Source organism: Podarcis erhardii, assembly GCF_964252035.2.
Source record: "Podarcis erhardii genome assembly, chromosome: 1".
In the NCBI taxonomy this organism is placed as follows: domain Eukaryota; kingdom Metazoa; phylum Chordata; class Lepidosauria; order Squamata; family Lacertidae; genus Podarcis; species Podarcis erhardii.
Window position 1 is genome coordinate 8,788,828 of NC_138497.1, and position 129,582 is coordinate 8,918,409.

Consider the following 129,582-nt stretch of genomic DNA (forward strand, 5'->3'; position numbering starts at 1 on the left):
ATTATGCTTTTGTCAGCTCTTTTGAACTCTAGTCCAGCCGCATGAAGGAAGCATCAGAAAATCACAAGCCCTGCTTCTTTCTTCTCAGGCATCCAGATTTAGCCAGCATAAAAGTAAAGGCGTTGCTTTTCTTTCTTTCAAAAAAAAAGGGGGAGGGAGGACTTTGGAGAGGATTCCAAAAGAAATGTAAAAGAAATCTCTTTCCAGTGCCCCCTTCCTAGCCTTGTTTAACTACTGATTTCCTGCAATCCTTTTAGAAAGTTTGAATGAGATGGATGAATGCACTCATTTTTAAATTAGGCAATAGATTTTTTTAAAAAAAAACCATAGTAGAAATGGATGGTTGCATTAGAAAAACTACTCTTCTTTGTTCCTGAGAATGTCTATCCCCTGAGACTGGCTCAGCTTTCTTGCCACAAGGTACTACGCAGCTATTTTCTTGGGATTGGGTGGGTGTACCCCCCTTGAAATTATAACCATCAGGGAAATCCATCCTTTCCCTTTTGCACTCACACATGCACCGTGTATTCCTCAACATTTGCCTTTCTTTTTCCATGCAAAGCCACTTTTTTTACCAGTGAAAAGGTCTGAAAACAAAAACATTATTAATTCTGAATCCATGGCGCACAGAAAAGCAGGTTGGTTTGGCAGCTTGCATTTTGGTTCAAAGCCTACGCGAAAGGCTGAACATTTACCCGTGTCGACGCAAAGGCATTTAGGTTCTATTTCACAACAAAAGAGCAGACACGGCAAAGTCAGTGTGTGTGTGGTGGTGGGAACTGTTCAAAAATAATGTGTTGTGCCTGCACCAGACACACACACACATACAGCACAGCAAGCTGCAAATAACCCTGGACAGTATCCTGCACAGGGCAGCTTGTGTAGGAGGAAACCCAGGAGATCAGAGAGGGAGGAGAGTCCAGCCCAGCCCAGCAACAATGCAGCTGCTCCTGCTACAGTCAGCAATGGGTGTCCTGTTGCATAACTGGGACCCATCTTTCCCCCCATCCACTCCCACTCCCAAACTTGTTCCACACAACTTTAATACTGCAAGATTGCATAACGGGGACACAGATCTGTTCCTTGGCAGGTGGGAATTAAAAGTAGAGCAGGCAACCTCTTCAGTCGCAGGAGATGAAGGGATGGAAAAATCCTTTCTTTCCAACCTCCACCCGCCCCCAAAACTATTATCTCAGAAGCTGAAGCCTCTTCAATTCCACAAACAGTGTGGGCACACACAGAGAGAGTCCTGAAAATAACTACTATCTCCAACCTACCCCCCCCCATAAAAAAGGGAGTGGGGGATTAGCTTGTTGAAAGTGAAAGTACTGGCTGCATCTACTGTAAAAGCAAACCAGTGTTTATTTCAACTTGTTAGTTTTCTGTCTTGCTCTTCCTCCAAAAGGGGTCCAAGAAAACAGCAAAAACAGTACAACTAAAATGGAAATGGAAACATGTTTTTTTTAAAAATTAAGAGCATCGAAAAACATTAAGAGCATGGAAGAGCATTTAAAACCAGATGTGCTGCCACCCCAAGGGAGAGGAGTGTCCCAAAGGCCCTCTTCAACCAGCCTCACAGAAAAATTAATCAAGGCTGGACACTGGAATTTATTAGAGAGAGACACACTAAGGGGAAGATTATGATGCAAGCTGACCCAAAGGTCTGGGCAATGACTTCTGCCTGGCCAGAGGATTTACATACAGTCGAGGGTGTGTGTATGAAGAATTGGGGGGGGGGGGTGTAAGCAAACAAATGCCACCCATTACATTTCCAGCTGAAATGCTCCCCCATAGCCCCGCACGTAAACTCCACAGAACAGGCCAAAGGGCGCGTATAAGGATGAACCCCAAAGAGCCTTGTGGAACTTTGGAAGGAAGCCTGGTCCCTTTTCCATCTCCCACGGCCTTGATTTCCCACCGCCCTTGAAACCCCCCAGGAATCTGTCCAGGACCACCTCCGGGCGGCCAGAGCTGCCGCGAGAGGCGCGCCGCAACGTGGCGAAGGCCCTTTGTGGAGCATCTCTGGGTACCTCGCCTTCCCTTCTTACCTGTGGATGCAGTCGCCATGGAAACGGGCGGGGGTTCCTTGGAGAAGCCGAACGCCGCTGCCCCTGCGCCTTCGCCATCGCCGCGCCTCGCCGGAGCTCCGGCGGCCGCGCTCTCGTCCTCGGCGCCGTCGCCAACCCAGTGCTCCCCGGAGGAGCTGGGGCGACCCGGCGGCGAAGACATCCCGGCTGGGCTCTCTCCGTGGGTCGGAGGATGGGCGAGGAAAGGAGGAGGAGGCGGCGGCGGCAGGAGGGAGAAAGGGCGGCGGCCGCGGGGAGCCTCTCTCGGGGCGGCTGCAGCGCGGGGAGCTCCGCTTGCGCCTCTTACGCAGGTGCAAATGGCTTGTGGAGCTGGAGTCTGCCAGCCTTTGCGTCACCCTGTGGTTGGCATATCACAGGGCGGCTGGAGGGGGGGGGAGCAGCCTGCCTGCCTGCCCCCTTTAACTGCTTCCACTCCCTAAGCAACACCTGCGACGAGTTAAAGGAGGAAAATGGAGGAACAGGAAGGCAAGGAGGAGGCCGGGAAAAAGGCGCACGCACGCGCGCGCGCAAAGGAAAAGGGGTGCCTCCAGATCCGGGCAGTGATGGCCACCAAACTTGGGTGTCCTTAAAAGAGGACTGGCAAGCTCCAAGGAGGTGGGAGCGCCCAGTTTATGGTGGTGGTGTGTGCGCTGCCCCCACGGTTGGAAGAGGCAGCAATGCCCCTCTGGATGCGCGTTTCTGGAAACCACAGTTGGGGAGAGGTGGTCCCGCGCTCCAATCCCGCTTGCTGGTTTCCCAGTGGGGGCATCTGGGGAAACAGGGTGCTGGAGTGCCAGATGGGCCGTGGGCCGGATCCAGCAGACGCTTCTTGGGTGGTTCTTATGCTTGTTTGCTTGGGTGTTCAACACACTCTCTTGAGGCAATAGCAGCGTGTTAGAGGCAGGTTTATTCCATTGTAGGCGGCATGCACAGGGCAGATTTTTGCATTTTCATGACTTTCCCCCAGCTGTTTGGTTCTGTGTTATACTTAAGCAATGTAAAAACCAATTCCAGAACTGTAGGGGAATACAGCACAAGTTTGGCACTCATTTCCATCTTTGTTACGAATGGATTCATCTGCCTCACCTGCAACGAAACATGTCTCTCCCGCATCAGTCTCTACAGCCACAGCAGGTGCTACAACCTTCCAACAGTTTGACTTCACCCCCCCAAAGGCACACTCCTCCATTGTCTCCAGAGATAATGGTCAAACCAGACAGAGCATACTTTCCAAATAGGCTTTTTTTCGGGAAACGTTTAAAGGGTATACAGGAACTCCTGCCCCCAAACTGAAAGAAGTGGCCTTATGCTGACCGTTGTTCCGCTTAGCTCAATATACTGATTTGGTAGCTATGCAAAATTTTAGATGGGGTCTTTTCTAGCCCTGCCTGGAGGTGTCCGGGATTGAACCTGCAACATTCTGCATGCTAAACATGTGTTCTTCCATTGTTCTATGGTCTAATTCTGATGCTGGTGTTCTCCATCAACTCACTTTCATTGCTGTTTCTTGGGGGAAGAGCTGAAAAAGGAAGTGGCTCTCTCTGTTGAAGGAAGTTGCCTTACATTGTTGTTGTTGTTGTTGTGTTTATACCCCGCCCATTTGGCTGGGTTTCCCCAGCCGCTCTGGGCAGCTTCCAGCAAAATATAAAACCATAATAAAACATCAAACATTAAAATGTTTGATGCAGGGCTGCTGTCAGATGTCTTCTAAAAGTTGTGTAGTTCTTAATCACCTCCCGATGCAGGGCTGCTGTCAGATGTCTTCTAAAAGTTGTGTAGTTCTTAATCACCTTGACATCTGATGGGAGGATGTTCTAGGTGGAGGACGCCACTTCTGAGAAGGCCCTCTGCCTGGTTCTGTGTAACTTTACTTCTTGCAGCAAGGGAACATACCCTCCAACATTTCTCAGATGGAAATAGGGACACATTGAGCCAATTGCAACTTCTCTGCTTAACCTACCTCACAGGATTGTTGTAAAGGAAAAAATGTGTGATGGAAGGGATCATGTACAACACCTTCCACAGATAAATAGAATGAAATAAGATTTTAGCTGTAATCTTCCTTGAGTCCCTGTCAGGGGGAAAAAGGCAGGATATAATCAGAATAAGAATATAATGGAAACAGTGAGAATGATCAGGAATGTACCAGAGAATAAATCATACTGAACTCAGCAGGACTTGCTTCCGAGTAAAAATGCCTAGGATTGCAGTGTAAGGCTGCCCAGTCTTTACCCAGTTACCTGTAAGTAAGCTCCATTGAATACAGTGGGACTTACTTCTGAGTAGACAGTGTCAGCTTCCATTTCCAATAAAGGAATCAACACTCCCTGTGAAGAAATGGCTGGCTGCTCAAGCACTGCAGTCAAAGAATTTAAAGTGGATTAGTGACCTTTTCCTTCAAAATTACAGTTACATACGCTTCAGGTTACAGACTCTGCTAACCCAGAAATAGTGCTTCAGGTTAAGAACTTTGCTTCAGGATGAGAACAGAAATCGTGCAGCGCCGGCGCAGCGGCAGCGGGAGGCCCGATTAGCTAAAGTGGTGCTTCAGGTTAAGAACAGTTTCAGGTTAAGTACGGACCTCTGGAACGAATTAAGTACTTAACCTGAGGTACCACTGTATAGGAAGGGTGCAGAGATTTATTTTCTGTATAAACAGAACTCAACTTTTTGCACCAACACACACCCCCTCAATATTGTGTACCTGGGGCCACCCCCACCCCCCACACTATGCCCCTGAGATTAAGACCTCCTGCTCAGGATATCTAGAGACTATTGGGGTGGGGTGTTGTTTAGGAATTTTGTTGGAGTCAAGATTCAGTTTTGAAGATGCATTCTTTTTTGCTGTTATTAGGATTATATTTTTGTATTTTTATTCTAAGACCTTCTTTTGACTTGAAATGTTCATTATACATTTACTGATGTGTTTTCATTCATTTATTGTTCATTGACATTTTGTGTTATTTTTGAAAGAATTAGAACAAATAGTGTCATTTTGCTGAGCATGTTGAACATGGTTTAACTATGTGAACGCAGCATGCAGATGAAATGATTATGGCGATTTGCTTTTGAAGCAATGCAGATGGAGGGAGACTTCGTGATGCAAAGAGCAGAAGGGGGTGGGGAGGGGTTGGTTGGTGGAAAAGCAATCTGGGCAGCAGCTTATGAAATTTTCCTTTAAAAAAAAAATCAATTCATGTTGGTTCAGATGAGGGAGTTGTTCTCCAGAAAAACAACAACATTGTTGCCTGGATTTTTGCTTTGGCTGCCACATGAATGCCAAGCCTATTGCACGCTCGTCTGGTCATTTTGGCTACTGTTCCCTTTATGTAGAATTCACATTCCAAAAAACAAAAAGGGTGTGAATTGGACCTAGATGTGAGATTGTCCGGATACTTCTCCCACTCACAGAACTGGTAGCAAAACCAACATTCTGGCAGTACAATATGGTTTGGCGTCTCAGCCAGCCAAAACAAACGGCAACAAATAATTAAGCCATTTACACCAATTATCCTGATCTCATATCCTCTCGTTTGGGATTAGATTGCGTATCCTACTGCAAGGGGATGAATGTCCCAGGCTGGAGATCATTTATTTAATAAGAGTTTGGCATTGTGCTATGTTAGCTCCTTCTCAAGTTATTTTAAGAGAACGGGGGTGGCTGTTTCTATTGCTTCCCGTGAGGTAGGTCATCAAATAGTTGCTTCAAAGTCACATTGCCCTGTTCTAAAGCAGGTAAGGTCATCTAAGTTGTCTGGATGGCAGAGTGGACCAAGGCTGCTCAGAATTCCTGAGAGGAACAGCAGGATAGGTATAACTGCCATCCTTACGTCACCAACATGGTACTTGTGGGCTCAAGGGGGCCCTTGATAATATCTCCTGGCACATGCGAAGCCTCTGAACCCACCTCTAGGCTTGCTTGTCCCATTTGTCAAGGGGTGCTGAGGTTGGTTAATTTTTTCACTTCCTTGCAGAGGAGAAGGAGGAAGTTGCGAGAGTGGCACTCTGTCCCAGCTCTGTGTGTTTCTCGAAGCTCAGACTGATACCCAAGAAGCTGCATAGAAAGTGAGTGACCAAGGACTCAGCTATACAGCTGCAAATAAAATGCTTTAAATGTGTTGGGAAATACAATATACAAACATGACACTAGATGGTGACAGTGAGATATGCCAAATTCAATGTATTTTTCAAAACTTTTTTTTAAAAAAAGCATTTTCACAGCGTTTTTTTTAATATGTGTGTAGATTCCACCCAAGAGGGCAGAAAGGGAAAGGGAGCTAGGAGGGAACGATGAGCAATCTGGGAGAATCATAGAATCGTAAAATTGTAGAGTTGGAAGGGAACCTCAAGGGTCATCTAGTCCAACCCCCTGCAATGCAGGAATTTCAGCCAAAGCATCCGGGACAGATGGACACCCAACCTCCACTTTAAAATCTCCACAAGGAGAGTCCACAACCTCGAATGTGTGTCCATTGCACTCTCAAACAGTGCTTACTGTCAGAAAGTTCTTCCTGATGTTTAGGCAGAATTTCCTTTTTTGTAACTTGAAGCCGTGGGTTCGAATCCTAACCTCCAGAGCAGGAGAAGACAGCCAGGTGGCTAGTAGCTACTGATGGCCTTATCTTTCACGAATTTGACTAATCTTTTAAAGCCATCAAAGTTTTTGGCCATCACCTCTTTGCTAGAGAAGTCTTCTCTAGATGCCTAATTAGCTGATCAAATATCCTGGAAGTCTTCTCTAGATGCCTAATTAGCTGATCAAATATCCTGGCAGGGATCAGAGCATTTTATACAGTGCTTTGGTAGGGTGGCCATACGTCCAGAATTTCCCAGACATAGCCAGTAAACATGTGACCATCCTGGCAGAAATCGCTGGGAAAAAGCTTGTGTCCAGATTTTCACTTTTTGAAATACCGTATTTTTCACCCCATAGGACGCACTTTTTCCCCTCCAAAAATGAAGGGGAAATGTGTGTGCGTCCTATGGGGCGAATGCAGGCTTTCGCTGAAGCCTGGAGAGCGAGAGGAGTCGGTGCACACCGACCCCTCTCACTCTCCAGGCTTCAGGAAGCTATCCGCAAGCCTTGCAAGCCCGGCGGGAGTTCCCGCGGGCTCACAAGGCTTGCGGGCAGCAACCTGCAGCCCCAGCGAGTGTCCGCAAGCCTTGCGCGCCCGGCAGGAGCTCCGGTCGGGCGCGCGAGGCTTGGGGCGGCAGCCTGCAGCTCGAAGCACGCAGAGGCTTCGGGCAGGCGTGTGCAAGGCTTGGGGCGGCAGCCGCGGCTGGGGGGTAAATATTTTTTTTTTATTCATTTCCCCCCCCCAAAAAAAACGATGTGCGTCCTATGGGCCGGTGCACCCTATAGGACGTAAAATACGGTATATCAACCCTAGTTTAGGCTCCAATAAGAAGTGAGCAAATGATGAGGAAGAAAGGAGAACTAGAGGAGGGCACTGCAAAAGAAACTCTTTGGGAATGTAAAAAACTCCTCTGAGAAGTTTCTTTAGCCTGATCAAACTATTTTTTAAAAACCTCTCAAAATTATTTGGCCACCAGCTAAGGTGGCTTTTAAAAGGGATTCAACCCATTTGTGGGGGATAGGGTTGCCAAGAACTATTAATGATGAGTAGCTGCATGGAACATCCATTTACAGAGGCAGTATACCTTTGGATATTAAATGTTGCAAATAAATGACAGAGGAATGCCTGTGCTGGTGCTGGAAACAGAATATTTATTTGCGGATGTGCTTGGCTATTTTGGCTGTTGAGGAACCACCACATTTGTTTAGAATTACTTAAGGCAGGACTTAAGACTCTTGAGAGTCCCATGGACTGCAAGAAGATCAAACCTACCCATTTTTAAGGAGCCCTGAGTGCTCACTGGAAGGACAGATCCTGAAGCTGAGGCTCCAATACTTTGGCCACCTCATGAGAAGAGAAGACTCCCTGGAAAAGACCCTGATGTTGGGAAAGATGGAGGGCACAAGGAGAAGGGGACGACAGAGGATGAGATGGTTGGACAGTGTTCTCGAAGCTACGAACATGAGTTTGACCAAACTGCGGGAGGCAGTGGAAGACAGGAGTGCCTGGCGTGCTCTGGTCTGTGGGGTCACGAAGAGTCGGACACGACTAAACGACTAAACAACAACAAAGGCAGGGCTGTGGAACCTGTGGCCCTCCAGATATTGCTGAACTCCAACTCCCATCTTCCCTGACCATCAGCCATGCTTGGCGGGGCTATTGGGAGATGGGGTTCAACAACATCTGGAGAGCAAGAGGTTCCCTGCGGTGTAACCCACGTGATAAATCAGAGGGGCACAGAAGACTGGATAAATTTCCCCAGCCTGACTGTTTCAAAATATCGCTCTGGGTAAGTTTTCCATTCCATCTCCCGAACTTCCTATTCCATCTGCCTCCTTCGTTCCCCCACTATGTACCGATTTTGTAGCCCAGCCAAAAAGCAATCAATTCTGCAGACCACTCTGCAACCATCTTGCAGCAACCTTTTACCGTAAACGGTGTTAGTGGATAGCATGATAGCAGGAAGAAAGCTGCTCCAAGGGGGCCTGGTTATAGCTGGATCTTTCTTCCCTGCACAGACAAGTCAATTAAGATCCTGTTTCGTCAGAGTAACCTGATTGCAGAGTCCCACACCAGACGGCCTCTTATTGTTTCATCTTCAAAAGAAATCGAGACCTGCCAAAGAGAACTCTGAGCAGGGAGGAAATAAGAAGGCCCAAATATTTTCCAAGCCATGCATTTTTAAGGAAGGCTGCCTTGGCCTCCTTACCTTGACCCTTTTAATCTGTTTAATCAATGTACAGACAAAATGTTTAAAAAAACACCTCAAACTCTAAGTGGCTTACAAAGTTAACCTTTTTGCAGCCAGTGCACTGGCTCACAGGACCCGAATATCTATGTCAAGAAACAGGAGAAACAAAATAAAATAATTCCTTCCAGTAGCACCTTAAAGACCAACTAAGTTAGTTCTAGGTATGAGCTTTCGTGTGCATGCACACTTCTTCAGATACACTGAAACAGAAGTCACCAGACCCTTCTATATAGTGAGAAGGTGGGGAGGGGTATTACTCAGAAGGGTGGTGGGAATGCGTGATTGGCAGATAGCTGTGATGAGCCTGTTGACGACTCTTAAGGTGCTACTGGAAGGAATCTTAAGGTGCTACTGGAAGGAATTTTTTTATTTTGTTTTGACTATGGCAGACCAACACGGCTACCTATCTGTAACAAGAAACAGGAGAGTTTGCAGTTTGTTCCTGTGGTCAGCTGTGCAGGGCAAAAAGGGAGTGCATGGGTCACTGAACTGACTTATTGCAATGCGTTCTGCATGGGGCTGCCCTTGAAGACAACCCAGACACTTCAACTGGTTCAAAATGCAGTGGTCATTTTGGGGGGGATTGTAGCAAAATTTAAATGTTCTGGGAAATTATATATAACGAGTTAAAGAAAATGTTTCATTTAACATTTGTGGGAAAAGCCCGAAGCTTTCTTATTAGGGATTGTGGGGAAAGACCTGCCAAAGAAATTAAAAAATATTTTTATGTATGTGACAATGGCGGCAAGAGTCTTAATAGCAGAAGGATGGAAGAATGAGGAAATCCCGACGAAAGAACTGTGGCAAGAAAAACTGATAAACTATGCGGAATTGGCAAAACTGACACACAAACTACGTGACAAGGATAACTGTGATTTTAAAAATGAATGGGGACCTTTTACAAAATACTTGAAGCAACAAAATGAATTGGACTCTTTGGCGGGTTTTGAATAAACATTCACAAATTATTTATTGTAATAGATAGATAATTTGAGGATCTTTACAATTTTACAATATGCAAACAGAAAGATGTGTTAAGAAACCAGAGAAAAGAGCTGAGGGAAGTCCGGGGGTGGAGGGGTTGGGTTTTCTGTTTGGGGGTGGGAGGGAAAAAATGGAGGGGGGAAACAATGTGGATGATGTATTTTTGTTAAAATTACTGTGTTGAAATATCTAATAAAAATTTAAAAAAAAAATAAATGCAGTGGTCATTTGGGTTGAACATAAGTCTTGTTTTGAAACAGCTGCACTGGTAGCATCCCTGAAATGGAGACTTAAACTAAATTAAGGTGATGAGCTTGCTTCTTCCCAGGACTAATGCAGAGTGGAACTTAATGGATGAAGCATCTTCCATTGATGGAAGCGAGCATTAATAATGCTGGCAGGGCTTACTCACTTTTAAAATGGTCTTACTGCTGTTTTCTTCTGACAGTGTGCCACTGTGTCTCTGAGCCTATATAACACTGAGCTGTGTTTTAAATTTGTGTGCTCTTAACAGCAGGCCAAAGAAGCAAAATCAGTGGCTGATTTGCACCTTGATTTATTCTAAGAGCCCCCTAAAATCTGAGCCATCTTTTCAGTTCGGGCTAATTCGTTGCGGCACTGTTACCCGAAGTGTGGTACAGGTACCCCCAGGATACATGAAAGGGTTTCAAATGATATATAGCAGAATTTCTGTATTTTACTTTATCATAGGTTTTTTAGCTGCAGAAAATAATTCTGAGATGAAATAGTACAGTATTAAGAAAACTAACCCCAAATTATCTTTGCCCAAGATGGGATGCACCATAGAATCATAGAATTGTAACCTCATTTGGACTTTTTGTACAAAAAGGAAAACGAATTAATCTATTTGGGAAAATATTGCCTAACAAAAAGAAGAACAGTTGGGTGTCATTCTAGAGCGAATATTTTGAATAATTTCTTTTATGCAGCCGACAATTGGAAAAATCAGAAATCCCTTTTATTTTTATTTTCTTCTATTTATTTCCTTTCCTCTTGGTGTTTTCTTTTCTCTTTCATTCTCTGTTTTTATTAAGATCAGTCTCTTTTATCTTATGGTATTATGAAAAAGTTTTAATAAAATTTCGTTTAAAATAAAATTTAAAAGAATTGTAGCATGGGAAAGGATCCCAAGGGCCATCTAGTCCACCCCACTGAAACGGGTAAGCCAAAACTGTATGGAACATGTTGATTCCCACCACTGTCTCATTCATCTGCCCCAACCTTTGCCAACCTGGTGCCCTCCACTTATTTTGGACCTCAACTCCCATCAGCCCCAGGCCAGCACAATGCTAGCACAGCGACGCCCCAGGAACGACCAGATGCAGAGTGGATAGGTTCCCTATACCTTTAACAGCTGCATAGGAGGGGGAATATTGGCAGGTGTGGCCTCTCATATAGGGGTGAGGAATGATGCTTCTGCCCAGGGACAACACCAGCTCCTGGAACCCGGGGCAACTCTGAGGATCTCTTTGTCCTTGTTGGGTCTACTGCAGACGCCCGCTTTGGCTGCCATCACTTCACCATAAAATATTGTCTTTTCCCCCCTTGCTTAGCACTAGGTGGCTGGATCTTTTAATTGCCCACAATGCTCTTGATTAGGGGTAAGCAAACCTTTTCAGCAGGGGGCCAGTCCACTGTCCCTCAGACCTTGTGGGGGGCTGGACTATATTTGGGGGTGGGAGGAAATGAACAAATTCCTATGCCCCACAAATAACCCAGAGATGCATTTTTAAAAAAATAATATTTATTAAAATTTTAAAAGTTATACATATAAAAGAAACAACACAACAATAAACAATAAATCACAATAAAAAAGAAAAAAAAACAGAAGAAACAAAAAAAAATAAGAAAGAGAAAATTCAACAAGAAAATAGTCCATTAAAAAAAAAAGAAAAAACACAACTTTCCATAACCCATCTTTCATATCCTTATTTCTTTGACCTCCTCACACCTCCCTTTTTTGTATTCTAGTTTGATTAACATTTCAGCAAATCCTTTCCATCTTTCCAATTTTTATCCTGTAATTTGTCTTAATATAATATAACTTTCCTTTCCCTCATCTCACCAATTAACAGTCTACTTTTCTATAAACCTTTATAACATTTCTGCTAAAACCAAATAATTTCATTCCAACATCTTTCAAACATTCATTAATTTTACAATATTTCTGTAAATATGATTTTATGGCTGGGAGCACATGAACAGTGCATGCTAAGGCAAAGCATTGATTGTGCACCTCTAATTTACTAGACAGCATCTTAAAAAGCAGAGACATCACCTTGCCAACAAAGGTCCATATAGTAAAAACAAAAAATTCCTTCCAGTAGCACCTTAAAGACCAACTAAGTTAGTTCTAGGTATGAGCTTTCGTGTGCATGCACACTTCTTCAGATACCTCTAATTTACTAGACAGCATCTTAAAAAGCAGAGACATCACCTTGCCAACAAAGGTCCATATAGTAAAAACAAAAAATTCCTTCCAGTAGCACCTTAAAGACCAACTAAGTTAGTTCTAGGTATGAGCTTTCGTGTGCATGCACACTTCTTCAGATACCTAAATAGTTAAATAACTATTTAAATAACATAGTTTTGACTATGGCAGACCAACATGGCTACCTATCTGTAACATATAGTAAAAGCTATGGTTTTCCCAGTAGTGATGTATGGAAGTGAGAGCTGCACCATCAAGAAGGCTAATCGCCGAAGAATTGATGCTTTTGAATTCTGGTGCTGGAGGAGACTCTTGAGAGTCCCATGGACTGCAAGAAGATCAAACCTCTCCATTCTGAAGGAAATCAGCCCTGAGTGCTCACTGGAAGGACAGATCATGAAGCTGAGGCTCCAATACTTTGGCCACCTCATGAGAAGACCCTGGAAAAGACCCTGATGTTGGGAAAGATGGAGGGCACAAGGAGAAGGGGACGGGAGAGGACGAGATGGTTGGACAGTGTTCTCGAAGCTACCAGCATGAGTTTGACCAAACTGCGGGAGGCAGTGGAAGACAGGAGTGCCTGGCGTGCTCTGGTCCATGGGGTCACGAAGAGTCGGACACGACTAAACGACTAAACAACAGCAACATCAAATTTAGTACCAGCACAATAGAGGATATACTGATAAGGGATAGAGGAACTTGCAAGGCAAATCACGGAAATGGACCGGAGATGCAATGTGTGAATAACAGTGACACCTGGCGATGTGTCAAAGTACTGCCAGGCAATGTGTGGGTTAGCTTCGCTTCTCACATCTGAAGGGAGGAAGAACTCCTGAGGAGCATGTCCTTTCACCTGAACAGACTTCCCCAAGCTAGTGCCCTCCAGATACTTTGGAAAGCTACTCCCACCAGCCCAAACCCATGCACACTTACTCAGAGTAAACCCTACGGACTTAAGCAGGACATGCTTACACCTAAGTGTCCAGAACTTGCCTCGGAAAGGATATTGTGGAGTTGGAAAAGATTCAGGAAAGGGCAACCAAAATCAATCAAGGGGATGAAGTGAGGAACGGTCATAGCAGCTGGGACCTTTTAATGGTGGGGAGGGGAGGAGATGTATAAAAGGGGGACATGATAGAGGTGTGTAAGATGTTGCATGGGGTGAATAAAGTGGGCAGAGAGACATTTTTCTTCATAATACAGTGGTACCTTGTCTCTCAATCTGTTCTGGAAGTCCATTCCAAAACCAAAGCGTTCCAAAACCAAGGTACACTTTCCCATAGAAATTAATGCAACATGGATTAATCCATTCCAGACTTTTAAAAACAACCCCTAAAACAGCAATTTAACTTGAATTTTACTATCTAACAAGACCACTGATCCGTAAAATGAAAGCAATAAACAATGTACTGCAGTCACAATCAATCAACTGGTAGCTGAACTGGGTTCCACACAGTCACAAAAACAAAACAAAAAAGCTGCAAAAACAAAAACGCAAAATAAACAGCAAAAACAGACAGACCTCAGCGTAACACTCAAAATGGAAGTGTGGCACTCAAATCGGAAGCATAAAACTCAAAATAGAGCCTGTTCGGCTTCTGAAAAAAGTCCACAAACCTTAACACTTCTGGGTTCGTAGTGTTTGGGTTCCAAGTTGTTTGAGTACCAAGGCGTTCGAGAACCAAGGTACCACTGTGCTGCAATTCAGGACCATCTCATGAAGCAGGATGTTGCAAGATTCAGGACAGACAGAATTAAATGTGTGCTGTGTGAAGAAGTATTTTAAGAATGGAATTTGCTCCCATGGCAGGCAGTGATGAGCGCCAACCTGGACACCTGTAAACGAGGATGGCACAAATTCATGGAGGAGAATAAGGCTGTCTGTGACTGTCAGAAGCAGTATGGAAGGTGCAAGGCTGGCAAAGGCTGACACTGCTGGCTTCAGTTCTTATCACTTTATCCTCTTTGTAAACCACTTTAGAGTTTTGTGGTTTATTCTTAACCACCAATTTTATGCAACAAAAATAAAATGGGGGGAAATTGCCAAAGGCTGCCTGAGATTTTATCGAAGTAAAAAAAGGTAAAGGACCCCTGACAGTTAAGTCTAGTTGCAGATGACTCTGGGATTGCGGCACTCATCTTGCTTTACAGGCTGAGGGAGCCGGTGTTTGTCCACAGACAGAGCAGTGCACGTCCGCTTCTGGTGAACCAGAGCAGTGCACGGAAACACTGTTTACCTTCCCGCCGGAGTGGTACCTATTTATCTACTTGTACTTCAATGTGCTTTCGAACTGGTAGGTTGGCAGGAGCTGGGACTGGGCAACGGGAGCTCACCCCATCGCAGGGATTTGAACTGCCGACCTTCTGATCGGCAAGCCCAAGTATTTGGGGTTTTTTTTGTTTTTTATGGCTGTTTTTAGCAAGTCTTGCTTTTGTTTGGAAGCTGCCTTGAGTCCCATAGGGGGGAAAGACGGTGTATAAACAAATAAAAATATACTAAATAAGATCATTAAGTTTGCAGATGATACAACGGTGGTTGGTTTAATCACAGCTGGAGAGGGGGAGGCGGCCTGTAGGAAGGAATTTGAGCAGTTGGGGGAGTGGTGCAGGAAAAACAACTTACTCCTTAACTTAAAGAAAACAAAAGAGATTATTGTGGACTTTAGGAAATGTAAATTGAATATTCAGCCACTTATTATTGAGAGAAAGTGTGTGGAACAGGTCTCGGTGTTTCGATTTCTGGGAATGGAGTTGAGAGATGACCTAACCTGGGGAGAAAACAGTAAAGACCTGATGAAGAGAGCACAGCAGAGATTATATTTTCTGAGAATCCTCTGGAAAAATAATCTCAAAGGACCTGTTGATGGCATTTTACCATTGTACTGCTGAGAGTGTATTAACTTACGGTCTGTGTGTGTGGTTTGGGAACTGCATGGCCAGGGAAAAAAACAATGCTGTCCAGGGTTGTAAAGATTGCGGAGAGAATAATTGGGTGCACTCTTCCCACCTTGGATCAAATCTATGCCTCCAGGTGTCATAAGAAAGCTGCAGAGATAGCGCAGAATAGTGCACACCCCGGAAATTATCTCTTTCAACTTCTGCGTTCTGGAAGAAGGTACAGGGTTATAAAGACCAGGACTAGCCGCCTGAGAAACAGTTTCTATCCAAATGCGATTTTGGTTTTAAACGCAGTATAAGGTAGTCTCCATGGGAGTATATTGTATTTAATTATGTGGTATCAGAGTTTTTAGGGGGCTAACGAGGCTGGGATAGCAGGCTTGTTGGTTTCTGAATGTCTGATTTAGATTTTTTCAATTTCATTGTTCTGTATGGGACAATGACAATAAAGAGTATCCTCTCGTATCGTAAATAATTATTTTTATTTTACCCGTGAGCAAAACACGAAACAAACAACCCCCATTGCAACCTGCCTGCCTTTCCTTCCTAATGAACCTGCTCCAGACCTTCAAACCCACCCGCCCCGGAACACCTGTCCCATCGGACTCAGGTATGACCGCGCCCATTCGGGCGAGCGCGGCGAGCGAGGTTGAATGGAAGCTCCTCCCCGCCGCTCCATTCATTCCTTCCAGTCTGTGCGTGGAACCCTGTGACGCCACACACGCCCCTGCCTCCCTGTCGACGCTGGTTGGCTGTTGCTAGGCAGCGGGCGAGGAGAGAGGAGGAGCGTTGCCTAGGCGACGGTAGGCCCCGCTCACGATACACATCCCGGCCTGGCTTCAGCCAGCATCTCTCGGGGCTCCAGGTAGGTTGAGCGGCCGCCAGGGAGGAGGAGTGGGTTACCTGCCGTTGCTAGGCAACTGCCTTGCGCCTCCTTCCTCCCCCATATCTGGCACCCCGCCCGAGAGAGGGAAGGGACTGACCTCGCTGTTACCCTCTTTCTATTTCCCCTTCCCATGGGGTAGCTGCGTGGTACATCTTCTTCCTTGCCTTATGCAAAGAGGGGTTGCTTCTCCCCACAACTTAGGAGAGCATGCATGAAGTCTCTTACCCCGGATTAGTTCTGCAAATTTTCTGTTTCCTTCACGTGTTGTGAACTTCCGATACAGGGCAGCGTACAGATGTAATAAATAAGTAAAACAAACTTTAAAATATCTACTCGGCAGCAAGCCCTATTGATTTCAGTGGATGTTACTCCCGGGTAAGTGGGGTTAGGATTGCAGCTGTTGTAGAAAAAAAGGTGGACATTTTTCCTGCACTTTGGGGGGAAGGGTTTTTTTTTAGTGACCCCTGAAACCGGATTTCCACACCTGTGTCCATACCTCGTTTTATATCTCTTGCTGCCTTTCCATGGTTGTAACTGTGCTTAAGGTGGCTTAAACTGCGCAGAAAGCTTTACATAAATACAAGCGTAACTAGTAATAAACAATAAAGAAAACGCATTGAAAAGCACACAACCAAACGGAACCATTTCCATGTAAGTCGTAACAGATTTAAAAATAAAGGTACAAGAAGAGAAAAAAACACATCAAAAAGTACCCAAGGCAGGGAGCAGGTTTTCCAGGACTCGCAGTCAAGATGGGATTTAGTTTGCTGCTTAAAAGAATTTGTAATGGCCTTATAAAATATAAAACAAAACCCTCAGGTTTGAGGTGGCTGGAAGGAGGCGGAAGGGGACGGAATGAATGGAGATTGTGACCCTGTCAGTGATTGTAAGTGTGGAATCATAATATATTGTTAAGGAATGCTCCTTTGTTTTGGATTGTTTAATGGGAGTTCTTTTGGAATATTGTTGTTTTAAAGTTCTTCCCAGGTTTGCCATATACTGCAAATTTTAGCGTTATTAATAATAGTGATAACATACAGCCTTGGGGGTGTGTCACTGTTATTTCTGTATTGCAGATTTCTTTGTTAGGGGGCAAGGGAAAATAGTTGTGTGCCCGAGGTCACCAGGTGATTTTGTGTGGGACATTTCAGTGAGGATTTTTTTCATCTCACATCCTTGGACACTGTACTATGTGTTTCACAGTGTCTTCGAATCCACTGGAAGCAAACGGGAAGGAAATATAGGGCCTTCTCTGTGGCAGCTCCTAAACTGTGCAACTCCCTCCCCAAAGAGGTATGTCTGACACCTTAGAGAATTGTAGAACTGGAAGGAGCCCAAGGGTAATCTAGTCTAACATTCTTATGCTGTTTTTTGTTCCCCATGGTCCCCAAAGTTGTGAATAGTTGGAATATAATGAAAAAACAGTAAAACACAATGCAAATAGTCAAAATCTCCATATATGCGCGCACACATCTAAATATTTAACAGTGAGGAGGATACACATAATAGCCTAGTTATTGGAGGATACACATAATAGCCTAGTTAAAAGCTGTATGAAAATACAGCAATGGAAGAGGCAGATGCACTTTATGAGGTGGAGAATTCCAGAGGTTGCTATGGAGTCTTGCATATTCATTTATTTTAACTATTGTTTATATGGATTACTAGGGACGCGGGTGGCGCTGTGGGTTAAACCACAAAGCCTAGGACTTGCCAATCAGAAGGTTGGTGGTTCGAATCCCCGCAGCGGAGTGAGCTCCCGTTGTTTGGTCCCTGCACCTGCCAACCTAGTAGTTCGAAAGCATGTCAGAGTGCAAGTAGATAAATAGGTACCACTCCGGTGGGAAGGTAAATGGCGTTTCCGTGCGCTGCTCTGGTTCGCCAGAAGTGGCTTAGTCATGCTGGCCACATGACCCGGAAGCTGTTTGCGGACAAACGCCGGCTCCCTCAGCCTATAGAGCGAGATGAGCGCACAACCCCAGAGTCGGTCACGACTGGACCTAATGGTCAGGGGTCCCTTTACCTTTTTATATGGATTACTATTTAAAAAACGGAGGGGGGAGCCATGTGCTTTAAATGAATGGTGCATTTGTGACCTTAGACTGAGGAAATGGAATAGGGCGGAAAGGTTAACACCGCCCCCTCCTACCTCTGCCTGATCCAATTTGAGTGGCCCTGCAGCTCTTTCCAACTAAATGTAGAAATACCAGGAGATTCAGTGGAAATGGTTCATCTGTTTGGTGCCTGCAGAAGCTGGCCCAGCTTCCTCTGCCCCAGAGGCTCCTCTCTCCAGATGCAAATAGGAGTGGTGTGGCAATATATACTACATGGTCCTTCCCCTCCCCCTCTACCATCTCCCGCACCACCCCGGGGATGGGAAAGCTGGGAATCAACTCTCCACATGAACAGAGCTCCCTGCATGTTGAAAGGTAGCTGCTTGGTCCTCTCTGACACTTGTAGGATGCCTGGAAATCACCCCCCATCCCCTGGGTGCACTCAGGTGAAGCAGAACCACAGGACTTGTGGAAGTTTGAGCCGCAACCGTTCCGTTCCCCTCCCAGTTATTCTTCCACACTGATTCCCCACTGTTTTTGAATCACAGCATCTGAAATTGGAGCTGAGAACACATGAACTGGCGCAAAATCGAATGGGACAGGAGGGGAGGGGAGATTCTCCCCCTTGTCCCCACTTTTGTGTTATCTAAGGAAACAGGCATTCCCAAACCTGAAATACATAATTTTTCTCTTGGTTCTGTAGCCTGTTTCATGTGGGCCTATCAAGGTGATGGCTCTGGAAGTTAGCATTGTCGAACACTGTTTTTCCCATTCTAAGATCAGTGGCTTTGACATTTATGTGTCAGCAGATAATTATTTTGCTGTTCTCTTGTCTAGATCCTGTGCTATGACCATTAAGCTGCAATGCTCAGAAGATGATCCAAAGTGATAATCAAAACCAGATTCCTTCCGATGAAATAGTTAAAGAGCTGGTAACTCTTTGATTTATTATTGTAATTGATTGCATAGTTGATCGTATTTTATTTGACTGTGTTTCTTTTCTGAATGTGATTGAGGTCCAGGGTACCTTGACCTTCCTGATACAGGGCTGCCTTCAGATGTCTTCACGGCGTGTAATGCCTTGAGAGAAAATATTATGAAAATGATATATAGGTGGTACATGACCCCAGTCAAGCTTGCAAAAATTAACCACTTGTCAGATAACAAATGTTGGAAATGCAAAGAGAATGAAGGTTCATTCTTTCACCTCTGGTGGACATGCCCAAGGATTAAGGCTTTCTGGGAAATGATATATAACGAAATGAAGAAGATGTTTAAATACACTTTCCTGAAGAAACCAGAGGCCTTCCTCCTGGGCATGGTTAGTCATGTGGTGTTAAAGAAGGATAGAACTTTGTTTTTATATGCTACAACAGCAGCAAGGATTCTCATTGCAAAGTATTGGAAGACATCAGACTTACCAACCCTGGAAGAATGGCAGATGAAGATGACAGATTATATGGGACTTGCAGAGATGACGGGCAGAATCCGAGACCAGGAGAAAGAGACAGTGGAAGAAGATTGGAAGAAATTTAAGGACTATCTTAATAAATACTATAAGATTAAGGAATGTTAGATTGACGCGGATTTAAAAATATGGTGGTTTTCAGAGATATTAGAGTATGAAAAGAAATGGAATTTGTTAAAAAAAAAATGGGAAATAAGGGAATGGAGTTGCTGACGGGATAATGAAATTAGAATACAAAACGGTGAGGTATGAGGAAGTCGGGGAAATTAGGTTGAGAAAATAATTTTTGGAATTATACTTGTTGTTTTTTGTTTGTGTTTGTCTTTATTGTAATTGTTTTGTATTGGTAAAATTCAATAAATATTATTCAAAACAAAAACAAAAACAGATGTCTTCTAAAAGTTATATAGTTCTTTATCTCCTTGACATCCACAGGGAAGGTGCCACTACCGAGAAGGCCCTCTGCCTGGTTCCCTGTAACTTTGCTTCTTGCAATGAGGGAAACAGCAGAAGACCCTCAGAGGAGGACCTCTGTCCAGGCTAAGCGCTGGGGGTGGAGATGCTCCTTCAGGTATACTGGGCCAAGGCCATTTAGGACTTCAAAGGCCAGCACCAACACTTTGAATTGTGCTTGGAAGCATACCGGGAACCAGTGAAGATTCTTTAGGACTGCTGTTATATGGTCCCAGTGGCCACTCCCGGTCACCAGTCTAGCTGCTGCATTCTGGATTAGTTATAGTTTCCAAGTCACCTTCAAAGGTAGCCCCACATAGAGCACATTGCAGTAGTCCAAACGGGAGATAACCAGAGCATGCACCACTCTGGCAAGACGGTCTGTGGGCAGGAAGGCACAAGCTAGGGAACAGGATGCTCCTTCCTATGGAGGTTTATGTGTGTTCAGTAGGTGGCAACACATGCCCCAAAAATTGTACCTAAAAGATGGAGAGCCAATTTGACAGAAGCTGCCTGTGATAGCCACTCAATACTGCCCACTCTTATAAACAGTGTAAACTCACACCAGCCCTGTGTGAAGAAGTCCTCTTACATTGCACTGTTGGGATGGCCCATCACATGGGAATTTTTTCGTGTCTCTGTGTGTGTTTGTGGTCTCCAAGGAAGGTGCGAAAGGTCCTCACAAATGACTCCCCTAGAATTAAGCACAGCAGTGGTTTGGGTTAAATTCAGCCTTAGCTGCTAATTCCCACCAGACTCTATCCGTCTGACACACAAGGTTTGTGAACAGCTGAAGTGCATCATGGGAGAAAGATGGCAGAACCTCACTTGCTGCTCACACAATTAAGGGGCTACTAAGCCTTCTGATTGTCTCCACTTCTGGGGAAAAGTGTCTGAGATGCTTAAGAGCGGTGGGAGGTCATTTGTGATCACATTATATTAATTGTTTGTATACTGCCCTTCATCCGTAGATCTTAGGGCAGTTCACCATGATATTCTGATGTGTGAAGGCCAGGTTGGGCTGCCCGTGACCAATCCTAGCATAAAAGACCAGAAAGCTAGATGGCTTCAGAGCTTCCTGCCCTTAGTTACTGATTAGGCTATAATGGGTAGCTGTTGTAAGTTTGTTGTGATCAGAAGAAAAGTTGGCACCTCCCTTTCCATGGAGGCCCAGGTTGCAGCCACAGCAAAGGTGGCATTTTTCCATCTCTGCCGTATCAAGCAGTTGGTCCCTTACCTTTCTCGCCCTGATCTGGCCACAGTGATCCATGCGACGGTCACCTCCAGGCTTGATTATTGTAACTCGCTCTATGCGGGGCTGCCCTTGAAGCTGACCCAGAAACTCCAGCAGGTGCAGAATGCCACGGCGAGACTCCTTACGGGGTCCTCGCTGCGAGATCACATTCATCCAGTGCTTTAAAAGCTGCACTGGCTCCTGGTGGAGTACAGGGTCAGGTTTAAGGTGCTGGTTTTGACCTATGCGGCCTAGGACCCTTGTACCTACAGGACCGCCTCTCCTGGTATGCCACGCGGAGGACCTTAAGGTCCACAAATAACAACACTTTGGAGGTCCTGAGCCGCAAGGTGGTTAGATTGGTCTCAACTAGGGCCAAGGCCTTTTCAGTACTGGCCCTGACTTGGTGGAATGCTCTGTCACAAGAGACTAGGGCCCTGCAGGATTTGACATCTTTCTGCAGGGCCTGCAAGACGGAGCTGTTCCGCCTGGCCTTTGTTTGGACTCAGTCTGACCCTTATGTTTCCCTCCCCTTATGGTTTTGATTTATGGCTACTACTAAAATGAGGCTGCATTTTAAATTGTATCTTAATCCGTATTTTAACTGTTTTTTTTCTTTTTCTATTATGTTTTATTGTGATTTTATTGGTGTTAGCCGCCCTGAGCCTGGTTCTGGCTGGGGAGGGCAGGGTATAAATAAAATTTATTATTATTATTATTATTATTATTATTATTATTATTATTATTATTAAACATAGCCAAAGACAGAAATGACACATTTTGGCATGTGCTTGACTTAACATCACGTAGAAGGAGGTCAATAACAGTGGTTGTGTGTCTCTCTCTCTCTCCTTCCAGTGTACCTGTAATGGACTGTCTTATGACAGAATTGACCTAGAGGGATCTTCGGTGAGGAGCCTGGAGATGTTTTTCTCTGGCTACCCCAGAATAGTAGGCCTGTCGCATTTCCCCAATTTAACGAGGCTGGTTCTCGTCAGACAGGCCATCCAAGAGATTTCTGACCTGCAGTATTGCCTGGTACTTAAAGAGCTATGGGTGGCCGAATGCTGCTTGACAGTAAGTGGGCTTAATAGGCTTTTATTTTAGCCTTTTATTTTCCAGTGGGCAAGGAAGGGTGGATGGGCCCTTGACCAGCTGGCTTTCCCTCTCATTTTGAAGCCCAGGAGTGTGTGCGGGGTGGGGGGGTGAAAGCGGTAAGGGAACTGAGTTTCCTAGAAAAGAGCACGTCTGATTGGCTGGCTGGAACATCTTCTGTGGGCCTGCAAATGGTGGGATTTCCCCCGACAAGGTAATTTTACTCAAGTGTGCACTTTTCTCCCTTTTTTCGGCTGGTGCTTAAAACTGACTCACGCTCCCTTCTTTTCAGAAGATCGATGGTTTGCAAAGATGTGCTTTGTTGCAAAAGCTTTACCTCTATTGCAACATGATTTCAACGATTGAGAATCTGGAGAAGCTAACAAAGCTGGAACTTGTTTGGCTTAATGGGAACCAGATTAGAGAAATAGAGGTGAGCCTGAGGTTTTGCTTGTTTGTTTTGGCCATTCATTCCTGTCTGACTCTTCTGGTTGGGGCAGGACAATTTGTGCATGTTATCACAGTGATGCCACAAGCACCTTCGAACAAGTGTCCTTGAGAGCCAGTGCAGTAGAATGTTTAGAGTTTGGACCGGGACCAGGGAGACCAGCGTTCAAATCCTCACTCGGCTTTGAAGATCACTTGGGCCAGTCACTGCCTCTAGACCTACCACACAGGGTTGTAAGGATTAAATGAGGAAGGAGGGAGCCCCGAACACTAGGGGTGGGTGATACCTGGTTTCCAACATCACAATATATTACCACCTGAACATTGTGATATATTGATATATCACAATGTCTGAAATAAGGGTGGAATTACATAGCGGTGGAGAGCAGGGCTGGGCTATACGTGCTTTTCAACTTCGCGATAGATCACCAGCTAAACATTGTGATATACTGATAAATCACAATGTCTGATATAAGGATGGAGCTCTGTAGAGGCTTTGGTTGGCTTCACGGTTTCCCCCACATTGTGATATTTGCATAGTACACTTGCCCACAGCATATATTTCCAGGTCAAAAATTATGAAACTAATATCACGATATGGACTTCAAACCGGTTTTGGACGATATATTGAGAAATCACTCATCCCCTAATGCACACCATCTTGAGCTCCTTGGACGAAAAGAAGGGATATAAATCCAATAAATTAAATTCAGTAGTACAGGGATGGCCCAGCCAACATTCATCTCCTGTGTCCTGTTTGCCCAGGTAGTGCTGAGAAGCTTCAGTTCAGTTGTGGGTGTGCTAAATGATCAGGAACTTGCTGAGCAAAATATGTAACAGCTGCATATGGTCCCTACATAGCAATGCAATCTTGGCTAGACACAGAACAGTCGAAAGCACTGAGCCTCTTGGACTTGCCGATCAGAAGATTGGCGGTTTGAATCCCTGTGACACGGTGAGCTCCCGTTGCTCGGTTCCAGCTCCTGTAAACCTTGCAGTTCAAAAGCACATCAAAGTGCAAGTAGATAAATAGGTACTGCTCTGGCGGGAAGGTAAACGGTGTTTCCGTGCGCTGATCTGGTCTTGGTGTTCCATTGCTCCAGAAGTGGCTTAGTCCTGCTGGCCACATGACCCAGAAAAACTGTCTGCAGACAAACACTGGCTCCCTCGGCCTGTAAAGCGAGATGAGCGCCGCAACCCCAGAATCATTCGCGACTGGACTTAATTGTCAGGGGTCCTTTACATTTACCTTTTTACTCTTGAGAGAGGCTTTGTCTCATTTCTCCCACTGTCATCTTTGGGTCAGACAAGCTTTCCAGGTTTTTGAAATACCAGACCTGCTTAACAGAGGCAGAAGCTTGGGCGTGTGTATATTACAAACCTCAATCTTGTTTTCAATTCTTGGGGGCTCGGGAATGGAGAAATCCATGGTCTATGTTCGGTCAGTGTGGGGGAAAAGCACACCCCGAGAGAATGTTTTTCACTTAGGGACTGCGGCCATGTAGTTTACAGACTCTCAGGGTACGGTCTGAAGGCACATGGAGGCACCACTTTGCTGAAGCTAAGGAGTCCTGGGTCTGGTTTGTGTTTTGGATGAGCAGCTTTCCATGAACCACAAATAGATCGCCTTAGGTTCCATGATGGAAGAAAAGGTGCCATATAAATGCAAGGTGTAATATAAATGCAATATAATCACATACACAGTTACCTTGGAGTAAGTCCCATTCAGCGGAATGGTGCTTACTTCTGAGGTCGGCGGTTCCAGACCCTGTGACGGGGCGAGCTCCCGTTGCTCTGTCCCAGCTCCTGCCAGCCTAGCAGTTTGAACGCACACCAGTGCAAGTAGATAAATAGGTACTGCTGCGGCGGGAAGGTAAACAGTGGTTGCGTGTGCTCTGGTTTCCGTCCTGGTGTTTCTGTTGCGCCAGAAGCAGTTTAGTCCTGCTGGCCACATGACCCAGAAAGCTGTCAGTGGACAAACGCCGGCTCCCTCGGCCTGAAAGCGAGATGAGCGCTGCAACCCCATAGCTGTCTTTGACTGGACTTAGCCATTCAGCTGATTTTTTAAAATTGGCATTCTGGCTTTCCAGAGAACCCAGTGAACAGTGATTCAGTAGCAGGGGGAGACTATGAGCCTATAACTGAGGATTCTCACACCCCGGAATCGTTTAAGGAAAACCATTAGACTAAATTTAAGCCCAAGAAACTGCCCAAGATTGTTGAGCACTAGTGAAGAGATAGAGAACAACCTAAACTCTTTGTTTTCCCTCTGAAAGTTGTTATCAAAGAGTCATGTGGCACCGTAAAGGCTTAAGATATTTGTTATCGATAAGCTTTTCTGGGCTGGAGCCCAGTTGCTAGTTTTCGAAGTGCCACAGAATGTATTTATCACAGCATATTAGATGTGCAGTTTGATGTTAACATTTCTAAAAGCGTTTGTTCTGCTAACGTAAGTTGGCACATGTCATGTCTGAAGAACTAAACTTGATTGATTAAAAACCTCATCATTCCGTGATCAGCACTGTCACCCGACGGGAATAACCCTGCATTTATTAAAGCTTTGAGGTATTCCGTGACCCTGAAGTCTGTTCCTTACAAATGTTCACAGGGGCTGAGTACGCTGCAGAAGTTGAAGGATGTCAATCTCGCGGGGAATTTAATTGGCAAGATTGGTAGGTGATGCTTTTAAAATGTCGAGTCACGTTTCTGCACAGCTGTTTTCAAAATTCCATATACGTAGTTGTGGAAAGTATAGAGGACAAGTCTTGGGGCGGGAATGTGGGCAGTTTTCTAAATGATACTGGGGGAGAAGAGGAAAACTGCTGTGCCCTAGAGCCATTGTGGAGAAGGAACTGGCAAACCACTCCAGTATTTTGCCAAGAAAACTCCATGGACATAAAAAATGGACATAAAAAAAGGAGAAGCTTTGAGAAGAAAGTGAGAGTTTCCAAGGCATGCTCTGGTTCACGGGGTCATGGAGAGCCGAACATGACTAAGACAACTTGTTGTTGTTGATGTTTAGTCGTTTAGTCGTGTCCAACTCTTCGTGACCCCATGGACCAGAGCACGCCAGGCACTCCTGTCTTCCACTGCCTCCCGCAGTTTGGTCAAACACATGCTGGTAGCTTTGAGAACACTGTCCCACCATCTTGTCCTCTGTCGTCCCCTTCTCCTTGTGCCCTCCATCTTTCCCAGCATCAGGGTCTTTTCCAGGGAGTCTTCTCTTCTCATGAGGTGGCCAAAGTATTGGAGCCTCAGCTTCAGGATCTGTCCTTCCAGTGAGCACTCAGGGCTGATTTCCTTCAGAATGGATTGGTTTGATCTTCTTGCAGTCCACGGGACTCTCAAGAGTCTCCTCCAGCACCATAATTCAAAAGCATCAATTCTTCGGCGTTCAGCCTTCTTTATGGTCCAGCTCTCACTTCCATACATCACTACTGGGAAAACCATGGCGTTAACTAGACAGACCTTTATTGGCAAGGTGATGTCTCTGCTTTTTAAGACGCTGTCTAGGTTTGCCATTGCCTTTCTCCCAAGGAGCAGGCGTCTTTTAATTTCGTGACTGCTGTCACCATCTGCAGTGATCATGGAGCCCAAGAAAGTAAAATCTCTCAGACTAAGACAACTAAAGAACAACAAAAAGAGCCATTGAGGAAAGGGCAAGAAGAGACTGGGGACTCCCCAAAGCCCACTCAGCAGTTTCTGCACCGACATTTGCTGCTAAGGCTAAAGGTGGAATGCATGTGCCTTGTTTTTGTGTGGCAAGGTCCCAGACCCTCCCAGGAAGTGGAATAAAGACACATGAAACAGTATTTTAGGTTAATGGGTGGAAAAGGCCACAACTTTATTGGTTACAGAATGTGAGTGGTATTGGCTTAGGCATTGGAAACCGCACGTCTATATCTGACTCCTGACCATCTGCAGGAGTCTTGGAAGGGTTGACCCCCAGAAGGGGGAGCCCTGCCGATGCACATCAACTAGGAACTCCCCCAGGGTCACCGCTAGGGGACGTGCCATGGCCCTAGCCCCCCGTCTGGGGCTTCAGACGGGACCATGCCACTTGGATTCATTTAATGGAATACCCTTGAAATAGGAGGGGTAGGTGATGGTCACTACCTCCCCTCCCCTTCAACCTAATACTCCAATGCCTAACCGCCAAACCTTACAAAGTTGTGACAAATTGCTACGAGGAAATGCTCCTGCCAACCTAGCAGTTCGAAAGCACGTCAAAGTGCAAGTAGATAAATAGGTACCGCTCTGGCGGGAAGGTAAACGGCGTTTCCGTGTGCTGCTCTGGTTTGCCAGAAGCGGCTCAGTCATGCTGGCCACATGACACGGAAGCTGTACGGCAGCTCCCTTGGCCAGTAAAGTGAGATGAGCGCCGCAACCCCAGAGTCGGCCATGACTGGACCTAATGGTCAGGGGTCCCATTACCTTTAGGCGAAAAACCAAATGGCCGATGCTAATTTGCCAAGTGGAAAAAATTCCTGTCAGGCCCCTGTTAAAAAACAGGTGACCAACCGAAGCCCATAGCAAGGTCAGGAGATAAAGAACCTAACCTAAGGGAGGGGGAGCGGGAGAACTGTCTGAGCAGGGAGAAAAGGGACATGTCCTCGGCCGTGGGCAGTTTAAATAGCCCGTGCCACACCCCCGGACCGTCTGGATTGGACAGCCTTGGGTTGACGCAGCCGAGGACCAACCAATTGTGCAGGGGCTATCCTGCCCCATACGTGTGGGGAGGGCTTGCTCCCAGCCCACAACGTCATCTCCCCAGGGACGGGAAATGGCTTTGTTTTAGTGTATATGGTCTTTAAAGGGCTGCATAATACTCTTCTGAATTCTTCTTACCAAACGTTGCTGGACTCCTGCCTCTCATCGGCTCTAGTCAAATTGGCCACAGGATGGGAGTTTTAGTTCAACAACACCCAGCTCCCCACCCCTGCCTTAGAAGAATGAGAAGCTGGCGCATTCTCCGTCCCAGCGGAAATAACAGGAGGGATGTTGTTTCTCAAACTGGATATGAAAAGAAAGTTGCGTAGTTCACACTCCTTCTGCTTTGCATCTGTCAAGGCTTCGGAAGTGTCTGTGGGTTGTTCTGCCCTGGTCTTGGTGGCCCCTTGAAGACTCACAACTGCCTTATGGCATAAGACATTTTATGGATGAGAGTCCACTTTATATGGTAATATGGTGTGATCCTCAGCTGCAGGTTCTGAGGAGTGCACTTAAATGCATCCTGCAAACCGTCCTGAGACCTGCAGGTATAGGGCAGTATATGAATTCGGTAAATAAACGAATCAAATTAAAAAATACATCCAATATAGAGGATTCTGGTCCATGAAAGCTTTATGTAATAATTTGTGAGTCTTTAATCTGCAATAAGGGACGCGGGTGGCGCTGTGGGTTAAACCACAGATCCTAGGACTTGCTGATCAGAAGGTCAGCAGTTCGAATCCCTGTGACGGGTGAGCTCTCGTTGCTCGGTCCCTGCTCCTGCCAACCTAGCAGTTCAAAAGCACATCAAAGTGCAAGTAGATAAATAGGTACCGCTCTGGCGGGAAGGTAAACATCCTTTCCGTGCATTGCTCTGGTTCGCCGGAAGCGGCTTAGTCATGCTGGCCACATGACCAATAAAGCGAGATGAGCGCTGCAACCCCAGAGTTGGTCACGACTGGACCTAATGGTCAGGGGTCCCTTTACCTTTACCTAATCTGCAACAAGACTCGTTTGCCATGCGGCAACATGGGCAAACACAGCTACTCTTCCCGGCGCAGGATGTGGGAGTCGCACATACATCAGGCATGCACCTGATACCAAAGTGGCCTGGATATAAGCTGCACCTGCAAATAAACTGCACCTTTAAAATTCAAGGCTTATTTCCCAGCACTACCACCCCAAGCCGGTGCCAGGGGAGGCTTGGGAGCAGCGGGCGGGTGGTGCGCCACTGCCCCACGCTCCCAGGCTGCTTCCTTGGGAGGTGGAGAGCAGTAAGGTCGCAAATATAAGCCACACTTTAACTTTTCAGGGCCCAAATTTGGAAAAAAGTGCAGCTTATGTTCAGGCCAATATGATAGATATTGTTCCAGTGCATCGGCACAGGCCTTTCCGTAGGGCAGATCCACACCCTACAGCTAAAGTGCCTCTCTTCTCCCAAAGAATCCTGGGAACTGTAGTTCCACGCTCACGAAGCTACAGTGCCCAGCATCCTTGACAGACTACAATTCCCAGGATTCTTTGGGGGAAGCCATTGGTGTGGCATGTGCTTTAAATGGATGGTGTTGATCTGCCCATATTACAATTGGCTGAGAGTCCTTGGAATGCAGCTAGGAAGAGAGTGCAGGAACAGGAAGAATCCCTGTCACACGTGATTTTCTTCTTCTTCTTTTTTAGGATATCGCTTGGATCCCAGTGCAAATATAGAAAAATTAAATCTGTCTGGCAACCGAATATCATCCTTTAAGGTCTGTGCTGGATTCTGGCTGCCAGGGCTCATGGTGCTCAGGCTAAATCCCTGCCTACTTACTTTATTTATTTATGTACTGCATGTATGCCATTTCTGTCCTGCCCCTTCCTCCCGAAAGAGCCCAGGGCAGCAAACATCAACATGTTTAAAAAATAAAATTTAAACTAAAAAATAAGATTTAAACTAAAAAATAAAATTTAAACTAAAATCAAAAGATATTTTAGCCGTAAAAAAAATACCATAGTTTTCGCTCCAAAACACGCACTTTTTTGCTCCTAGAAAGTAAGGGAAAATGCCTGTGCGTGTTACGGAGCGAATGCACGGATTGGAACTATGGCTGCCGTCAGTCAAGCAAAGCGGGAGCCGCTTACACACTCTACGAGGCTCTCGCTTTGCTTGCTTTAAAGCGACCTGGAGCCGGGGAGGAGGGAGGGAAGGAGAGCCATGGCAGCAAAGCGGGCAGCAGCCCGGGAGGAGGGACAGACACTAGCAAAGGTCTGTGTGCTCTCTAAACAGAGCAATGAGGCTGCAGAGGGACGGCAGGAAAGATAGAATTTAAGCAACCAGCAGCAAAATAAAACCAACCTCGAGCTCTGAGCCACGCAGTGAAAACCAGGAAGTAAAAAAAAAGGCTGGGGATGAGGGAGAGGGGAAAACTTCGCAAATCCCCGCGTCGCAGCTGATCCTTTTTTTTATATATATAAATATTTATTAAAATTTTTGAATACAAATACACAAATAATAAACAACCTTACTTATATCATAACGTGGTTTCATCACTTCTTTGGACTCCCTCACGTCTCCCGCTCCCATTTACATCGTAAAAAGGTTTTTCCAAGCAAATCATCAACTTGTTTACGATCTTATATCCACTCATTTAAATATAATCGAGCAATTCTCCAAAAAATTTATGTTTTCTTTAATCTCACTTATCATCAAATTCAAATCTAATCTAAATTAGCGTCGCAGCTGATCCTGATCCGCTGGGAGGGAGCAGCTTGTTTTCAGGCAGGATAGATTCGAGCATTGTCTGGGTCCTAGTGCCCCTACCGCTTTTTTGTGCTCCACTCTATTGCTGCTGGTGGCTGCTTATCACTCAGGCTGCAAAGAGGAGCGCTTTTACACAGCTAATGGCGAATCCCCTGCAATCCAAGTCCTCCTCACTTGCTCAAATCCATTCTGCCTCAAAACAAGGAGCGGAAGGAAAAGGCTGCAAACTGTTAAATGGAAAAAAAACCCAGGCACAGGGTGAATACCTTAAGTATACCTTTAAAGCAACAGTGCTCTTTCCCTCCCTCCTCCCCGCTCAGCTCGCCGAAAAGCTCCTTCTCCGCGCGTGCTCCTTGTCCCTTGAGAGCTTTTCCTTCCCTCCCCACTTAAAACGTGGTTACAAAGCACGGATCCACATGGATCCTCAGGATTTTTGCACTGGGCTACCCCAAACTCACCATCAGATCACACGTCTGTGGCCACAGCATGAACCATAAAAATCATACATCCACTGTTTCGTTTAGAATATTTTTTTCTTGTTTTCCTCCTCTAAAAACTACGTGCGTGTTATGGTCAGATGCGTGTTATAGAGCGAAAAATACGGTAATCTACAAATATTTTGAGTACCTAAAAACATTTAAAGGCAATCGGGTACCATCAAGGTTGCTAATATTAAGTTTGCCATGGCCACTATAAAACTACCCTGCACTCCATAAAACTTAGGGAACAAGCTGTACTACCAAAATGATTAAAGTTTTAAATGACAATTTTAGGTTATATTTTAGTGATCAAGATTTAATATATATTTTTAACTGCTGCTATATCTGAATTGTCTCTGTTATACCCAATTACAATTCAATGTATTCCTGTTGTGTTTTATGATTTTCCTGATATTGTAAGTGAGCTGGAACTGGTCTGTGACCGTAGTAATAAAATTCATTCATACCCTGCCCTGAGGTCTCACCTGTGGCTCCTAGAAGCTGTCAGCATGCGATGGCAGCCACACCCCAGGAAATGTCTCCAACTGGCTGCCTAACCAAGGTGAGGGGAGCTGATGGATCTCAAACCCTTGGTGAATTAGGGATTTCCCCTACATGCGAAGACAGGCTCAGGCGGATTGAGCAGACAAGACCAATAGTGGGTCCATCAGTCAAGAAGGCAGTTTCTGCACGTGCTGTAGAGGGACGTGAGGGGCAGGTGGGGCTCGTCCACCTGGGAAGGGAGCCCATCTAGGAGAAGGAAAACTCTGATCCTAAAATGCTGCTGCCTTGTGAGACACCTTCGAGAGAAGATAGGGCTAAAACGTAAACATACGCAAATCCAGAGTGGTTGGATGGCGCCTTGTACTCCTGCAGCCAAGGTGGGTGTCAAATATCTTGCTCTGCTTTCCTTTGGACCACCTCAGCCAGGCTGAGTAGCCCAGGACCTCCATACACTTCCCAGGCATGTGTCCAGGGTATGTCACTTCGCTGCTGCTAACGCAGAGGTTTGACTTCACCCCTGGAGATGTACTCCATTGTCTCTCGAGACAGATGGATGCCAATAATAATAATAATAATAATAATAATAATAATAATAATAATAATTTATTACTTATACCCCACCCATCTGGCTGGGTTTCCCCAGCCATTCTGGGCGGTTTCCAACAAGAAATAAAAAATACATTAAAACATCAGTCAGTACAAACTTCCCTAAACAGGGCTGCCTTCAGATATCTTCTAAACGTCAGATAGTTGTTTATTTCTTTGACATCTGGTGGGAGGGCGTTCCACAGGGCAGGCGCCACCACCGATAAGGCCCTCTGCCTGGTTCCCTGCAACTTGGCTTCTCGCAGGGAGGGAACCATCAGAAGGCCCTCGGTGCTGGACCTCAGTGTCAGGACCTTTTCCTCCAGAAGCATTTTATTTTAAAAATCCAATTAAAAATTTTAAAAATCTAATTTTATTGATTTATTTTTTAAAAAAACCTTTATTTTTATCCACCTTGATGCTGAAGTCCCGTCCCCCCCAATCCTCTTTCCCCTTCAAGATTTCTCTGGCAGATAAAACGCAGGGGGCGAGATCCAACTCATTGTGACAAGGTGCAAAGACTTCTCTTCCCTCCTGCGACGCCCTATGCACCACCACCACTGAGCAGATTTTGTGGGGCTGGAAGCGTGAGAAGCAGATTTCTGTCGTGCGAGTGAGTCGGCGTGCTTGGATCTCGCCCAGAATATGGGATGCTCTAGGAGGCATACAATCTTGTTGTCCCCGCTTTTCTCAACAGGAAGTAACCAATTTGGCCAGGCTGCCTCGTTTAGTCGATCTCTGCCTGAACGACCCCCAGTACGACCCCAATCCGGTTTGCCTTCTTTGCAATTACGCGACGCACGTCCTGTATCACATCCCTCAGCTCCAGAGGCTCGACACGTACGATGTATCTTCCAAACAAATCAAGGAGCTGGCAGAGGTCAGTGGAGACTCCCTCATGTCTTTATTAGACATAGGATCATCTGGTTGGCATCTCCGACAGTAATACATCTGTGTGATTTGGGGAGGGGGAGTTTGCTTTGATTCACAATGATAGGCCTTCTAAAATTCAGCTCATCCAGTATGACCAATGGCAACAAAGCAGGATTTTGAGGTGGAGCTCCAGGACCAGTGTGGTATAGTGGTTAAGAGCAGTAGTCTCATAATCTGGTGAATCGGGTTCGCGTCTCCGCTCCTCCACATGCAGCTGCTGGGTGACCTTGGGCCAGTCACACTTCTTGAAGTCTCTCAGCCCCACTCACCTCACAGAGTGCTTGTTGTGGGGAAGGAAGGAAAAGGAGAATGTTAGCCGCTTTGAGACTCCTTAGGGTAGTGATAAAGCGGGATATCAAATCCAAACTCCTCCTCCTCTTCTTCTAACCAAAATGAGCTGGAGGGACCTCAAACACAGCTGGGCTAGCCTGCCACATCTGGAAGTAATAATGGCCTTGGTCCAGTATACCTGAAGGAGCGTCTCCACCCCCATCGTTCAGCCCGGACAGTGAGGTCCAGCGCCGAGGGCCTTCTGGCAGTTCCCTCACTGCGAGAAGTGAGGTTACAGGGAACCAGACAGAGGGCCTTCTCGGTAGTGGTGCCCGCCCTGTGGAACGCCCTCCCATCAGATGTCAAGGAAATAAGCAGCTATCTTATTTTTAAAAGACATCTGAAGGCAGCCCTGTTTAGGGAAGTTTTTAATATCTAATGATGTATTGTTTTTAACACTCGATTGAGAGCTGCCCAGAGTGGCTAGGGAAACTCAGCCAGATGGGCGGGGTATAAATAATAAATTAATAATGCTGTCCTTTAAAGCCCTAAACGGCCTTGGTCCTGTATACCTGAAGGAGTTGTTCTGTCTGGACAATGAGGACCAGCGCCGAGGACCTTCTGGCTACCAGACTTCACCTGAAGGCAGCCCTGTTTAGGGAAGCTTATAATGTTTAATAGACTATTGTATTTTGATATTCTGTTGGAAGCCACCCAGAGTGACTGGGGAAACCTAGCAAGATGGGCGAGGTCTAAATAAATTATTATTATTTTTTAAATTATTATTATTATTTATTATCTTGGTTGCCATGGGTGGTTTTTGTGACATTGCGCAATGACTGTTCCCTCCACATTCCCCCCGTTTGGTTTCCCTTTTATCTTTCGAAGACCATGGTGATGAAAAAGGTCATGTTCTACAACATGCGCATCAAGAGCGCCCAGCGGCAGCTTAATGAGGAGCTCGAGAAGCTAAAAGAGAGGAAGCACAAGCTGCAGAAGCTTCCGGAAGACCGCATAAAGCATTTCAGCTACAACATCAAGAACGTAAGCACGGCCCTTGGCAGCGTCAGCCAAGTGCGTTTGGGTTGGGCCCTGCTTCTGGGACTGGCGGTTTTAGTTGCAGTGAGCTTGGATTTTAGGTGTGCTCACATTGCTGCCTTAGAGGGCAGGGGTCTCCCCCCTGCACCCCAGCCATGCATTTCACAGACCTCCCCCTACCCCCGTTCAGGTCAGCAAGGTTTCAGTTAAGTTTCTGTTTGTGTACACCCCAGGGAGAAGTGACAGAGCAGGGGCTGCCTTTAACCTGTGCAAAGCTGTTTGCGCTGGTTAGAAATTTTAGGACTCCCAAGTGGTGTGACACTGGTTTGAGAAACCAGTATCCAACAGTACAGTGGACGCTTGGGTTGCGAACGTGATCCATGCGGGAGGCACTTTCACAACCTGCAGTGCCGCGTCTGTGCAGGCATGGGTTGCAATTTGGCGTTTCTGCGCATGCGCAAAGCGCGGTTTAGTGCTTCTGCGCATGCGCGAGTGCCGAAACCTGGAAGTAACCTGTTCTGGTACTTCTGGGTTCGGCACGTTCATATCCCGAAAATGCGCAACCTGAAGCATTTGTAACCCGAGGTATGACTATATCTACAAAGTTTTGGGTCATGTTGAGACTGAAAACTCGGCACTGGAAATACACTTGATTGCACAGTAAACAGGAGTGGGAGCACAGATTTTGTCTCCAATTTGCTCTGACCCTGTCAGTTCCTGCCTAGTTGTTAGGGCGGCTGAACAAAAGCATCACACACACACCCCAGAATGAACATTTGAGCCACTCCACTGAAATTTCCCCACCTTTTCTCCAATACGAAGGCCATCTCAAAGAGATGGGCTTTGTGGTTCTTCTGAAAGCTGCTCAGTCTTTGGTCTTGGGAAATCAAAGGCCAAACTGCACATTATGTTAAACACACTATCTTTTTTAAAAGATGCATGCTTAGCATTGGCCACCTGATAGTTCTGGAAAAAACCAGCCAGCGGGGGCCCCAATCCAGAAGAAAACAACAGTGCAAGAAGGAGGCAATGTTAACTCTTTCCTTCCAACACTTCTCCCCACAGATCTCTCCCCACCGCCACCTCCAGTTTGCTATTTGCTCTCAAAGGTACTGTTTGTTTCAGAGAGAAAACAAGAGCAGACTTTTTAATGGAGGATTTTGTGGAGACGTGTGTTTTGGTCCCAATCTGGGTTGAGCCAATGTGCAGTTGCTGCTTCTGAAAGAAAAACAAACAAACACCAAAGCGTTCAGTGCTTTGTGTGGTTTTAAATAAAATAAAATAAAATAAAAGACCTGTTTAACGTAAAGTGTAGTGCAGCCCTAAAGATTTCAGCGTTTTCATGTACTTCTTTTCATCATTTCCTTTTCCAACAGCTGGAACGTGAACTGGGGGAATTGCAGGCCTCTGGCAAGATACAGGCGAGCAAAGCTATTTCGAGCCAAAACTTAGGCTGCGAAAAATCCGATGAGGAAGCTGAGAGTCCGGATGAGGCCTCAGAGGAATCGAGCCTTGAGCAGTGGTTTCTGCATAAGCTGGAGGCCCTCAAAAGAAGAGTGAATTTCTGGAGCAAAAAGCTAGAGGAGTACGTGCGTTTCAGGAAATGTTCAAGGGCTGTTTGAGTAGGCTTTGGGTTTGGAGGTCTTGTGCTCACTGCCCACACCTGGGGTGAAATGCACGGTGGGGTTTTTCTTCCCCCTTAATCCCCCGTCAGCTCCTCCTTCACTTTTCTTGCCTCTTATGAAATGGCTTCAAGCATTATGCAAATCTGCGTGTCATCTAAAAACACAACTAACCACCGAGCATTAAAAACTTTCCTATACAGGGCTCCCTTCAGATGTCTTCTAAAAGTCAGATAGTTGTTTATTTCCTTGACATCTGATGGGAGCACGTTCCACAGGGCGGGTGCCACTACCGAGAAGGCCCTCTGCCTGGTTCCCTGTAACTTCGCTTCTCACTATGAGGGAACCACCAGAAGACCCTCGGAGCTGGACCTCAGTGTACTGGGCTGGATGATGCAGGTGGAGACGCTCCTTCAGGTTGTTGTTGTGGTTTAGTCGTGTCCGACTCTTCATGACCCCATGGACCAGAACACGCCAGGGACTCCTGTCTTCCACTACCTCCCGCAGTATGGTCAAACTCATGCTGGTAGCTTCGAGAACACTGTCCAACCATCTCGTCCTCTGTCTTCCCCTTCTCCTTGTGCCCTCCATCTTTCCCAACATCAGGGTCTTTTCCAGGGAGTCTTCTCTTTTCATGAGGTGGCCAAAGTATTGGAGCCTCAACTTTAGGATCTGTCCTTCATTGAGCCCTCAGGGTTGATTTCCTTCAGAATGGATAGGTTTGATCTTCTTGCAGCCCATGGGACTCTCAAGAGTCTCCTCCAGCACCATAATTCAAAAGCTTCAGGTATACAGGGCCAAAGCCATTTAGGGCTTTAAAGGTCAGCACCAACACTTTGAATGGTTCTCAGAAATTTACCAGGAGCCAATGTAGATCTTTTAGGGCCACCTGGTATTTATTGTGGTCCTTCCAACCAAGACAGATCCTGCTCTTTTTGTTGCAGAGTTGAAGCTGTTTATCAGGGAGAAGTCAAGAAGAAGAAGAAAGCCAGTAGTTTGGCTGTGCAGTTTTTGCTGACTGAACTGGAAACAGTGGGAAACACCCGTTTTGAAGAGGGCTCCCCCAGCGATGCCTGGTACAGCTGTTTTGAGATACTGTATTTTGAAACCTTGATCTATATTCTTAAAAGGTTAATTCTTACACCTCTTCATATTTCCACAGAAGTCTCTAAGTACACACAGAGAAGATAAAGTAATTTAAACATCCAGAAACACTCAAAAGCAATTCTGCTACAGATGGGAGGAATAGGCAGAATGAACCACAAAACCCACATTCTTCATTCATTCATTTTTATTTCTGTTTGTGAAATTGCTTCCTACAAATCCTCTTAAAATGACAACCAGAAATCTATCAAAATAAATCAAGATACATCAAAATGCAGCACAATTACAGCACATCACAAAACAACATGTAATTCAGTCATCAAAACCATTCACTGTTGTGCCTCAATCTATTCCAATTTTAATTTGCAATTTCATCCAGTATTTTCTGTTCCGTTGCAACTGGCTTATTGTGCACAAGTCTTTCTTCTGTTTTGCCATCCATTGACATACAAACTGACATTTTTAAAAATTTGTATTGCAGTGCACAATTGATGCACATACCTCAGCCGTCAACAGCCTCAAAGTCCTCTGTTTTTTAAACACAGGTTTAATTCCTGCTATGAATTGATTCTATCCCGATTTTGCGCCTTGGACTTCAAAACCCATGGCATCACAGGAGTGAAAGTGAATCGCGTCATTAGGGTGCACAACCGGATTCTGAGGCTGAAATTTGAAGAGAAGTTTCAACACTTTCTGGATAAAGAAGATTTAAATGAGTTCTTGTAAGTGGGCTTTCCTTTTCCTTTTAGTTATAGATGAGTAAGACAGCAAGATAGTGAATTCTGACCAAAGGTGAGGTGTCCTTGTATTAACCAGAGTTTTTAAACTGGAGTTCAAAGTTGGTTTGCATCCTTTGGCTACAGGGAAATCTGGTTAGCGTTAATGTTACATCACAAATTAATGTTCTGCCTTGGTTTAAAGTGAACCAAGGAAAGGAGAAACAAAATAAAAAAATTCCTTCCAGTAGCACCTTAAAGACCAACTAAGTTAGTTCTAGGTATGAGCTTTCTTAGAACTAACTTAGTTGGTCTTTAAGGTGCTACTGGAAGGAATTTTTTTATTTTGTTTTGACTATGGCAGACCAACACGGCTACCCATCTGTAACAAGGAAAGGAGGACGGACTTGCACATGACAGATGGGGACAGGGAATGTGCAAAACTCACAGCACGCTTCTTATTTCCTCACCATAGTTAGGGAACAAAGAGGAAACTAGATACTAAAGATGGACTCCTATTACCTATTTATCTACTTGCACTGGTGTGCTTTTGAACTGCTAGGTTGGCAGGAGCTGGAACAGAGCAACGGGAGCTCACCCCGTCGCAGGGATTCGAACTGCCGACCTTCCGATTGGCAAGCCCAAGAGGCTCAGTGGTTTAGACCACAGCTGGAGACAGGAGAGTGGGGGAGGTTGTCTCATGAGCAGGCGCTTTAGCAGAAAGTTCCATATCTCATGCCTGTTTGCCCTTCTTTTGTAAAACTTTGTTTTCAAAAAGTATGTTGGTTGCAAGTGCAATGCTGCTGGGACACCATCCACCTTTTTTGTTAATTTCCCGAAAGCATTCATTTGATATGCAAATCATATGCAAACTTGTGTGGTGTGCCCAGTACCCTGAGACACTTAATGCCCCTGAGCATTCTTGTGCCCAGTACTAGAGGTGTTCTCCCCCCCTCTTATTCCCACCTTCCCAATCTAGAAACTACAGGAAGATGCTGGAATATCTCTTCTATGTATCTCCCCCAGACGTACCCTTGAAGAAACAGCAGTTGGTTCAAATCCTAGAGGATGGCTTCCAGGAAGTAAAAAAGGTAACCGGAAGTTTATTTTATTTTTTATTTTTTGAAGTAGTTTTTATTTGATTTTACAAGTATATAACAGCAGCAGCAACAACAACTTATTATTTATTCCTCCTTTTAATTAAACCTTTTCTACTGCACCTTTCCCAATAATCTATATTTTATAGAACATCACTGTCTCCATAGTGCTTGCTACATTACAAGTGTTATTGCAATCCTGCTAAGGTTGGCATCTGCTTACAGTGGTCTCCAAGATAAATTATAATTCTTTCCCCATTCTTTATTAAAGTTTGGTCTTCTTGGTAACTGGAAGTTTAAATTGAGACCTCTTGTGTCTCTCTGGCTTCAGAGCGTTTGGTCTGAATTAGCGTCTTCATCTTCAGAAAAGTTCCATACTACAGCCTTCCACAGACTGTACCACTTCATCGTGCAAGCAAGGGAACCTTAGGATTGAAGTCTACTTTTTATTTCTTAAGAAAAAAGAGAAACAAAACGCCTCCACTCAGTCGTGGAGCTTCATGCTCCGGCACCGGGGGGCGGAGAGCAGGCAGGGTGGGGCTGGCGCGTGTCCTGGAGGCATGGCACTCAGCGTGGGCAGGGGGGCAGCCACAATGGCACTCCACCGGTATTGCGCTGCCGGGAGCGGTGTGCTCCCCCTGCACTCCTCTTCCTCCGCCAGTGCCTCCACTGAAGTCAGCTGTTATGTACTGAGTTGAATAGGATCCAAAATGCAGCAGTCTGATTGGTCCTAGAACAATGCAGCAGTATGATTGGTCTGCAGGAGCCACCCAATCCGGCTCCAGATGGAAGTGAATCCACAACCTGATTGGCCTACAGGAGAATTCCGGAATTAGCCAATCACATGCAGCCCATTGTGTAAATAATGTATATAAAGCAGATACTTTGAGAGGACTTTCATTCCTCATCACCACTATGAGCTGAATAAAGAGCATGAAATCCACTCTCGACTCCGAGTATATTTCAACAGCGCTGGCCTACTCAGGAGGCAAGATGAGGTGGTTGCCTCAGGCAGCAGATCCAGCCTCCTCTGCCGCCAATCACTGCCGATGTGTCTGTCTCCTTCACTCTCGGACGCTCCCTGTCACTCCTGCGTCTTCTGCAGCTGATCGAAGCAGAGGCAGCAGCCATGACAGGGGCCTGGCATTTTCTGTCTCGCCTGAAGTGGCAAAGTGTCCTGGGCTGGCCCAGCCTGATGTTCTCATTTTCTAGAATGCTGTTAGTATTTGTACTGTATTTGTAGAAAATGCATTTTACGTAGAATAAATTATAATGAGGAAAAGAAAACCTGTGCAAGGGAATGGAGTGTTAACGGCTGCAAAATCTTGGGACTCCAGTTTAAGGTCGCTGTAACGCTGAAACATTGCCTTTGTTAACTCACTTTTAAAAGTGAGCATCTCTGTGTCTTAGTTAGTGGTAGGAAGGTTGGGACTTGCCATTCTTTTTCTGACTGTGGAGACTCCAAGAACCCACCACCCAGAGGAGTTGGAGAGGACAGACAAGCTACAATTTATGGATTGCTTCAGAGGAGTTTTAGAAGCAAGAAGACCCTCTCTTGGGCTCAAGAGAGTGAAACGCAGTGCACTGGACTTAGTACATATGTATGACACTGCTGGACCATAAAGAAGGCTGATCGCCGAAGAATTGATGCTTTTGAATTCTGGTGCTGGAGGAGACTCTTGAGAGTCCCATGGACTGCAAGAAGATCAAACCCATCCATTCTTAAGGAAATCAGCCCTGAGTGCTCACTGGAAGGACAGATCCTGAAGCTGAGTCTCCAATACTTTGGCCACTCCATGAGAAGAGAAGACTCCCTGGAAAAGACCCTTGATGCTGGGAAAGATTGAGGGCACAAGGAGAAGGGGATGACAGAGGACGAGATGGTTGGATAGTGTTCTTGAAGCTACGAACATGCGTTTGACCAAACTGTGGGAGGCAGTGGAAGACAGGAGTGCCTGGTGTGCTCTGGTCCATGGGGTCACGAAGAGGCGGACACGACTAAACGGCTAAACAACAACAACAATGATACTGCTTGCAATAGTTGCCATCCTGCAAGCGAAGAGTTGTCTTCAAAGTCTTGAGTGCGGAGTCTGCTTCATCTACTTCAAGGGTGAAATCACTTTGTCACTCTGCATGACTCAGAAAAATAGCCAACAGAGACAAGCGAGAGCTGAGCTGCATGGCAGCTTTCCATGGGAAGGAAGGGGTTTGTTGTAGTTAAATGTTGGGAGAGCATTTAAGGGTCAGTCTGATCTGCCTATTCAGACTTGCTTTGTTGCTCTTTGCAGCCTGGAAGCGAAGGAGGCGTCCAGCTCTCCAACAGTCTCAGTATCTGCGAATGTCCAAGAATTGAATATTTGCAAAAGCAAGCCAGAAGCAAGGGGGACTCCGAGGATACATTCAGGCGTGGTAAATATAGAGAGGTTGCTCTAAGCACCCATGAATAATTTTTAGAGCCCTCATCAAATAAAAAAAGCCTTTTCAGCTGGAAAAGCTGCAGGGGCCTTGCAATAAATGCAGCGGGTTGTGGCAAGAGGGACAGAGCCTTGGGTGCTAGCGGGGTGGTTTTAAGGCCATGCTTTCTGCTAGTGGAAGTGGGGTCCATTTCCAAGTCAGATTCTGTAGTAGGTGTTCTTAATAATAATAATAATAATAATAATATTTTTTTACTTATACCCCGCCCTTCCCGGTTCAGAAAACCAGGCTCAGGGCGGCTAACAACAAATTTAAAACACTTAATTGATGCAACAAAAAACAGCATAAAACGTGAATAACCATAAATTCAAAAATCAATTTAGGGGAAAAATGCATCAAATAAACATTAGATGATCACCAGGGCTAGCTGGCTAAATTAGTCCTATTTGGGCCAGCGAGGAGACCAGGGGAGAATTAGCTGTGGGATCTCAGGGCGGGTAATCTTCATAAAAAGGGGAGGGAGAGGGAAGGAAGGGGAATAAAAGATCAGGCTAAGTTCAAATTGAAAGCCAGGCGGAATAGCTCTGTCTTACAGGCCCTGCGGAAGGAAGTTAAATCCTGCAGGGTCCTGGTCTCATGGGACAGAGCATTCCAGCAGGTTGGAACCATCACTGAGAAGGTCCTGTCCCTGGAGGAGGATAATCTGACTTCCTTAGGGCCCTGGACCTCTAAACTATGATTATTCATGGACCTTAAGGTCCTCTGCGGGGCAGACCAGTTGTAGATGAGACTGGAAGCCAAATAATATTGCTGTGACGAGGTGAGGAACTGTCAGAGAGGAAAGCAGCTTGCACTGGAGACAAAGAAGAAATTCATTCAGTCTGGGTTTTTCTTATGCAGACCTGTGGCTCAGCTGGTTAGAGTGTGGTGCTGATCATGCCCAAGGTTGCAGGTTCGATCCCTGTATGGGGCAGCTGCATAGTCCTGCATTGCAGGGGGGTGGACTGGATGATCCTCAAGAGACCCAACTTCTGCAATTCTATGATTATATCAAATTCACCCTTCTCATACCAGTGCTTCAAAATCTGCTTCAAAATCCATACATCCATCAAAGGCTGATATGCAGTTTTCCAACGAATGAATACAAAAATGGGTATATTATTTATTTGTTTAGTATATTTAGTTAGTTAGTTAGCTATTTATATAAGCCATTTTAAATCCCTCTTCAGCTGAAAAGGCTTTCAGAGTGGTGGGCAAATCACTTATTTATTTATTTTTAAAGTACAGAAAAAACACGCACGTTAGTGAGAACAACGTGCAAAAACGTGTTCCGCAAGGGGGGAGATTCGGCATTTTGTAGGACAGCGAGTCAGGGCGTCTCCAAAGGCAAATCTTGACATCACCTCTGTTTGGATGACACCCAGGGGAATGACCTCTGATGATGTCCTTAATGTGTGGGCAGATCCGGACAAGAACAGTCACCCATTGTGTATGCTGCTTGGTTCATTTTGCTTCCGTCGTTTGGGACTCTCCTCTGGGGTTTTGATGCCTTGTGTTCTTGTAAGCGAGACGTTCTCATCTCTTCTCCTTTCTCAGGGAAACTCATCGTTGCAAAAGTCTTCCTTGGGCACAGCGCCCCGGCTCACGACGGAGAGCCAATTGTCCAGGCCAGGTATCCCAACATCAATTCCGTCTACAGGTCTGGCAAGTCCTCACAGAACAGCCCCTGTAGTACAGCCAGCAGTGGGGCTGTGGACCAGCAAGAGAAACCCAAGTGTAAGTTAGTGTCTCCAACTGGATTTGGTCATATCGTACTCCTGGGATTTCATTGGGGAAATTTGTTCCTGGGATTTTTAGTATTTTAAAAAATGTAACAGTACCCAATAAGGGTCCCTATATGGAATCAAGAATATATAACCACCTAGGTGTGATGTACCCCAACAACCAAACGTATATGAAAGGAGAATGCACAGTAGTACAAGTAAGGAGATCATAGGATTAAGGAACCCTCAGGGGTCATCGAGTCCAACCCGCTGCAATACAGGAATCTCAACCAAACTATCCAGGGCAGATAGCTACCCAACCTCTATTTTAAAACCTCCAAGGTGTGGGATGTGAAACACAAGAGCAGTCAAGTACAACATTCCTAGAGTGAACATGTTTACACATGGGGAAGAATGTTTGTCCAGCCAGCAGGTAAACTTCCTGTTTCCTTCTGGGCTGGGACAGACTTCCTCTGCATGTGACTAGAGGTGGGCGTGGCCTCACCTGTGCAGGTAGCGACAAAAGCACAGGGCAGGGCAGCCATGTCTCTTTTTTTACCACATGCATCGAAGAAGCAACGTCTGCTTAGCCAAAGATGCCCTCTTGGCTTCCATCCAAGAGAGGACAAAGGGACTGTCTTCTTATGGAATAGTTTCCAGGTGTATGTTACTTTTCTAAGCTAAGTCTGCCTTCTGGGATCCTATTGTGAACAGAATGATATGTGAGTAAACTCTTTGTATACTTTTGTAGAAGACTGTGTCATGTCTTATCTCTTATGAGGGAATAAGGGGAAAATACCAGAACAGTTATTATAGAGGCTTTTGCGAGCCTGAGCAAACGCATGCGCTGCAAGTTTAAAGAGGGGAATGTTACTCTGCTAAATTGTGGAACTTGTTAACACAAGTTGGAAAAGGATATAATCAGACAATATATCCTCTCCTGCATCCCTGAACATTCCCACACAAGGAAGGAGAATCCGCCACCTCCCGAAGGAGTCCGTTCCACTGGCGAACAGCTCTTACTGTCAGAAAGTTATTCCTTTCTTAGAACTTGAATCCATTGGTTTGGATCCTACCCTCCAGAGCAGGAGAAAACAAGCTTGCTCCATCTTGCATGTGACAGCCCTTGAGACATTTGAAGATGGCTGTCATATCTCCTCTTAGCCTCTTCTTTTCCAGGCTAAACATACCCAGCTCCTTCAACCGTTCCTCATCAGGCTTGGTTTCCAGACCATGGATCATCTTGGCTGCCGTCCTCTGCACACGTTCCAGCTTGTCAACATCCTTCTTAAATTGGGGTTCCCTGAATTGGACACAGTGTTCTAGGTGTGGTCTGACCAAGGCAGAATAGAGTGTTGCTATGACTTCCCTGGGACACGGGTGGCGCTGTGGGGAAAACCTCAGTGCCTAGGACTTGCTGATCGCAAGGTCGGCAGTTCGAATCCCTGCGGCGGGGTGAGCTCCCGTCATTTGGTCCCAGCTCGTACCACCTAGCAGTTCGAAAGCACCCCTAAGTGCAAGTAGATAAATAGGTACCACTTTATAGCGGGAAGGTAAACGGCGTTTCCGTGTGCGGCGCTGGTGCTGGCTCGCCAGATGCCGCTTAGTCACGCTGGCCACGTGACCCGGAAGTGTCTCCGGACAGCGCTGGCTCCCGGCCTCTTGAGCAAGATGAGCATGCAACCCTAGAGTCGGACACGACTGGCCCGTACGGGCAGGGGTACCTTTACCTTTTATGACTTCCCTTAATCTGGACACTAGACTTCCATTGATGCAGCCTAGAATAGCATTAGCATTTTTGCTGCTGCATCACACTGTTGACTCATGTTAAGCTTGTGGTCCTTTTCACATGTACTACCAGTAAACCAGGTGTGTGGTAATCTGTCAGAGGTTATTTAGCTGAGATTCTTGCATTGCAGGGGTTGGACCAGATGACCCTTTGTGTCCCTTCCCACTCTACAATTCTGTGATTCGCAGTTCTTGCAGAATGACCGGCTATAGATGTTTTGACCATTCAGTCTGTTTCAGATACGTCCCAATTAGTTCTAAGTCATTTGGAAAGCTTTTGTAAGCTATTTGGACACCCACCCACACCCCGCAAAAAATGGAAGTCTCCATTTGTCTGAGGACTCCGGTGCAGAGGGCGAGAGAGTGCCTAGAAAAAGCTCAGGAGAGAGCAGATATTTCCACTCACCCACTGCTACCGGATGGGACGTGGGTGGCGCTGTGGGTTAAACCACAGAGTCTAGGACTTGCCGATCAGAAGGTTGGCAGTTTGAATCCCCGCAATGGGGTGAGCTCCTGTTGCTTGGTCCCTGCTCCTGCCAACCTAGCAGTTGGAAAGCACACCAAAAAGTGCAAGTAGATAAATAGGTACCGCTCCGGCAGGAAGGGAAATGGCATTTCCGTGCGCTGCTCTGGTTCGCCAGAAGCAGCTTAGTCCTGTTGGCCACATGACCCGGAAGCTGCACGCTGGCTCCCTCGGTCAATAAAGCGAGATGAGCGCCACAACCCCAGAGTCGGTCAGGACTGGACCTAATGGTCAGGGGTCCCTTTATCTTTACCTTTGCCTTACTTCTACCGGAAGAAAATAGCAAGGCAGCGAGTAGCCACTAGAGGGAGATCCAGCCTCACACATGAAGCCTCTGCATTTATTTGAAACCTTTGCATTCTTTTTCTGCTTTGGGGTGCTCCAAAAGCCGTGATCTGCCCTAGTACAGAGAAAGCGGCAAGATGGAAGTAAGCGCCACATCTGTGCTTGGGATGGGTGGCTCACAGCGATGGTGGCGACGTTCTGCCTCCGCTGTTGGAGGAGATACGCCTCTGAATACGAGCCACAAGGAATCCCAAGCGGGGCAAAAGGGCTGTTGTGCCTGGGCTTCCCTTGCACGCTTCCCATGGGCATTTGGCTGGTGAATATTAGAATAAGGTTACCAGATTTTTTTCAATGAATCCAGGGACACTTGTAGGAAGGATAGGATTTTGCCAGGGGACTGATTTGTAAATCCGGGGACCGTCCCTGGGAAACTGGGACGTCTGGTAACCTTATTTAGAACGAATTGCTGGACTAGATGGGCCTTTGTCCTGTTCCAGCAGGGCTCTTGTGACAAGTGCTGACCCTCCTGGGGCAGCCTGGATAGCTAGGTTGCCTAGAGCATGGTGCTGATGTTGCCAAGGTTGCAGGTTCGATCCCCACACGGGGCAGCTGTATATTCCTGTATTGCAGGGGGTTGGACTGGACTCTACGATTCTATTTTTCTCGAAAGCATACGTGGGATGGGGTGTGGGGGTGTTAAGGGAGGGGTAGTACCTCTGGTGGGAGACATGTTGTATAGTTTTTCCATCTTTGGTCTCTGCCCTGCACTCAGCTCCCAGAAGCTGTCAGCATGCGGCAGCAGCCGCATCCCAGGAAATGGCTTCGATTGGTCTTAAATCCTCAGTGAGTTAGGGGCTTCCCCTGTATGCAAAGACAGGCTGCAATGGGCAACGGGAAAACAGGCCTTCTCCGCAGTGGCTCCCCGTTTGTGGGATGCCCTCCCCAGGGTGACTCGCCTGGCACCTTCATTATATACCTTTAGGCACCAGGCGGAAACGTTCCTCTTCAACCAGGCCTTTGGCTGATTAATGCTCTACAGCCTTTTTAAATGTTTCTGCAGGAAGGGAGGTGGGTGGGTTATTGTTTTTGCTGCTTTGTTTTTAACAAGATTTAACCAGCTGTGTTCCTAATAAATAAGGTATACTATTCATTGTATCAAATTTCAACAGAAGTAACTCATAAAGTTCAACAACCGAACAAAGCAGACGACCCAGTGGATCAGATCAGAACTTAAAACCTTCTTTGTTGTTAAACTCTTTTACCTGCAGAGCATATTTGCAGGAGGCACAGTGCCCACATTTAAAGAAACCACGTGCAGAACCAGACAACGTACGTTGTATGGGTGTTGGTTTTAAATCTGTATGCACCAATATATCTTTTAGTGACTTGGTGCGTCGTTTCGCAAAAAGGGGGTGTCAGGGAACTGCCATCAGGGCCGGAGGGAGAGAGCAAAATCCAGAGGGATTCCAGAGAGCGTCCCGGGATGGGGAGAGGCAGCCCATCTTCTGGGGAAGAGAATCAACGTAGCACCAGTGGAGAAGGGGGGCAGATGGGGGAAGTGGCGAGGCAGTCCCATGACTCCTTGCCGGGGACCAGCGGGGAGAGTAGGGGTCCTCCGCTGCCTACGCCCTCCTTCCGCAGAAGGCTTTCGCGCAGAGAGAGTAGGAGGAGACTAGGCGTCAAAGAGCTTCTTTGCTGGAAGAAGTTCAAGAAACGCCCACTGACGGATTCTGCCAGCGACTGAGACAGCCATGGGTGAGTGGCTGTCCGGACAGAAAAGGTTCACTCAGGCAACCCAGCCAGGTGTGTGCACTGGCTTACGCACGAGCAACCCCTAGAACCATTACAGGGGGGTATAATCACACTTACTTAGTGCTTTAACTACTGAAGAAGCCCAGGATGGCAAAACAAGGCCAATATTCTGGAAATCATTGTCTAGACTCTGTGAAAGGATTTTGTGGAACTGAAACAACCTTTCATGTAGATTGCTTGGACTTTATGAACAGACAGGTGGAATAGACACCATTACACGGGTGGACCTTATGCATGAACTGACTAGAAAATGATCTGATCCACTGGGTCTTCTGCTTTCTTCGGTTGTTGAACTTTATGAGTGGTACCTCAGGTTAAGAACTTAATTCATTCTGGAGGTCCGTTCTTAACCTGAAACTGTTCTTAACCTGAAGACCACTTTAGCTAATGGGGCCTCCTGCTGCCGCTGCGCCACTACTGCACAATTTCTGTTCTCATCCTAAAGCAAAGTTCTTAACCAGAGGTAATATTTCTGGGTTAGCGGAGTCTGTAACCTGAAGTGTATGTAACCTGAGGTACCACTGTACTTCTGTTGTTGCTTTGTTTTTAATGGCTTCCTCGTTTTCATCCTGTCTTTTGTTTGGTGAACCGTCCTGAGATCTTACGGCGAAGGGTGGCATATCAGTCTAATAAACAATGAGAAGGTGGTTTCTGCACATGCTTTGCAGGGGCAAATAGGGTCTGTCCACCCAGGGAGGCAGCTGGTCCTAAGCCTCTGCTGTTGTGTGGGGCAGAGGTCTATTGATGGCTGCTGGCTATGGTGGAGCTGGAGGCAGCTGGAAACCACAGGAGAGTATTGTTCTTGTGCTCAGGAACTTTTCTTGTGGGTTTCCCATGGACACCTGGTTGGCCACTGTGAGAAGAGGATGCTGGACAAGGTGGGCCATTGGCCTGATCCTGCGGGCTCTTCTTCTCTCCTCTTTCTTATTTTCCTTCTGGAAATGTCTCCTGTTCTTACAATTTCAAAACTTCAGTAACCGTTATAGGGAGGGGTGGGGAATCCATGAGAGAATCTGCCATTCCTGCTCTTGCCTTTCAGCTTCAGAAGTCTGCTCTTCCCTGGACTACAAGAACTGCGACTGCAACCTGCGACAGTGCGAGTGGTTTGTGTTCGATCACGAGCTGGTTCTGCCCGAGTACATCGTAGAGTTTGAGTACATCACCTTGGTACGCGCTTCCTGCTCCCTAGCAATGCGTTCAGCGCGGAGGGGCTAGTGTAGAGATCCCCACATTTGCTAATGTGCCTGGGCTTGCCAATCAGAAGTCGGCACTTCGAATCCCTGCGACGGGGTGAGCTCCTGTTGCTCTGTCCCAGCTCCTGCCAACCTAACAGTTTGAAAGCACACCAGTGCAAGTAGATAAATAGGTACCACTGCGGCGGGAAGGGAAATGGCATTTCCGTGCACTCTGACTTCCATTACGGTGTCCTGTTGCATCAGAAGCAGTTTAGTCCTGCTGGCCACATGACTTGGAAAGCTGTCTGTGGACAGACGCCGGCTCCCTCAGCCTGAAGCGAGATGAGCGCCACACCCCATAGTCACCTTTGACTGGACTTAACTGTCCAGGGGTCCTTTACCATTTTTAACTTTTACCTAAAGAATTATCATGCATCCTGAGGAGCTGCTGCCATTTAGTCAGGGCCGGCCCACCCATGAGGCAAGGTGACCTGGCTGCCTCAGGCGCTAGCATCTACGGGGCAGCAGATCTGTCCCACAAGGAATGCATTGCTTACTGTTGCCACTGCTGCTACTGCTGCCACCACAGTGGCAGTGCTAGCTGTGGTACGGGCTCGGCAGCTTGCCCCTGCAATTAAAGGGGCCACACGACGGAAATGTACGCCAGACCACAGTAAGAGCTGTTTGGTCGTGGAACAGGTTCCTTCAGAAGGTGGTGGACTCTCCTCCCTTGGAGGTTGTTAAGCAGAGGTTGGATGGCCATCTGTGAGGGATCCTTGAGTCGAGATTCCTGCATTGCAAGGGGTTGGACTAGATGATCGCTGGGGGTCCCTTCCAAGTCTACGAAACTGAAATGGACAGTTAGTGTCAGGAGTTCATCCTACACCCGAGTAGGACCCATTCCATCTAGTCCATCAACCTGGTAATCTTGTGTCCGAGGCTCTTAAGTCTTTTCCATGTCCCTTCTGCAGATCTTCTTGTTTATACTTGCACTTTACCTTGTCTTTTGTTGATCTCTTTCCTTTCTCATTGAGGAGTAGGTCTCGGGGAAACTCCAACCCAAAAATATCTCCATATCCCCTCAACAAATCAGCCCATTCCCCACAGTCCCATTCCCCACATTCAGCAGTGTAGTCCAGAAAGTATCTAAAAGCATGTTTCAAAGTCCCTCCAAAATTAAGACCCCCCACAACTCCAGACCCCCTCTGGCCCGCTCCAAATTCAGTCTTCAAAAACAGCAGCTTATGCTCCTGCAGGACCTCTGGTCTCTCCATTTGTGTTACTTGAGGTTCAGCAGCAACCTCCTCCGTTGTCTTCTGCATTTGCACTTGCCCTGTCAAAACAGGTTCCTGGGTTGGTTCCTGAATGGTTTCCTTAAGAGTATTCACTGCTTGTCCAAGGTTTTTGACTGCAACAGTCATCAAATCTGTCTTCTCATGCAGCTGCTCCAACAAAGCGCTTGTCTTGCAAAGAGCAAGCACCAAAGCTTCTTCTAAACACATTTTTATTCAAGGTCAGAGTCTGGTCCCACAGTCCTAATCTCCACAGCTGTGAAATCCCCAGATCAACTCCAGCAACAATTTAACAGGCTCCCTCTAGAGGAGACAATTTCTATTTGTATCCATCTTTTGAAAGCAAGTCCAACAAAAGGAAAGTTACTTTCATTTTTCATTTTTTTTTGTTTCTTTTAAATGCAAAAGGCAACATTGGAATCAATTTGTTTCTCTTCTTTAACTATCTGTCAAAAGACGTTCCATTCACAGTCAATGAACTTCCCCAGAAATTTCTGTCTCTGACACCCCTTCCCAGGTTTGAGACGGTGAAAATTTATCTTTACTCTCTCTCCTGCAGGCTTGAACAATCAAAATTCCCCCCTCTTTTCTCCTGCTTCCAAGAGGGGTTTTTTTTTTTATAATAATTTTTATTAAGTTTTCACAACATAAACATAACAACATAAACATAACAAGAAAAGATAACAATACAACATAAAAAAAGAAAAAACACAGATCATACAAACTTGAGGACTTCCCCATACCTCTCCTGTTCTGCACCCTTATTTCACAATTCTCTCTAGCAACCCTTCAGTCAATTTTTACATATCACCTCCTTAAAACTTCTTCCCTATGGTTTATAGTTTACAGCTGTAAATCTTCATTTCTTACCCCTCGACATCTTTTCAGTCCTTAATTTGACAACAATTCTCAAGATACACTTTAAATTTCTTCCAGTCCTCCTCCACCGCCTCCTTCCTCTGGTCACGGATTCTGCCGGTCATCTCTGCCAGTCCCATATATTCAATCACCTTCGTTTGCCATTCTTCCAGAGTGGGTAGTTCTTGCAACTTCCAATACTTTGCTAGTAGTATTCTTGCTGCTGTAGTGGCGTACATAAAAAAAGTCCTATCCTTCTTTGGTACCAATTGGCCCACCATACCCAAGAGAAAGGCCTCTGGTTTCTTAGGAAATGTCCACTTAAGGACTTTCTTAATTTCATTATAGATCATTTCCCAGTAGGCCTTAATCTTTGGGCAGGTCCACCAAAGGTGATAAAAGGTTCCTTCAGACTCCCAAGAGGGGTTTTGGTGGTTAAAACTGAAGGAAATTTAGACCTTTATATACGACTTTCCAGACTTTAGCTTGCACACTTTTTTGCTTCAATCTGTCTACAAAAGCGGAAGATGGACTTCCTGTTTAGAACCTTCCCGCTTCAGTGCCAAATTAAAATGTTTCTTAATCCAATTTTCCGTTCTACTCACGGGTACTTGTTTAGAGTCCAATTGTCCACAGGAAAAAGTCAGCGCTCTCCGGCAACGGCTGTGCGGCTTCACTCCGTAAAATTAGTGGTCGATTCAAAACACCGCGCCACTCACCCCACGTCGCTTCGGATCCCTGAAACAGGGTTTCCCTGCGAGTAGGGGAGGCGCTCCTGGTGTCAGCCGAATCCCACGTTCCCAGGCTTCCTCCGTCTGGGATTTTTAAAGGGTCTCCGCCTTCGCCGCAGCGGCAAGACCCGATTTTCGCGGAGCGGGTTCCTCTCGGTCAGAGGAGCTCCGCCATTGCTGATGGCGCTAACCCGGAAGTCCGGCCACATCTTTCTCAATTAGCAAGCTCTGCCTTTAATTAAAGGGGCTCACCTCCACTTCAGCGGTTGGAACCCAAGCTAATTTGCAAAGGGTCAAATCCAGGGAGGAGCAGATCTGGGCTTTTTTTTTTTTTTTTTGGTCCTAAATCAGGAGCTGGGAGCCTTTGGCCCTCTAGATGTTGGATGATGAAAGCTATAGTCCAACGACAGCTGGAGAATCACAGGCTTCCCCCCCTACCCCCTGTGCTGAGTGTTGCACTGAAGCATCTTTATGACTTTCGCTTAGCTCGTTTATATATCTGTTTAGTTAAACAAAGGAAATGCAGTAACAAGCTGTGGCAAAAAGAGAAAGCTCTGGGTCTTCTGCCTAGGTCAAAGTGGAGCCTCTGTTCTCGTCACTCAGCAACGTGACCGGGGAGGAAGGAAGGAGAAACTCGGCAGGATTTGTGCTTTCTCGGGATTTGCAACGCGACGACGAAGTTCTAAGCATGAAGCCTATCATTAAGCCCAAGCCCAAAATCGTTTGCCTGGATGAAAAGACAGTGCTGGCGGTAGCCAAGGCCAACATCTACAGTCAGATAATGGTGAGCAGGTTCTGTTACTCGGTGTTCTTGCAGAATCGAAGCGACACGGGGCTGTTTCCAAAGGAGACAGCAAACTCTTCCCATTCCCTGAAGTTGGGGGGACTTTTGTTTTTGCCTTGCCACACCACCTACCGTATTTTTCGCTCCATAAGACGCACCCGACCATAAGACGCACCTAGTTTTAGAGTAGAACAAGAAAAAAAATATTCTCTCCCTCTCTGCGCAGCACCTCTCCAGCGAAGCGTAGCGAAAGCAGCAATCCCTCTTGCTGTTCTGGCTTCTGGGATAGCCATGCCAAGCCTCTTCAGGGCAGGGGGAGAAGTCAGAACAGCAAGAGGGATCGCTGCTTTCGCTGCGAAGCGATCCCTCTTGCTGTTGTGGCTTCTGGGATAGCTACGCAGCCTGCATTCACCCCATAAGACGCACACACATTTCCCCTTACTTTTTAGGAGGGAAAAGGTGCGTCTTATAGAGTGAAAAATATGGTATATACCTTGTAAGCTTATAAGTTTGTATGTATGAGTCTCTCTTTCTTTAACACAGTGTATCTGAACCATTGTTGTTATTTGCACATCTTTATTTTTTTACCTTGTGCACTTCTAATTTTATACTGGGTACAAAATTCTTCCCCCCCCCCCTTCAATAAGGAATAAATTTTAAAAACCACCAGTCTCCTTGCACCTCTCTAGACAGGTCAGGATTTCACAGGTGCATGGTGGTAAGGAGTCAGACTGAAGAATCTCCTGGCAGTGGAGGTGGAAGGAGAAGAGAATGTAGCTTCATTGTCTTTTAATGTATTGTTGCATTTATATCTCATATTTCTTCAAACAATCATGTGTGGTTCTCCGCCCCCCGCCCCCCGCCCCCGGCTTCCATTTTATCCTCACAACATCCCTGGGAGGTAGGTTACGCCAAGACATAGTGACTAGCCTTGGTCACCCAGCGAGCTTAGTGGGGATATGAACCCCTGGCCTCCTGCTCTAGCCACTAGGCCACACTGCCTCTGCATTGCAATGGTGAAGGGGGGAGAGTTTTTCTAGCAAGGCTTTTTAGGGCCAGATGCGACTAAACATGGAACTGTCCCAATTATATTGAAAAGGGGCAGAGCTTGGTTTTTTTTCTTTTTCTCTTTTTTAACAAAGCAAGAGGACCAATGCAGCAGAGCAGTGCAGAAGCCCAACCCCATAATAAAAGTTTCAGTCCCAAACTGATACCCTCCAGATGTTGTGGCTCAGTGGCAGGGTAGCAGCTGCCTTGCATTCAGAAGATCATTCAATCCCCTCTTCTCTTTCAACGCAGATTCTGAATCTGCATGGAAACAGGCTGAGCAAACTCCGAGACATCTCCAAGCTCACCGGGCTTCGCAAACTCATCATTAGTTTTAACGAATTCACCTGTTTAGATGACGTTTACCACCTGGTAAGAGTAACGCGGCTACATTTTTTTCTCATTAGAGTGGGTATGTTTGTAAAAATTAAATTTAAGGCACAAAGTGAAAAAGCCCTGGAGTGAAGGGAGCTTTTCACGGGGAAACGCAAGTCTTTGGACATCATTGGATATAATAATTATCTGCTTAAAACCTTTGGTGTGACTTTATAGATCGTAGAATTGAAGAGTTGGAAGGGACCCCCAATGGTCATCTAGATGAACCCCCTGCAATGCAGGAATCTCAGCTCAAGCATCCCTGGCAGATGGCCATCCAACCTCTGCTTAAAAACCTCCAAGGAAGGAGAGTCTACCACTTTCCGAGGGAGACCGTGGCATGAAATTCTACTCAATATTGATCCAGAGCAGAACTCCAATGTATAGTTAGCAGAGTAAAAACTTAAACCTGTTGCAGGATTCTCAAGAAATAGAGCAGAGGCAATTAATATTTCATCCAGCAAAGCTTTACTGCTGCTGAAGGCAAATGAGCACAATGGTCACAAATCCAATACATTCAGGATTGGCCCTGTCCATAAAAAATCCAGTTGCAGCAGACTTAACTTAAATTTGCAATAACTTATAATAACACTAAGCATGCTATGTACAGAACACCACACCAGAAGGAAAAGAGATAGAAAGAGAAAATGAAACCCAGGCTCCTTTTGGCATTATTATAGTCTCCATGACCTTGACAGAAGAGATGACAGAACCAGTTTAAGCCAGCTGTCATCAGCTTCTCTGAAGGAATAACCCAAACATCATGAACCTTCTGCTTGCTTCTTTCACACAGAGAAGCTTCCAGAACCCTCTTGAACATAGCTGTCAACTTTTCCCTTTTCTTGCAAGGAATCCTATTCAGAATAAGGGAATTTCCCTTAAAAAAAAGGAAACAGCTATGCTCTAGAATAGAATAGAATAGAATAGAATAGAATAGAATAGGAAAGATCTCTACACTTCAGATCAGTACTTTCTGCACCAAGAAATGCAGTTCCACTGTCAAACCACCCAATACAATCGTAATACCATGCACATTGTTCTGCAAACAAATTACTGTATTTTTCGCTCTATAAGACGCACCAGACCACAAGACGCACCTAGTTTTTGGAGGAGGAAAACAAGAAAAAATATATTCTGAATCTCAGAAGCCAGAACAGCAAGAGGGATCACTGCGCAGTGAAAGCAGCAATCCCTCTTGCTGTTCTGGCTTCTGGGATAGCTGCGCAGCCTGCATTCGCTCCATAAGACGCACACACATTTCCCCTTACTTTTTAGGAGGGAAAAAGTGAGTCATAGAGCAAAAAATACGGTAGTTTCTTAGCTGCTTGCTTTTCAAGTCATCCTTACACTTCTTACTTCCGCTGCAGCCAAACCTGGAATATTTTGACGCCAGCCATAACCACGTGATCACCCTGGAGGGCATCAGAGGCCTAAACAAACTGAAGTATTTGGACTTAAGCTGGAACCAGCTGAAGAAGGCCGGGGAGGAAATTGGCGTCTTACGGAAACATACCCCCATGGTGCTCAGTCTCGATATCCGTCATAACCCATGGCATAAGGTAGATCTCCTGCTGAACTTGTAACAAAACAAAAAAAACCCCACAAAACTGGGGTCTTTTTTTTTTTTTTAACTTCAGTGCTGCCTTTCAAGTAAGCCCCATTAGCACAGGTCTTTGTTAATGCTACTAGGACAATTCCCTGTTTCTGCTGTGAGTGTTGTTATACAACGGCAGCGATGGGGAGCTTCTGGCCTGCAGATGTTGCCAGAGGTTACTCACAACCGGCAGCTACTTCTGTGTTGGATATGATGCTGTTGCAGAAGTTACTTTCCCCTCCTGTGTCTCCACCCCCATCATTCTGCCCGGACAGTGAGGTCCAGCTCCAAGGGCCTTCTGGTGGTTCCCTCCCTGCGAGAAGCCAATTTACAGGGAACCAGGCAGAGGGCCTTCTCAGTGGTGGCACCCACCCTGTGGAACGCCCTCCCACCAGATGTCAAAGAGGAAAACAACTACCAGACTTTTAGAAGTCATCTGAAGGCGGCCCTGTTTAGGGAAGCTTTTAATGTTTAATAGATTATTGTGTTTTAATATTCTGTTGGAAGCCACCCAGAGTGGCTGGGGAAACCTAGCCAGATGGGCAGAGTATAAATAATAAATTATTATTATTATTAATTATTATTATTATTATAGTAGTGCGTTAGAGAAGGCCGTGCTGAATTTCATTTGCTGTTCCTTTCATTTGCTGTCCATTCAGTTGCCTTCTTTATACATTAAGATTAGGAGAAACTTTATTCATATTAGCCAACGGCCATAGCAACATAAAACAAGCAATAAAGGAATAAAGGGGACCCCTGATAAAAATAAAAAGACAGCAATCAAAGGGCAATCAAATGACCAAGATTATCGTTCAGATAGTGGCCCTTAATCTCATTGCACCCTCAGTCGTTTATACGTTGCTTTCCCAATAAGATGGGCCAAAGAGAGGAATAAACAGCAAAACATAAATAAGAACTAATAAAAGAACTAAAAGCAATATAGCCATAAGGCAGGACTAAATCTGGTAGCTTCTCAATAAAATGCAAACGGCGTCGCATATTTCCTCCATCCCTACGCCCTGGTAAACACAAATGTTCTTAAGTTGTCCATGGAAGGTGACCAATGCAGGGCCTGGGATAACTTGTACTTTGGGATAGGAGCCACCACCTGCAGGAATCCTGAGGCAAGTAGGAGAGGATACATGGATTAAATATTATCCCTCCTCACTTACGCTAGTGAGCAAGCAGAAGAGCACATTCCCTTGCAGATTGCTGGAAGCAAGTTGATGGATTCGTTAGAATCGTTTAAATTAAGCAAACCAATCTGGCTTGTCCAGTCTGGCTTGTTCCAGGTAAGTTTCCCCTTTTATTTCCCTCTTAAAATAATAACAACACGATAGTCTTCTTTAAAAGCAAGAGTAAAGTTTACTTGCATTCAGTTCACAGCAGTAATCTGAAGGCAGGCTTTATCTTGTGCTTACAGTTACATTTGTAGAGAAAAGGTAAGTCTGAGCTGGGCCTCAGACATTCTTCCTTGTGGCTTCCATCCTCTGTAAGGATAAGCCATGTGCTGGCTAAGAGCCAGAAGAGGAGGTCCAAGAGTGTGCTGGTCCCGGGGGGTTACCGTGCAGCATGGTCCGAGTCCAGTCCAAGGTTGAGGGTGCGGTATGGAGGCTGTCCGTCAAGGCTGAAGCTGGGTCCAAGGCAGGGAGTCGGGTGAGGTCAGGAACTCTGGCAGGAGAGCACGACAGGGTGCAGGCAGGAACAGGCTACCAACAACATTGCTCCCGCAACCTGGGACTGGGGCTGGCTGGCTTTTATCTGCCCCGAGGCATAGGGCGGCCCCGGTCCCCAGGTGACTCGCCTCCCCTGGCCTGGAGGCGAGCACTCCTCCTGCAGGAACTTAGTTCCCTCCGCCTCTCTGCCCTGAGCCTCTGCAGCTCAGGAGAGGCTGGAGGGTCACCAGACCCAGAGGCAACCTCAGCTTCCCCTGACGGGGCTGAGAGTGGAGCACCTGCAGGCAATGGGTCCTCCATCACCTCAGGAGACAGAGCAGACTCACCTGGTGCCTGCACCTGAGGATCCGGCACAGGTGAGGGCCCTTCAGGTTCAAGTCCCAGCCCCGGCTCAGCCGGTCCTGGAGGCGGGGACTCCTGTGCAGGCTGGGATTCCTCAGGTTCAGCCTCTGAATCGGATTCCCAGGCCATCACAAAGAGAGAAGCTTGAAAGGAGAAAATGGAAAAATGGGAGATGGCGGCATGGCTAGCCATTTTACAGAGTCAGATAGGGTCATGCCCATCTACCTGGTCAAACACAAGGAGAGGTGGCTCCAGAACAGGTACGACAGGAAGTCCTCCCTGGCTGGAGCCACATTCCCCTGTGTGTCCACTCTAGGCAACAGGAAAATGTTGTACTTGACTGCTTCAGTGAAGATATATCCCACACCACTGAATGATTCCATTCAAGGTCATCCCACTCTTGTTTTTCTCTCCCCTCCCCCACCAGCCAGCCTCTGTACGCTTGAGTGTGATTGGCCAGCTGAGGGCTCTGACTCACCTTGACGGACTTCTGATCACTGAGGACGAGGCGGCAGCTGCCATCCAGTTCATGGCAGACTCGAAAATCACGCAGGTTAGACAGTCCAGGTTTGTTTAATCATTTAAGGCAGCAGCAAGGAATAATAAATAATAATAATAAATTTTATTTATACCCCGCCCTCCCCAGCCAAGACCGGGCTCAGGGCGGCTAACACCAGGTATAAAAACAATTGATTAAAATACAACTTAAAAACAATTGATTAAAATACAACTTAAAAACTAGATTAAAGTACAACATTAAAAAGAGTTCTCGACCCACGTGGGGCATCTCCTCATGGGAAAACCTTTGGAGGGAGGGGAGCAAAGCATCGTGGGGTCAGCGCTGTCTTTAGCCTATGTGCCGCCAGGGTGCAAAGATCCGCCCAGCACCCCCAAATTTCATGTGCACGGTGCTGTTGTGAATGACAAGTGCCACCGCTGGCACAGCACATGTTTGGTAAATGAGTGCACAAAGTTGAAAGTCCTTTAGTGAAACAGTAGGTATACATTTTAGTAATACCTAGATATATATGCATTTTGTTTTTCTTGCTTCATCAAAATTATTTATTATTTCATAACAGGTAGATAGTTAAGAGCTTAGGCGGCTTCAGCAGCAGGAGCCTGGTGCCCCCCCAGAATTTGGCATCTGGGTTCCCTGCACCCCTTGCACCCCCGGGTAAAGACGGCCCTGAGTGGGGTAGCAGAACTGGGAATAATAGATCCACGGAAGACGCTATCACTACCACTCTCCATGCTGCTCTGTTCCATCTGGAGCAGCCGGGGAGTTATGTGAGGCTGCTGTTTGTGGATTTTAGCTCTGCTTTTAACACTATCCTCCCCCATAGACTGGTGTCCAAGCTAGAGGCGATTGGACTCTCCAACTCCACCTGTCTCTGGGTTTTGGACTTTTTGTCAGAACGTTCTCAGAGGGTTAGAGTAGGGTCACATATGTCCACAGCCCTTAGCCTTAACACCGGCTCACCACAGGGTTGTGTGTTGAGTCCCCTGCTCTATACTCTCTATACGTATGATTGTACAGCCATTTATTCCAGCAACAAAATCATCAAGTTTGCTGATGACACTACGGTGGTGGGGCTCATTTCAGGAGGGGATGAGTCCGCCTATCGGGACGAGGTGGAGCGGCTTTGTGCTTGGTGTGGAGAGAACAATCTGGCTCTTAATACGGCTAAGACCAAGGAATTGGTGGTGGATTACAGGAAAAAAAAGGCGGACATTCAGCCCTTGTATATCAACGGGGAACGGGTGGAGAGGGTGGCGGAATTCAGGTTTTTGGGAGTGACTATCGATCAGGGCATGACTTGGAGCGCAAATACCACTGCTCTGGTGAAGAAGGCCCAGCAGAGAATTTATTTCCTCAGACTTTTAAAGAAGAACAATCTGAGTGAGAGACTGCTGGTGTCCTTCTACCGAGGCTCCATAGAGAGCATTCTCACATACTGTATTTGTGCCTGGTTCTCCAGCTGTACAGCTAGGAAGAGGAAGGTGCTCCAGAAGGTCATAACCACAGCCCAAAGGATTATTGGTCATCCCCTCCCATCTTTGGAAGAACTGTACGGTTCCCGTTGTCTTAGGAAAGCAAACAATATCCTGCAGGATGCATCTCACCCGGGACACAGTCTGTTTGTACTACTGCCTTCTGGCAGGAGATACAGAAACATCAAGTCAAGGACAAATAGACTGAAAAATAGTTTCTATCCAAGAGCTGTGGCCTTCTTAAATGCAGTAACTCGATAGTGTGACCTGGGAGTTTGATGGGTGTGGGTGTGGGTGTGGCTGGAATGTGGTTTGTTTGGTTGTTGTTGTTGTTTTGCTTTTGTTGTTTTTAAGGGATGGCATCCAATTTCGTTGCACTTGTGCAATGTTGCACTTGTGTAATGACAATAAAGAATCTATCTATCTATCTATCTATAATGCCAATATATTTCCCGCTTGACAACGCACGTGCCCTTTGAGTTTCAGACAGTACATGGGTAGACGAGTAAAAGAAGCCCGGGACACAAATTTTCAAGGCCCTCTAGTGGCTAGGGCGGCTCATTTGCCAGGATTTAGCGTTAAGTCTGGAAGTGTCTACTCAATTCTGACCAGACTTTGTTTGGTGGGCATTCCCAAGAGGGAATGCGCGAAGGATATGCTGCAGGAGATCCATTTGGGTCCTGTATGTATGTCCACCAGGATTTCCACAATCACCCCATACTCTGAGCTGCAGACCCAGGAGAGGTCCCATAGGTACAAGGGTCCTAGGCAGTATAGGGCTTTAAAGGTTAAAACCAGACCTTATACCTGATCCTGTACTCCACCGGGAGCCAGTGCAGCTGGTATAGCACCGGGTTAATGTGATCCCGCGGCGAGGACCCCGTAAGGAATCTTGCTGCGGCATTCTGCACCCGCTGGAGTTTCTGGGTCAGTCTCAAGGGCAGCCTCTGCATGCTATTGGACCCCATCTCCCATCAGTCCCAGCCAGCATGGGCCAATAGCGAGGGATGATGGGAGTTGCAGTCCAGGTGACAGCTGGGAGAGCCACAGGCTCCCTACCACTGGAGGTAGGCAGAGTTAGTTTTCTGTTAAGCTGATGGTCTCTCCAGCAGTGAGTTTCTTCATCGACCTTGCAAGCTTTTTAGAAAAACGAAAGTATGCTTGGCCTACCCAGAAATGAGCGGAATGAGCCTGCTCTCGCAAGGTTGGGAGAGGGCAGGAAATCCCCACTCTCACACACATTTGCTTTAAAAATGTCTCCGAGGGTGATTTGATTGGGTTACGTCGCTGCACGTTCGTTTGCTGTTTGCCTTCATTCTGGTGGTTTCGTTCCTCCAGGCGTCTCTGGTGGAGAATTCTCGGACGGACCAAGACAGGCTTCGCATACTGAGCATCCTTCCTCAGGCCGTGATCCTGACCCAGATTAGCAAGAACAGAGTGGACGTGTTTCAGAACAACTGGCCTTCTCGGGTAAGGGGAAAACCTTATCAAATACCACGTGCTCGTAAAATCAGATCTCCTGAAATTTTGTGAGCAGGTCCACCACTTATGGGGCCTGCTGTGGCACCCCCATTGCCATTCTCTAACTCTAGAGGACTCTCCCGCAGAAGCCTCTTAGAACCAGATTCTCCTCCACTCCATAGGAGAAAAAGATAGCTGGGTCTCTTTAACGCTGTGGCTCCCAGAGTGGGCAATACTGCACCCCCAGGGGGTTCAGTAGGATGATTTAGGGGGGTGCTAGAGGCAAGGGGGCTGCTGGAGGTGTAGACAACTGTCAGCCTTTGGAAGGCTGGCATCACTGCATCAAGTTCATAAAGTTTTGTTGAATTACTGTATTTTTCGCTCCAAAAGACGCACCAGACCATAAGGCACACCTAGTTTTGGGAGGAGGAAAACAAGAAAAAATTATTCTGAATCCCAGAAGCCATAACAGCAAGAGGGATCTGGTTTCTGGGATACTGTGTGGCTGTTCTGGCTTCTGAGATAACCGCGCCAAGCCTTTTCAGGGCAGCGGGATGAAGGCTCCCCCTGCCCATATTGGAAGACACAAGATTTACCCATCCGGGAAGAATGGCAGATGAAGTTGATGGACTATATGGAACTGGAGGAAATGACTGGCAGAATCCGAGACCAGGGAGAAGAGTCGGTGGAGGAAGATTGGAGGAAATTTGTTTTTTTTTAAAAAAAAATTATTAAAATTTTTAAATACAAATGTAAAAATAATAAACAATATAACATGTATCATAACATAGTTTCATAACTTCTTTGGACTCCCTCACGTCTCCCGCTCCCACTTACATCATTGTAAATTTTTACCAGCAATTTATCATCTTGTTTACGTTCTTGTGCCCCGTTCATTTAAATATAATCTAATAGTTCTCCAGAAGGTTTATATTTCTCACTTGTCATCCCAATTCCATCTAATTTAGTGGTGCTCAATTATTTATGATCTAGCATCCTTCTTAACATTCAACCAAATTACAGTATTTTTGCAAATACATCTTAAATTTCTTCCAATCTTCTTCAACCCTCTCCTCTCCCAGGTCTCGGATTCTGCCGGTCATCTCGGCCAGTTCCATATAGTCTATCAGTTGCATCTGCCATTCTTCCAGTGTGGGTAGATCTTGGGTTTTCCAATGCTTAGCGATGAGTATCCTTGCTGCCGTTGTTGCGTACAGGAAAAAAGTTCTGTCCTTCTTTATCACCCTCTGGCCGACAATACCCAGGAGGAAGGCCTCTGGTTTCTTGGGGAAAGTATACTTAAATACCTTTTTCAACTCATTATATATCATTTCCCAGAAGGCCTTCACTCTAGGGCAGGTCCACCAGAGGTGAAAGAATGTTCCTTCATTTCCTTTACATTTCCAACATTTGTTATCAGACAAATGGTATATTTTGGCAAGTTTAACTGGGGTCATGTACCATCTATATATCATTTTCATTACATTTTCCTTCAAAGCATTACATGCGGAAGATTGGAGGAAATTTAAAGTTTATCTACAGAAACATTGCAAAATTAAGGAATGTTAGAAGGTTGTTGGAATGAAGTTATGTGGTTTTAGCAGAAATGATATAAAGGATTAGGTAAAAATTGATTTAATATACTACAGTATATTAAGATAAATTATTAGCATAAAAACAAAGCTGGAAAGGATTTGCTGAAACATCTAATTGAACTAGAATACAAAAAAGGGAGGTGTGAGGAGGTCAAGGAAATAAGCAAAGGAAAGAAAGCTATGTAAAGGTTTGATCTGTTTTTTTTTTTAATTGTTTGTATTTCTTATGTCTTTTTTTTCTTATTTTCCTTTTTTTGTTTTTTTTTTTCTCTTTGTAATCGTTAAAATTTGAATAAATACTATTTAAAAAATAAAAAAAGAAGGGGAGACTTCCGGGATAGCGCGAACGGGTAATGGCGGATTCCCTCCGAGCCCCGGAGGGAATCGGCTCCGTCGAGGACGGGTCTTGCCGTGCCGGCGACACGGGGACCCTTAAAAACCGCAAGCGCGGAAGCTTGCGGACCTGGTAACTCGGTGGGCACCTCAAGCGCCCTCCCCGACCCGCGAAGAGCCTTTTTAAAGGCTGCGGAGTGGACTGGGGAGCGGCGTGGTGCTGAGAGTTCAGCGCTACCTCGGCGGAGCGAAGCCGCGAGCCATGACCGTAGAGCGCCGTCTTTCTTCCTGAAATTGGGACTGAAAAAAGCAACCCGTGAGTAGAAGGAAATTTTGGCACTAAAAGTTTTTATTCCTGAATTCGAGTACGATCGGGGGACGTGTCAAAAAGGAAGTCCACACTCCCCCCCCCACCAAAAGACTTAAAGTAAGGAGAGGAACACTAAGTCGGAAAAACTGTGGTGTTTAAAGAAAAAGCTTTCATAAATTGGATTAAAAAGTTAATTGTGCTGGAGTGAAGAGAGGGGAATTTCAGAGGTTTTTTTTCTTTTGTTTTCTCTGGCTGACCCCCCCCCCCGAACCCGGGCAGCGCCCTGTGTGTGAACCCGAGAGAAAGAATAAGGAGTTTGACAGCTGTCAAAAGAGCTGTCAAACGGATAGTTAAAACCTGGAACTGTGCTACAAATATATTTTCGGATTAAAAGTGTTACATTAAATTCACTGGAAACAAACTAATTTTGAACAACAAAGTAACGGACTGTTGGAAAAGAACCATGATGGAAATCCCCCTGGAGGGAACCAAAGACATTGCAATGGCGGCTGAAGGAAAATTACTGGCAGAGATAAAAAAAATGTTTTTTTTGGTGGGAGCTCTGCAAGAACAGAGCTCGGCTATGAGTGAACAATTGATGACCTTCAATCTTAAACTAAGCAACTCTGTTGATGGAATTAACCGGATGGAAAAAGAACCTGCAGCTGCAGAAGAAGAGATAACTTTAGAACTGGGGGAAAAAGAAGAAGGAGAAGAGGGAGTTCAGGAGGAAGAGAGTAATCAAAAGTCTGTAACTTTTGGGAACAAAAGAAATGAAGAAGACAACCAAAGGATTACAAATCTGCAAAGAAAGATGGAAGTCCCTGGAATAACTGGAATATCGAGCTATAAAAGAATGAACAAGTTTGATGGGGACTTATTCTTTAAGCTGCAACAGGGGAGATTTGTCGATCCTGGACAGAAACTGTTTCTGTTTGATTTGGAAGGAGGAAAATATGAGGAACTGGGGACAGAATTCCTCCGAGAAGAGAAGACCAACAAAAAGGACTATAAACAAAATTGGTGGAAAGAGACTAATTGGGGCCTAAGGGCCTCCGATGTGAGAAATCCAGGTTAAAAATATGGGAAGGAGCAAAAACCGGGGTAGGGGAGGGAGGGGAGTGTAGGGTGGTAAGACTCTGGGATCTAGAACTGAAATATTATGATTTTTGGTTCAATATATGATTTTTGGTTTAATATAAAGACCGAGGAATTTGTGGGAGAGAAATTAGGCCGACCTTAGAGAAAGGATTCAATGTATATAATGGGATATGATAAGTAAAAATGGAAAAATGATAAACTTTAAGAAAGATATGAACGATATTTAAGAGAAATGAACAAATAACTTGCTGAGATACTTAATGAAATTGGAAGGTGGGTAGGGGGGTGTGGGGAAGTCACTGAAAGAAGGTAATGAATGTAAGACTATGAAATCACAGATGTTTTGTTTTGTGTTTGTTTTATATGTGTGTGTTTGTCTGAAAAAGCTGAAAACCCAATAAATTTTTTTATAAAAAAAAATAAATAAATAAAAAATAAAAAAAGAAGGCTCCCCCTGCCCGAAGAGGCTGCACACGGCTAAGGGCAGAAGCCAGGACAGGCACGTCACTGAAGGGGTGCTGTGCAGCTCTCCCTCTCTGAGAGGGAGAGCTGTGCAGCGCCCCTTCAAGCGAAGCGGGAGGAGGAACAGAAGGAGACCCTTCTGTTCCTCCTTCGGCTTCCAGGACAGGCGCTGCGCATAGAGGGAGAGCTGTGCAGCGCCCCTTCAAGCAAAGCGGGAGGAGGAACAGAAGGAGACCCTTCTGTTCCTCCTTCGGCTTCCAGGACAGGCGCTGCGCATAGAGGGAGAGCTGTGCAGCGCCCCTTCAAGCGAAGCGGGAGGAGGAACAGAAGGAGACCCTTCTGTTCCTCCTTCGGCTTCCAGGACAGGCGCTGCGCATAGAGGGAGAGCTGTGCAGCGCCCCTTCAGCGAAGCGGGAGGAGGAACAGAAGGAGACCCTTCTGTTCCTCCTTCGGCTTCCAGGACAGGCGCTGCGCATAGAGGGAGAGCTGTGCAGCGCCCCTTCAAGCGAAGCGGGAGGAGGAACAGAAGGAGACCCTTCTGTTCCTCCTTCGGCTTCCAGGACAGGCGCTGCGCATAGAGGGAGAGCTGTGCAGCGCCCCTTCAGCGAAGCGGGAGGAGGAACAGAAGGGGCTCCGTTCCTCCTCCCACTTCGCTGAAGGGGCGCTGCGTAGCTCTCCTTTTCTGCTCAGCGCCATTCGCTCCATAAGACGCACTCAAATTTCCCCTTACTCTTTAGGAGGAAAAATGTGCCGTCTTATGGAGCGAAAAATACGGTAAATAAACTAGCTTTAATTAAATAAGCGTGCAGTTAGCTGCTACTTTTTTGGAATTTTATTGGGTCCTAGTGGCTCGTGGAAACAGCTATTCTGAATAAGGGTAGGGGGAACTGGGAATGAATTTTTGGAACGAAGCAGGTGGAACGGAAAAGTTTGCGTTCGACAGGTAAGATAAAAGCAGACGGTTCCAAAAACCCTTCCGTGGCTCCATCTCAGAGTAAGCAGTTTGTGGTTATAATGGAGCCGCCTTCCTCTGATCAGTCAGGCTAACGGCCCATCAAGCTGACTGATAGGCAACCATTTCCCAAGCTCTCTGGAGAAACCTCAGGTCCAGCTCCTTTCAGCATAGTGCACGGGGGCACAGTTCTCATTCTCCCTCCTCAATGACCACCCACCGTTCGTAGTCCGTTCCACAAAATAAGGCCATTGGACAAGGCAGTCCAGGGAGATCCTCAGGCACCTCGACCTGTCACAGTCTGTGTTGTGGCCCATCATCCAGAATCATGTTAATTTGCCATGTAGAAAAGGTTAAAAGCTCCTCTGTCAGTTCGATTTGTTGCGCGGCGCATAGCATAGCTAGAGGAGAACACATTTGGGCAGATGAGCATAGCGTTCTGCTCTTTGTACATTAAGGGAAGCGCATTCACAGAGGCTGCCAAGAGAGGCGGACGTTTCAGCCCATGGTGTCAACATTACACTGGGTGACATCGGTGCCAAAGGTGATTCGTATCGGGGGAAGGACACATTTTTGCTGAAAACATATATGCATTGCAACAAGAGGCGAAAAGAGAAACCTCTGGGGGTTCTCGGGGAGGTAGTTACTGGGTTTCAGAAAGATGGGTCCAGAACACACCTCAGTTACCTGTCCACTGGAGAATCTTTTGAAAACCACTGTCTCACTACCTCAGTCTCCCACCTCTGTAAAATGGAAATCCTGGGAAGCTAGATTCCCACATTATTGTGAGGATGAAAACAAGTAATGAGATATGATTCAGCAGGGCAGAACTGTGTTTTGTGGTTTATCCTTTTTTAAAGTGTCAATAAGAAATTTTAAAATGTTGGCGATCAGTTGGAATTTAGGCAGGTATTAGCCTCTGTACATATTGTTAAAATGCAGCGCTCAATGTGCACACACACTCACAGAAACTGAACTATAGAAATAGTGATTATTATTATCATTACAGTCGTACCTCGTGTTGCGTTTGCTTTTGCTTCAGTGTTTTCAGGTTGCGTCCCACGGCGACCCAGAAGTACCGGAAAGGGTTACTTCCGGGTTTCCCCGCATGCACAGATGCACAAAATGACATCACGCGCATGCGCAGAAGTGACAAATCGCGACCTGCAGCTGCGCAGTTGCAGGTTGCGTTCTGCTTATGTTGCGAACGGGCCTCCGGAACGGATCCTGTTTGCAACCAGAGGTACCACTGTACAGTGGTGCCTCGCAAGACGAAATTAATCCGTTCCGTGAGGCTCTTCGTATAGCGGTTTTTTCGTCTTGCGAAGCAAGCCCATTGACAGCTTAGCAGATTAGCGCTATTAGCGGTTTAGCGGCTTTTAGCGGCTTTTAGCGGCTTATCAGCTTAGCGGATCAGCTGATAAGCGGCTTAGCTGCTTAGAAAAAGGGGGGGAGGGGGAAAAACCCGCAGGAACTCGCAAGACATTTTCGTCTTGCGAAGCAAGCCCATAGGGAAATTCGTTTTGCGAAGCGCCTCCAAAACGGAAAACCCTTTGGTCTAGCGGGTTTTCCATCTTGCGAGGCGTTCGTCTTGCGGGGCACCACTGTATTATTATTTATTACAGTTGTTAGTAGCTTTATACAAGAAGAAAAGACTCAGTGAAATTCAATGAGATAAAATATGCTCCTGTCTGTCGTTCAGTGTAGGATAGGCTGTGCACCAAACATCATGTGCACTGATGACTCTCATAGCTAGAATCCCGAATTCATTGATTCAGCAGAGTTATACAGTTATGATTGTGTTTTCTCCTCTCTCCCCCCTCCCCGCCCTAACAGATCACGGTGTTAGACCTTGACGGGCAACATCTCAGCAGAATCAGTGGCTTGGACAAACTGGAGAATTTGCGGTGGGCATCCTTTAGCAACAACAACCTCACTAAAATAGAAGGGCTGGATACTTGTCAAAATCTGGAGGAGCTCACGGTAGATGGAAACTGCATCACAACCCTCGAGGGTAAGGTATTTTGCATGTTCCATTCTGAATATCCACAGCTTTGGGCGTTCCTGGACTCTGCTCCCAGGGAGGAGGCCAGGGCCAGGAGTACTTCTGCACAGCAGCAGCTTTTGCAAGAGCTTTGCCATTTCCTGGAGGAGACAGGCGTCACATGATCGTCCGCCTTGGAGAAGCGGCGCTTAGAAAGGGCAGCTGGTGCAGAATGCTTTCACTTCAGGGCCCATGATACACGATGGCACTGGATTCTGAATTGTTTCTGGGTCCATGGGTGTAGTCAGGATTTAAGTTAGAGGGTGGGCAGGACAGCCACCCGTAACCATCCTCTGTCTCTTTCTCGCAGATTCGGAATGAAGTGTCTCAACAACAGTTGTTTGTTTATTATTGTTGTTGTTGTTTAGTCATTTAGTCGTGTCCGACTCTTTGTCACCCCATGGACCAGAGCACGCCAGGCACTCCTGTCTTTCACTGCCTCCCGCAGTTTGGTCAAACTCATGCTGGTAGCTTCGAGAACACTGTCCCACCATCTCGTCCTCTGTCGTCCCCTTCTCCTTGTGCCCTCCATCTTTCCCAGCATCAAGGTCTTTTCCAGGGTCTTCTCATGAGGTGGCCAAAGTACTGGAGCCTCAGCTTCAGGATCTGTCCTTCCAGTGAGCACTCAGGGCTGATTTCCTTCAGAATGGATAGGTTTGATCTTCTTGCAGTCCATGGGACTCTCCAGAGTCTCCTCCAGCACCATAATTCAAAAGCATCAATTCTTCGGTGATCAGCCTTCTTTATGGTCCAGCTCTCACTTCCATACATCATCATCATCATCATTATTATTATTACTATTATTATTTTACTTTGTCAAAGTAATAATCATATATAAATAAGAATAAAAATGTGCACCCCACCACCAAGACCATTCCATTGCAACTATCCAACCTCCCAAAATTTCAGCACCTCTTGCGATCGTTTGACCTCTTTCCGTTTTAACAGTACAGTCGTACCTCTTGTTACGTCAGTCTCCGGTTGTGTTTTTTAGGATACAGACGCAGCAATCCCAGAAGTGTATACTTCCAGGTTTCGCCCCGCGTGTGTGCAGAAGCGCTGTATCGTGCCACGCGCATGCGCAGAAGCACTCTATCTATGCGCAGAAGCTCCTGCAGCCAATCGAAAGCCACGGAAGCCATGACAGACGTTTAGTTTCCAAAGAACATTCGCCAACCGGAACAATCACTTCTGGGTTTGCAGCATTCGGGAGCCAAAAGGTTAATCTCGCAAGGCGTTCGGCTTCCGAGGTACAACTGTACCGCCTTTTCCCCAAGCCAGGATTCAAGGTGGCTTCCAATGTCTACAAAACATTGTTCTCAAATGCAAAGTAATAGTGAAAAACTGGTTAAGAGCAATATTTCTGGTTAGTTGAGATTCTTGCCTTGCAGGGGTTGGTCTAGATGACTCATGGGACACCTTCTGACTCCACATTTCTAGGAAGAGTTAAAATACACCAAAATACATTTAGAACCAGCAGTTAAGATAGTTCGCCTTGACGGAAGCCCGGTGATTGGCACTTCGGTTTTCAAAGACCTGTCTGAACAACTATTGTTGTTGTGGATGGCGCTGTGGGTTAAACCACAGAGCCTAGGACTTGCCGATCAGAAGGTCGGCGGTTTGAATCCCCGCGACAGGGTGAGCTCCAGTTGCTCGGTCCCTGCTCCTGCCAACCTAGCAGTTTGAAAGCACTCCAAAGTGCGGGGGGGCCACCAGGTGGCGCATTGGAAGATGGCCAACAGTAACATCTCTCTGACCCATACAAGGTAATTAAGAGGCTGCTATGGGAAGTATGCAGTCTTCCTACCCCCCAAGGAGATGGGGGGCTGCCTTGCCAGCGGTGTCCACAATGCACCCCCAGATCCAAGGTCTGGGGGTGCCGGTCACTTGGCACGAGCCCTCGATGCAGTCAGCTCTTCCTGACGCCGATTCCAATCAGTGCGTGCTGGTTAGCTTCAGCTCGGAATTATAATTGGAAACATACGATTGGAATGAAGCTGAAGCACATACATCAAGTAACGCTCAAAAGATAAGACTGCTGATTAATGGATCTCTGTGACTGGGAGTGACGGACGGATAAGTAAATCTTCTGATGAATCACCATTAAGAGACTGTATGTTTGGAATGAAGGGGGAAAACCTTTTTTCTTTGTACTATATGATATTAATAACCCTTCACCCCAGAAAGAAACAAGATCGTTGCATTTTACTAATCACAAGCAGGAAGTTAAAAACTGTGTGGGATGGATTATAGCTAAAGAAAGGATTGGTAAACAATGAGAATGGAGGAAAATTCTATGACACAGTCAAAAAATGGCGTCTCACCAAGACAGGCTTGCCGGAGAAAGAAGGACAGGGGGAGGAGAATCAGGACCATTGGAATGAGAAGGATTGCTGGAATGTAATTTTGACCTGACAGAGCCTCCTGATATACTGGGCAAGTCTGAGAAAAGTAAAGGACAGACCGAAGATTAATTTTTATTTTTTTATGGAAGCGAGGAACAGCGGCTGTCCCTGAGCGATATGATCTTTGGAGAGTACAAAACCCACACAGAGCATGTCTGTTTCCAATCTGCTTGTGAAAATTATCAGAGATCGCAGAGAAAGGAATATACGATAACAACAAGAAGATGAAGAAAGTAATAAAGGACTATCTGGATTGAACTGGATAGAACTGTTTAATTAATGCAGCAATATAAGTGATGTTTGGACTCGTCCGGAGCTTGATGTATGGGTACCCCCAACAAAATTTAAAATTCGGCTGTATAATTTGGAACTAATGTGATTCGGATAATGTGATGTGATTGGCCTGTTAATAAAAATTATTATTATTATTATTATTATTATTAAAAAGGAAAGCATTCCAAATTGCAAGTAGATAAATAGGTACCGCTCCGGCGGGAAGGTAAACGGCGTTTCCATGCGCTGCTCTGGTTAGCCAGAAGCGGCTTAGTCCTGCTGGCCACATGACCCGGAAGCTGTACGCCGGCTCCCTCGGCCAATAAAGCGAGATGAGAGCCACAACCCCAGAGTCGGTCACGACTGGACCTAATGGTCAGGGGTCCCCTTTACCCTTTACCCTTTACCCTTACATTTAGAACCAGCAGTTAAGATAGCTCGCCTTGACGGTAGCCCGGTGATCGGCACTTCAGTTTTCAAAGACCTGTCTGAACAGGAAGGACTTGGGCTTCATCACTGTTGTTATTGTTGTTGTTGTTGTTGTTGTTGTTGTTGTTGTTGTTGTTGTTAAAGGAGGGAGTTCCACAGTATGGAAGCAGCCATGGAGAAAGCTCGTTCCCTTGTGTCACAGCTCTCGCCAGAAACGTTCTTTCTTCCCCTTCCCCAGGCATTTCGAAGCTCTGCAAACTCATGAGGTTGAGCGCCAACAACAATCACCTCACCAGCCTGGAGAGGAATGTTTTTGATAACTTGTCTCACCTCCATTATCTCTCTCTGGAGAACAACCGGATCACTTCGTTGGCGGGCTTGCAAAAAGCCTATGCGCTCATTGAACTCTACATAAGCAACAACTACGTTTCCTCCAACCAAGAAATATATCAGTTGAAGGTAAAGGGGGGGACGGGACATCGCCACTTTAAAAGCGTGAATGAAAGTCAATCACCCATCTCCTACTACCCTCCTGAGAAAAACCCCACCCCACCCTCCCACTATATATAAGGGTCTGGTGACTCACTCAGTGTATCTCAAAAAGTGTGCATGCACATGAAAGCTCATACCAACAACAAATTGAGTTGGTCTCTAAGGTGCTACTGGACAATTTTTTTATATACCGTATTTTTTGCTCTATAAGACTCACTTTTTCCCTCCTAAAAAGTAAGGGGAAATGTGTGTGTGTCTTATGGAGCGAATGCAGGCTGCACAGCTATCACAGAAGCCAGAACAGCAAGAGGGATTGCTGCTTTCACTGCGCAGCGATCCCTCTTGCTGTTCTGGCTTCTGAGATTCAGAATATTATTTTTCTTGTTTTCCTCCTCCAAAAACTAGGTGCGTCTTGTGGTCTGGTGCGTCTTATAGAGCGAAAAATACGGTATTTCGACTGCGTCAGACCAACACGGCTACCTACCTGAATGAAACTCTTGTGAGTGTGTAGCGTCATGCCAAAGGGAAAGGATTGTGAACCACTGAGTCCGTTCCCCCTCGAGTGGAAACACAGCTATTCTTTGAAATTCTTGTTTTTGGTATTTTGTTAAATATAAAATATGGTACTGTTATAAAAATAGAATTCTCCGTATGCCTAGATCCAGGTTTGGGGCAAGTCCTCTTTGGTGAGAGAGCCCCAGTAGAGATTTAAAATCACAAAATATACAGCAAAGTAACACGTGGAAATATAAGCTGTTACACTGATAAAGATATCCCCTTCTAAGTTGCTTCCAAAGTTCCCCTTACTTCCCTTAATGTAGAAAGAAATCACAAGTTTGGTAGGTTAAAATTGGTTTACTTACATACCCTTTAAAGGTCAGATTCATGTGCTTTTCCATACAGCAGTAAGAAAACACAGGCACTAAGACTTAGTTTCTAAATTGTATAGAAACACAAAGATGGCTTGCTTAAGCCATGCGGTCTAAGCTTGGAGCATCCAACCCCTTACTGGTAGGGTTCACACAGTGGAATGGTGGAAAGTGGGAGAACCAGACGCTTGATAACACCAGCCTCCTTTTCCAGGGTCTAAACAATCTGGTCATCCTGGACATGTATGGAAACCTGATAGTTTGGAAGCAGGATAACTACCGCCTCTTTGTAATTTTCCATATCCCATCTCTGAAAGCCTTGGACGGCACTGCAGTGGTGAGCTCCTTTTCTATATAAAGGATATGTATAAAACTTGTATGTCTTATAAGCAAAGAAGGCAGTCAGCCCCAATCAGAGAATACAGAGTCAGTGTTGAATATTGTGCTTTGTTGAATATTGTGTTGAATATTGGGACCTTGGGGCAAATGTAGGGTTGCCATATTTCAAAAAGGAAAAAGCAGGACACCCCAAAAATTGTTGAGTTCTCGCAGTGAGGGAACCACCAGAAGGCCCTTGGCACTGGACCTCAGTGTCTGGGCAGAGCGATGGGGGTGGAGACACTCCTTCAGGTATACTGGACCGAGGCCGTTTAGGGCTTTCAGGACCAGCACCAACACTTTGAATTGTGCTCAAAAACGTACTGGGAGCCAATGTAGGTCTTTCAAGACCACTGTTATGTGGTCTCGGCGGCCACTCCCAGTCACCAGTCTAGCTGCCACATTCTGGATTAGTTGTAGTTTCCAGGTCGCCTTCAAAGGTAGTCCAAGCAAGAGATAACTAGAGCATGCACCACTCTGGCAAGACAGTCTGTGGGCCGGTAGGGTCTCAGCCTGCATACCAGATGGAGCTGGTAGACAGCTGCCCTGGACACAGAATTGACCTGCGCCTCCATGGACAGCTGTGAGTCCAAAATGACTCCCAGGCTATGCACCTGGTCCTTCAGGGGCAGTTATCCCATTCAGGACCAGGGAGTCCTCCACATCAGCCCACCTCCTGTCCCCCCAAAACAGTACTTCTGTCTTGTCAGGATTCATCCTCAATCTGTTAGCTGCCATCCATCCTCCAACTGCCTCCAGACCTTCACCACCTTCACTGGTTCTGATTTGAGAGGTAGAGCTGGGTATCATCCGCATATTGATGGACACCCAGCGCAAACCTCCTGATGATCTCTCCCAGCAGCTGCATGTAAATGTTGAAAAGCATGGGGGAGAGAATGGAACCCTGAGTCACCCCACAAGTGAGACCCCAGTGGTCTGAACACTCACCCCCCAACACCACTTTCTGAACACAGCCCAGGAGGAAGGAACGGAACACAGATGTGCTGTGTACACTCTGCGAATAACGACTTTCTTCTTCTCTCCTCAATCTTCCAACATCCAGCTTCAATCTTCTAACTTTAATTTCGGCTCTCAGTTAAAAATAAATAAATTAATGTCCTCAATGCAGGAAGCAGCTGAAACTGAAAACGCTAAAGATTTATTTGGGGGCAAACTTAATGCGGATATGGTTGCGGAAAGACTGGGCCATTCCAACTTCAGCAAAATGCAAGAATTAAATTGGACGGCTTCTATGATCAGGTCAGTAATATTTTTAACACGAGTGACAAGGACCGTGGGCAGCTGCCCAGCTAAGTTTGTCAGCAGAGTTCCTAAAACCGCACATCGGCGCTTACCACTGATTGTCCCTGAATCCCTTTAAAAAGTACAGCTCCCATCATGCCTGGCTAGGGATGGGAAGCTCCCTAGAGAAGCCAGACTGGCTCCCTCCTTGCTGTCCTTCCACTGGTATGTGAAGAAGACCTCCTTATTCCAGCAGGCTTTTGGGAACTGGCTGCTTTTAATGAAAGGGCTGGTGCCTTGATTTGTGTGTGTGTATGAAACATGCAGTGGTTGGGACTGGTCTAAGCTGGACTTGCATGCAGGAGCGGAGCAAGGTGGGTGCGGTCTCCTTCACAGAGTCAGGTAGACTCTGCCCTGTAGGGTTTCAGGTAGACTCCTCGTTGCAAGGCAAAAAAAGCTCAACAACTCTGTCCCCCCCCCCCACAAAAAAAATGTAATAAAGTCAAACCAGGCAAAAAATATATATTTAAAAATTCAATGTGGGGGAGGGTGACAAGAATTTTTTTGTACCGGGTACCACCTGACCTTGCTATGCCACTGCTTGCATGCCTGGAGAGGGAGTGTAGCTCAATGACAGAGCACAGCCTTTGCACACAGAAGGTACCAGGTTCCATCGCCACCATCTCCAGTTAAATAGATAATGAGTAGAAGACATGGAAAGCCTCTGTCTGAGATTCTGGAGAGGGGCTGCTGCTGCTGGTGGTCAGAGAAGACAATATGGAGCTAGCTGGACCAGTTGGTCTGCCCTGGAGTAAGGAGGCTTTCTATGTTCCTAGACCAATGTTTTCTTTCTCTGTCTCTCTCTTTTAATTTTTATTTATGCTTTTCAGGTTTATACATTTCCTTAATTTTACAGTCATTTTAACATTTCAAAACTTGGCTTCCTTCCCCCTCTTTTTGCAGTTACTTAAAGTTATTATTGTTTTTTATATCTTCTGCATATCCAAATTCATTTAATTTGCTCACTTGTTTATCTACTTTAAATATATACTCTTGCTAAAACGGCAGGTTATTATAATAATTTTTATCTGTTTGCAGTTTATCTGTAAATAATCAATAAACCATTTCCATTCTTTTATAAAAAAGTTTGTTATCTTGATTTTTTATTCTTTGGTAAGTCTCCCCATTTCTGCATATTCCATGAGTTTTTGTATCCATTTTTCCTTTGTTGGGACTTCTGCTTCTTTCCATTTTGGGGCAAGTAACATTCTTGCTGCTGTAGTAGCACACATAAATAAATTTCTATACGATTTAAGTAGTTCTGTCCCTATAATTCCCAAAATGTTTTCCATTTGCTTTGAAAAGGGAAAGAAAAGCTCTGTCGGTGTTTCCTTAGAGCATGCCTCAGGGCGGGAAACAGCATCAAGTTTTATTTACCATCCGCTCTCTCTAAATGTCTTCTTTCTTTCTTTCCTTTGTTTGACTCAGAATGGTGGATCTTGCGCCAGCAGACCAGTTTAAGAACATCACCAGCGTGAATTTGCAGAACAACAACCTCACCTCTTTCAGTGGTCTGGTCTACCTCCCTAACATCAAGGTGAGTCATCTATGTTTCCTATTCTTCCCCTCTCATTCGCAGGGAATAGAGTGCAGATATAGATGGCCCTGGTGTGGGTGTGTGAGCGCTATTTCAGACTTACTTTTAAAAAAATTATTACCATTTACTGCAACTATGCCCCAGTTTTCAGTCCTGCGTCTCAGTCTTTGTTCTCTCCTCCTCCACAGATTATTATAAGGGTGAATGCTGTGAAGTTCATACATTGCTTTGCAATGTCAAGGATAGTAGCAGCCAGGGGTAGTAGCCTCAGAAGTTCTAGAGAAGGGATGGGGAACCTGCAGCCCTGCAAACGTTCTTGGATTCCCATCAGCTCCATCCAGCCTGGACCAGTGGTCAGTGATGATGGGAGCTGGATACAGAGGGCCACAGGTTTCCCATCCCGGCTCAAAAGGCTGCTGTCAGGAGTGAGGCAGCAGTAAATCACACTGTGCAAGTTAACTCTTTATTAGCCAAAACGTGATCGGCATAGGAGTGTCAGGCTTAATTAAGCAGCTCTTGAGACTGAAGGCTCCCACCTCCTCACAGCTGCCTAAGTAGGGATGCGGGTGGCACTGTGGTCTAAAACACTGAGCCTCTTGAGCTTGCTGATCAGAAGGTCAGCAGTTCGAATCTATGCAACAGAGTGAGCTCCCGTTGCATTGTCCAAGCTCCTGCCAATCTAGCAGTTCAAGAGCATGCCAGTGTGAATAGATAAATAGGTACCACTGCGGCAGAAAGATAAACGGCATTTCTGTGTGCTCTGGCTTCTGTCTGTGGACAAATGCCAGCTCCCTCGGCCTGAAAGTGGAGATGAGGGCCACACCCTATAGTCAAATTCAACTGGACTTAACCATCCAGGGGTCCTTTACCTTTACCAAGTCCCCTCCACTCCATGATTTTCCCCAAGCAATTGGAGACTGTGCCTGCATGTCTCTTCTCCGCCCTTTTCCTGCCTCTTCTGATTCTGGGAGTTCTCCCTCTGCCCCCTCATCGTTGTCCCATCACCACTCCCCTTGTTCTGAGCCTTCTTCCCTGGGGGGTTCCCCAGCTGGTCACTCTCACCATTCTTCTGCATCTAACCAGTCCACGACATCCTAGGACTAAGCAGGTCAGAACTGTGGATTTGTCTTTATTCCCTGTTTGTGCTACTTGCCCCATCCTAGGCCATAGAATCATAGAAAATTATAGAGTTGAAATAGATGCCAGGGGTCATCTGGTCCAACCCAATGCAGACGGTCAGTTATGGGTCCTTTTTACATGGCCAAACTGAATTCACCTGATATCCTCCGACTCCCTTTTTTTATGCAGGTCCTCTGCCTCAACTACAATCACATCGAGTCGATCCTTCCCAGGCAGAAGGTTTCAAATCACTTAACCAACAGGCAGCTGCTGTACCAGAAAGTGACATCCAGTGGCTACGGACAGCAAGGATCTTCTAAAGGCAACAGGTATGTCGTAGATAAGTCCAGCAGGAGCTGCTGAAGATGGATGGGTGTTCTGACGCCGATCTAGAAGCACCGTTGCTTTGTGAAACCCAGATGGATGGTGCTTCCCCTGTTTGAAAAAGAAAAGGTTCTGACCTCCTTTTTACTCCTTTGCCTAGTCCTCAGACCTTAGTTGGCACAAAAGAGTCTTTGAGAAAGAGTATTCTTACAGAGTATTGCTGCTATTATTCTTTAAAAAGTCTTCTTCTCCAACCATGACCAACAGCTTTTACACACATCAAATGCAACCAGCTTTCTACCATCCAGCCAACCCAACCCAACACTAACATTGACCACTCTATCTATACAGGTACAATGTGGTGAAAGGTTGCATGAGTCATTGTAGGCCGCTGACTCATGCTGACTTAGTTCTTTTAGCATTAAAGAAACAGCGGCCAATTTTTAGCTGTTACATCCCCTTCGGGAGGTTGGTCTCTGGAGGGAGAACCAGTTCTACACATTTGCAGTGGGGGCTGCCTGCTTCCCAAGTCAGACACCCTGGGTCCCCCTAGTCAACAGCTCCATTTGGAACCTTTTCTGGGACACATTCTGATGGGGGTGCAGAGGAGTGGAACTGGTGTGTGAATGACCCAGACTGGTAAACGAAGGCCTTGAGATGCTGTGGACAAGTTCCTGGCAGAGGCACGAAGAGAAAACAAATGGAATCTCTCTTGCATCTCGGCCTTTTGTCCCAGACGCGTGAGCCCCTTATATCTGCTTAATCTATGAAAATCAGACTGCTTTGTCCAGCCTCCTCCTCTGTCAGTTTGTTCCAGGTATACAGTGAGGCTTTTGTGCTTTTCTCAGAAACATCTGGCCAAAGATATGCATGGGTTTTGCAGGTCTGATATCTCCGAAAGACCTTAATCAGGCTTATCAGTCGGGGTATTAAGTCCTTGAACCCTTTAGTTAATTAAAAACTGCTTAATTCCACTGTCTGATTCGCGGGGTATCAGTATGACCTTTCCTTCTTAAGGCAATTAACTCCTCCCTTTCAGCCTGCTTTCAGTAATCATCACAGGCCTCTTCTGTGTATGAGTATTCTCATAGCAATGGCCATCGGAAGTGTTTGCTCTTTGTGCTTTAGAGCACAGACAGTCTGCCCGTGAGGCCGGATGAGGCAGCTGCCTCAGGTGGCACCTCTTAAGGGGCGTGATTTGGACTCCTTCCATGCAGACTGAAGGTGTAAATGGGTGAATAACCCATATTTCTTAAAGCTATGATAGTCCCTGCTACATCTTCAGTTCCCCAAAGGAACAAAAACCCTGGGTGAGTTCCTGGAACCTCATAGTCTCTTGCCAACACTTGGCAGAGAGCAGGGTTGGCACCCAACTTTTGCAACACCTAAAAATGCGATGTAGGAATATGACCGGTGAGTTTGCAAACAAACGCGCATTCTCCAGGTACGCCTGTCAAGGGGCCAGGAATGGCTGTAGCTTCCTGCTGATAATGCACCCAGGAACACTCCCCTAGGTGCGCTGCTGTGTAATAATAATAATAATAATAATAATAATAATTAATAAATAAATAAATAAATAATTTATTATTTATACTCCGCCCATATGGCTGGGTTTCCCCAGCCACTCTGGGCGGCTTCCAACAAAACACTAAAATACAATAACCTATTAAACATTAAAAGCTTCCCTAAACAGGGCTGCCTTCAGATGTCTTCTAAAAGTCTGGTAGTTGTTGTTCTCTTTGACATCTGGTGGGAGGGCGTTCCACAGGGCGGGCGCCACCACCGAGAAGGCTCTCTGCCTGGTTCCCTGTAACTTGGCTTCTCGCAGCGAGGGAACCGCCAGAAGGCCCTCGGCGCTAGACCTCAGTTAACTTAACCTGGCATAGGTAACGGTAAAGGGACCCCTGACCATTAGGTCCAGTTGTGGCTGACTCTGGGGTTGCGGCGCTCATCTTGCTATATTGGCCAAGGGAGCCGGCGTACAGCTTCCAGGTCCTGTGGCCAGCATGACTAAGCCGCTTCTGGCAAACCAGAGCGGTGCACGGAAATGCCGTTTACCTTCCCGCCAGAGTGCTACCTATTTATCTACTTGCACTTTGATGTGCTTTCGAAGTGCTAGGTTGGCAGGATAACCTGGCATGCCAGACCCATAAAAAGGAAGTGCGCCGAAACCTCAGAAGTAACCTCCATTTGGCCGATCCCTGACTTTTCCTATGCAGAGCGGCAGAAGTATTGCATTCTGATGTCTTGCTCCACTTTGCCCTGGCAGCAAAGAGCTGTTGCCAAGGGGTCATCATGAAACTTTTACTAAATAGAAGCAAACAGCGGTTTCCAGCTGTTCCACTTTTCCTCCTGTCAGGCATTTTGCTGGGGGAAGAGTGGATTTCCATGTTAATGCCCGAAGTCCATGGTGGGGGTTCCAGCACCGCTGTTTTAACAGCAGCAGGGTGTCCTCGCCCAGCCCTGCTTCAAAGCTCTAGCAAAACTCTGTGCATTGGGGTGGGGGGAAGCGGTATGTAAATTTCTTTCTTGGCAGTTGGCGGCTGAGCTCTGTCCCCTAACATGGTCCCCTTGTTGTTTCAGGGACATGGGAGCCAATGAAAGCTTGCCTCCGATCATGGAGAGCTTAGAAGTTCTCCACCTGGGCTACAATGGGATTGCCAGTTTGGCCTCGCTGCAGATTAGCAGGCTAAAAAACCTGAAGTTTCTGTTCTTACAGGGTAAGTAACAACAGTTGGATAAACAGTCATTGTCATGTGTTCACACAATACCTTTTTGGGGGGGAGGGGAGATGGAAGAGAGGTCTGTAAGGACGTCTGGGGGGTGGGCTGGAACCCTAAGTTGGAGCACAGCAACATTTGGTTGCAGACTCAGCTTGTAGTATATATCATCCCCAACTAAATGTTACCCATTCGCTTCCCAGAAGCCACTGCAGACTTCTAGACAAGGCCAGAGGTAGACCAGTTGATCTGTGGGGTTTTGTGTGTGTGTGTCTCTGTGTGTATATATACAGGGCTTTTTTCCAGCAACAACTCACAAGAACTCAGTTCCAGCACCTCTCAGGTAGGTGCCATTGCCAATATAAGAGAACAAGGATTCGTAGTGAGTTCCAGCACCTCTTTTTCTAGAAAAATAGCACTGTGCATAGGTGTGTTTCTGTGTCTGTTGTATTTTATAAGGTTTTATTAAGACTTTTCATAATACATTACAATAAAAAACAAACTAAATAAAAATACAAAGTCCTCTTTCGTAGGTAAATTTTAACTTAAGCAATCCAATCTGGCTTGTCCAGATTGGTTTTGATCCTGGTAAATCCCCTTTGTTCCCTCTTCAAAAGAACAAAGACACAACAGTCTTCTTTAAAAGTATAACAAGAAGTTTACTTACATTCAGTTCACAGTAGGTTCCCTGAAGGCAGGTTTTAGCTTGTAGTTACAGGAAAGAGAGTGGGTTCATCCCATGTAGGGATATGAGCCCATGTGCTGCTGGCTGAGAGCCAGCAGACAGCAAAATACATCAAGAGAACAGCATCAAGAGTTGAAGAAGTCAACAGAGCAATAGGAGGATGGCTGCGTGACTGTCCCTTTTTACAGGGTCTCACAGGGTCACGCCCATCTACCTGGTCACAAGCAGGGGGAGACCAGGTGTGACAGGAAGTCCTCCTGGCTGGAGTAACATCCCCCTGTGTGTCCGCTCTGGGCAAACAGGAAGTGTTGTACTTGACTGCTTTTGTTACACCCCACATCCTTTGCTCTTTCCATTGCAGGCAACGAGATCAGCCAGATCGAGGGGCTTGATGGCCTGCAGCTTCTACAGGAATTGGTGCTGGATCATAACCGACTCAAAGCAATCCACGAGAATTCGTTTGCTAAGCAGAGCTCCCTGGTGGCACTTCACCTGGAGGAGAACCGCCTGAGAGAACTGAACAATTTGCATTGCTTGGTGAAGCTGCAGAAGCTTTTCCTTGGCCTCAATAGAATTCAGGTACAGTGGATCTGGTGGGAGAGAGCGGAGGAAGCCTCCCCCAACCTGGTGCCCTTCAGATGTGTAGGAGCTGCAGTCCAGAACAGCTGGGGGGCACCAACTTGGGGAAGGCTGGATGCAAAAGGTTCCAGTGCTGAATTCTGAACTCAGCTTGTCTTTTGCCGTTACAATTAGGAAAGAGAAAATCTATCCATTTTGGTTTCTCTCCATTTCTCATTTTTCCAAAGTGCAGTTCTTTAATTTCCGCATCAGTTTGCAAATTCTTGTTTTAAAAAATCCTCTTGAAGATTCATCAGCAAATTCCTCCTAATGATCACATATTTGTATCCAGCTTTGGCTAGAACACACATTTTTTGCAAATGAATTCTCCCTAATGCAATGCATGCTTCTATGTTACGTGAGCATTTGATTGCATACTTTACCTTGGTATATGCATTTTATTTGGTACACTTGGCTGGAGGAGAACTGCAAAAATCTGGAGAGGTGCAGATTTGAAAGGATGGTTGTGTTTCGGTTGACTCATTGTTTTGGGAAGGGCGAATTAGGTAGGCTTGCCTTTGAATGGGGACTGGAATAAATTTCTGCCCCATCCCTAATTGCAATGGATCTTGTGCCGCTATCTCTTAGGATCGGTCAAGAAACAATGGAGCCTACAAATGGTCAACTGGGAATTAGGAGTCATGATTTGAATAGATTGGAATATGACTGGGAAATCTGCAGCCCTCCAGATTTTGGACCACTACTCCCATCATCCCTGGCCATTCCCCAGGCTGGCTAGGGCTGATGGCAGTTACAGTCCTCCAATAGTTGGAGGGGCACAGGCTCCCCATTCCTGCCCAAAGTGATCCCTGAAGGACTCCATAGCAAAGCTGTATGAAGATTCCTGCATAAGACTGTCAGTGCTTGCATTCCGCAGGAAAGCTTTCAATGGCTCTTGAATACAACCTTTTTTAATCTTGGGACAGGAGTTGTCAGAACTTGAAAAGCTCGATTGTCTTCCATGCATTAAAGAGCTCTCGATATATGGAAATCCGGTGAGTAAAGCTGAGGTTTACCTTCATCTCCTTAATTATGCACAGTCTATTTAGTAAGTGCTTCTCAGGATGCTGCCTTAAGACCGAAGTGCTCGCAAAGAGGCCTGACATGCTTTAGTTGTGATACCTGCATTGCAGTGGGTTGGACTAGATGACCCCAACGCTACAGTTCTGTGATTCTATGATCTCATTCTGGAATATTCAGAACTCATTTTCGTGATGTTAAGTACAGTGTTTTTTGTGTGTGTGTTTTGGTATCCCCAAACAGGTCATTTGACACCATTTGACAGTAAATATATCCATGAGAAAGCCTGGAAATGTTTTGAGTGCAAGACAGTACAGTGGTGCCCCGCAAGACGAACGCCTCGCAAGACGGAAAACCCGCTAGACGAAAGGGTTTTCTGTTTTGGAGGCGCTTCGCAAAACGAATTTCCCTATGGGCTTGCTTCACAAGACGAAAATGTCTTGTGAGTTCCTGCGGGTTTTTTCCCCTAAGCCGCTTATCAGCTGATCGCTAAAAACCGCTAAACCGCTAATAGCGCTAATCCGCTAAGCTGTCAATGGGCTTGCTTCGCAAGACAAAAAAACCGCTATATGAAGAGCCTCACGGAATGGATTAATTTCGTCTTGCGAGGCATCACTGTAGTCATTCAATTGTATATGTGCCTCTTCTAAAATGATGCCTTTTAGAAAGCACAATGGGAGGGACGAGATTGAAAGCAGATCCAGAGTTTGTCTTGGACATATGCATGTGCATATGGCAAGTTTAGAAGCAAGATTTCCCTCCGTGGGTGCTTACCGTTAAGTATGTTACATCTGTGTTGTGTTACATCTGCCTTCGCTGTGTTATGTTACATCTGTTAGCTAACTGTAGGGCCTAAACCTGAACCTCTGGAAGGGATGTGAGCAAAATGCACTTGATTTAACACCTGGATTTCACCACTGTCTTCTTTCCTCTCCACATCCCAGGTGTCCCGCAAGATTTGCCACCGCCCGCTCCTCGTATTCCACTTACCTAACCTTCAGGTGCTGGATGGAGTAACAGTCACTCCAGAAGAGAGGGCAAGGGCTGAAGTCCATTTGCTAGAACAGCAAGTAAAGCACAATTATTATAATTAAGGTCTGCTTAGGCCTCTTACCGTTTTGGGGAGGACCGAGGCAGGTGTGATTCTGTCAGCTCAGAAATTGGCTTTGGTGTCTTCTTTTCCTCTTTAAAAATCCAGCCTGTTTTTGAGTCGCATTCAGGGGCAGCCATGTTTGGGTCTGGTATCCATGACAGTTCAGTAATGAGGGCTCTTTAGTTCCACACAGTGGCACAGCTACCTTGAGCTACTGTCAAGTCCCAAAGTGGCACCCCCCCCACCCCCCAGGTCCTGTTACCTGTCCGGAACGAGAATCCTTGTGCACCCAAAGAACCAAAATAACACTTTCTGACGGGGCTTGCAAAGTCAGTTCATTCCTCTCTTTATTTCTTTTTTTAAAAAAACCACCTTCCTGCAGCACCAAACGACACTGAACGTATGCTTGCAATTCACTTTTTATTCTGGGTGAACCATCCCCGCTGCCACCCTCGTTATCGGGGGACAGTCAAATTAGTCCCCACCAACCTTGTTGTTGTTGTTTAGTCGTTTAGTCGTGTCCAACTCTTCATGACCCCATGGACCAGAGCACACCAGGCCCTCCTGTCTTCCACTGCCTCCCGCAGTTTTGTCAAACTCATGCTGGTAGCTTCGAGAACACTGTCCAACCATCTCTTCCTCTGTCGTCCCCTTCTCCTTGTGCCCTCCATCTTTCCCAACATCAGAGTCTTTTCCAGGGAGTCTTCTCTTCTTCTGAGGTGGCCAAAGTATTGGAGCCTCAGCTTCAAGATCTGTCCTTCCAGTGAGCACTCAGGGCTGATTTCCTTCAGAATGGAGAGGTTGGATCTTCTTGCAGTCCATGGGACTCTCAAGAGTCTCCTCCAGGACCATAATTCAAAAGCATCAGTTCTTGGGCGATCAGCCTTCTTTATGGTTCAGCTCTCACTTCCATGCATCAACCTTACTTGACATATAGATGGGTACAGCCAAGAAGTGGCTTCTGGCAGAGATTTTGGGAGGATGAATTAAATATGGCTGGGCAAAGGACGGGGTTGAGAAGAAGGAGGATGAAGGAGGATGGCAGAGGAGGGATGAAGAAGGATGGCAGACTGGTTTATGCAATCGATCGAGTGAGGCTTTGAGAGGTAAGACTGAACGATGTGCAGTACAAGCTTCTTCTTACCGCTTTTGGTGTAAGGTCAAATCCTCACACTTGCCTGCGGGAGGTTTGTACGCTTGTGCAACATAAACAAGACCACACCAGATTTTTAAGCTGTTGTGATTCCAATATGTGCGTCAGGAAGTGCATGCAAGTATAATTACACTGTCAGCCCCTGAGTACGCTGCAATGTGCTTCCAGAGCTTCTATGGGTGTGCATGTGTGTGTACACAAGAAGTTGTATATATGCAAGCAGTTAATTTCAGACCAGTGATGGTCTGAGCTACAACCCCCATCATGTTACCCCCATGCATTGACCATGCTGCCTGGGGGTTGGTAGGAGTTGGAGCCCATTGACACCTGCAAGACCACAGGCTCCCATCCTTATTTTAGACCCTGAGCTTAATGGTCTTACACCCCTCTTCCTTCATTGCGCAGGATTGGACTAGATAAGCTTTGGGGTCCTTTCCAACTCCACAATTCTGTGATTCTAGCATTCCTTTGTAGGAGGAGTACCATTCTGCAATACATGTTTGTGCATATGTAATTTGTGGGTTCAACCACAGAGCCTAGGACTTGCCGATCAGAAGGTCGGCGGTTCGAATCCCTGCCACGGGGTGCGCTCCCATTGCTCGGTCCCTGCTCCTGCCAACCTAGCAGTTCGAAAACACATCAAAGTGCAAGTAGATAAATAGGTACTGCTCCAACGGGAAGGTAAACGGTGTTTCCGTGCGCTGCTCTGGTTCGCCAGAAGTGGCTTAGTCATGCCGGCCACATGACCTGGAAGCTGTATGCCGGCTCCCTCGGCCAATAAAGCGAGATGAGCGCAGCAACCCCAGAGTCGGCCACGACTGAACCTAATGGTCAGGGGTACCTTTACCTTTACATTTAATTTGACTACAACACTATTGGTATCCTTTTAAAATTTAGGGGTGTAATTTAGGAGTTTCCACCCGCTGTCTCTTGCCCAGCTTTCGTCAACCTGGTGCTCTCAATGTTTTTAACCACGACTCCCAAATCTGGCTGCAGCTGATGGGAGTTGTAGTCCAGAACATCTGGAGGGCAGCCGGTTGGTGAAGGCTGCTCTAGTCTGCGTGAAAACTCGCTCAGTTTATGATGCCCCAAGCCCCAGTCCGAAAAACACATTAGGCGACATCTTTGCCATGTTTACAGTATCAGAAGCAACGCCTGCCTCTTTGTAGAGCCAAGAGCTCAGCGGGTTGCCTTGCAAAAATGAACACTGGTGTGTGTGTGTGTGTGTGTGTGTGTGTGTGTGTTTTGCTGCTTGAAGATGTGGTGCTTTGTATACAAGGCTTCTAAGTGCTGTGAAGCGGATTGCAGCACGTTGTAAATGCCTTTATTTCCAAACTGACCTATGCTTTTTATACGTTGGACATCACTTAAAAATAAAAAACATGGCCGTATTAGTGCAGCTGCCGAAAGAGTGCTAAGGCCTCGCCTCTCTTAGGAGAGAGAGATTTATGGGTTTTTCAGAAAGCTTCAGTGAAGATGCTCTGCCTCGTTAGCTAGAACAGAACTGAGGCATTATCTCATTAGGCCACCGAAGTGGAACAACAAACGATTTCTCGGTTTCCTTCGCGACATCAAAGCTGTTCTTTCCTAAGTGCTTGTTAGAAAGTTGAGAAGCAAGATCTTCTGTCGTTTCTCTTTGAAAAGTACGTTTTTGGTGTTAAATGTCACAGGAAATTTCGCACAGGAGAAAGCATCTTAATTAGCGCCTTGTTTTCTTCCAAGGTGCTCTGGAAACATTTTGGAAATGGAAGCAGAAAACCAAAACATTAGTCCTCATCCAAACCCCAACATGAGGGTAGAAACGCTATAACGATGAGCCAAATAACATACAGATTGTTCCCAAAATCCCCTGAATCAATAATAATAATAATAATAATAATAATAATAATAATAATAATAATTTATTATTTATACCCCGCCCATCCAATGGTACGGCAGGCCTTGATTGCTATCTTTCCCTGACAGCAAATACATTTCCTGGGCCTGCCTGACTCTTTTATAAGTTGGAGACACCCCTAGTTTATGGCATCCCTTGGAGAAGCAAAGATGGGCTGGTAAAACGGGGCGGGACAAGGTGACGTCATGCGGGAGAATATCGGTCTTTTGCTCCACCTCCTGCAAGCTTTGCCTGCCTGCAAGATATTGCCAAGATATTGCCAATTCAAGCTTTGGGCTGAAGTCCTAGCAGGTATGGTGGTACCTTGGTTCTCAAACTCAATCCATTCTGGAAGTCCAGAAAAAAAGTCCACTCGAAATCCAACGGCTTCTGATTGGCCCCGGAAACAACGGCGACAGCCGAAATGGATGTTTGGTTTCCGAAAAATGTTCGCAAACCGGAACACTTACTTCCGGGTTTGCGGCGTTCAGGAGCCGATTTGTTCGATGACTAAGCCATTCGCGAACCATGGTATGACTGTATTCCAGTCCCATCAAACTGCTCCTGGAACCAAGGTTCTGTAGACTGGGGGTCGCCCCCCCCCGATTCTATGGGGCCTGTTGTATTTCCTCATTCCTTCAGCCCTACCTCTATGAGTCACGGGCAGGCCGTGCTTCTGTGTGGAATAATAATAATAATAATAATAATAATAATAATAATAATAATAATAATAATAATATTTATACCCCGCCCATCTGGCTGGGCTTCCCCAGCCACTCTGGGCAGCTTCCAAAAAAAATATTAAAATACTGTAATACATCAAACATTAAAAGCTTCCCTAAACAGGGCTGCCTTCAGATGTCTTCTAAAAGTCTGGTAGTTGTTGTTCTCTTTGACATCTGGTGGGAGGGCGTTCCACAGGGAGGGCGCCACTACCAAGAAGGCCCTCTGCCTGGTTCCCTGTAACTTAGCTTCTTGCAGTGAGGGAACTGCCAGAAGGCCCTCAGAGCTGGACCTCAGTGTCCAGGCTGAATGATGGGGGTGGAGACGCTCCTTCAGATATATTGGACCGAGGCCGATTAGGAATATTAAGAAGCACATAAAAACGGTGTCGGCAAGAGAGGAAACAAATTTTAAACCCTGCAGCCGAAGGCGGAGAAGGAAGCACTGGTGTTAAACACAATCGACGTAAACTGGCGGCAGTTTCAGAAAGGGATGCATCTGTAGTTTCTTGGGCTCAGGCCCAGAAGCAAGATGTAGGTGCCCAGACATGCTTGGCTCAGTGGAAAGGGGGAGCATGAAAAAAAATTGTGGCTCACCGTTGCTTCCCTTAGCAGGGAAACAGCTGCGGAGGACTGGGGAGGCAGCACCCAGCTGCATGCATCAGGGCCCCTCCTGCTCAGAAGGATCCCATTCATCTCTTTGGTTTGCCACTTGCAGAGGCTGCACCCAGAAAATATTAGCAGAGGACGTTTAGAAATGGGCCAATCTACTTCCTCCTTGGGGGGAAATATAGCTCAGCTCATTTGCAAACCAATTTTATGCGATCCTGGGGGGAGCTCACCTGGGGGAGGGGGATGCACCAGTTCTCAAATCTCCTGCCCGTATTTTAGGGTTTGTATTTCAACTAGGTTTAACTACCATATTTTTTGCTCTATAAGACTCACTTTTTCCCTCCTAAAAAGTAAGGGGAAATGTGTGTGCGTCTTATGGAGCGAATGCAGGCTGCGCAGCTATCACAGAAGCCAGAACAGCAAGAGGGATTGCTGCTTTCACTGCGCAGCGATCCCTCTTGCTGTTCTGGCTTCTGGTATTCAGAATTTTTTTTCCCCCTTGTCTTCCTCCTACAAAAACTAGGTGCGTCTTGTGGTCTGGTGCGTCTTATAGAGCGAAAAATACGGTATTTTAAAATTCATTGGTCTTTTGATCACGGTCTAAAGGTGGGATTCACTTTAAGAGGCCCATCAGCAAAAGCCCAGCATAAGAACTTCCATTTGCACAATGGGGCCTCATCCTCCTTCCTCCCCACCAAAGAAAAAACCTGTGCTGGTGCTCCAGGACCCCCCCCCCAAAAAAAACCATTTAGTTTGTACAAACTCGACACACACACTCACACACGCAATGTTTCTGTTATAAATTCATAGAAAATCAACCGTACATCGGATATACACCGTTCCACTTTTATTTTGCTCCATGAAGGAAGGACTATCAAAGGGGGAAGGTTTGATCCAGGGCAGCCATAATCCCTTGAGCGTACCAAGATTTACTCAGGAGCCCTACCCAGTTGGCATGCCAACCGTGATGGTCCCAGACAGAAGACCATCAAGGTCACAAAGTACTTGCATATGGGAGTGGATTCAGCACGGACTGAGACAAAGGACAGTGATCAGCTCTTCCCTCTGGGGGCAGGAAACTGCCAACTCCACTTTGTCCTCTGGAAATGACGCATGGGGAGGAGTAAAGGTGGAACCGGCCAGGTGACAAGACACTCAGGTTACCACCACAACTCCTCCCTCAACCCCTCCTTTTTGTGATGTGTCAATGATGCAGTCATGATGTAGTTGTGATGTAGTTCTAGGGGTGTAGCTTGGGGGATTAGTAACTAATAAAAATTGGGGTTTCCTTTTGTTCAGGGCTTCCATCTTGTTTCACCTGGTGGCAGGTGGGAGTCCAGTCTCGACAGTCTTCAATAAAGACCAAGCCTACTGGCTGCTGTTTTGCTCTGCTATTCCTGGCTGGTGTCCTTGTTTTTTGTCCAAGGGAGCCCTCGGATTTCTCCGTTAACACTGGGGGAGCCTGCAAAACAGCACACAGTGCGGGAAGAGGGGGAATTGTTCCGTCTGGCGAGCCAAAATGCTTGCGCAAGTGGGATGTCCATCGTAGTGTGACATTTAACTCTAGCCTGTGATCTTTCACAAAAAGGCAGAGTGTGGTGGAAACTTGGGGGGTGGCAATGCAACCTTGTTTTACTCAAGAGTAGACCCACTAACATTAAGGAGCATGACTAAGTTAGGGTTCAGCTCATGCTAAAGCAAAGCCAACATAATCCACTGAACTTTGCAGTGCAGGAAAATCCAACAGGGAAAGGCAGAAACATGCTGGGAAGTGCATTTTTTAAAAAAAAAAATTTACAGAGGGCACTGAGGCAAATGCATAGCCCTTGACCCTTGGCAGTAGAATCTTGTGAGAGAGGAGAGGAGCAAAGCCTGATGGGGATTGTAGTTTTGCAGGCTGTACTGTATTGAATTGTGAAAGGGTGGGAAATGAAGTCAAGGCAGATCTCTTTGGACTGAGAGCTTGGGGGAAATGGGTGAGTGCGCTAACCAGCAGAAATAAAATTGTCACAGCCTCAGACTGGACACTGGGAGGAAACCTCTGAATTGTAAGGCAGTCTCGCACATAGTAGAATATTTTTCTAAGGCAAATGGAAATGTGTCCTGCTTTGAAATAAGAGCAGGACTGAGGAACCCTTTTTAGCCTAGGGGAGGAGGAGGAGGAGGATGATGATGATGATGATGATGATGATAATAATAATAATAATAATAATAATAATTTATACCCTGCCCATCTGGCTGGGCTTCCGCAGCCACTCTGGGTGGCTTCCAACAAAATATTAAAATACAGTAATTCATCAAACATTAAAAGCTTCCCTAAACAGAGCTGCCCTCAGATGTCTTCTCTTTGACATCTGCTGGGAGGGCGTTCCACAGGGCGGGTGCCACTACCGAGAAGGCCCTCTGCCTGGTTGCCTGTAACTTGGCTTCTCGCAGCGAGGGAACCACCAAAAGGCCCTCAGCGCTGAACCTCAGTGTCCGGGTAGAACGATTAACTTTGGGGGGGGCACACATGACCATAGTAGTTTGGGTAAGTAACTTTCCCTCCCTGTTTCTTTGCGGCATTTCCGAGCCTGAGAGACGAGACTTACTAATACCCCTGATGTCTCACCATGTAGGTCTTTCCTCTTGCCAACTCTCCAATAGACTGTGGATTCCCCGTGCTGCAGACTACTTTCCCCAAGCCTTGTCCCCTGAAGATAGCCAACGTGAACCTGAACGCGGGTATCAACTATTTATATGGGGGCGACTTCATCGTCCCTCATTCTGTGGATGAGCTGGTTGGGAGCGAGTCCGTCAAAGGTGAGCGTAAATGGGCCATGATGCTCTTTGTTTTTCTCTGGGTTAAGTCTCAGGTCTTCCACTTGGTTGGTTGAAGATGGCGCAACAGGGTTCCCTAAAGGTCTCTGGTCCAATACATAAGCACCCCCAGAAATGTCAAGGGGAGTCTAGGTAAACTTAAGAACATGAAAAGAGCCTGCTGGATCAGGCCCATGGACCATCTAGTCCAGCATCCTGTTTTCGCACTGGATAACCAGAATCCTTCAAGCAGGATTAGAGCACAAGAAAAATTCTCCCTGTGGTTTCCAGCAACTGGCATTTAGAAGCCTTGCTGCCATCAGGGCCATCGATAGCCCTCTCCTCCATGAATTTGTAGGGACACGGGTGGCGCTGTCGTCTAAACCACTGAGCCTCTATGGGCTTGCCGATTGGAAGTCAGCAGTTCGAATCCCCATGACAGAGTGAGCTTCCATTGCTCTGTCCCAGCTCCTGCCAACCTAGCAGTTCGAAAGCATGCCAGTGCAAGTAGATAAATAGGTACCACTGCAGCAGGAAGGTAAACGGCATTTCCGTGTGCTCTGGCTTGCATCATGGTGTTCTGTTGCACCAGTAGCGGTTTAGTCCTGCTGGCCACATGACCCGGAATGCTGTCTGTGGACAAACGCCGGCTCCCTCTGCCTGAAAGCAAGATGAGCGCCGCAACCCCATAGCCGCCTTTGACTGGACTTAACCATCCAGGAGTCATTTACATTTACCTTACCATAAATTTGTCCAATCCCCTTTTAAAGCCATCCCAGTTGGGGGCCATCCTAGCCTCCTGTGGGAGGGAGTTCTGCAGTTTTAATGATGCGCTGCAATGTCGAGGTCAAGTTCAGGTCCAGCGCCAGGGACCAGTCCCGAGCCAAACATCATCTAAAGGCAGAATCGCCCAAAGAAGCAGCCTGGTTCAGTTACCTGCCTGCAGCCTTGTTTTCCCTTTTACAAACTTGACTCCTCTCGCTTGGTGTAAAACAGGGGTTGGCAAGGCTTACCGGGCATAGGCCGGATCACTCCCGCAGAGATCCACTGGAAATCGCATCTGTACATGTCTGCGGTGCCAGAAATTGCATCTGCGCATGTCCGCGGCACCAGAAATCACTTCTGTGCATGCCCAGGCGCCAACAGAAGTGGTTTCCGGCACTGTGGACATGCGCAGATGTGATTTCTGCCATCTGGGCATGCACAGAAGTGATTTCCGGCACCACGGACATGTGCATATGCAATTTCTGGCATCTGGGAATGCGCAGAAGTGATTTCCGGCACCACAGACATGCGCAGATGCAATTTCTGGCACCGCAGACATGCACAGATGCAATTTCCAGTGTCTGGGCATGCGCAGAAGCGATTTCTGGAGCTGCGGAAGAGAGTCCCTGCACCCTGCCATGCCACACCGGTTTAGCACAGCGCGCATGGACTCACCAAGCTGGCAGCTTGGTTCAGGGGCAGCTCATGGGCCAGTTAAACGACCCTCATGGGCTGCTTCCAGCCCATGGGCCTTAGGTTGCTGACCTCTGGTGTAAAACAATGGCGACCCTAAGTTTGAAAAGTGCCGATTTTACAGTTCCGCTTTCAGGTAAGAAATCCAAGAACGCCACACCGGGCGTGTGTAACCCTCGGAGCATCCATGCGGAGGTCGCCATCAGGCAAGTCAGAGCTGCCTCGGCCAACCTTCCAGCCCACGGGGCACCACAGAGTGGCCCCTCTCGAACCACGTAAACCTGCCACACCAGCAAGGAGAGTGCAGGTATGCGACTGATCACATCGTCTTCCTCTTTCTCTTAGTGTGAACTACACTTTGCAGACTCCCGTATGTCACTCCTCTGGCTGAAAACAAAGGACCAAACACAGAATACATGTAGCAACAGGGGAAGAAGACTTCTAAAGAGCCAACGATAGCTCTCCATTTTTTGCCTGGGTTTTATTGGTTCTATCCCACCTGTCCTCCTAAGTTAAGGTTGCCTAACGTGTGGCCAGGGGCGCCAACTTGAATAAAATGGGGGGGGGGCAGGTAAGCCACAGGCCACATAATCACAGGACCACAATCACATGCACACCATCTGAATGGCAATGCCCATCAACTTTGAGGGGGGCCAGCTCCCTCAAATATTTTATGGGGCAGGGGGCTAAATGGACCTCACTCCCATCAACCAAAGTTGGCCTGGCCAATGGCCAGGGGTGATGGGGGCTGCAGTCAAGCCCTACTCTAAGGGCTTAGTGTGATATGTGTGGTTCTTTTCCTCATCTTTTAGGCTCACAACAACCCTGTGAAGTTGGTAAGACTGAGAGAGGGCAACTGACTAAAGGTTGTCCCAATGAACTCCATGGCTAAGTGCCAATTTGAAACTGGATCGGCCTGGCACTCGAACCACCACATTGATCTGGCACTGTGTCAATTCCATATTTTTGCACTCGGAACATTGATACGAGATGTTAAAAGTGGCTCTGGGTTCCACCTTTTCCCCTCCATGCATGGTGTATTAGAAAACAGTTCTTGTCCAAAGTGGGATAGGAATGAAGTGAATTCTTAGTGAATTCAGTCCTTGGCATCGTTGATTTTTATTGTTGTTGTTGTTAAGCTGTGTTGCTTAGATGGGAGAATAAAAATTGAATGGGTAGATAGCAAGAATGATCTTGTAGGCAATAAGTTCTGGAAACTTGGGACATAGTCTGTGATTCGTGATGGGGAAGAAATGTAGTTTTGTTTGAGTTTTAATGATAAATTATCTAATTTATCTCAAATCAATATGTGAACTCAAACAGCTATCCCTTGAAATTTGCATTTCTCTAGATTTTGTGATGGGAGTTCTCCAAGCAACCAGTGTGTAAAAAATATATGAGGGGTAATTGCTCTGTATATTATATGTGCAGATTAGACAAAACTGCATACCAAAATGTGATTATTAGAAGTTTGCACTAAAATGCTGGTGAATTTTCATGAGGATTTCATTTTAAATCACTGATTGTTATGGAAATGTGAAAAACAGAGTTTAAGGTTAGGAAAATGAGAAACACAGGGAATCCAAAAAAAAGACAGATTTGCCTATTTTTATTGGAGGGTACATAATATAACCACCTTCCATAAGCTAAAGAGGTTTAGGTGGGTCTGGTCAGAGCCTTGGTACACACTGCCTTCAGTTACACAAGATGTACCAAATAAAAAAATAAAATCACCTGTTCATCACCTGTGTCACAGAAACTCCTGTAGCATCCCTGTTTTGAATTAACATAACCCTTCTCATTTGACTTCCTTTCTTTTCCTTTCAGAAACGGCGCAGTTGCACTTTCGGATCGAACAAATTGTAAATAGCTGCAAGAAGAACGAACGCTAGTTTTGACACTGATTTACATTTGTATCCAGATGTTTGCTTTCCCAATTTGAGTTACACCCCAGGAGAATTTGTTCCATAATTTCACATTTTATATCTTCGATCAGAGACTGAAATGAATGAACTGATTTAAGTTTCTTAAGGTTGATGAAGCATGCCTGATTTTTTTTCCAGATCCAGGACTGAGGAGGATACTCAGGACCAAATGGGACTCTTAGGCTCCAGTTAACATGTGACTATTGGTAGTGCAATCAGTTCTGCCCATAAAAAACAACAACAACCAGAATGCAAATCAGCCTTCAGGGAGGCCATTAACAGCTGGAAGAATGGCAGGGAGAGGGGCTGCTTAACCCTCTCCCTTTCTTTCATTTGTCTGCTCAAAAGCGCCTCCCTCTCCCTCTTCCACCTGTGTCAGAAAATAACCAGCAGCAGACAGTGGCTGGATAGGAGTTGTGATGCTCACCTGACCTCCCGACAGCTGCATTGCTGCTGCTTACCCAGAGACAGAGAAGTCGCAGGAACATCAGTGTGATGCAGATAGAGCAGCAGAGCTAATCCTGTGCTCCTGCTGGTGTGTTTGCACCGAGCCAACCTACCTGGTGCTTGACCCTTCTCCGTCCAGATAAGTAGCAGTGACTCAGTGGTCAGGAGGTCAGGTGAGTGCTACCGCTGCATCACGCTTCCCCCCTACTGGAAACTATGTTTTCTCCCCTATATTTTCGCTCCCCAGAGAAACATCTTGAGGAGACGGGCAAACAACAGGAAGGAAAACAGATTTAACAGCTGCTCTGACACTTTCGCTCCTCTGCCCAGGCTGATTTGGAATTTATACCTTTATGAAAACAACCACACGACGTGTAGCTTTAGCCTCAGCACTGTTGTACTGCAAATCAGGGGTGTGCCTTAGCTATCAGTGGAAAAGATGAGGCTCCATGGGAGCCCATGTTTATTCCAGATTTAATACATAACTGTTGACGGATTGTGGATGGATAGCCATACTAGCATTCGTCCCCTTAACCTGACTTTATGGTGTTGTTCCGTTTTAATTAGACTTGGGGTTGAGTACAAGGTGTAACTGTTACGGTCGCATAAGGGTTTTCTGATGGAAGCATTGTTGGCAGGGGCAGCTTTGGAGAAAAGATAATAGCAAGGAATAAATTGAAGTTGACATCCATTCCTAAAATACGTCGGCTCAGGATATGGAATTCATGTGGGAGACTGTCCTTGTAACAAGTGATGAATGAAAATAATATAATCGGAGAGCAGAAAATGTGAGTTGGTGATTATAGAGTTGGAAGGGACCCCAAGGGTCTAATAATAATAATAATAATAATAATAATAATAATAATAATAATAATAAATTTATTTATATCCTACCCATTTGGCTGGGTTTCCCCAGACACTCTGAGCAGCTCCCAACAGAATTAATGAAAATAATAATAAAAAAGCGATAAAACATCAGACATTAAAAGCTTCCCTAAACAGGACTGCCTTCTAAGTCCAACCCCAAGCAATGCAGGAATCTTTTGCCCAATGTGGGGCTCAAACCCACAACTCTGAGATTAAGAGTGTCATGCTCTGCCAACTGAGCTCCAAGCATAACTTCCCCCAAACTCTTTAAACCCTCTGGCATTCTGCAAAAGAAAAACAAGAAGTGCTCTTCCTGTGGAACTGAAGAAAGGTGTTCCTTGCATATATGTATTTTTTTTGGGGGGGAATCAGGTGTGGTAGTCTTCACAAGGGGGGCACAGCATGGCAACAGAGTGGAACCATAGAAGCTGGCAAATTTTGGGATTGCCACGTTGGAAATGGCACTGGCACATAGGAGGAGAGTGTATGGAATGTGGGTGGCCATCTGAAATAGGGGGGGCAGGTTGAAGAGCCCCGTTTTGTGGCCATTAGCCAGCTGACCCTCTGTCTTTGGGGCAGGGAACCTACAGCCCTCCAGATTATAGACTCCATCTCACATCAGCCCCAGCCAGCATGGCCCAATGGTCAGGGATGATGGGAATTTTGTTCCAGGATATCAGGAGAAGAGAGCAATGGGTTGCCTTTCCCTGCACTACCCAACTGCTGATGGGCTAGAGGTTGCGTTGGGTTTTTGGGAGCTGCTGGCCCTCACGAGGCTATGGGTGCTGAGTGTTGAGGTGCTCTTTTAAAAGGAAACATCGGTAGAGCATCCTTGAGGGAGCAAACCAACCAGCCAAGCTGACTTGGTGCGTCAGGAAATGTTCAAGCTGTGTGCAGCCATACCCGAGACCACTGCTGGAGTGTTTACGATCCAGCCAGGGATCCCTGGGGGTGGCATTTACCGGGCCTCTCCTCACTGTGGCTGAAATGTTTCTTATTTAATAAAAAGGTAAAGGGACCCCTGACAGTTGGGTCCAGTCATGGCCGACCCTGGGGTTGCGGCGCTCATCTCGCTTTTCTGGCCGAGGGAGCCGGCGTACAGCTTCTGTGTCATGTGACCAGCATGACTAAGCCGCTTCTGGCGAACCAGAGCAGCGCACGGAAACGCCGTTTACCTTCCCGCCAGAGTGGTACCTATTTATCTACTTGCACTTTGACGTGCTTTTGAACTGCTAGGTTGGCAGGAGCAGGGACCAAGCAACGGGAGCGCACCCCGTGGCAGGGATTCGAACCGCCGACCTTCTGATCGGCAAGTCCTAGGCTCTTCAGTTTCGAAATCACCTTCAGAGGTAGCCCCACGTAGAGCGCATTGCAGTAGTCCAAGCGGGAGATAACTAGAGCATGCACCACTCTGCATCATCATCTAACCTCCCCGCACAGAAATCAGAATGGATCCTCATCAAGTAGCCCATATTCTCTACCCTCCCTGGTAACCATTCGGGATGAACGTTCAATAAACAAGTCATACCAAAGTACCTTCAGAGTGGAACGTGATGCTGACCAAGGAGCAGATGTGGTCCCCAACCTGAGTTCAGAGATACCAGATAACTGCGGGAGGGAATTGGCAGGGAGGTGGAGAATATCCAATGTTGACTTAATTCTCTCCTGGACTCTGAAATCAGAAGTCGAGTAGAGAGGGGTGGGTGCATCAGCGGGAAAAGAATCGACGGCTGCGGGAGGGGCTAAACAACTATGCCGCTGGCACAATTCTTCCCCGCGAGTCCCTACCTCTGCATTCACACTTGCGCATTGCTTCGTTGTTGTTTTTCCCATTTCCAGAAAGTATGGACTTGGAACGAAGCAATATCTGCAGATACGATGTGACAGGGAAGAACATACAGGGGGGGGAATACTTCCTCTGTGAATTCCTGATCAGATGATGTGGTTATTTTGTGTGTGAAGTTCTGTTTCCCTGGTCCGGTTCTACCTCTCTGCTTTCAGCTCTTGTTTCAGATCCTCTTGCTGTTTGGGGTCTGCTTTCTCGTTTTAAGTCCTATTTATTATTTTTTTCCAAGTATATATATATATTTTAAAAGAAGATAATAATTACAGAGTGTGTGTGGCTGTTGCAATGCCTTCAGAAAATCGAATGGTGTGTGTACTTTTTCAGAAAAGAGTACGGTTTGTTTTTCACGGCGGCACAAATGAAAGCCCATCTATCCAAACTTTCTGGATACAGCGCAGTGCAGTGTGAGAAACACACACACACAAACCTCTTCCTCCCAGTCTTCAAAAACCAGTAGGATGATGTCTGCTGGCATCAATCCTTTGTTTCCTCTTGGATAAAGGGAGAGGAGGACAGCAAAACCTGTAACTTCATGTAGACTCCTGTGTTCTGCTGCAAAACTTTCAGAATGCACCGATTTTGCGGAGTTTTCAGAAGCCTTGGCCTATAAAAAGGCTGTACCTTTCGCCCAGTCTTTAATTCCTCTAAATGGATGTTTCTCTCCCATCCATTTCAGATCCCCGTTGCTTCCTTGAAACATTATTTGCATAAAAGGAATTGAATAATTTATAGAGAAGCAGACACTTGGGTGTAGCTCGGTCGAGATTTGCCCAGAATCACGCCGTGCCTAACACATGGCTCATAGCTTGTTTAATGGGATGGAAGCTGACGGGTTTGTCTTGTACCGCTGCTATAGAACTCATAGCTTTCAAATGACCTCAGTGTACTTAGCTACTTTGCTTGTTGATCTCACTGCTCTTTTCCCTTCCATTAATGGGAGAAACTCTTAAAGGCAAATGCCCCACTTTTCTGCATTCCCTCAAATAATAAAGACAGTTTTGGCCTGGAAGATATTTCATGCATTCTATTTAAAAAGAAAAGAAAAAATATTACAGAAGAGTTGGAATGCTTCAATTTGTAAAACCCAGGGTCTTAAATGCTTAATTAATTTGTTTTGTTTGGTTGGAAGTTCCCTTCTCCTCTCCCCCTTTGCTGAAATAAAGTTGTCCTAATATCCAGTTTACAAAAACCAACTCGTGGATTTTAGTTATTTCAGCTTTGCAATGTTCTTCCTGGTGTTTTTTCAGATGCAGCCATGAAAAGCAAACCTTTTTTTTTGTAAAGCATCATTCTAATAAAGCCCTAGAAATTCTGTTTCAGTCAACTTTGTCACAGCTGAGCAAGTGCGTTGAGGATGACCTGCTGTTTTGTGCTAAAACCTCCCAGAAGAAAAATTCTGTATGTTTGTTTTCGTTTCCCTTAAACTACAAACAGTAACAAAAATTGAGATGATTTTAGCCACATACCTAAATCTGTCATTCAATTGAACATGCAGTCCTTTACCCGAGAGCAAGCCCCAGTGAACCCAATGGGACTCACTATTGAATGGCGAGTACAGGAGACCATCTTGGTTGTGAATCCTGGAAGACTTGCAGGCCTTTTCCCACCTGGCCTGGGAGGGGAGGGTCTGGAATGACTCCAGCTACAAAAGCTGAGTTGGCTACAGTGGTACCTCGCAAGACAAAATTAATTCGTTCTGCGAGTTTTTTCGTCTTGCGATTTTTTCGTCTTGCGAAGCACGGACTTTGGAAAAGCTTCAAAAATCACCAAAGTCTTCAAAAACCTCAAAAAAGGCTACCACACCGCGTGCTATGAGTTGCTCCTCGAAGCCAAGTCGCAACTGTACCCCCTGAATGCACGGTTTCAAGAAAAAGGAAACAAACTTGCAGGACAAAGGAAACAAACTTGCAAGACGTTTTTGTCTTGCGAAGCAAGCCCATAGGGAAATTTGTCTTGCGAAGCAACTCAAAAAACGAAAAACTTTTTCGTCTTGCCAGTTTTTCGTCTTACGAGGCATTCGTCTTGCGAGGTACCACTGTATTATTTTTTAAAAAAAAAATATTTTTATTAATTTTACAGGATACAGAGATACAGACAAGAAAAACAGATAAAAGAAAAAGAATATAAAAGTTTCAAATTTCCGTAATCCTTTTATCAAATCTACTGGACTTCCCCACATCCTCCAGACCTTGCATTATTTATAATACAAACTTCAGCAATTTGTCATCTTATTTCATAACTTATTGTATCTTTCAATTTATCATGTTATCAAATTCCAAATATTGTACACCAATTCTTATATATTTTAATTAAAACACAATAAAATTATTTCCTAATTCCACCTCAAATTTCTTGTACCTTAATTTTCATTTCACCTAATTGCTATTGCTGGGGCTAAGATTTCCTAAAAGGTGCATTTTCTTAGCATTCATACAACTTATAATGTTTTTGTAGATAGTCCTTAAATTTTTTCCAGTCCTCTTCCATTGCTTCTTCTCCCAAGTCTCGGATTCTGCCAGTCATTTCAGCCAATTCCATATAGTCCATCAACTGCGTCTGCCATTCCTCCAGCGTGGGTAAATCTTGTGTCTTCCAATGCTTTGCGATGAGAATTCTTGCTGCAGTAGTAGCATACATAAAAAGGGTTCTATCTTTCTTTAACACATTCTGGTCTACAATGCCCAGAAGAAAGGCCTCCGGTTTCTTAGGTAAGGTATATCTAAATACCTTTTTTAGCTCATTATAAATCATCTCCCAGAAGGCCCTCACTTTCGGACATGTCCACCAGTATTTTTATTTTTTATTTTAAGCATTTCTGTAAATATTGAAAGAAGGTACATGTTTCTCTGCAAAATCTGGGGGGGGGGAGGGAAACAGATCCCCACCCCCAGTCAGAAATTGTAATTTGGAAAATTAATGTTTGCAATCAATAAGCACTAGAGTAGCAGGCAAGGTGCCTAATGGCCGCTTTGAATCCCTTAACCCAAAAGTTCCCTTTGCCATTTTAGTCGCGAACCTATTTTCATTTATTCTGCTGCTTAGTGTCCTACTCTTCAATCCAAGAGACTTCACAGTGTGTCTTATAATCTATGAAAAATAAAACCACAGATTGATTAAAACATTAGTCATACTCTTGAGTAGACCCAGTGAAGCTGATGGGCATGACTAAGTTAGGTCCAGTCATTTCAGTGGTTCTACTTTGAGTAGAGCTTGGTTAGACACAACCCAGAATTTTCAGAGGGGTAGCTATGCTGGCCTGGTGCACCACCAGCAACCAAAAATATTTTGGAAACTGAAAAATAATAATTGTGCCATCGATTTCCAAGCAGTTTACAAGGGCAGCCCCATGTAAAATGCAGTTCAGAGTCATTTGCACAACATGGATATCTGGCGAGACGCTGGTTCACCCAGGGGTCTGTTATGCAAACCTGTCTCATTGAGCCTCAACCCTGCAGAAACATCCTTACATGCATTGCCAGTGGCTTGTTTGTGTTCGTAATAGGTAGAAGGTAAAGGACCCCTGGACGGCTAACTCCAGTCAAAGGCTACTATGGGGTGTGGCACTCATCTCGCTTCAGGCTGAGGGAGCCGGTGTATGGTCACAGACAGCTTTCTGGGTCATGTGGCCAGCAGGACTAAACTGCTTCTGGCACTACAGAAACACCATGACGAAAGCCAGAGCATACGGAAACACTGTTTACCTTCCTGCCACAGCAGTACCTATTTATCTACTCACACCAGTGTGCTTTCAACTTGCTAGGTTGGCAGGAGCTGGGACAGAACAAACGGGAGCTCACTCAGTCATGGGGATTCGAACTGCCAACCTGCCGATCGGCAAGCCCAAGAGGCTTAGTGGTTTAGACCACAGCACCACTCGCATCCCTGTTTGTAATAATGCAAGCACACTGTGCTGACGCAAAGCTGTAATAATAATAATAATAATAATAATAATAATAATAATAATAATAATTTATTTATTATTTATACCCCGCCCTTTTGGCTGGGCTTCCGCAGCCACTCTGGGCAGCTTCCAACAAAATATTAAAATACAATAATGCATCAAACATTAAAAGCTTCCCTAAACAGGGCTGCCTTCAGATGTCTTCTAAAAGTCTGGTAGTAGTTCTCTTTGACATCTGGTGGGAGGGCGTTCCACAGGGTGGGTGCCGCTACCAAGAAGGCCCTCTGCCTGGTTCTCTGTAACTTGGCTTTTCGCAGGGAGGGAACCTCCAGAAGACCCTCGGCACTGGACCTCAGTGTCCGGGTAGAAAGGTGGGAGTGGAGATGCTCCTTTAGATATACTGGACTGAGGCCATTTAGGGCTTTAAAGGCCAGCGATGACATTTGCGCCTACTTGTCACCATTGCTGCCATGGCAGCTATGCAAACCCCACAGCAGAAGACATGCCAGTAATGAACCAGTTGTTATTTGCACAGCCTTCAGCAAATTGGATGGAGTTAGAGACACGGCAGACTGGCTTATACCAAGTCAGACCAAGCTGTCCGCCTAGGCCCAGTATTCTGACTGGCAGAAGCTTTTGGGGGGTCTCAGGCAGAGAAGGAGCCTTGCCATCACTTGCTATGGAGATGCTGTAGATGGAAGCCAGGTCTTCTGCTGTGGCCTGCCTCTACCGTCTGAGCTCTAGTCCCACCCCTGAAAGAATGGACATTTCCCATAATCCAAGGGCGGTCAGTTCCATTTCACCAGCTGCGGTGAAACAGGAGAGTGCTGCCCTACACGAGTCCCCTTGGCACCTCCACCAAAGCCTTGCTTACCGGGGTTGCTCAGCTTTTAGTGAGATTTGTGCAAGAGCCTGTCGGAGCTTCCATACGACCGAGCTGTAATGGCTCTCCTCCACGTCGTATCTTCGGAATCCATCTAGGCTCTCCTCCGACAGTGATTAACGACCTAAGCCTTTAATGAGACTTCAGGCACGCTCCCCATTACGCAGAGTACCCAAACAGCAGCAGAAGAGCCAGAAATATGTGCTACATTGTTACTTTTATTTATAACTACGCAGGACAGAAAAGAATATGCGTCTGCTCTCTGTGAGAGACAGGAAAGAACAGAAACAAAAAAACAGGAAACCAGTAACTTCCACATCCATCTCCCGTCTCCTATGAGACTTCCAACAGTCTGGAATGTCAACAGAGTCTTGTGACTCCAAAAACTGCACAGTGGCATAACAGAAATCTAACATCCTCTCCCTTTCCGTGAACACCACTGGGCAGTGTGTCAGTACAATCTCAGTACAAACCCAATTTCTGCACATAGGTACAGTGTTGAGCCCTGAGAATTCATGTGGAGGCCTCCAGAATTCTCGCACAACCTTTCCTGAGACCCCAGTTTGTGAGGAAGAGTGCTTTGCTTATCAGGGTGTTGGGAAGGTCGCATGAGGGTTCTCGCCGCAACTTTTCATCGCTTTTAGGAAGGTGGAGGTGCCCACAGGGGTGCCCCTTGGATTCCGTTGCCCGAGGTGATGGCTTCAGTCTGCCTCATGGACAGGACCAAGGCTTTTTTCTAGCAGGAACTCGGGGGAACTCAGTTCTGGCACATCTCAGGTGGACGCCATTGCCATTCTAAGAGAATGAAGAAGCTGTTCATGGTGAGTTCTGGCACTCCTTTTTCTAGAAAAATAGCACTGGACGGGATTGCCATCCCAGAATCTCTGGGTAACCAACCCTGCACAAGGACTTCTGCTTGAGCAATGGGGGCTCTTCTCCATCGCCTCCCCATGCAATTGGCTCTTGGGGGGTCGGGGGTCAGGAGAAACCCCAGATCAGGAAGTGGAGGGAATCATTCCTTCTGGCAAGATGCAACGTTTGCCCAGCTGAATGTGAATTTATTATTTCGGCCACAGACCAGTTCCAGCCCACATACAATATCAAGGAAGTCATAAAACACGATAGGGATACATTTGAATTTGCAATTAGGTAGAACAGGGACACTACAGATATAGCAACAGTTAAAAATATATATAAATTAAAACTTAGTCACTAACATATAACCTAAAATTATCATTTAAGGCCCAGCTGAAACGTCAACTTCCATGCTCTGCAAATTCTACTATAGCATAAGTGTAATTTGCTTTTTTAGTAAGGGAAGCGCTCTCTAATCTTAACAGACCACGGACACATGCCAAGGCCTGTTGGATGATTTCCAGGTCAGGCTACTGAGCTTCAAGGCTGAGTTGGGGATTTGAAACCAGGTTTCCCTGAGCCAAACACAATGCTTTGACCACTGACACTACACTGAAGGCCTTGCATTTTCTGTCTGAGAGAAGGGTTGCCACCTCCCTGGAGAAGAACAGGAAAAGGGGGCCAACACCAAAAAGGCCCACCCAGCTACCCACCTAACCTCACCTAGCCTCTGATGAAGTCCCTTGTTTTGCAGACAGAGCCAGGTCAGGTTTCTTCATGAACTGGCTGCCATTTTCAATTTAATCATTCATCCGTTGGAAGCACTTGCATGCTTTTAAGCTCTGCATAATCCCTCCTGATATTTTCCTCCTTTTGCAGCAAGAGGCATTTTTCCATATGCCGGGTAGAGATTTCCATTACAAATCTCTCCGCTGACCAGAATTAGCCTCCTCCTCTCTTGTGTCAGATGGTTTACAAATGGATTTTCCTCTTCTTCAGCGATCCCATATCTGGAGCACCAAAAAGCATGGGTTGCCTTGAGCATTAAGGAGGAAAGACACCGTCAGGGTTTTCTGTTTCCTAGCTTCACAAATGCATAATTATTTATTGCCAATTTCTCTTGAGGACCCATTTGATTGAAAATGCAGGAGAATTCAATTCAGTTTGCATTTAAAGGTGAATCTCCCCGATTCACACTTTCCAAAGCAATATGTGAAATTGCCACATTTTGATAGGCACAATTCTCTGAATTTTGCAGTGCTGTTCTCCAGCCAGGTAATGTGTACAAAAACACATAGTGCGCCTATAAAAACCCACAGATCATTGAAAATAACATACCAAAATGCCTTGTATTGGGAGGAAATTATTTGCGAAAATGTGTGTGTTGGGAGAAATTGTGTGCTAAAATAGCTGTACAGTCATACCTCGGGTTAAATGTGCTTCAGATTGAGTGTTTTCAGGTTACGCTCTGCAGCGACCCAGAAGTAATGGAACGTGTTACTTCCGGATTTCGCTGCTCGCGCATGTGCAGACACTCAAGATGACGCCACGCGCATGAGCAGACACGGCGAATTGCGACCCGCGCAGACGCAGATGTGCATACGCAGATTGTGTTCACTTCAGGATGCGAATGCGGCTCCGAAACGGATCCCGTTCGCATCCAGAGGTACCACTGTATTAGGCGAAATTCTCACTGGAGTGCTGATGAATTGTCAAGAGAACTTTGTAAAAAAACAAATAAACTGCAGATGGATGTGAAAATGTGAAGAAGCAAACTTATGACTGGAAAAATGAGAAACTGACATTGCAGGTTCCTCCACCCCTGGCAAAAGCCAAGTGTGCATTTCTAAAGCAGCTGATTCATAGAATCATAGAATTCTAGAGTTGGAAGGGGTCCTAGGGGTCATTTAGTCCAACCCCCTGCAATGCAGGAATCTCGGCTAAAGCATCCATGACAGGTGGCCACCCAACCTCTGCTTTAAAACCTCCTACGAAGGAGAGTTCACCACCTTCTGAGGGAGACCATTCCACTGTTGAACAGCTCAGAAAGTTCTTCCTGATGTTTAGTTGGAATCTTCTTTCTTGCAACTTGAAGCCACTGGTTCGAGTCCTACCCTCCAGAGCAGGAGAAAACAAGCTTGTTCCCTTCTCCATGTGACAGCCCTTCAGATATTTGAAGATGGCTATCGTATCGAGGGCAACCAAAATGGTCAAAGGCCTGGAAATGATGCCTTATGAGGAACAGCTAAGGGATATGATATGATATGATAGCCATGTTCAAATATATAAAAGGATGTCACATAGAAGAGGGAGAAAGGTTGTTTTCTGCTGCTCCAGAGAAGCGGACACGGAGCAATGGCTCCAAACTACAAGAAAGAAGATTCCACCTAAACATTAGGAAGTACTTCCTGACAGTAAGAGCTGTTTGACAGTGGAATTTGCTGCCAAGGAGTGTGGTGGAGTCTCCTTCTTTGGAGGTCTTTAAGCAGAGGCTTGACAACCATATGTCAGGAGTGCTCTGATGGTGTTTCCTGCTTGGCAGGGGGTTGGACTCGATGGCCCTTGTGGTCTCTTCCAACTCTATGATTCTATGATTCTATGATTCTATCTCCTCTCAGTCTCCTCTTTTCCAGGCTAAGCACACCCAGTTCCTTCAACCGCTCCTCATAAGGCTTGATTCACACCACAGTTTCTCAGGCATTCTAATATTTTTATTTTTAATCATTTTATATTTTTAAAGAACATTACTGCATTTAAACTCGATGGAGGAAAACTAGTTTTAAGCATGTAACAGCCCACATAAATTAAGAAGTCTACAATACGATTACAATCACATGTATTTGTTTCAATTTATGGTACAGGTTGACGTTTAATATCTGATGCTGAGGATGCGTTTTTTTAAGGGCAAGAGGAAAAGTGAAAGTGCTAGCATTCGCCGGTAAAAATATCTAAAGCACTCGTCAAGAAATCCCCCAAATGTGAGGATTTATTTGCTGTGTTTATATCCCACTTCTTAACCAAAATCGACTGCCAAACAAGCTACCATCTTAAAAGGTACAAAAATGCAGTCTCCTTTAAGAACCTGAGTATATAAGTCAACCTTACCAAAAAGTACAGATAACGGATAAATTCGATTCAGTTCATATTTAAAGGCAAAACCAGCCTCATTTTTTACTTTACAATACAATACGAAAACTGAATCTCAGTCATACTTCGAAAGTTGCACTTCTCCAAATTTTGCAATGCATTTCTCTATCCAAGTGATGTGTGTACTAGAGTAAAATATGCATTAAAATGCATGATTAGCAAATGTACAAAAAATGGGAAATTGCATACAAATGTCTATATTAAGAGAAATTTGCACTGAAACGCTAATGAATTTCTACAAATGTGGAGAGCTGAACAATGAGAAAAACACACCCTTGAGAAAAAGGCAAAAGCAATATCGTTTTCTTTTCCACAGGAAAGGGCACGTTCCATAGTGCCGGTGGGATAAAATACCCAAAATAAACAATTTCAGACATTTCCTTATAACTTTGTGGCATCTATCATAACATATCAGCCACAGTCCACACAGCAAAGTAACCATTCTTACTGTAACAAATGTAAGCCAAAACCGCAGTCCACTAATATATTTAGTATGTGCTAAATTACTTCCTATTACACAATTTCCTCCAGATGGAAATATTTTGCTTTTAAGAGAAAATATTAACTAAAATTCAAATACCTGATAATTGTATGTTCCTCTTGTTTCAAAACTTACCTTGATGAGAAGACAAGGATAATATTTAAATGCTGAATACATGTTTTTATTAAATGCCACAGGGGTGTGGGTGGGTGGGTGGGTGGGTGTTTTAAAGAAACAATACAAGTATTTGTTCCGGGTGTCCCCCACCTCCTCGCCAAGCTGATGTGTTTTTATTTAAAGAAACTTGCTGAGTGCCCCCCAATTTTTCACATTTCCGAAAATGATGTTTTCACACTCGGTTTTCCAATTTGTGCGAGAATAAGGAGAGCACATAAACACCTATCAATGGCGTTGTTAAGTTCCCGATTCTTTCAGATTTCTTCCCACCAATTTGTCTGAAAAACAGGTATTTGCAAACACGGGTAGCCTCATTTCTTCGGGTCCTTTCATTTTTCATGAAGTGTTTTCAAAAGACTTCAATCAGCCTTAATGGTGCATTTTTAGTTAAGGAAACAAAATGGGAGAGAAGTCAATTTAAGCTCCCTGATGAACAAGTGTCTGGAGAAGGGGAGGGGGAGAGAGAGAGAGAGAGAGAGAAAGAGAGAGGGATAAATGGGTTTAGAAAACGCAGCCAAGACAAGTAATACGCTGTTGAGCAGAGCACTCAGGGAAGCAGAGATACAATGGAAAGAGTAAAATACTGCAGAGGCTTTTTAAACTACTGACAATTGGAACAATAGGCTGGGCCGAGACATCTGTGTTAAACTGTGAGGAGGAAGGTGAAAAGGAAGCTGGAGACTATAAAAAGAGGCTCAAAACATCAGAATGAAGGGCCTTCAAGCAGGAGCCAAAATGAATGCGCAGGGTGGCTGGCGAGGCTAGAAATCAAAATTGGCATAGTTTGAGGTTTAATTCACTTTGGAAGGGATTGTCTCCTTTCTTTTTTAAAAGAGAGAGAGAGATCCTAACCAGCATTATTTCGAATGGCTTCCTTTATCCCTTCCCTGGAATAAATAACCCAATTTTTACGGCCCCCTGTTTTCCACCTGCGGAGCTTTAAAAACCCTGGGATTATTAGGCAATGCTGCTTCCGCAAAAATGAAATCTTTCGGCTGCATAAGCGGCGTGCTTGGCGTTGCCAGCAGGGGGGTTGCAACAGGGGAGCTGCAGGCAAAGGACACGATCCGGCAAGGAGGCCTCCTGCACCAGTTTGTTTCCGAAAGGGCTGTGCAGGAGATGTTTCTCCCGGACTGCGCTCCAGAGTAAGCCGTCTTCTCCCTTGTGAGCACAATTCCCTTTGCGACCCAGAACTTTGCAAGCCTTTGTTGTGTGCCTCCTCCACGAGAAACGCAACATGAGAACGGGCCTTTTCTGCAGTGGCTCCCTGTTTGTGGAACGCACTCCCTAGGCCTTCATTATACACCTTTAGGCACCAGGCAAAAACTTTCCTCTTTAACCAGGCCTTTGGCTGACTGACATCCAGTGCCCTTTTAATAGTTGCTGGGGGTGCGTGTGTGTTACTGGGTTGTTTTTGTTTTTATTATGTATGTTGTGTTTGTGATTTTATGTTGCAACCGTCCTGAGACCTGTGGGAATAGGGTGAGATACAAATTTAATCAATAATAATAATAATCAATAATAAGAACAACTGTGGTCGAGAGATGCAACCCTTTTGTATGGATTCTTGTGTTGAGAGAAAGGATCAACATCTTTTAGCACCAGGGCCTTCCGGGTGGTGGCTTCCAATTTGTGGATGGAGACCTTATTAATCTTCCCCCTTGCTGTTTTAAATATACGTGCACTGTTTGTTCATATGTGAAGGGTGTTCTGTGTCAATGGCAAATAAAACCTCTCGACTTCTTGGTGTTTTTGCGCTTAACCTAGTTGCAATATAATCCCACCGTACCCCTCTTGTGATCTTTGCTGTGTGGGACTGAACTGGACAGAAGACCCAATGAGACTTCCCTAGACTTCTTTGCAATAATTGTAAGACCACTTTTGTGCTTTTATTCCCCCTTCTCCTGCTTACAGTCCCTTATTAATTCAGCAAGGTTTATATACACTATTCTAACGATGGCTGAATGTTACATTTTTGATGTAGGTTGCTTATTTTAAACTTATGTTTTATTATCACATTTTTGTATTGCATTGATTGTTATAAGACGTACATTCCTTGTTTCTGCAGCTTGTAAACCGCCTTGAGTATTGTAAAATAGAAAGATGGTATACAAATTCAATGTGATGATGATGATGATACTGCTTAATCAAAATAATGGGTAGTATCCGATTCAAGTGCCACATTAGTGCAAGGATTTCAGCTCCTGCCTAAATCCTCTCGCCCTTCTTTGCATGTGTCCCATGCCCCCCCCCAAAAAAACCCCAGCCCTGGAGGGTTGGGGAAACCCCCTAGAACAGACTTAGGGGCATCGCAGGGGGAGGGGGAGTGGAACCGGGTTTTTTTTCCAGCTGGAAAAAAAAATGGTGCTCAGGTGGGTGCCATTGCCATTCTAAGAGAATGGGGGGGGTGTTCACAACACCTCTTTTTCTTGAAAAACAGCACTGAGTGGGACACTTCATTGTGCAAATGTAAATCCTTGCGCTGACGTTAGCTGGATACCCACCCAACATTCTAAGCAGTTATGTAATAGTGTATCCCTGTTTTTTGAAAAATAGTATTTTAACAGGTTTAAAAAATAGCAGACAAATTATCAAAATACAGATAAAATCAACAGTTTCATAGCAATAAAATTACATGTCTCCAGTAGGCTTGCTTAAATAATAATAATAATAATAATAATAATAATAATAATAATAATATAATTTATTTATACTCCGCCCATCTGGCTGGGTTTCCCCAGCCACTCTGGGCGGCTTCCAACAAAACACTAAAATACAATAACCTATTAAACATTAAACAAAAAGGAACATGCAGAGAGACTCACTCTTCAGTCATGAACAGGGCCAAATAAAATTTGGTTGCCCCGCAAAGCATCTAGTTTGTCCCTTGGAAAGCCAGCAGAAACTCCGGTTCTCCTTTCAAGCTGCCAGGTTCAGGCTCTAAATGCATCACAGGGAAGGACGGGGTAGAATCTCGATTCAGGCTGTATTTGAAGGTGAGCCTAACTAATATGCAATTTCTTATACGGTATGTGAACTGAACCATGTGCACTTTTCCAAATCTTGCAGTGCAGTCCCCCGGCCAAGTTCTGTGCACAGAGGTACATATAATAGGGTAAAACACATGGGTGAAAATGCATTTATTAGTGAAAATAATATACAAGACTGCATTATATTAGGGATACTTGCTTCGCAGAAATGTGCCTATGTGGCAAAACTGCATGCCGTGTATATTGAAAGAAATTCACACTAAAATGGCAGATTTTCATGATGACTTTGGGGGGGGGGATCAGCAAATGGAAATGTGAACATAACTCTAGATTGGAAAAATTAGATGCTGAGGGAAACCAAAACTTGGCAGGTTGACTCATCTTTAATCAGCATATTGGTTTTTAACCTGTTTCAATGTTTTTCCCAGTTGATGTTGGCTTTCCAAACTGATGGTTAGTTAGCTAGATTCCATTTATGAATTGCTTCCTGCAGAATATCTCACAGGAAAATTAAAATTAACAGGGGGGGGGGCGCATTTTGAAAGAAAAATCCATGTGGGGAAAAAATCCCATACATAAAAGCCACTCTATATAGAACCAATTAAAAACAACTCCACACATAACGACAATTTGGTACGGGGGGTGGGGGGGTGGGCATTTCAAATCCAATGCAGATGCAAATTAGGATAAGAATCTCCCTTTAAAAGGCTTATATTATGCTTGCAACGTGCTGCTCTGGGAATTGGTAAGGACGAAAAGTGCCATGAATAGAAATAATGATAAATAGTAAGTAATAAACATCTTTCCACGATAGTTAGCTGCTGTTTCGTGAGCCAATTTTAAAATTTCAATATGGCTTTTATTGCATGGTTTATATAAATATTTATGGAAATAAATAGAAGACCAGTTCTGTGTTGTGCCTCGACAACTGGGTGTATTAGCTGAACAGAAGCTCTCCATGCGTACAGCTCACTGCAATTCTTTTCAAAGTCCACCTGACACTCAGAGTCCAGCCCTTATCGCTGCTGCAGGGCCAAGATTTCCTAAAGTACACTGGCAGAGAAGAGCCTTAAAACCCACCAACGCAGCCCTCATTATTCTTTCAGCATGCATGTCGGCGAGATGAGGAATTAAAAGCGAAAATCACTGTAACTCCAAAAGAACATCTGACTCGCAGAGCTACAGAAGGCATGTTTTCTCCCTCTCCCTCTCTTGATCCTCTGCGTGATCCATAAAGGAGGATTCCACCCCCCAAAAAAACAATTAATTTGGTTGCCCAAAACCTTCTTAAATCTAAGGAGATTTAAAGGAGCGGGAGGGGGGTGAGTAGAGAAATAAAATAAAACCTCTCATCCTCTTGGGGTCTTTGTGGGCAACCTGATTGCAAGATAATTCCATCGTACGACGGTTATACAGACTGCTATGTGGTACATAATTGGACTGTTAAGACAAATGGAAAGACCCAACCAATCTCCCTAAAACCTCTTTGCATTAATTCTGCTGCCATCGTGGTGCCTTTAATGTCTTCCCTCATTACTTTCTCTTCAAGAAAGAACCAAAAAACACCTTATGTATATGTAATTATTTGGATGGGTGGGAGGGGGGTTCCTTCATTTTAACACCAAGGTATTTTGCTAAGCTCAGAGATGAGAAATGTAGTCTACATATACAACCCGTTGCTGGGGGAAATTTCTGGATGCCATAGGAAGACAATTAAGGTGACCTCTTGCCTTTGTGTCTAGGCGCTGAGAAACATATGGTGATACAGTGGTACCTCGAGTTACAGACGCTTCAGGTTATAAACTCCGCTAACCCAGAAATAGTACCTCAGGTTAACAACTTTGCTTCAGGATGAGAACAGAAATTGTGCGGCGGCGGCAGCGGGAGGCCCCATTAGCTAAAGTGGTGCTTCAAGTTAAGAACAGTTTCAGGTTAAGAACGGACCTCCAGATCAAATTAAGTTCTTAACCCGAGGTACCACTGTACACTGAAACAGAAGGGTCTGGTGACTTCTGTTTCAGTGTATCTGAAGAAGTGTGCATGCACACGAAAGCTCATACCAATAACAAACTTAGTTGGTCTCTAAGGTGCTACTGGAAGGAATTTTTTTTATTTCGACCCCTGGATGGTTAAGTCCTGTCAAAGGCGACTATGGAGTTGTGGCACTCATCTCGCTTTCAGGCCGAGGGAGCCAGCGTTTGTCTACAGACAGCTTTCTGGGTCATGTGGCCAGCAGGACTAAACCACTTCTGGCGCAAGGGAACAATTTGATGGAAATCAGAGTGCATGGAAACACAGTTTACCTTCCCGCCAGAGCGGTACCTATTTATCTACTTGCACTGGTGTGCTTTCAAACTGCTAGATTGGCAGGAGCTGGGACAGAGCAATGAGAGCTCACCCCATTGTGGGGATTTGAACCACCGACCTTCCGATCAGCAAGCCCAAGAGGCTCGGGGGTTTAGACCACAGCGCCACCCGCATCCCTAATTTTGCCTAAACCCCCTTTAAAGCTGTCAAAGTGGGCAGCCACCACTCTGTCTGGTGGCGGGGAGTTCCACAGCCATGCCCTGTGTGACCTCCCTTGTCTTCCTCCACACTCCATTCACCTCCATTGAATGTCCTCTGTCGTGGAAGAGGAAGACAAATGGCTCTTTATCAGCTTTCTACATGCCATGAATAACTTTCCACACCTCTGGCATGTCTCCCCATATTCGCCTTTTATCGTATCCTTTCCTCCATGGTCTAGTTTGGGGCATCAAAACTGGCTTTGGGAAGCCCCACCTTCTGAGTGGTGCAACATCCCAGTTAAAGGCTCTTTTCATGCAGCAATTTTCTCCTTCTAGGCAGTGGGGTTTATAGATTGCATTTATATCACACATTTTTTCTCTCCAATGAGTTTTCCCTTCCTCATTTAATCCCCACAACAACCCTGCAAGGTGGGTTAGTTGAGAGGCAGGGACTGGCCCAAGCTCACCTAGTGAGCTTCATGGCTGAGTGGGGATTTGAACCCTGGTCTCGCAGGTCCTTTTCCAATACAGTGGTGCCTCGCAAGACGAAATTAATCCGTTCCGCGAGTCTCTTCGTCTTGCGGTTTTTTCGTCTTGCGAAGCATGGCTATTAGCGGCTTAGCGGCTTAGCGCTATTAGCGGTTTAGCGGCTATTAGCGGCTTAGAAAAAGAGGGAAAAAAGGGAAAAAACTCGCAAGAACTCGCAAGACGTTTCATCTTGCGAAGCAAGCCCATAGGGAAATTCATCTTGCGAAGCACCTCAAAAGACGGAAAACTCTTTCGTCTAGCGAGTTTTTCATCTTGCGAGGCATTCGTCTTGCGGGGCACCACTGTACTCTATAACCACCACATTGGCTATTTAGGGCTCTGAGAACTTGACTTGTGGAAGCTCTGTGGAGGGTTCTGGATGCTCAGAGTCAGCTGTCCCTTCAGAAGTGCATATTTTCTTTTCAAGATAATCTTTATTGGTTTTTCAGTTACATACTCCACATACACTTACTGTATTACATTTTACATTTATACTTGCTCCTAGGAGCTGACTTCCCTCCTTCCTTCTTCTGGCTTTTTTATATCACCTCTAAATTTTTCGCATTGTCTTTATCCATTTTGTATGTTGTTGTTCTTCCACATTTGCCCATAAAATGTCTATAAACAAATAAATCCTTCTATATATACTGTACAATTCTCGTTGTCTATGTTCATTTACAACTGCTATTAGTTACATTGGTCACATTGTACATTTTACTGCAGGACTTGACATCTTTCCTCAGGGCCTGCAAGACGGAGCTGTTCTGCCAGGCCTTTGGTTGGGGTTCAGTCTGATTCCCTCTCCCCTTTAATAAGAACTTGCATGAAAGTGGCCTAACAATTTTTCTCACAGGCGCATATAAGTTCAGCACAAACAGTTGGGCCTGGTGAGCATTTAAGGTCCCCAACCCTAATCTGCGGGTTGCCATCCGATTGGATTTTATTCTGATCCTGATCTGATTTGAGGATGTATTTTAATTGATTGTCTGATTTTATGTTAATGTGTTATACATTTGATGTTAGCCGCTCTGAGCCCGGCTTCGGCTGGGGAGGGCGGGATATAAATAAAAAATATTGTTGTTGTTGTTTTTATCATCCAGTAAATTTCTTTGTATTTTACATTATGAGGTTTGTTTCAGTTCAACTGATTTCACTATTTCACCTTATCTTTCCTATGTACATAATTTTTTCCCATTCTTTTTGAAATGTTTCATCGCCCTGTTGTCAAATTTCCCCCGTTAATTTAGCTATTTCTGCATATTCCATTAGCTTCTGCTGCCATTCTTTTACTGTTGGCAACTGCTGGTTTGGAATCAGAAGTGCATCTTTGACATTCCAGGGGCTAGTTTCAGGATCTGGTCTGCTGCTTCCTTGCTCTAAAAGCAAAACATTTTGGATGTAAGAATCAAGTGGGTGTCCTGATCTGCCGGGGCTCGTGACTTTTAGAGGAATTGGTTGCAGACTTACTTAGGGAAGGTTCTACACTTAAGCAGGAAGAACCAGGAAGAACAAATATAAGATGGGGGACTCCTGGCTTGCCACTAGTACCTGTGAAAAGGATCCAGGGGTCTTAGTAGATCACAAGCTTAACATGAATCAACTGTGTGATGCAGCAGCAAAAAGGCCAATACTATTCTAGGCTGCATCAATGGAAGTATAGTGTCCAGATTAAGGAAAGTAATAGTGCTGCTCTATTCTGCCTTGGTCAGACCACACCTGGAATACTGTGTCCAGTTCAGGGCACCACAAGTTAAGAAGGATATTGACAAGCTGGAATGTGTGCAGAGGCAGGCGACCAAGATGATCAAGGGTCTGGTAACCAAGCCTTATGAGGAATGGTTGAGGGGATTGGATATGTTTAGCCTGGAAAAGAGAAGACTGAGAGGAGATACGATAGCCATCTTCAAATATCTGAATTGCTGCCACATGGAGGATGGAGCAAGCTTGTTTTATCCTTCTCGGGAGGGTGGGACCCGAACCAATGGATTCAGGTTACAAGAAAGGAGATTCCAACTAAACATCAGGAAGAACTTTCTGAAAGTAAGACCTGTGGTGGTGAGTTCTCCTTCCTTGGAGGTTTTGCAAGATCTGTCATGCAAGACCTGGCTGAGATTTCTGCATTGCAGGGGTTGGGCTAGATGACCCTTGGGATCACTTCCAACTCTACTTTCTATGATTCTGTGACATCAGGTCAAGCCAAGCTCAAGAGACCGTAGTAGCTGGACTTGGCAAGGTGTGTCCAGAGTCAGGCAGGCCTTTTCAGGACCACGGAGAGCTCCCAGTAAGCTGAGTTAGCTGTAGACAACCCTTTGTGGTAGAGAAACAGATATCTTTTTTTTTTTTTAATAATATTTATTAAGGGTTTAAAGATTACAAAAAGAAAGAGAAAGAATTAAACATGACAACATAATAAAATACAAAAAACAAAAACACTACATGAAACATTGAATTAACAAAACAAAACAAAAACAATTAAAAACACTTCCAATATTTTCAATCTTAACTTTCATTCACTTGTTTCATTGACTTCCTCACGCCTCCCTTTTTGTATTCCACTTCAATTAACTGTTTCAGCAATTCCTTTCCATCTTCCTCTGTTTTCTGTCCTGTAATTAATCTTAACATATTTTAACCTTATTTTTCCCCTTTAATACATTAACAATCTAACTGTACCTAGTTCCTTATAACATTTCTGCCAAAGCCATATAACTTCACTCCACCATTTTTCTATAGCTCATTAATTTTACCATATTTCTGTAAATAATCTTTGAATTTTTTCCAATCTTCTTCCACCGACTCTTCTCCCTGGTCTCGGATTCTGCCAGTCATTTCCGCCAATTCCATATAGTCCATCAACTTCATCTGCCATTCTTCCCGGGTGGGTAGAGAAACAGATATCTTGCCTCTGTTCTGTAACCTTTTGCTTCTGTGAGGTAACAGATCATCCTTAAGAGTCTGAGGAAGGCAGGTCTACATCCTCAGAATGGGAAGGCACAGGAGGTGCTATCCCAAATGAAACACCCTCTTTCTCTTCTTCATCTTGGTCTTCAGGACAGCAGATGGGTTGGGCTTGGCATCATAAGTGGCTCTCTCCCATTCTAAAAAGACATTTGCATCAGCTCTCAGAAGTTTGGTGATGTTTTGGGAATTAACAATGTGCCTCTGTGTGTGAGAGAGAGAGGAAACAGCAGTGGTTCTGCAGAAGTGTTGAGACTGGAATCCTTAAATAGTTTAATACCTATCAAAAAGATAAAGACAACTGCAAAGGTTCATTCCCTTTTTAGCTTTGGGTGAAGCTGGAGGCATGGAAGATTAATGGAATTTCCAGATCCTTTTGCATCTCAGTGCAAGTCCAAAAATAGTTCCGCTGCATTACTCAAGGGAAGACTGGAAGCTGCACAAAGACTCCTGGAGCTCACGGTTATGCAATGGCAACCATCTCCTCTGAAAGTCAGCTAAATGTGGTAGCTAGAATGTATAATACAGCTGCAGTCCCAACCCGTTACCTGGGAGTAAGCCTGGTTGAATTCAATAGTACTTATGGTCTTAGTCTCCCTTCCCTACTGGCTTCTTCCGGTTGTCTGTGAGAACAGAACGCTGCTCTAGATGCCTTTGTTGTGTACTTGAAGTTGTTGTTGTTGTTCTGGGAAGTGTAGGTGTTTAAAGTTGGGTGGATGTTGAGCCTCAGTGTCCCTTGCTGTGAAATGGGCATTTTTTGGTGCCCGGAAAATGTTCGCAAGTTTTCCAAATGTGCCCTCAAGCCTCGTGTGTGTGTGTGTGTGTGTGTGTGTGTGTGTGTGTGTGTGTCAGGCTCCCCTGGTTTAATTAATACCAGTGTCCCAAACACAGAATTATAGAATTGTAGTTAGGGCCATGAGAGTCATCTAGTCCAACCCCTTGCAATGTAAGCTCGAACCCACAACCATGAGATTAAGAGTCCCATGCTCTTGCCAGCTGAGCTATCCATGGAAGGGTAGCTGCACTGAAGCAACACGGTCATGAATGGGGTTTCACAAACTAAGCTGAACCACAGATTGAATCCATACAGGAGGAGCTGGTCCTTTAAGATATCCAAGGCTCAGGCATTTATCATCACTCATCATCATCACTTTTAATTTGTATACCGTCTTTCTATTTTACAATACAGTCATATCTCGGGTTACAGAAGCTTCAGGTTACGTGTTTTCGGGTTGCGCACCGTGCCAAACCCGGAAGTACCAGCAGAATAGTGACCCGCATGTGCGCAGACGCAACACTATGGGTTGCAAATGTGCCTCCATGGATCACATTTGCAACCCAAGTGTCCACTGTACTCAAGGCGGTTTACAAGCTGCAGAAACAAGGAATGTACATCTTATAACCATCCATGTAATACAAAAATGTGATAATAAAACATAACTTTAAAATATGCCACCTACATCAAAAATGTAACATTCAACCATCATTAGAACAGTATAATACCAGCATTTAAAATTAAAGAGAAATTCACTCTTAACAATCACAATAAATAATATCTAAACTACAATCAATAAAACGATGGCAAGCCACAGTGCATAAAATAATGCAATACAAATTGAGAAGCAGAGACCGGAGGGTAGGGCAAGGCAGGAGGAATAAGGCCTTGCCTGACGCAGTCTCTCCCCTCACAGACATTAAAGGTTGAAACTAGCACTTTGAACAACAGATTGCTGTTTCCTTGCAGTCTTGTGCCATGCTTTGACATGCAGTTTGTCACACCCTGGTGGTCTCTCGGGGTGTTGGGGGTGTGTGCAAGTTCCCTTTGAATGCAGAGAAGCTGCACTTTGCACATAAGAAAGGCCTGTGTGTGAACAGTCCCCTAAGTCTTACTTTTTTTAAAAAAAAAAAAACCCTTTCATTTTTATAACATTTTGACATTTTCAACATTTCAGCACGTGATGTAAATCTTATCTTAAACCTAGTGAAAGGCAAAGAATTTTCTGACATCTGAAGGTGGGACTTCATTTGTGGGGTTACATACCCTCCAACTTACTTTATTAAAAGTGGATTAAAGCACTCAATCACCACTTTTTTAATGAACTTTTTTCCAGTTTGATGGGGGAAACGCATCAAAAAGAGTGGAGCAAATGAATGATTAATGCAGGGGCGCCGAGTTGCACCCAACATTGGTGGACCCGTGTCGCACATGCATGACGTCACATGTGCTCGACCTTCAGCACACTGGCGCAACCCTGCTGATGAGCCCAGTGCAATTTCCTGGGCTCTCTGGGCTCATCAAAGGGTCGTGCAAGAGCATTGGATCTTCAGAGTGCTGGCCTCCTCCATCCTCTCAAAATTGATGGGGGCCCGGCCCCTTGCCCAGATATTTTAAGGGGGCCAAAGACACCTCAGTCCCTTGGGGTTGGCGCACCTGGATTAATGCAAAGACATGTAAACACCCCACACCAAGCAAATCGGGATGGATGTTTTTTTGTCCTATAACCTCGCTGCAAGTAAATTGGAAGAAATGCTCAATAAAAAAAGACCCTGCATAGTTCAATATCTGCATAACCTTTGTGCCAGCACATCAGGATGAATGCTGAACAAACAGGTTGCAAGAGCCCGTAGTTGTTGGGGCCATCACATGTGCGGTAACAGTCCCAGGTTCTCTGAATCCACGATTCATAATTTTAAGAGTACTGTAAATGGGTATATGCTGGAAAAATCTGTTGCTCCGGGACAGAATCTGTAATACAGGCTGCACAGTAGTTCTTCTGCACAGTGGATGCCAGCACCAAGACAGACACACACAACCTGAATGTTGTTATTCAACACTTACTTGCTTATTCTATTTTTTTGTTTGGGGAGTCGGGGAGAGAGACAGTCTTCTGCAATAACACTATAATGGAGCCGCTCGAGACAAAAAAACCTGTCCAATTCTTTCCAAGACAATCTTCTAGACTCATCAGCATAGACAATCACCCCTTTCATTTGTGCCATAATAGGAAGATTTTAAGCAATACCTTTTGATTGGAGTTGGACTTGGAGAGGCTAAAGAGGTGGTGGGAGGGAACCCCACCATGACTTAGCTGGGGGCCTTATTTGAAATGCAACAAGGCTGCGAAATGGACAGTGCAATTTCCCATGTGGGGGCTGTTGGGGAAAAGAATGAGGCACTTGTCCCAGTTTTCTTAATTGTCTCTGATTGCTGTTTGTGTAGCCCTTTCACTTTTCAGGCCTGAAAATCACCTTCGAGGGTTCCTCCGGTTTCCTTCCCGCAACCCTTATGTGCTATTTTGTGTGTGTGTGTTGTGCGCAGATATATATAAATCAACCAAGGGCTTACAAAACAGCAAATCATTTGACCATTACAACAGCGGGGGGCTTTGTGTCTGATTTTAGCCTTTAAAATTTGTTTTATCCAATTGACCTTACAGGGATATTTAAGGGACAGCTGGCAGGAGAGAATGTATTAAGTGGCGCAGGGAACATGTTCGTGATTAAGGTGATATTCTTAACCTGGCACTTATTATGCTTCGCCCTGTTTGTTTCTCACCAATAACTCCCCCCTGCCCTGCCCCCCCAAAAAAGAGAGGTGCTAATTTCCAGTAATAGAAGAGCCTGATGAATCTTTCCAAGGCTCTTTTAGTCACATTGACTGAGACCCTTGATATGCTCGTAGCAGGACCATGCCACACTAAGTGGGTTGAGGAAAAGCCTGAGGCTGTGTTGTTGCTTTTTGCTCTGGGGAAGAGATGTGGGGTCACCATTCCAAATCCAATCCCAGCAAACCTATTCCCAAAGTTTTATTTCTGCAGAAAGGGGCAGTTATTTTCAAGCTCTGGAGGCAAAAACAACCATCCAGTGTGGGTTATGAAAGGTTAGCAAAATCTGCCCCCCCCCCCGAATCATGGGGTCCGTGTAGATATTAGGATGTTTCGGGGGCAGGGTTCCCACCTGAGCAATTAAAATAAAAACAAAAATATGCAAAACATTTCCCAAGCCTGCAGATACATCCCTCTTGTCAGTGGGTGGGGTGCTGCTGCTGTTTGGGCTGCTTGGTGGCGCTATGTAATATTTATATGCCACCCTTCAAACGCCTTATCAGAGTGGCTTACAATTTAACACCCCCCCAAAAAAATACCTAAAATTGTGCTGACATCTTCAAATGTATGCAAGCATCTTGAATATAATATTAGACTAATCTGAATAAAATGGATGGGGGGGGGAGTAAAAATTATGGGAAAATAAAAATATAAAAAAGTATTGCCGGGTGCTGGGAAGACATCTGAGTGAGTGCCAGGTGAAACTGTCTAGGGAGAGCATTCAAAAAATAGGGGTGCCACTGAGAGCCACCCACCACACTCAGATGGCAATGGAACCCAAAGAAGGGGCTTTGGTTGTAATCTCAAAGTATAGGCTGGCACATGTGGTGGCAGGTGATTTCTTGGATAAATTGCTACATTTTCATTAAAGTAACAAAAGTGTACATTTTTCAATACAGTGGTGCCTCGCAAGACGAAATTAATTCGTTCTGCGAGTTTTTTCGTCTTGCGAACTTTTCGTCTTGCGAAGCACGGATTCCCATAGGAATGCATTGAAAATCAATTAATGCGTTCCTATGGTCAAAAAAAGTCCAAACAAAGCCAAATTTGGTACAAAAAGAGTTTATTAAATGCTCTTTAAAGTCACACATACTGTAAAGAGCATTTCAAAAATTGAAGAAACAATAATTTAAGTTTCTAAACATGACAGAAAAGCATTTAAAAATCACCAAAGTGTACAGTATTGTACAAACATTTTCTAAGACTCTGGGGGACAACTCGAAGAAGGTTCCTCTTCCACTCTTTGCTTCTTGCTGAAGAACCTGTCCATGGTCTGCTGCTTCTTCCGCCTTTTCAGCACCTCCCTGAAAGACGACATGACCCTCGTATCAAAAGTGTTCGCAAGGTCACGTGTCAGGTCCTTGTCAGGGTGGTGCCGCTGTGCAAAAGCCTGCACATCTTTCCACTTCTGGCAAATGTCCCTCAGTTCTTTAGAGGACAGCCGTTCCTCAGTTGCTTCCTCCTCTTCCAGCGAGGCCTGATCCTGCGCAGCCTCTGCCTGCAGCTCGACCAGCTCCTGGGTGGTCAGCTCATGGTCGTGCTCCTCCACCAGCTCGCTGACGTCCTCCTCTGTGACCTCCAGGCCCATGGTCCTCCCCAAGGAAACAATGTCCTGCACCACTGTTGACTCTGGTGCATCAGAGTCACTTGGTGCCACACAGTCCGGCCACAGGCTGCACCAAGCGCAATTCAAGCCCTCCGTCATCACAACCTCCAGGAACTCCGCTGCAAAGTCTTCAGCCGCAGGAACATCAGAACTGGCAGCCTTTCCATGCCTGACCACGCTGTGGATTCCAGATCTCGTCTTGAACCGGTCAAACCAGCCTCTGCTTGCTTTGAAGACTTCTGGCTCGCCTGAGGTTCCTGGCTGTTGCCGGACGAGGTCTGCGTGCAAGGTCTTGGCCTTCTCACAAATGACGGCCTCAGTCACTGTGTCCCCTGCACGCTGCTTCTCTTCTAACCAGATGAGCAGCAACTTCTCCACCTCCTCCAGAACAGCTGGGCGGTTCTTCACGATCCTGGTGACTCCCTTGGCTACATCAGTCGCAAGGATATTCTCCCTCATCTTCAGGATGGTCCCGATGGTCGATGGATTCCTCCCGTACTCCCTGGCGAGGTCTGTCACACGCATTCCACCGTCGTGCTTTCGGATGATCTCCTTCTTCATTTCCAGCGTAATCTTCTCCTTCTTCCTCTCGCCGGCCTCTGCAGCAGCAGTCTTCTTGGGCCCCATGGCAGCACAGCTCCTACCTTCGCAAACCCAAACAAAAAAAAACAGTGCTTCACATCCAAAAAATTCAAAAGCACCAAACCTCCTAGAAAACACACAAGCTTCCAGATTCTTGCAAACCCCTTCTCAACTATTCCCCCAGCCACCCACCACACAGAAATCCAAACCCAGAAATCTTTTTTTTAACAACAGCAGAGTGCCCCAATGGTCACAAAAAATCATAAAAATGCAGAGGAAAAAAAACACACAAGCTTCCAGATTCTTGCAAACCCCTCCCCAACACCAAGTCCTTGAATTCCAAACACACCAACCCAAAATCCAAAAACCCCCCAAAAAGTTTTAAAAGTTTAACTTACCAAATGGCTGCAAAAGAAGTTTTGGAAAAGCTTCAAAAATCACCAAAGTCTTCAAAAACCTCAAAGAAGGCTACCACACCGCGTGCTATGAGTTGCTCCTCGAAGTTAAGTCGCAACTGCACCTCTTCAAGCAATGCACCCTGGGTATTAACGGTTTTAAGAAAAAGGAAAGAGAAATAATAAATAATGAATATAAAATCCTATCCAAAATGTATAAGATATTGTTGGAATGGCATGCAAAGGATGAAGAAGTTAAATCAGTCATGATAAAATGGGCCAGAGATATTGGTCATAATATACAATTTAACGAATGGATGAAATTATGGAATGAAGTTATTAAATTTACTGCATGTACTATATTAAAGGAAAATGTTATGAAAATGATATACAGATGGTATATTACACCAGTAAAACTTGCAAAAATGTACAAAACATGTAAGAAGTGTTGGAAATGTAAAGAAAAAGATGGTACATTTTATCCTATGTGGTGGGAATGTAAGAAAGTGAAAAGCTTCTGGGAGTTGATATATAATGAGTTGAAAAAAATGTTGAAATATACATTTGTTAAGAAACCAGAGGGTTTTCTTTCAGGAATTGTCGGTAATGAAATAAATAGAAAGGACCACAAACATTTCCAATATGCAGTAACAGCGGCAAGAATATTACTGGCTCAGAAATGGAAACAAGAACAAATACCAACATTGGAGGAGTGGAGAATGAAGCTGATGGACTATGCAGAACTTGATAAACTGACTGGGAAGATCAGATATCTACGAGATCAAAAATTCATCGAGGACTGGGGAAAATTAGTTGAATACTGGGAATGTATAAGTGATAATGGAATAACGCTAGTGGCATTCAGAGAAGCTCTGTAACAGTACAAGAAATATTGTAAAAAGGCAAAATAGAAGTGGGGAGTAGGCATAAAGGCAATAGCAAAATTTGGAAATGTGAATTAAAGAAGTCAGAATTTGGATGATTGACAGAGAAGCCGAAGGAAGTCAAAAATGGAAAATGTAATAGAAATTGTAATGTGGTATGAATGTATGGAAAATTAATAAAATATAATTTTTAAAAAAGAGAAAAAGGAAACATACTTGCAAGATGTTTTCGTCTTGCGAAGCAAGCCCATAGGGAAATTCGTCTTGCGAAGCAACTCAAAAAACGAAAAACCCTTTCGTCTTGCGAGTTTTTTGTCTTGCGAGGTACCACTGTATATCTGTGCATTTTGCATATAAAAACACTATTGTACAGTAATCATCCCTCCCCCACAACACAAAATAGCTTACAAACTTTGTATTATTTTCACCAATTATAAAAAGTAGGTCCCGCTCAACAGTCCAGCTCAAGTTTTGCAAACTTTTTGGAAAAGAAAGGGAGGAAAGGGCACACTCTCACACCCATAAGCTGTTCCTAAATCACAGCTAGTCAGCCCTGCAACAGTTTGTGTCAGGCTTGTAGTCAGAAGGCAACAAAGAGCATACACCAATTCAAAGCTTTTACAGGCACGTTACAAAACAGATTTTGGCCAAATTTGGTTGGCTTAATGCTAACAACAACAAAAATCTTAATACTAGATTCCACGCCTGGTACAATAGCATGATATTTGGTAACCTTTTCTTTACCCCCAAAGATGTTGGGGAGGTTTGTTGTTTTTTTGCAGTTTACAGGGCGGTTTACAGGGCGGTTAGGCAACAGTCTGGAAGCCCCGACAGCTGCATGTTTTTCATCCTTATTTTCCTAATAACTAGTTTTAAGGGGCTAAGACAAAAGGCCACGCGGAAAGGATGTGTTGCGAAGGGACTTGGAAGAAAGAGGTTGTCTAAACACTGTCTAACAACAAGAATATGTGTGAGTGCACTAATGAGAATTGTATTAGTATAAGACGTTTAAGGAAAACCGGTCCCAACCCTGGCAACGAAACTCAGGCATCCTTGCTACGAAAGGACAAAGCTGGCCATGAAGTTGCAGCATTTGGCCTCAAGAGGGCACTGCAAGGCAGTTCAAGCCAAACCTTTGATGGGCAACCACCACTGCAAAATGAATGAACAATGGAGCGAATCTTCTACAATAGTCATTATTTTTTAAAATAAAATAAAATCCCATAGCAACAGGCTCTTCCCTTCAGCTTTTCTGTGCCGTCTTGATTAGAAACAGCTGCATTTCCTTTTAATTAAAAAACAAACAAACCTTGGAAGAACACATGGGAAGATTAACCTGCTCAGGTTTTAATACCCCTTAAGATTCCTCCACTGTCAAGCTCTGTCTTTGGAGGTTTGTTCCACAGTATATTACATGTTGCTAGCAAACATGGGGTACAGCAGGAATAAGTGAAGGTGGGGTGGGAGAAGGCTGGTAAATTTGTTCTGGTGTTATTATTATTTACAGTGGTACCTCGGGTTAAGAACTTACCGTAATTCGTTCTGGAGGTCCGTTCTTAACCTGAAACTGTTCTTAACCTGAGGTACCACTTTAGCTAATGGGGCCTCCTGCTGCCGCACAATTTCTGTTCTCATCCTGAAGCAAGGTTCTTAACCTGAGGTACTATTTCTGGGTTAGCGGAGTCTATAACCTGAGGCATCTCTATTAAATTTGTATACCATCCGAAGAGCTCTGTGTTCTGTGGATTTGGAAAATAAATGGCAGTCTGCGATCAACAAATGTACATACAGATAAGCCTGCAACATATATGAGTTTAATTTGTGCGCATTAAGCTTTATGCACACGGCAAAATAATAATTAATAATTAAATATAATACTAATAATGGGGGCGGAAAGGGGGCAGAAGACTAGGAAAAGCAACTTTGGCAATCCTGCTCACTGTTGAACCCAAAGGGTTTTGACTATCCACGATTTGGACTTTAGATCCATTCTCTGGAATGTAACCGCAGCGTAAGTTGCGACTTTACCATATTCCATAAATAATTCTGGGAGCTGTATCATAGAATTGTAGAGGTGGAAGGGATACAGGGGGGTCATCTAACCCAGTGTTTCCCAACCTTTTTTGGGCAAAGGCACACTTGTTTCATGAAAAAAATCTCGAGGCCACCACCATTAGAAAATGTTTAAAAAATTAACTCTGTGCCTATATTGACTATATATAAAGTAACTCTCTTTAATAGGAATCAAATAAACACAAAGAAAGTATTTTATAATTACTTTATTATGAAATAGTAAGTACCGTATTTTTCGTCCCATAGGACGCTCCGTCCCATAGGACGCACCTACTTTTTTGAGGGGGGAAATAAAGGAAATTTTTTTCCCCTTTATTTCCCCCCAAAAAAACCAGGTCGGGGAACAGTGGGATGGCGGTGCTGCGCCTCCCCGCTGTCCCCCGAGCTTGTGGGGCTGGCCCATGTCTGCCTGGCGCGAGGGGCGCTCTGCTTCAGGGCGCCCCGCGCGTCCGGCGGCAGGCTACAGTCCGCAGCATGGGGAACCCTCTGTTTCAGGGCGCCCCATGCGCCCCCCGGGTGCGCAAGGCTTGCCAACACGAGCGCGGAGCACGGGGCGTCCTCCGAAGGGCGCCCCGTGCTCCGCGCTGCCAGCTGCCGCCCGCAAGCCTTGCGCTCCTGGGGGGAGATCCCCCGGGTGCGCAAGGCTGGCCAACACCAGCGCGGAGCACGGGGCGTCCTCCGAAGGGCGCCCCGTGCTCTGCGCTGCCAGCTGACGCCCGCAAGCCTTGCGCTCCCGGGGAGAGATCCCCCGGGTGCGCAAGGCTGGCCGACACCAGCGCGGAGCACGGGGCGTCCTCCGAAGGGCGCCCCGTGCTCCGCGCTGCCAGCTGACGCCCGCAAGCCTTGCGCTCCCAGGGAGAGATCCCCCGGGTGCGTAAGGCTTGCGGACACCTGCGTGGAGCACGGGGCGTCCTCTGGAGGGCGCCCCGTGCTCCGCGCTGCAGGCTGCTGCCCGCAAGCCTTGCGCTCCCGGGGGGAGATCCCCCGGGTGCGCAAGGCTGGCCGACACCAGCGTGGAGCACGGGGCATCCTCTGGAGGGCGCCCCGTGCTCCGCGCTGCAGGCTGCTGCCCGCAAGCCTTGCGCTCCCGGGGGGAGATCCCCCGGGTGCGCAAGGCTGGCCGACACCAGCGCGGAGCACGGGGCGTCCTCTGGAGGGCGCCCCGTGCTCCGCGCTGCAGGCTGCTGCCCGCAAGCCTTGCGCTCCCGGGGGGAGATCCCCCGGGTGCGCAAGGCTTGCGGACACCTGCGTGGAGCACGGGGCGTCCTCCGGAGGGCGCCCCGTGCTCCGCGCTGCAGGCTGCTGCCCGCAAGGCTTGCGCTCCCGGGGGGAGATCCCCCGGGTGCGCAAGGCTTGCGGACACCAGCGCGGAGCACGGGGCGTCCTCTGGAGGGCGCCCCGTGCTCCGCGCTGCAGGCTGCTGCCCGCAAGCCTTGCGCTCCCGGGGGGAGATCCCCCGGGTGCGCAAGGCTTGCGGACACCAGCGCGGAGCACGGGGCGATGGGATGTGGGAGGGAGCTCGCTCCCCGCCCCGCGTGTGCTCGCCGCCGCCGCCCCGCCTCTCGCCGCCCGACTCGCCCGCCTCCCTCCCACGGCACACCAGCCGACGTCCCGCGGCACACTAGTGTGCCGCGGAACACCGGTTGGGAAACACTGATCTAACCCAACCTCCTGCAATGCAGGAATCTTAGCTGAAACACCCATTACAGATGGCAGTTCAAGCTCTGCTTCAAAACTTTCTGTGAAGGAGAACCCACCAACTCCCGAGGGAGTCTGAAAGTTATTCAGCTTGTTCTGTTACGGCTGCCACCCCATCTCCCTCCCTTTCTGCAGTCAGTTTCACTGTTAAAAATTGAGCTGAGCTGCCCAAGGCTGGGATTTGTAAAGATTGACCTTCCCCGATAGCACTGTATGAAGGAACGAAGGAATAACAATAATAAACTTGAGCGTGCAGTGACATTGCACAATGACTCCCTGCTGTTTATCAAATATGATTCTTTAGCCTATGATTGCCCGGTTTTAGACAAAGGTTTGGATGTGTCTCAAATCAGGTAAGTAACATCCCAAAAACCCATATACCTTTGGCGAAATGCTGTATAAAACGCCAGATGAAAAAGAATATCCACTTGCACACTTATTATGCAAATTCAACTCAATCCAGGGAGGGAAGAAGGCTTCGACATTCAAAAACTAGACGAGGAGAGTACATGATTATACAGGCCTTGCTTGCGCCATTACTAAAATTAGATCATTTCTTTTGTTCTGCTGAACCTTCTGCTCTATTTGCAGGGAATCGTATTAGCAACGGAAACTGTGAGAATCTGTCCAAACATATTAAGTAAAGTTAGGGACTAAAATAATGAAGGCCTATTTAAAAGCTCATTTGAGTGTTTCAGTTATAGGAAGTCGTTTAAAACTAATCATAGCCCATAGTGAAAAAACAATAGATCGGCCCAATTAAAACTTGCTGTGAGTGGTCTTTGTTGCAGCATTTTAACTATTTATACATTTCGTGTACGAAAACTCACAGTATAATCCTCCTTGACCTGAAACGAGTAAATCAATGCTTCTGAAACTTCTGAGGACTTTGAAAATCAAAATCCTATACATCTTTCAGCCAGAAACGTTTACCTTTATAGTGCAGTCTTAAGCATGTCTACTCAGAAGTAATCCCATACTTCCCTGGGGGTATGTGTGTATAAGGATTCGAGCTTTAGAAGGTCTAGGAGTTCCCTGCCCTGAAAGAAGCACACTTCCATCAAATTCTGATGTGGGTGTGTCTCCCCGCAACTGGAAAAAGCCATGGTTTATTCAGAGACACAATAGGTGGACAGTCTCTTAGGAGGGCTGGTAATTTTGCTGTCTCCCTTGCTTTGTCTCTGATGAGCTCATCCAGTGGAAGCTAATGCGGAGGACATAAATAGGGAATTCTCTGGGGCAGCCCCTAGGTTGTGGAACTCCCTCCCCAGAGGTGTGCCTGGCACCTTCGCTATACAGTTTTTGGCAAACGCTGCCATGCCACTAAGGCTGTGTGTGCACCGTACCTTTAAAGCACATCTGAAGCACATTTTTCTTCTAAATTAATTCTGGGCACTGTCGTTTTATTAAAGGTTTCTGGGAACTGTAAGTCCAGGCCTTGTTTTCAGCCAGAACTCACCAGAACTCAGTTCTAGCACCTCTCAGGTGGGCGCCATTCCTATTATAAGAGAACAAGGGAGGCGTTTATCATGAGTTCCAGCACCAGTCAAAAGGGTAGGGGTGAAAAGAGAGGGGTGGAAAGTGACTTTATTGGTAACTGCTAACAGCTGGCTCTTACAGCTCATGGCTTTGGGACACAATCTTACTATAGAATCATAGAATTATTGAGTTGGAAGGGACCACAAGTACCATCTAGTTCCACACCCTGCAATTCAAGAATCTCCCACCCAACATGAGATTTGAACCCAAGACCTTGAGATTAAGGGTCCCATGCTCTACTGACTGAGCTATTCCCCTTCTGTACCCTTGTAGTAGATTTCTCTGTCAACTTAAGGGAGACGTATCCTCTTACTCGCCTTTCCTCTAAACTACAAAGCCCCAACCACACAACCTTGCCTAATAGGGGGGTTGCTCCATCCCCTTGATTATTTCGGTCACCCTGCTCCAAACCTTTTCCAACTCTTATGACAACTCCCACAATTCCTGACCATTCACCATCCTGGCTGCCGTTGATGGCAACATCTGGAATGTCACTAGCTTTCCCGATCTCCCTTGAAGCCTAAAGGCATGGGTAGGCAAAGTAAGGCCTGGGGGCCGGATGCGGCCCAATCGCCTCTCAATCCAGCCCACGGATGGTCCGGGAATCAGCGTGTTTTTCCATGAGTAGAATGTGTGCTTTTATTTAAAATGCATCTTTGGGTTATTTGTGGGGCATAGAAATTCGTTCATTTTCTTTTCTTTTCAAAATATAGTCCGGCCCTCCACAAGGTCTGAGGGACAGCGCTGAAAAAGTTTGCTGACCCCTGCCTAAAGGCATCTAGCATTTTTTTTAATAAGATATTTATTGAAAATTTTCGAGAATAATACATTGTAAAACAACAAAAAAGAAACAACAAAAATACAAAAATACAAAAAAATACAAAAACAACTAAAAAAACACATAGAATTTCCCTTTACTTATTTTCTTTTAACATATTTTCCAGACCTCCTCATACCTCCCTTTCTTATATTCCAATTCAAATTATTAATTCAACAAATCCTCACCATTAGTTTTTGCTTATTTCAAAACCTTATTTTCCATATCTCTTAAAGCATTTACAGCTGGAAACCACTTAATTTCTGTCCAACATCATTCTAACATTCATTAATTTTACAATATTTCTGCAAATAGTCTTTAAACTTCTTCCAATCTTCTTCCGCCGACTCTTTTCCCTGGTCTCGGATTCTGCCGGTCATTTCTGCCAAGCCCATATAGAAGGCATCTAGCATTTCAGTACTGTATTGGGCGTTTTAATTACTGTACGTCTCAAACTTTTCCTCATTTTGGTCTATTGTAAACTGGTTTTGAGGGCACTGTTGTTGTTTTAAACATCAAAGTGGAGTATAACTTCCTGAATTTGCTAAAGTTAATATTTAGGTAAATTTAATAATTTATTTTTTAACTATTAAGTTTGTTCAGTAACTCTCAATCTCAGGGTCAGGGGTCCAAGACCCACATCAGGTGAAAGACTCCTGGCACTGCAGGGGGGTTGGACTAGCTGTCCCTTGTGTCCCCTTCCAACTGTACAGTTGAGTCCATGAAATATTATGAAACAAACACAAACAAATACCCAAATTTGACTCATTCATTGTTGAATCACTGACTCCAGCTACAAAAGCTGAGGCTGCTCAAAAGGCCAGAGACCACACATTTTACATTTTACTTCATTTAGCAATGTTTTCTTTTGAAATGTTTTAAGACTTTAGTTGTTGTTAACTTTGTGTTAAATATGTATGCTAGAGTTGACCTCCAGTGTAATGTTTTGTTTTGAAGTCTCTTTAAGATGTTTTAGTTTCCTGTTAATTAGGCGGCTCTGAATGTTATACTTTGTATTTGACTTTCTTCAGTAACGTTTTATTCTGGGTTGTTTCATTTGATGTTTTAATGTGCCACAAACCACGACCCATAAAGCACCCATGTTGCACGCCTTTTACTAAGGACTTCTATATGACGTTTGTCAGGGGCTCAGGAGCAGAGGCACAGGAGAGGGAGGAAATGGAGAGCGAGGGGGAGGAATCCGAGGGGAGCGTAGGCGGTGACAGTGGTCAGAGTGATTCCATGAGCCTCTCCAGCGAATCGGAAGATTCACAGAAGGGAGCGCCGATGGCCAGGGCAAGGGGGGTGCCAAGGGGGAAACACCAGAAGGAAGGGGCCAGCGGGGACTCCCAGAGCAGCAGTTGGAAATCAGGACCAGCTTCCCCACCAGAGCGCAGTGGGGGGGAGGAGTCCCAGGCATCGGGACCAGTGTTCTCACCACCAGCGAGAGGAGATGAGTCAGGGTTGACCACGCCTCCATCGGAGAGCGGGGAAACGGTCAAGAGGAAAGTTACCGGCTGGGCGCACGTGCCAAGTTCAAATGTACAGGCGAGTGGCACAGCAGGTAGCCCGGATAGGGAGCCAGGTCCTAAAGCCCGCCGGAAGGAGGGGCAA

The 129,582-nt window shown here is 45.7% G+C and overlaps 3 protein-coding genes across 7 annotated transcripts in view; 1 reads left to right on the forward strand and 2 right to left on the reverse strand.

Moving 5' to 3' along the window:
* Positions 1-2,493, reverse strand: part of RTN1 (reticulon 1) — a 142,130-nt gene extending 139,637 nt beyond the window's left edge. For 2 of the 3 annotated variants that reach the window (XM_081860714.1, XM_081860715.1), the window contains exon 1: positions 2,049-2,493. In XM_081860714.1, the coding sequence (XP_081716840.1) occupies positions 2,049-2,229 (181 nt within the window). In that variant the 5' untranslated portion in view covers positions 2,230-2,493. The remainder of the gene's footprint in view (positions 1-2,048) is intronic. The other variant, XM_081860713.1, reaches the window with a different exon arrangement.
* Positions 2,494-16,023: 13,530 nt separating this feature from the next.
* Positions 16,024-93,288, forward strand: LRRC9 (leucine rich repeat containing 9). 3 transcript variants are annotated; one of them, XM_081858414.1, is made up of 34 exons: positions 16,024-16,093; positions 17,318-17,407; positions 19,006-19,100; positions 22,182-22,400; positions 22,711-22,851; positions 25,474-25,537; positions 29,253-29,323; positions 32,581-32,763; positions 33,975-34,130; positions 35,501-35,709; positions 36,691-36,822; positions 37,396-37,572; positions 38,546-38,657; positions 40,952-41,072; positions 42,675-42,854; positions 48,289-48,416; positions 51,877-52,089; positions 53,389-53,508; positions 54,879-55,070; positions 57,551-57,676; positions 60,454-60,585; positions 67,166-67,343; positions 70,719-70,939; positions 72,056-72,178; positions 73,349-73,479; positions 74,950-75,058; positions 76,367-76,506; positions 79,085-79,221; positions 80,268-80,485; positions 81,451-81,519; positions 82,489-82,614; positions 89,619-89,802; positions 91,382-91,564; positions 93,085-93,288. In XM_081858414.1, the coding sequence occupies exons 3-33, from the start codon at positions 19,044-19,046 to the stop codon at positions 91,534-91,536; spliced, it is 4,524 nt and encodes a 1,507-aa protein (XP_081714540.1). In that variant the 5' UTR covers positions 16,024-16,093; positions 17,318-17,407; positions 19,006-19,043; the 3' UTR covers positions 91,537-91,564; positions 93,085-93,288. The 3 variants fall into 3 exon arrangements, with proteins under 3 accessions (XP_081714540.1, XP_081714538.1, XP_081714539.1); XM_081858412.1 differs by having other exon boundaries at positions 91,382-91,558; XM_081858413.1 differs by lacking the exon at positions 17,318-17,407 and having other exon boundaries at positions 16,025-16,093; positions 91,382-91,558.
* A 26,258-nt stretch (positions 93,289-119,546) lies between these two features.
* LOC309343494 (uncharacterized protein) lies at positions 119,547-121,086 on the reverse strand. Its single transcript, XM_081865079.1, has 2 exons — positions 120,755-121,086; positions 119,547-120,686 (listed from the first exon to the last, which is right to left on the reverse strand). The coding sequence occupies exon 2, from the start codon at positions 120,605-120,607 to the stop codon at positions 119,573-119,575; it is 1,035 nt and encodes a 344-aa protein (XP_081721205.1). The 5' UTR covers positions 120,608-120,686; positions 120,755-121,086; the 3' UTR covers positions 119,547-119,572.
* Positions 121,087-129,582: the final 8,496 nt, after the last annotated feature.

Bases quoted from the DNA above. Each gene is read 5' to 3' on its own strand.
- LOC309343494 (XM_081865079.1), bottom strand. From the start codon at position 120,607: ATGGGGCCCAAGAAGACTGCTGCTGCAGAGGCCGGCGAGAGGAAGAAG.
- LRRC9 (XM_081858414.1), top strand. From the start codon at position 19,044: ATGATCCAAAGTGATAATCAAAACCAGATTCCTTCCGATGAAATAGTT. The intron at 22,852-25,473 runs GTGAGCCTGAGG...AAATGTTCACAG, and splicing joins ACCAGATTAGAGAAATAGAG to GGGCTGAGTACGCTGCAGAA. The intron at 52,090-53,388 runs GTGAGCAGGTTC...CTTTCAACGCAG, and splicing joins ACATCTACAGTCAGATAATG to ATTCTGAATCTGCATGGAAA.